We start from the raw sequence: 133,941 nt of genomic DNA, 5'->3' as shown, positions 1-133,941 counted from the left end.
CTGAGAGGTAAGGGATTTTTTTGTAAACATGGTGTCTGTATACCCCATAGGTACTACTGTCTCTTTCCATTTTGATCTGTTTGAATTCTGTAGTGCCTTGCAGCCTGAACAACAAAATGACTGACTGTTCCCATCAGCCTGTCACTCTACTCTGGCTGTTCCCCTTAACATCTCACTGCTGAGTGAGATTGTCCAGCGTAGGCAGGGTTTTCATTCATTCCTTTATTTGTTTCCCAGGTACTCAGTAACACCTGAGGAAGGCAGCAGGAGGAGCTCATTGTGGGACTAGGGGGAAACTCTGGGAGAAGAGAAATTGGTAAAACATATTGTTCATATTCTTCTCACAGTACTTTCTTTTGTTAGCCCATTTGTTACTAAGCTGTAAGCAGTTACAGTCATTTATTCCCTGATTCTTTCCATTGTAAGACCTTGTTCTCTACTAATTAGAACATAGCTGAAAGTTAACCATTTAGCTTGATTTATGCCCTCAGCAATTACTGCCCTCGGATGATTTTAAAGAGTTCAGCCAAAACAGCTGCAATGTTTTCATCAAAGACACCTGAGGAAAGTATGTTTGTTCACAATAATGCCTTTCAGTGACTTGTTTAATAATTCTGTCTTCAAGGCCCGTTATTTGAAAACTTTGGGAAGTACGGCTATTAAAAGAAGAGATAAGGGCACTTTTTGCTGTTTCTAGAAAGTAAGCAGTTCAGTACAGGTGACAATTTCAGCCACTAAAAATATCCCAATATACTACTGTGAAATGTCTCCCTTCTTTTTAGGATGTGTATGCCTTGACTGGGGCTGCACTCACTGATTACATGTTGCTGCAAGATATAGGGGCTCTGAGGAACCTGCTCCATAAATGACTGACTTCAGCTGCCCTCAGCTAGGATTAGGATGGAAAGCAGGGACACTGCTTCTCATGTTCTCTGCCAAACTCTCCATCTTGCCTCCTCCCAGACACCTTAATGGAATGGAGGAGGGAACTGATTTGTATGAGGAGAGACAAATGCAGAGCTAGAGGAAACCAAAAGTAAGAGACAGCTTCTAGCAGTGGATTGAGTTGAATAAAGCAAGCTGACCAGAAGGAGAGAGGCTGGTATGAGTAGGTAGCTGTAGCAAGCTGTCTTGGGGACTGATTTGAAGCTGTGAGGGAAAGGAGGATCACAAAATTGAAAAGAGAGACTTGGAGGCAGAGAAGAAACTGGGAACAAATTGGTAATGGGGGAAAGGGGGAGTAGGGTGAAGCAAATATGTCCATGTGTGTTTCAAGGTTGGGTTCATAAGCCAAGCTTTGTGATTCCTTTGTAGTCAGTAAATATTTGAAAACCTACTAGCAAAATGGCTATTTGCTTATAACACTGGTCCTTGTAGAAAATGAGTATATTAGCACTGTCAGCTATTCCATTACCGTAAGTGTCAGAAATCTGTGTGATGAATCACAGATGCTCAAAGCTGTTGATTAACCAGATGTTCATGTGCCACATAACAGAATTTCTGTATTTTTAATGTTGCCTTTCAAAATCCAGGAACTATCAAAAAAAAGGCAACTGATTTCAAACAATACTAGTGAAGGTGAAAGTCAAACAGAGTGAACTGAGGAACTATTAGAATTAAGGTTGCCTTTGGAACTTTCATTCACAGCTTTGGTTTGTCTTTTGACATTGTTTTAAACTATTTGAGTGCATGCTGCTTTCTAACCTTGTCTTTGATGCGACACATTTAGTTTTGTTTAAATGTTTGGATTTGTGTACATCTAGAGTTAAGTCAGTCACTTCCCTGTAAGCTTCATTTTCCATGTTTTTTTCTGGACTTTTAAAGAAAGCCTTCTCAGAAGGATGAGGTTGAAGCCTTCTAATAACACAGACCCTGCTTTTCTACCCTTCCTAGCTCTGAGTACTAGAAAGGAAGAAGCGGCTTGAAAGACTTTCCTTTGATCTTCCTGTTATTTGGGGTTCTTTTCCAAAGTATTTAAGTTGTATAATTGTTCTGAGGGTTGTCATCGCTATGAGAACATAGGAGAATTAGGAGAAGGCTGAAGCTAGGAAGTGCCTGCCCTGGCTCTGTGCAGCTGTAGGAACCCTGTAGTTTATGATAACTCATGTGGACATATGGGCTGCCTGTAAATCCCATCTTCCCTGCGATGGAGCCTATTCTGGAAGACACCTGGGGCTGCTGAGAAGGTCATCACATACCCAGTGTCTCCAAGCTGCAGGAAGTGACAGGTTTGGCTGATGAGGGATGAACATACTTTTGTCTCTGGCACTGCACAATGGCCTCCTCAAGCCAACAGCTGGCTAACCCTATGCACCGAGAGAGAGTTTCAATGCAAGTGTGAGGTTTAACCCCTGTCGTTAGACAAAGGTCATTATGCTGTGAGCTCCAGAAAGGCCCCTTCCCTTCAAAAACTCACACTTTATTTGTAACCCTGAGCCTATCACCCAAGTCAGAAGCTGGAAAGCCCCAGTCCCCTTGACAAGATGGCACAAGAATGAGACATCAGCATGGAGGGCTGGTTCCTCTCTAACTTGTGTAAAACCTTTTAAACTTTCTCTGTGTTTGTATATGAGAAAAAAAAAAAAAGCAGGAGGGAAGAGATAAATGACCACCTAATCTCTTCTGGAATAGTTTAAGTGCTGCAAAAAACCCCAAAATAAAACCCCCAACCATTGTGAGTTAATACAGAAGCCTTAATTCTAGCATTATAACAATGTTGTATTCCACCTGACAGCACAGCACAAGCAACGTGACATGCAGTCAAGAGCTATAGTACATTGAAAGTAACTACAGTTCACCCACAATGCTTTTTTCCCCTGGGTAAAAATAAGCTGTATGCAGTTGTACTGTGGAAATATTTTCTGCATGCTCTGATGCAATGGTGGACTCTTTTAGACTAAGGATACATTTAGTGTGGGCATGCAGTTAAAGTGGTTTTCTAATATTGAAGTAAAAAGAGGGAAAGTTACTTTTTTTTTTTTTTTTTAATTACACAAAAGGCTAATCATCACTATTACACTGAGATGTTATTTTTCTTCAGTATGTAACTAACACAGAGCCAGACAGCTGCATAACAAAGCACTGCACCAAGAGTGAAAAGTAACCATGGAAAATGGAAAAAAAAATCCTCTTGCTGTCAGTAGTTCAGAAATATACCTGTAAGGGAAAGATTCCAGATCATGCAATCTGCTTCATTAGCCCATTCATCTTCTCAGTGTGTTATTAAGGTTCAACTTGCTTAACAAAGCCAGGGAGATCAGAATATGCCAATCAAATTTGGGATGACTTGAACAGTCTCTGGTATAAGTGGCTTATGTAGCTCATTGTAGATTGATGCAGGGAAACTGCTGATGGAGACAAAACATACAGGATATGATTTCAAAGGCCCTGGAGCTATAGGATGAAAAATCTTTAGCAGAAGTCCTTTTACTTAGACAAAGTGAGAATAAAATATCTTATGTAGGATATAAGGAGGTTTGAATTTAAATCAGTGAAATGATGAAAGAGACTGACAAAGCGGCATTTTGAACAGCTTAGCATAGGCTTTCCTTCCTTGTGTAACCACTGCTGGATGCAAGGAAATATTAAATTTATGCAGTCTTTAGTCAAACTTTTTTCACTCTAGAGCAAAAAGCTGTAGATTTGAAATTACAGGCAGGAACCTTTCCATCGGTTTCCATGGGTCCTAGGTTGAATCGCAGTGAATAGAAAAGGCATGGCACATGGTTTAGAACCTAATCTGAAAACCGACAAACTGAAAACCTCATTAAATGGAGGTTTTCCATCATAGCATGAGGTCGCATGTCCTGGCGTACATCTACAATGGGAAGGACCTGGCAGAACAGTGGGTGGAAATGAAAGAGAAATGGGCCATAAAAGGAAGGAGGGTATTGTGATGGATAATTAAAAGAGTACAAGCACCTGCTGAAATGGTGTGAGCACAAGAGTGACCACAAGCCCTGGCTGAATAAAGGAGTGTGTTGAGCAGGACTGCACAGGTGAGCCTGTTCCTGGAGTGATGCTCATTCAGGATACCAAAAGATTGGATATTATTTGGACAATATCCTCAAAGACAAGCTGAAAACTGGAAATATGCTTCAAGCTAAAGGTATGGAATGTGTTCAGGTTGTGGAGAAAGAGAGGAAAGAAAAAGAAGTGACTTGATCACTGTCCACAGATACCTATATTGGCAGAAACTACCATACAGAAGGTTCTTTAATCTAGAAGCAAAGGTATGAAAAGATCCAGTGATTAGAAGCTGAAAGCTGAAGGTAGGACTTGCCTTTTAATCTGAAAAAGTAATTAACTTTGTAAAAATTCCTTAGTGATATGGTAAGTTGAAATTTTTAACTCAAGAGAGCATATCTTTCAGCAATATATTTCACTTCAAACACAGATTTTTCACCTTGGTGCTACAACTACAGGGTAAAATTTTCCAGGCGGTTTACATTATATTTAATGTTCAGTAGACTTGGAAAAACCCTACTTTCAGTTAGTTATTGTAGAGGTGAGGTAGAATAGAAAGGACAATGTCTCACCCTCTTTATGAAGGACCTAGGAAATTGTGTTGTACTCGACACCCTTGACTTTGGTCTTCATAGCACTGTTCAGTTTAAGCACCATTTTAATGTTTATAATTCCAGGTTGTTTTTAAACTGTATATTTGAATGGAAAACCTTTATATTCTGCAACATAATAAAGCTCTTAGTTACTGCTTTAAATTATAAACTCCCTTAACCTCTGACTAAAAGCACAATGATTCTTACTTAACTAGGTGTTATCAGTATGTCCTGTAACAGTCCGCATTAAATCAAACTCTTCCTTATCTCCTCTCTAGCACCTAATGGCCAAACTTCGAGCTGCATTAAGAGTCTGATGTTTCTAATTGAATCTTTTCCTTGCAAATTTCCCAGGGTGTTGCCTACACCAGAATACATTCTTTATAAAACTCTATTTTTCTGTCTTTCCAGTAAAATTGGTAAAATAATTTCAGATTTCACATGTCCACTAGTAGAAAAATCAAGGATTTCAAAGTTTTCCAAAACCTTATTCCAGCTTCTAGATCCAAAGTTTCATCTTCCTTATTTGGCATGTTTACTTGATCTTAATGTAAACCAATTGAGCCTTTAGTCTGTTGGGAACAAAGGTAAAGCAACCATGTGTTGGGATCCTAACATACTGCACAGAGACTGGCATTTTCTAGGTAGAGATAGCCCCGAGTTTGCACCTGCTGTTTGTACATAGGCCCAGTATTTGCACCTGTGCACATCTGTGCACCTCAAACTGTGATGAACAGGATAAAACTGTTTCTGGAATGTGTTGGGAGATCTTCCTTTTTTTTTTTTTTTTATTTTTTTTTTTTTTTATTTTTCTTTATCCGGCCTCATACACAATGGTTCTTCTCATATCCTCCTAGTTTTCATGATCTCACTTTGGTCTGTGCACTGAGTGGTCACGTTGCTGTAATTCCACTCACTTTTTCATGTCCTTCTGGAAAGGCAGCACAGGTTCAATGCTGACCTCAGTTTACCTGACAGCCCCAGGTCTTGTGCTGTCAGGGTAGCATCTTCTTGGCTGTGATCTGAAATGTTCTTTGATGTCATTTTATCTCTCCTCCTAGATGTGGATTTTTCCAGGGACATAATTAAGCTGCAGTCCCCCCACCCTCTCCATTTCTCCTGCCTCCCCTGCAGCAAGCTGGGTCCTGTGATAAAATCACTCATGTCCTTTCTCAGGCAGGTGAGTAACCAGTGCCAGGCATCCATGGTGTTCTTTATTTTTCCTTTCTGAAAATGCTTCTGCTGTGCAGCACATAGCTCTGCTTGGTTTTCCATATTATTTGTTGTGAAACATCCACATATGGGAAGGGTTGTTCTGGTTATAGACCTGTGACAAAGTGATTGGAATGATTTCTGCTCTTTCTCACAGTAATTATTTTATTTGCCTAGTAACTGATTGTTTATGAATACTAAAACATAAGCACCACAGCCAATTTGGGGACATCCTCTGCTGACATGCCCAGTGTTGTGCAAATCTACCAGAAAGTACCATTTCTCATTTCTCTTTTAAGGTACTTGCCCGAGTTCTTCATTTTCCACTTCTGTGTTGCCCCTAAAACTTCTTGCTATCTCTTGGTTTTTATTCTCTCATACACTTACAGCACCCAGGTGTTCTCTTCCTGAAGTGAGACCCTTCTGGAAAGAGCCTCACTGTTGTCACTCACCAGAGGATGAAGCTGACCTGAAAAGTGTGCAAAGTGGAGTGGTTATTTTTCCTTTCACTGGCACTTAGAAGTTATATAGCTCTAAAGTATATATATGTGTTTATGTACATAATTTGTACATAATTTGTATGTGTGGAGATATATACACACATACAGACATAAATGAACTGTGGAGAATAAATTAACTTAGTGCTTGTTACTTCTCTCTTTGTTTTGAGCAAGCAGTCCATGTTTTCAGAATATGTCTTCTAATCTAAAGTATTACTGGTATTTGCAGTATTTCATACTCGCTTTAAATGAACCTACAATTTTCTAAGTGTTAGAGGTATTCCAGCACTGCATAAAAGAAATGAACCATCTAAAACCTCAGAAGCTTTTCCAGTGACTGTAATTGCTCTTTCACTTGCATTGTAAGTACCTCCCCAGAGGTACAGAAAGTTGCCACTTGTAAAATTAGTCTGAGAGAAGCACGAGATCCCTAATAGTGATATTTTTAACACAGTTTTGCACCAGCTGGACAAAATTAGACCTTTATATATTCCTGATATACATTAGCAACTTTAAATTCCTTTTAACAAATTTCTCTTCCATGGAAATGTCTTGATTTGTAAACAAAGAATACTACCATGTGATATTTCTAGACAACTGGAGCCACATGGTTCAAATTCAATTTCAGATGCATGTAGTTTACAGATGGAAATTTCCCCACGAACCATAAGATATTGATGAGTTTCTCCAGTTAAGAGTTAAATGAGTCAGCCTACAGTCTATCTAGTCATAACAATTAGAGGCAGAAATAATTAATAATTTAATTACAACCACTCCTTTGACTGTGGCTGGTGTAGAAGATTGTAAATATGAAACGCTTGCGTAATTATGATTCTGAAGATCATTCAGGACAAATGAAAGGCTAAAAAAGATGTTAAATCTCTTAAATGACTTATTTTAATTATTTTAAAGTCATACATTAATTAAGGTGTTTACTTATTAATCCTTGGAAATTGAATTCTGTACTTGGAGTAAGTGCTGTAATTGTCTTGAGTAAGTGCTGTGTTTCTCATACATAAGAGAGGTTGAATTGCTCAACCTTAACTTTAGAATTGTCTATAACTTGAGGGATGCTGACAATTAACTCACTCAACAACTTATCTATGCCTCAAGCAAGTTTTGTGGCTCTAAAAACTCTCTGTTTGGAAATCTTCTTGTTGGCCTAGTTTATTTGGGTCATTTACCAGTCATTGTCTGCTTCTTCATTTCTTGCTGGCCCTAATTTATCCATCTAGAATTAAAGCAGAATGCAGGCAGAATTGATTCTGTGTCTGCAGTTGCATGCCAGCTATCGTGACAATCTGAAGTTGAAGGACTTTGATATTTGTGGCCTGTCTGGAGAATGTCCTCGCAAACATAAGGGATTGGGGCGCCTACTACTCTTACTGCTTCCTGTCCCTCCTCGTGCTGACCTTTTGAATGTCACAAATAAATTTCACAGACCTTCTTACACATCCATAACTCTCCTTGAAATATCTTTGTGGGCCAGAGTTTTCATCCTGGTTTTATGCTCATGAAAAACATTTTAAAAGCCTAGAAGTCAGCCTACAGGTCATGATTTTGTTCTTTACCTCTTGTGTGCACCATATTCCCCTTGTTACTCGTCTCTCTTGGGTCACCCATATAAAACTCACACTAAGCACTTCATCCTCAAGCAGATAATTATTTTAATTACGGTTATTTAAAATAAGTGATTTTTGTTCAAATATAATTTTTTTCTTTTACAAAACAGAATTAACCCCACTGAAAAGCAATATTTTGAGGTATATCAAACATTGTAAATAGATTTAAAAAGAGGTATGAAAGAAATTAGGTGGTTTAGATTAAGACAATACTGCAATAGTAATCATAGGCTTTTGAGCTTTTCAATCCTTGCAGGTCCCTTACAGCTAAAAACTGTAACTGCCTTCTGTGCTGCACTGCCCAGGGCAAAACAACAATCCCAGCTCTTTAGCAGAAATGCAGCAATCTCACTGCAGATGACAAAATACAAAGACACAGTTCCGCAACAGCAAGCTGTAGAGATGCCTGGAAGTCTCAGAGAAAATGAGAGGTGCCTTCCAGATTCAGCTGTTAGTCTGTTTTGCTTTGCTTCGCTTTGCTTTCCTCCCTCTCGCCCCCCCGCACTGGATGCACAGACTGTGAGACCCACTACTCTACCAGCTGGAGCAGATTTAAATTTCACATGGGAAGTAAAATATTGGGTGAGAATGTGAATCACTTTACTGTTGTGCTGTAGCATAAGGATTATCATTCACTCTTTGTAACTTTGCTCCGTTTTACAGACAAAGCCCTGTGTTGTAGCTGTAACCAAGCAGTGCAGAGTATCAGCAGCTGAAGCCCTGCTAAATGTTGTCCCATAACCAGCTGGTGTCTTGTCCCACACTGTGTTATCTGTGGGTTATCTGAAGTTTCTCCTCAGAGCGCTTTAACATTTCAGTGGGTTGTCTTGGTAGATTGCCCTTTTCAAAAGGTGGATTTTGTCCTCTCAGTTACAAACACAGCAGCCAAGAGAATGATGGGTGTAACCAGCTGCTGCAAAGAGCAGTGGGTGCGCCCAGCTTGATGCGGCCGTTCGATGGCAGTGACATGTAAGGTCTGGGCACATGTTAGCAGTGAAAACCATTTGCCTGCATTTGATTGACTCTCCTATTTATTCTGCTTGCCATCAAAGCCTTCTAGAAAAATCTGGGCAAACCTTTGAGCACTAAAGTCTGTTCAAGACATTCTAAATTTCTTAAACATACATATGTCATTGATTTAAAGTTAACAGATCTGTTATCTACAGCACCTTCTCAGACTGTCTCTCAGAAGGAGCAAACCTGTGTTTGTGAAATTCAGGGGCCAAATAAAGGATTAAAGCTTCAGGCTTGACTGCAGCTGTTTGAGCCCTTTCAAAGTCATTGGCCTAAGGTAATTTACCTTTTCAGGCTGTAGGAAGTAGGATAAGTAGAATTTCTCTGAATGCCCATCTGAAATAGCTCATCTTAGCTATAGAGTGCATTTATCACACCTGCGATTATTGGAGTAATTGAGAAGGTCTATTTTTCCCACATTAGACCAAAAATGAAACATTTATTTTGACACATTGGGCTACCGCCATCTGTGCCCCAGCATCAAAACATTTTTTTAATGTTCTGTTTCAGCTGTTCCAGTTGGCCTCAAAAGAGCTTAAAATCTGGCAAAAATAGCACCAATGTTTAACTGTGCACAGAAGGTATTATTTATATGTCAGTAGCACATTGTTCGCTTTCTAGGTCTTTAACAGCTGTATATAATAACATGATCCTTTACACATGCTAGTTTTCATGGAATATGTCACATGACTTAAGTAGAAAGCTGCGGGTCAGCAAATCATTTTGTATTTTTCTCATGCATACAAGAATGAGACACAGGCACTGCATGGAATCTCAGCATAAGCCAGATACTGTATTATTTCATCAAAAGTAATAATGCACTTTCTTAGCATTTGTAGAAAAACTGATTTCTCTTAATCTGAGTCTATTCTTCAAATATTGGGTGAAGTGTTCCATTTAAATCTCTTTGCATAGAAATATATGGTATGTAATATCCCCACAAGCAAGATCTAGGACTTGGCTTTCAGATGACCTAATTTTGAGAGAGACAATAAGATTACTGAATTGAGGTGCAGCTGATATCAGTGCCCAAGGCCACCCCTAAGCTTCATCACAGTCTATGGGATGGAAGGTCACCTTACTTCAGTGTCTGTAAACTGTAAAACAAACAAAAATATCAGCAGTGCAAAAGGCCTCACAGAAAAATGTATTTTAAATAGATGCCAGTTCTTTATTTCAAAGTTCTTTAGAATACATTAATTCTATTTTTTAATTTAATATAAAACAGTACTGGACACAAGATATTTTTCTAAACTCTAACACTAATTGTAACTACTGTTACTGACTAATTGTCAGTAACTAAAACCACAACAATCATTCTGGCTGACCATTAGAGGAAAAATGAGATAAATAATCTGAGAAGTAATAACAAAATTAATGTGATAGCCCAAATATCTAACTTTTTTTTTTTGTCTCAAATACAGATAAAATCTTCCAATTCATAAACAGTAAATTCCAGGTGCTGTCTGATATGACTTTTTTCCAGAAAACTAAGGATGCACATCAATCTGTAAAGACATTGCTTGGGAATTACAGGGGAAAAGAATGTCTTCAGGCAGATTTTTAGGCAAAAGGCATGAATCAGTCTCCCAGACAAATTGTGAAAGTTTATCCCCTGTTGTTGATGCTGAAATGAACACATTACAGAAATAAATGTCTTTCAATTCAAACTCACCTCATTCTTTTGGGACAGTAGCCTGAGGGGGTAAAATAGATTTGTAGCTGCTTCCGAGTTGCCCAGCTACTGCGTCCTTCCATAAGCTACTACTCTATAAAAGCTAGCAAGTCTGCAGTGTCCCTCGCTCCTCACTGGCCAGTGCTCAAACTTCTCAGTGAAAACATATTTATTCAAGGAAAAGGGTAGACTTTATTAAAGAAGTTTAAGAAAAGATAAAATATTCTCCAGTTTTTAATGTGTGTGTAGGCTAAATGAGAAAATAATACTACAAAATTGAATTCATATGATTCAGTAGTGAGTTGTGGGTCAAAATAGCAGTACTGAGAATCAAAGGATGATCTGTTCAGCTTGAAGCTGAAAGCCTTAACTGGCTGTTTCCTTAAAAAAATATTTGTAAGCTCCGGTTATTGAATGCAGTCTTTAGTCAAACCTTATTACCCTCCCTATTGTTATGTCTCATCATATTTACAACACATATGTACAGCCCTACACAGCACGTAGTATGACACTTTTTTGTCCACATCTCAATATTATTCAGGCATCTTGGAGTTAACAAAAGTGAGCAAAGAAGTCTATTTTTGAGACTGTCTGAGAGTTCACTTGGATTATTCATAGATGAATCAGCATGTCGTCATCTCTGTAGGTCTAGACGTAAGAAAGGTATAATATCCAACCCCATGCAAGTCACGACTGCAGTGAAAGCCCTTTATCTGAGCAGTATGAAAGCACATTCACTCAGGAATCAGATGCAGGCTCAGAGGCAGTCAAGCAAGAGCAGCTCAGCTAAAGCTCTGGGGATGAGAAGAAAACGCTGGCCTGAAAGATTGTGAAATATAAATAACAAGACCAGTTTTGGTTTTGATTGCATAAGCATATGCTGAATGACATGTGAAAAAATAATATCCTATAAAAACCAGAAGTCTCTTTTTCCCCAAAGGTAAAGCCATTCATGGCAGTTAAAGACCTTTCTTGTTCTTTGCAACTCTGATATATCTGCAAACACATCTTTACTGACAAATTTTCGTCAAATCAGTGTCATCAGAAGAAAGGTTCAGGGGCATCTAGCTATATTTATTTAGTCAGCACCTTCCATATTTTCCTTTTTCAGTAAACCTCATCTGATGTAAATTTAAGAGCTAAAAGCTCACTATGGATTGTAGAGCAATGCAAATTTTACAGAAGAGATCAGATATTATCTAAAACTTACTCGTTAACAGTTTTTTCAAGTCCTGCAGGGCAGTAGGTGCATATTAAAAGAGATTTCCGCAGAAATGTGCAGCATTTGCAAGCCCATCCCTCAGTACTTTACAGTGGAAAACAATGTTTTAGCCACTCCAACTGTAATGGGATTCCCTGTAATGTTTCCTAATGTACAATCTTTGGTCAGATCAATATCTCAGGGGCAGAATTTTCTTCAGTGAAAACAACAGTGTTTCAATGACATGGGTGAAATGCGAAATACTGGGATAATACATGGAGAAAAAGCTTATATTACTTTTCAAATAAAAAAAATATTAGTAAGTAGCAGACTAAAGTATTACTCCTACCTTGAAAAGACAGCTATGGTACGTGTTATTAGATGTGAAGGCACACAGTGTTAATGAAGATCAGGGGAAGATTGTAACTGTTATAATAGACTATAAAAAGCAAGACTAACCATCTGATTTGCTCACCAAAGGCCTATATGGCAGTATGACCCCCTCTGGCTTCTTACTCTGGAAAGTCCTCAGGTGCCTTGCATAAGGTCTCTGTTTTATCCAAGTAGATTTAATATACTAAGCTCTATATGCAAGTTATGAAAAGTGTTCTGAATTTAAACTAAAAATTCATTGCACCTTGTCTACAATTCTCATATGTTAAAACAGTTGGTGTCCCAATAACATAATGTTGGCAGATGCAACTTGTCCATTCAAGGAAAATCAATGTGATAATATTGTCCAATCTGGCCACATCAGTACAGGACACCTGAAATATATAAACAGAGAGAGACATTAGTGAGTAAATGATAGTCAGCATGGATATTTTTTTAAGTTTTCTTGAAAACAGAGAGAGATGAGAGAATATCTGGAGAGGGACCAATTACAAATAACCCTGCACATGCATGCATAATTAACAAGATTCAAGAAGCAGTAATGATCATTCTTTTAACACAGCATAAGTCTGCCTAGAGAGGTGAACACATCAAAAAAACTCAGCATGAAATTTTAAAAAAATCTTTGACTAGTTTGGCTTTGGGGAGCTTGTCAGATTATTAACATTACTTTAACCTAATTTTAATTTTGTTTAATGTGATTTCTTTTTCCATGAAGCTCTTTGAAAAAATGTTTATGCAAATAAGCTACATGGAAAATTGGTTTTGTAACTAAATGACAGCTGACAGACTAGATTGTAATAGCCAATTGGGAACTTCTAAAGCATGATTTGTTTACGCAGTAGTACAAATTGCATAGCTCTCATTATTAGAGACTTATTCAAATAGTGGCTATTTGAATTAACATAGTCCTATGGTTGGATCTCCATCCCCACTAAGACTATTTTGTGCTGCTCCAGTAGCAGCAAAAAGAGCCTTAATCCTTATTTCAGTACTTGCCCTATTTAATAGTTAAGAGGAGCTGGAATAACAAAGTTCAGATTTGTCCCATTCATTTCATACCAAAAAACAGTATTTCTTGCTTGACTGTTTGCACAAAGAATAAATCCTACCATTTTTATCCTCACTGTCAGTTATGACTTCTCTATTTGCCTTCATCTGACTCCACAGTCATTTTTTCTGCGTGGGATGCAACTTCATCAAGAAATCCCTCGTCTCCAAAAGCTTAGATTGTACTCCAGCATCTGATCTTTAGATTTTTTCAAAGTTTATTTCTTCATTTGAATTCCAAGGTATTTTTGTCACAGAGTTCTACAGAATTGAAAAAAAAAACAACAACAAAACAACCAAATGACAAACAAACAAAAAAAGCCCAGACCACAACTCTATAGCTGATGCAACATCTGTAAGCAATATAACAATTTTCTCACATCTGCAAATGTACAAGTATGGATGCTAGGTAGGGGAAAAGCTGTTGCACATCTTGCCACTTTGCTGCCAGTGCAAGATTTTGCCTACTGATGACAAATAAAAATAGCACATTACAGTGAAATTATGCAGAATTATAGACATCAGTTTAATTTCTGAAAACCTGGTATTCTCAGAGATGCACTTATTACCTGATCAATATTTGTTTGTTATGTTAAGGAAATTTTGGGAAACACCTGAGTGTCTGTTGTTCCTAGCATCAAAGCTCTGTCAAACCTACATCATCCTGAAAACACAACTCTTATACAGCAGGGGATAAAGGGAGACCAATTCCAGAGACCATGGAAACCCCCAGCAGGTGAATGTGGGCAGGGAGAGCAGGTCATCAGCTTTCTCCTCACATGAATTATATTATGATCAAGTGAACCCTTTCAAAATAACCAACTTTGAATTTCAATATATTTTCTTCGTGTCTTCCTTTCTGTGGGTCCTTTCACACCTATAGATGTCTCATGTGGGAAGGGACTGGATGTTTGCTTTCTAGTCTGTTTTACTCCACCCTGGCTGCCCAGTAGGCCACAGGCAGTGGCACAAGTCACTGAAGAGGCTACAAGGAGTCACTTGAAGAATTTCAAGAAGAAAAAGCTGGTGACAGCAGTAGTCAGGTGAGCAGTGCCATGAATTAAATATCTGTAATCTAGCTAGGAAATCATATGGGATTACTGAGAAGCAATAGAAATATTAGTATAGGAATTTAAATCATCTGGACAACACAAGAGAAGAAACTGAATTACGGTGCAAAGTGTCGAGCCAGTTAGAGTAACCCAGCTGAGGTAGAATAATAATAACAGGGTTCAGCATAAATAGGAAGAGTACACATTTTTCAGGCAAGCTAGAAATAAAAAGTGGGGTAGTGAAAGACTATTATGTATTCATAATGTGTTAAGCTAAAAAAAAAAAAAAAGGATAACATGATAAAATGGATAAGTGAGTAAAAAACAATTTAAGGAAAGATCATAAAAAGGTTTGGGTAATGTTGGATGTCTGCTTTAGCCCCCTAGAGTTTAATTTGCACTGGATAAAGATCTCTTTAATACTATTAGAAAGAGAAATATTAGCATTAGGGAAGATTTACTGTCTTTATGGGAGATTTTGACCTTCCAGAAACAGGCTTTAGAACAAATATTACTAATAATGGCAAAATGTAGGAATATCTAGCCATGGTAAGTAAAAGATTTTTTCACTGAACAAAGCAGGTATAACAAAGCCATGCATTTAGGAAGGGAAGCAATAGTTACACATTTGGGGTTAAACATTTGAAAACTTGACAGTCACAGCATATCTGTGAGTAATGTATTAGGGAAGAGAAAAGGTGAAAACTGTGTTCAGACATATCTGGCAAGCTAAAAACAGTCAAGCACTAGTTAAAATTTATCTGCAACACAATAAACAGTTCTCATTACCTGTATTTTAAAAAAAAAAAAAGTATCCTGATAACCAGTTTGATGGTAGAGCTCTTATTATTTGAGCTGACGAGTGCATATGGACAATATGTAACAACATTTAAAGGCAGAATAAAGTTTGATAAAAAATTATCTTGGCTTGTTTAGAGAAAATAAATCAAGGCTGGAATTACTAACACAAGGGAAATAAAAGAATTATTGAAGCATAAATGATAACATTGGCATAAAACCAACTGGACCTATGCTAGTACAAGCAAAGGATAAAAGATCCTTAATCACTGGAAAATTTAATTTCTCAGACACACCAAGGCAAAGAACACAGTGAAGATGTAAAACTGTGATTTGATAATTGAGATGGTCACTTCAGGTGACCCTGGCATCCAGGAGAGATGAGGTGATTTTGATTCTTGGCACTGACTAACAATTGAGATATTTTATCCCAAGATTTTGCATACTTTACAGAAAACAGAGATTTCCAATTTGGATGTGAGGTGGTTTCATTTCATTATTCCCTGATCTTACATACCTTGTCAGTAATTTGGATTGTGCCACAGTATATGCTCTTACAACAACAAAGTCTTGGCACAATTTTTTTTTTTAATATATTTTTGAATGCATTTAGAAGAAAAATGAAAATCATAAATAATTATTTGATTAAAAAGATAATTTCCCAGATTAAATGGTCTTTTATTTATGTGATGTTACTATGGAGATACAATATGTTATTGAGAGAAAAAAAAGGCATTTCATTAGAGAAATGCATACTCTTGTGGTTGTATAATAAAACGGAATTAAAATGGATACACTTAATACTGTAATGTTTCTGAGGAAATAATTGTAAAGGATATTACTTAATTGCTATTATCACCCTTTGAAGTTCATTAAATGGGAGATGAACAGATGTGATTCTCACTGGTTTTAGTGCTGCTGTCTGCAGATTTAAGTGGACATCTCTGAATTACTTCCTTTGTTAGTGTTACTAAAGGTAGCTTTGCCTCTAGAAGTTGAAGTTAGTATTTTTCAGTGAAAGGTGCGATAGTATGGCACAGTTATCTGGCAATCTGCAAAAACCAGAAACAAAATAACCAAAAATATGACTGTATGCACAGTATTTCAAACATCAAGTGCAAAAACCTTGAAATTTCGTGAAGCATCCTGGGACTTGTTACATAAACAATACCATATAAAAAAATAATTTTATTATAGTGTATGACAGGGTTTATAAACCTATCGCCTTTCTAGATCACTGTAAGCATTAATGACCTGTCTGTTGGAGACCTGCTTGCAGAACTTTTTATGTTGCAGATGTATAACGCAATGGAGTGGAATATCTCTGCTATTCAAGACTCTTAAGCTAATGCTAGAGACAGGGAAAGCAACTTGAGCAACAGAATAACCAGCCAAGTCTTTCCCAGCACTTAGCTGGCTGTGCTTTACCTAAATGTAAGTTCTTTGTTATATAACCCAACCTAATTCACTCAGTCTTCCCTAAGAACAATTTCACATTATTAGCAGCAGGTGATGTGTGCAGTGATCAGGACTGATGACCTTGCAGCATGCTGTGGCCATCAACCAAGAAAGTCCCCAATATTTTTATTCTAGCCACAACCTTACTGCTGAAACTCAGGGCTAAATGCATCAGCTATAGCTGGCTGGGGTCTCAGCATCACCTTGCAGAAATTAAATATTCAGACATATTGGGAAGGCTTCAAAAATAAGTTAGTGAGTTGATGACCAGCAAGAAGCTATAACCCATCAAGAGCCACCTGCAAACTGCCAATTAAAGCTGCCATCCCACAGCTGAACCTATTTTCCTCCATACTGTGGGACTGTTTTCTGTTAATGCATTAAGTGGAGTCAAGACATGAGCCCTTAAGGTTGTACCCCAATAGCTTATGAGAACCTGGCTATGCATTGCTTTGGCTTGCCATGCAGTAGAAGAAATAATTTTGTGAGTTTGAGAACTAAAGTCCTTACTCTGTCATTCACTAAGGATTTATTTGCCAAAAAATATCAATCCAGGCTGTTCTTGTGGCAAAAAAAGAGATATGCCTTAGCTAAGTTGCCCCAGCTGAATCATAAAATAAAACTTAATATGCACATACATCTGTTTCGTGGAAATTACAGGGGAGGGGAAAATTATGTGTTTTAAAGGTTCTTTAGTAGTGATGAGCTCAATTATATTTTGTTAATGCAAACTTGAAGTTACAAGGAGAAAGACATAATAATGGACATAAATTCTTTTTCTCTTTCTGTCCTTCCCCTTCTTATTTTATGTCTGATATAATAGGCTGCTACTATGAGAGAGATCCTTTTTTGTGTGTTGCCCCTAACATGCAGATTTGTTTGTATTTATTTGTTTCCTGGAGCTGAGTTCAGAACTACAGAAACAATTCTGGCACAATCTCTCCTTATGGTTGCTTTAAACTACCTAGACCACTGTAATAATGCTGTGGTTTACAGGAATGATGCAAAGAGACAACTGACCTTTATTTTCTGCCTTCAGATATCTGACCTGTTCCAGGATTACAAAAGTCCATGGTCCTGTTATATGACAGAGGTCAGAATTTACTGAAACCAGTAGTAACTGCTATAGAGAACAAAGCACTAAGGTAAGCAATGTGATGAGTATGGAAAAATACTACATATGTTTTGTGATAGTGAAGGGTGAATATTGGCTGGTTTTGTGCCTTGTGTTATTCCGCCAAGAATTCTTCAGTCTGTCACCAACATAGTGTCTTGTCGACTGTGTTGTCTGTCTTGCAGGCACAGAAACATCTATTTTGCTTTCATCCCTTTTTTTCCCTAGCAACACAGTGCAGGGGGAAAAAGCTATTAATATTGAAGAGAGTGGTGCTGCAAAACTTAACAAGGGCAAAACTGGGCATCTTAGAATCACAGAGTTACAGAATCATAGAATAGTTTAGGTTGGTAGGGACCTTTAAAGGTCATCTAGTCCAACCCTCCCTGCAATAAGCAGGGACACCTTCCACTAGCCCAGGTTGCTCCAAGCCCCGTCCAACCTGGCCTTGAACACTGCCAGGGAGGGGGCAGCCACAGCCCCTCTGGGCAACCTGTGCCAGTGTTTCACCACCATCATCATAAAAAATTTCTTTCTTATATCTAATCTAAATCTACCCCCTTTTAGTTTAAAACCATTACCCCTTGTCCTATTGCAACAGGCCCTACTAAAAAGTCTGTCCCCATCTTTCTTATAAGCCCCATTTAAATATTGAAAGGCTGCTATAAGGTCTCCCTGAAGCCATGTCATCTCCAGGCTGAACAACCCCAACTCTCTCAGCCTGTCCTCATAGGAGATGTGTTCCATCCCTCTGATCACTTTTATGGCCCATCTCTGGACCCGCTCCAACAGGTCCATGTCTCTCCCGTGCTGAGGGCTCCAGAGCTGGCCACAGAACTCCAGGTGGGGTCTCACCAGAGCAAAGTAGAGGGGGAGAATCACTTCCCTCACCCTACCAGCCATGCCTCTATTGAGGCAGCCAAGGATACAGTTGGCCTTCTGGGCCGCAAGCGCACCTTGTCAGCTCATGTTCAGCTTTTCATTCCACCAGTACTGGTGGAAGTCCTTCTTGGCAAGGCTTCTCTCCATCCCCTCATCTCTCAGCCTGTATTGATAGCAGGGGTTGCCCCAGCCCAGGTGCAGGACCCTGCATTTCGCCTTGTTGAACCTCATGAAGGTCACACAGGCCCACTTCTTGAGTTGGTCCATATCCTTCTGGATGGCATCCTGTCCCTCAGGCATGTCAACTGCACCACACAGTTTGATGTCATCTGGAAACTTGCTGAGGGTGCAGTTGACCCCACTGTCATTGGTGAAGATATTAAACAGTACTGGTTCCAATACAGACTGCTAAGGGACACGACTTGTCACTGATCTCCATCTGGACACTGAGCCAATGAGCATTACCCTCTGGATGTGACCATCCAACCAATTCCTCATCCACCAGAGTCCACCCATCAAACTCGTATCTCTCCAATTTAGAGAGAATGATGTTGTTGTGACTTAAAGAAGTCCAGATAGATGACATCTGTAGCTCTTCTGTTGTCCACTGATGTAATCACTCCATCATAGAAGGCCACTAGGTTGGTCAGGCAAGACTTGCCCTTGGTGAAACCATGCTGGCTGTCTTGAATCACCTCCCTGTCCTCCATATGCCTTAGTGTAACTTCTAGGAGGATCTGTTCCACGATCTTCCTGGGCACAGAGGTGAGGCTGACAGGTCAGTAGTTCCCAGGGTCCTCCTTTCTACCCTTTTAAGAACGGGTGCAATGTTTCACTTTTTTCTTGTCTGTATAAAGAGTAATGTAGCTGCCCAGTGATGTATAGGCATAGTTAAACCTACAGATTTTGGAATATTAGTCCACTAAAGGCCAATTAGTCTGTTGTGAGACACTGAAAGGTCACATTGATGGCAATACAAAGGAAGCACGAAATCTGAACAAGAGTTTCCAGCACACTGGCTTTTTGGAGTTTGCTGACAGGGACAGGTGTAGAAATCATTAGGTTGGGTCATTCAAAAAGCTACTTGAATTTCATTAGTTTTACATCGCTACAAGACAGTCCATTGTACAGAGGGAAAATCTCATTCCTAAATGCTATCAGGTTTGGGTGGGGTTTTTTTTACATTTAATCTTGATTGATGCCAGCATGGAGGCAGAATTCACAAATTTGATTTGAATGACAGAATTACTGTAACTGTGAAAACTGGGGTTCTCACCTGTTGGATTTTGTTACTGGTTTAAGAAATTTTCCAACAATAGCAAAGAGCTCTTTGCTATATCCTTTTCCTTGTCTTTCCCCAACGCACATTAATAGTCCTGACAGTTGTCAGCATACCTATCATCATCAGTGCTAGCAGGCGAGAGGAAGAACGGAGAAATGTGTTTATTTCACCAAAATAAAACCTTGTTATCATAACTTTAATGCCTCTGAACTATAAGTCATTCCCCCCAGAATGTTAAACAATATAAGATGAACAGGGAGACAAACAAGTTGGTTATTATTCAAGACAAATAAATGATATTTCTCCCTCAAAATAAAAGAAAAAATACCACACACGCACACACACCCCCCAAAAGAAAATGAGCCACCAACATTGCTATTATAACTAGAGCTTCTCAAAGGATTCCTCTTCTCACATGATTCCTTTTCACAATATACAATTTTGAAAAAAATAGACATTTTCCAAACAAATAATTAGGGCAAATGAAAACTGGAAAGCATTCCATTTCTGCTGTTATAAATAACTGGGAAAAATCACCTTATATTTAGAAGCAAATTTTCATTGTAACTTTTTCAAGGACAAAAACATCTTTTTACCGATATAGGTTGAAAGCTATGACAATAAAATTAGCTTCTGGGAACATGAAGGTTCTTTTGCACTAAGAAGCTAACATATAATTAAGCTCCAGGTATACTGATAGCTTCATATATTCAAAGATCTTAGGAAGGCCCCAAATCTGACATATTGTGGCTGTACATAAAGTTTACACTTGTATATTAAAAACAATTCTGATGAGAAATGTTGTGCCAAATACCTCTGAAAAGTCAGCTCTCTGACTACCTTTAATTATGTAAAGCTCTAATTATATTTTATGGAAAAAGTGAGGTGCAACTTATCTTACACGTAAGTTATCATCTCCACATAATTTTGAGAGAACAGAGGAAGCATTACTATAAATTGAAGTTAGGATTTAACTGCACGAATTTGCCAAAGAGAGAGCATAGCCATCTCTCCTCCTTGGTATTTGCAGCATTTCAAACTCTGGCCACTCTTTGCCAAAAGAGTGAACTGTTGGTGTTGATGAATTATCCATTCCTGAGACCAAGCACTTATAACTCATATTTTCATGGAGTTTGAAGGCCAGAAGTTACCAACTACACTGACCAATATGTCAGAGCCCAATGATCATTTCTGATTAAAGTATATCCTCCAGAAAGCAAATTGCCACTTCTCAGCATTGCTTCTTTCAGCAGTTAATGTTAAACCTGTGCTGTCTTTACAATGTGAATATTTCTTCCATTTCCAGTATGTTTGATCCCTATCAATATATTCTCAGTGAGCAGGAGGTCCCCTTTTTAGAAGTAAAAAGATTAAAAAATTTAATTTCTAATGTACTTGTGGATAAGCTAAGCAAATTTATTTTGCTAAGTTGTTTGGTATTTCCTACAGTTCTACCATCATTATTGTGATTCTCGTTTTGCAGTTTCTAAGCATAATTTTTATGCAGGGCACCAGGACTGTACAATAGTTTGTATCTCTTTCATATTGCTGTTACTGGACCAAAAAGCCACACTCACACTACTACTCACTAATTAACTTGTATTTATAGGGTCAGTTTCAGCCAATATTCAAGACAACTTTAAGGAGCACAGCACAGAATTTTTTTTTCCTCCCTGTGAAAGCTATTTAAGTTAAGCAACAGTTCTGAAATGAGAAATTACATGGTCATGCATATGTCCACCCTGCATATGTCCACAGAGTGAATTGCACAGTCTATTACCTCAGGCAAAGCAAATTGCCAGCTTGTCTAGAGAGATTTCATTTGCATCCCACTGGCTTGGCAGAGCAACCTAATGTCTGCCTGTAACTGAGCGTGTAGATGTGTGCTAAACACGTCCTGGGACCCCTGCCGAACCCTGATCACTCGTTTGTGATTCCAATATAGATATTAGTAGCCAGAAGTTCAGAAGAGCACTGTCAGGATCATGTCCAGACTGAAATATGAGACTCTGTGCCTGGTTTGCACATGCAAGTATAAAACATACCTTACACAAGTAAATTTTACGAGTCAATATACACAAATCTCACCAGTCACATGCTGGTAAGCTTGGTTGTGTAGGTGCAAATAGGAATGTGTGCCAGAGCCTGTACTGTTTAAAAATCTGCATAGATTACAGGCTGGTTATTGTTGATTTTGAATTTAAATATGACCTGGATGGTATTTGGTGGGGTTATCCCTTTTATCATTACTTTTATGATATTCAGACACCAAAAAAACCCACCAAAAAAACAAAGAAAAGCCATTCATTTTTTCCAAGTTATAACTTGGAATTCAACTTGGTCTTTGTTGTATCTTGTCAATATAATCCCTTTATAAAATTTTTTTCTCCCAGAAGAAATCAGGATGGGTACGTTATAATCTGTATTTAAAGTCCTTTTCAAGAAAATGCTACAAGCTATCATTTGATCTTGTATCTGAGATATTACATGTTTGAGTTCAGGAACTTTTATATAAAAAAATGCAGTGTTTCTGTCCATTAGTTGCTCACTTTAGTTTGACCCAGCTTTAACTGGATTGAACACTGTGCTAATGAGATAGATTGGAAATGGCCTTTAGTAGAATGAATAATTTGATGATCTCTACTAATTTGCTACAGGACAATGACCACATTAAGGACATGTATTTTTTTCTGGCTTAGAAAAGACTTCAGGCTATGTACTAATGGGGAGGAAAAAAAAAAAAATGGAACTGACTCCTATGCCTGATATCCTTTGTCCAAATATGTTTCTAACATATATAAAGTGAGTCCTTTACAAGTACAAAGATTACTTAATGTGCTGATATACATTATGTATATGTCTTGCATCTGTGTCTCATTTATCCAACCTGTTGCTCTCATTATAGCAGAACCTGCATCTTCAGTTTCATTTCAAACCACTGTTTGTAGAACTGAGTCTCAAATCTTCCCTCTAATCATCTGAAGAGTCTTACCTCTCTGGCACTGTAGTATTCAACAGGAAGAATTCTGCCTTGCTAGAAGGATAGATTAAATACATCCTTTTTTTTACGTTTTCACCAGCAGTTAGATTAGAATGAGATGCCCTTGATTAAAATGCCAGTAGTTCCGCATCAGTTATGAAGTTGCACCACCAACAAAAATAGCTAGCAATAGGAGAAAAATCTAGTGTAGACAGTGTTCATCTATAACAAGAGAATTCCCAGCAGGTTTCTAGGACAGCTTCCCCAAAGCAGACATCCTGCAGTGCACTCCCATGCAATGAAGGCTTTCAGCAAGCTCCTTCCCAGACAGATTTCACCAGCAAGTAAGCACAGGGGACCCTCAAAGTGACTACTTCTCTGGAGGTCAGGAAGGAGGGATAAGAAACGGTGAGACATGATTGTCCTGGATTTATATCCAGTGTATTTAAAGATGTCACTTGAAAGAGTGCTGAAAAAGTATCCTGTGTGTTAAAACATACAAGATTTCTGGTGGGAGTTGTTCGCAGCCCAGGACATTACATTCAATAAAGCCTGGCATGGGGTTGAAAGGAGAAGAAGATGCTGTGAAGAGGGTATTTTAAAATCTCTATTGTTAACTAGTTTGTATTTGATCATCAATTTGAGCGTTTTAAGCTGCATTTTCTGTGTGTGAATCATGAAGTGGCTTTTAGGTCAAGCTAATCAGAACAGTTAAAACTACCTTCTTGCTGTCCTACAGGGTCTCATTAACCCACACAGAAGAGGAAACCTGCCACTTCTCACTGTGTTTCATTTAATTTCTGCTCAAGTAACCAGCCTATTTCCACTTGTCTAAGTTGTCACTAGAAAAAAAACCAAACCTGAAACCTTAGATTTATAAATATTCAATGTGATGTGCCTTTTTTTTTTTTTTGATACATAAGATGGGACTTCCCACAGCCTTATCTCCAGGACTGACCAATACAGGAGGAGTCAGAATGCCACCATTTACCAATACTTTGGACCTCAACATCCCCTTGTGCCTAAACTGTGACTCACAATGGACAGGCAGTGTGCAATGTTGACCTTAACTTCACCATCAGCTGAATGAAACCTATAGCATATACTTTCACTGACAAACCTGGCTTTTAGAAAAGAGCCTGTATTTTATTAAGCAGTTGGAGCATTTAAAGGACCAATCTCTACTAATTATAGCTATTTAAATGTTAGGTATCTAAATCAAACTTGCCACCTACAGAGAGAAAACAGGTGACCTTATAGGAAAAAGATAAGCACTTCAAAAAATTCATCCCTTCCTGAGATGGGCAGGACTAATCACCTTCTCTGAGAGCCTTGTCTCTTCACTGACTATAAAGACAACATAGCAATGGCTCATACCATATGCCTAACTTCCAGAAGGCTGAAGTAGATGAGCTCAATCCTACCTTTAACCAGGAGATGCCCACCTGGGGTCCGTGCCTGCTTACCAGGTAAAGGTATCTATTCAAAAGACATCTCCACTCTTTTACTGGCTACTCACAGTTTCACAGTCATTACTGGACCCATCAAAAATGGGTATCTGGGACCTCATTTTCACTTCTTGTCTCCTTTCATTTCAATATTAAATAAATAAATAAATAAGCTGTTCTTTTTTCAGCCTGTGTTCACAGACTCCAAAAGCTCATCTGCAAGTTTGACTAGGGCTGAATGGATTATTCAAAGCATGCATGTTTTCAGCTTTGAAGGGGATTGTTTTGGTTCCATTCATTAGAACAATAGTGAGAAGAGTATCCAAATGTGTTCACTGTGGCTGCCTGTAGTGCTCTTATACATAGGCATTGCTATAGTCTTGTATTGTCACACAGAGCCTTTGCGTCGTCTGAATCATCTTGCACTCACTAGTTAAGTTATAGTAGGAATGCTTTCTCATTTGATAATTTTTTTCTGTGTTATCAAAAACTTTTAAATGCAAACAAATAAAACCTGCTATCTTCTTGTAAATGCATAGTAATACATAAAACCCAGCATGTTTGAAGTCTGTAAACTTCCATAGTTATTCAGTATTTTTGCCAAAGTAAATGAAGCCACTGACTGTTTTGAGCTCTCTCTGGTGGCTAATTTCAGTTTACAGTTTGTCACCAATTTTGCTGAAGTTGGGTCATCATTAAAAAATCCTGCCATTTTTTTCTTTCTAGAGCTAAAGCAAATAAATTATTATTTAAATAGTGTCCCAAATTAAAGTTCTCTTCCCTAATGCTCCTGTATGTTCCCACAGTTGTGATACAAAAGACAGTTATGACATATACAGGAACAAGTGATTCTTCTCCATGGTCTTGTGAAAGTTTCTCTGTGAATGGCTCCTAGCACATAATTAGCACATAAATGGTGCAAGGCAGAGCATAGCTGGACAGTCTGGAGAGGCCACCAGAATGTCCCCTTTTTAACTTTAAGAGGTAGCTGTGCTGTTTGTCTTTCTGAGGTCTAGTTAAGGGGTTCCTGGAATAGGTGCATCCCAGTTCCAAAGGCAGTTATGCTGCCACAGGCATGTTTTCATGCCACCTTCTCTTCTGAAAGGCACAAGAAATTTAGAGGTAGCTAGAAGCATGGGCTACTTTTCTATACCCAGGGCAAGTCCCTGCACTTTCAAGACCTTTAGCAAAAGGATACTGTGGACTGGTGTGCATGCCTGGATCAGGGCCCAGCCTCAGATGGCAGTTTAGTACAAATTATTTTAACTTTGATCAAGAAGCAGCAGTTAGACCAGCAAAAGACTTGTGAGGTCATCTAGCTCCTTCTTCCCGCTGACGTACAGTTATCCTTCGTGAGGTGCCATCCAGACACAAGTTCAATGTCTGGCTGAAGAGAAAACCCCAGGGAATGCTTAAACAGACACTGAATGTTGAACTTTGTCCAGAGGAGTCTCTTTTGAAGTAGGTGAAAATGAATGGAGACTAAAATGTCATACTGTAGTGGGAACAGTTCCTGGGTCTGTCACAGTCACACAGTGAGGCCCCAAACAGGTATAAGAGGCAAGGGTAACCTCAGAATGAAGCTAGAAAAAGGTAGGTATTTAATATTTGTACCATTTCTCTAGCAAAGTATCTTGTCCTGAGACTGTACTAAAGTGAACTAAGAGTAATGTTCTTAATAAAGCTAATTTTATTTTTACAAAATACATTTCTGTGATTAATAGGATCCTTTTACTGGTTTGTTGTTGTTTTTTTTTTCTAGTTTGTTTTTCTAGTAAAAATCTTGGCTGGGTGGGAGAGAAGGCTGCTGCTCTCTGGGTTGGGGAACCCCTGGAAGCACGTCAGATCCTGGGGTGAGGCGCTGTGATCCTTACAGAATGCACTCTGGGGCTGGCACAGATTTCCATGTAATGTTATATAGGATTCGGATAATTGTAAATATTGTTATTAGAAAACTCAGGAATTATTTTTACAAGCATGTTTTGCATGGCTATGTGATGGAAAAAGATTTGGGCCTCAGGAAAGAGAGTAAGTTGAACAAGACAAGTAAGTGTCTTCATGTGTCAAACCTTCATCCTTCTTATAATTAAAAACAGGTTAAGTTTGACACGTGAGGGTTAAAGAAACTGAGTTTGCCCTTCTGCAAAGGCTAGCTCAAGGTTCATGCATAATTTAAGTCATACTTACACTCTATTTTAAGGTTTTAGGTGAGACTTAAGTGACTTATCATCTTTAAGCTGAATTTTCCCCTTGGAGAAGCAATCTATGTGCAGAGTAAATCAGAGATACATTAATTCTTCAGTACACAACTTCAGTAAGAAACAGGGGTTTTTATGTTTTATGATTTGAATCACCTAGAAAGCAATGAAAAAAGCCCAGTGCATCACTGAGATACCATCTCTGCTCCTTAGGATGAAGGTAATGCTCTGTGACACTAATGTATCCTTGCACCATCTGCTTTTTCAGTCAATAACACTCAAAGCTGTTCCTTTCAGAATTCATTCATTTTAAATGCTTAAATTTTCCGTGGAAAGTATATAGATCATATAATTCTTTTTAGATGTGTTTTCATTTATATTGGATTTATATATTTTATAATCAAAGAGGCCAAAACTGTATATTAACAAGACAGAACTTAGTTGTGCGAAGTTCTTAAAGTAGACTTTTCTGGTTTATAAGCTATTACTGATACAGAGAGATACAAAACCTTTGGGGGGAATTTATATTACAGTAAGTTTTTCTGTAACATTTAAAAGACATCCAGAAGAGGGAAATCTAGTGCTCAGTGTTTCTTTTTCAATAAATTTCATAATGAAGTAAAAACTTAGGATGGGCTGACAAACTTAATCAAGATTTTTATGATTTTTAGTTCTGGGAAGTTGATGTGTAAACTATAACCTAGCACAGAATAGAGCTATTCAAGCACGCAACTGTGGGTGTCAGCTCAAATCACATCTAAAGTCATCTGGGGAAAGAGGAGGAGCACTACAGTTATTAAGGAGATGTTAACTTCTCAGTTACAAAACCTGAATGTCCTCATATCAAATATTACCCGCCAATTCTCCTTTTAAACTAAAACATCCACCAAGTCCTTATTTATGTAGCAGTATAACCTGTAGTACTAGGGGCCATACGCAGTAATGTTTGCTTTGTCTGCAGACATACCAGTCTGAGGACAGGTATGGTCTTTTCTCACAAATCTGAATCTATTTTCTTATCAAAGTCTTTATCACTCTAGTAAATCATGTTACTAGAAGTTCCTCCATTTGCAAATACAAACACTGAAACCAGTGAAACTATGGAAGAATTTGGAAGTTCTCCACAAGGGAAATTTTAGGCTGGCAGTCTATTAAGACATATATTGTGAAAATTAACTTTTGTAGATGCTCCTGATATTTTGGCCAGGCATTTATTTATTAATCCATATTATTAATTATTTATGTATAAAGGTAAGTGTGCCAAAGCAACAGTAACCCTAAGGAAGTCTTCTGGCACAAATTTTAATGTATCACAGAGAATGCATTTGTATGGAAAAAACTGAAAGAGACACCAGAGGAGGTACTGTGTAATGTGAACAGACAGAGCAAAAGGGCTACATGACAATCCAGACAGAGAAAGAGAACTGTCAGATGAAATATAAAGGTGGAGCAATCACAGCGCCTGGGGCTGTGTTTAACTCCATTGGTGCCATGCCAGGGTGAATTCCAGGATTTATTATACAGTTTACATTATCTTCTGGTATGTACCAAATTGCTACAACCTAGATAATTGTTACTAGAAACAGACCTCCTCACCAGACTTTTCTAACACATGCAGTATCATCATACGCAAGCAAGGGATTAGAGAGGAGAAAGAGCAGAAAAACCTCAAGGATATGTATTTTTGCCTTGATATCAGCCAGTTTTTTTCCGAAGACAAATTAAGAATTCATTGGAAAGGAATGCTAGAAATTGCACTTTCTGTCCTGGCCAGTACTCACAAACTATATTCAAAGGTCTGGTTGAGACACACCCATACCGAGAGCAAGTGAATAAAAAATATATCTTGGGTTTCTTGTTCTCATGTGTAGCTGATATCCTGGCAGATCTTCCTCAAACTATGATGTGAACTGGCAAGTGGGTTGCCAAGAGTGAGGTGAAAGAGCATGACAGAGACTCCAGAGTACGGTAATAGTATTCTAATCCCAACTACATTTATGCTGTTGTTTTATTTATTATTTGTTATATGCCTGGCGTATGCCTAACGCTTTGCAAGACAAAAGGAAAGATACTTCTCTTGTGCTTTAATGCATTTTGCTGTGAAACACACATCTGTGCCTTTTGTAAAAGCAGGGAGGCAACCTTCTTTATTTCTGTGAGGCATAAACCCTTCAGAAGCAAGACACAATGTCCAGAATTCCAGTAATTCAAGAAATACTACCTGCAACTTTTGTGAGTTATTAAATAACCGAATAAACTATTTCCATGGGACTGTTCTTCATGGAAAGCTGGTTTTTTGTTGTTTTTGTTTTGGGTTTTTTTTTCCCCCAGAAAAAATTGCTTGGTATTTTTTACACAAGAACCATTAATAAGTGCTCCTCCCAGAGCCCCCTCACACCTCTGGAAACTTGTATCCCATTTCTGGACTACAGAGATGTAATTAATGTCTCAGACGTTACATAACTCTCTTATCTCAGCCATGTCCTAACCATAATAGCATCTGTGAAATCCTGAACTTCAGATCTTAGCAATGCCTTTCTTGAAGGAAATAGGGCGTTCTATTTATTAAGTAGAATTCATACTAATACTAATTAACAAAGGTGAGCCAGATGGATCAGATTCTAAAATAAGGCCATTTTATTCCTCTAATTCTGCTAATGGTGCCTAGAAAGGGAACACTTCATGTCTTCAAGGAGTTGCTTGTCTTGAATTACAGCACTTTATAGTCCTCTGCTTTATCATCCCTGTGGAATGAGATGGATTATGCCTCAAAACCAGCAATTTTTCCATGCATTTGCTAACAGACTTTTGAACTAATGCAGAAACAGGCCGCTGGTAAATCACACCTTCCCCAAGTGATTATCTCACTGGAATTTTTCCCAAGGACTGAAATAGCCACACGGGTGACATACACATGCTCTATCAAATCAGAAATGGACAAATCAAGTTCAGCTTTTGAATTTTTATAGAACTGAGCTGGAGGATAGCATGTATAACCTAATCCATTTAAATCCTTCTGTTACCAGTATATGTAATTATAACTTTGTGCATGTGTATGAATAGATTTATTTATATCTTTGTATTCCCAGCAATTGGATAGTCATATAAATATAGATGGACAACTGCTACATGTATAATATAAATTGGCTTAAGTCAAGGTCAGGGGTCATTGGGGATATATTCTAATGGTTGTTCTTTTCAACCTCCTAGACTGGTTTGGGTTTTTTTTGCTTTCAGGATGGAAAAGTCTCTTCCTTTAGCTTCACCAGGTGGACTGGGAAGATTGTCATACTTACTATGAATAGTGAACATTTCTCTAAGGCAGCCTGGATGTTAACACAACGCAGACAGTTTGCTGTCATGCTGAACAAAGCCTTAGGTAAGCACTGCCCAACTCAGAACTGCAAGGATTTCATAAGGTCTGTGGTCAAATTAGTGGCCCTTTAATTTTGCCTAGAGATGGTCACTTGCTTCTAAGGTTCCAGTTAATGGCAGTGATATGAAAGATATTTTTTAACTTTGCAATTAATTGTAATATTCTTTTTCAGAATAGACAGATAAATCTGCCTCCTTTGCACGACTTTAACTCAACATTAGAGAGGCAGACAGAAATTAAGAGCTAGGCTAGGGGAGGGCCACCACAATGGCCAGGCAGCTGGAGCACGACGATGAGAAGAATTGATCTTGTTTAGACTGCAGAAGAGATGGCATAGCAGAAAAAATACCAGTAGACTTCCAATACCCATGAGGAAGTTACCAAGACAGAGACAGGCTCTTTACAGTAAGAAAATGAGAGACAGTGGCTATAAATTGAAATGGGAGCTTCTGAGGAGGTATTAGGTTAAAATGTTCTCTATGAGGATAACTAATTGTTGGACCAGGGTTGAGGGAGCCTGTGGAATCTCCATCCTTGGAAGATTTCAAGACACCATTGGACTAACCCTGGGAAACCTGGTCTGAATTCAATGCTGACCATAATTTGGGCAGATTGGACTAGATGCCTTGTGAAGTCCCTTCCAACCTGAATTATCCTAAGATTCAGTGAGCCTATAGATTATTCAGAGATCCCTTTCTCTTTTAAACTTACACCCACAGCACCTGTTTATCTTGCAACAGTAGGACAAAGATATCTAGCAACTTTTATTGACAAATTGAGTTAATAAAAAGTGTTAATGACATAGGTAATTAATTTAATGGTGATGTAATTTGACTGAAGTCTATGCAACTAGACATCTTTTTTTCCTGGGTCACTTGTACTGTTCCTTGCACAACAGAACCTGGACATGTGCTTGTGGTTTTTACATAAAACAGTGCAAGTAATACCATGGTTTTTCATGGCAAGTTTTGCCTGTGAACATAAGTTCTGCCTACTGTTTTGTTTGAGCAGTGACTTTGTGAACAGGCACAGATAAATATGAAGAGAAACAATGAGAAAACACAAAAGAGTAAAAGATAAGGTAGAAAATGTTCATATAGCATGACTTTAAAAAAAACTGAGGAGAGAGGACCTTTCGTGTTGCCAGAAACCATCTTGGAATTGGAAGGGCAGAATCACAAATTTTGTTTTGAGTCATTTAATTACTATCCTATTCCAGAAAACATGACTTTCTGACTGTTTTTAATAAATAAACATGATAGCCCCAAAGGTATAATGTGATTGATGTTTCCTAATCAAATAAGGCTCCCCATAATGACTGGTTCAAAAGTGGGTCATGAGGAAAATCTGTTTAAAAAATCTTAATTTCTAGTTCTCCAGAAATTTTACGCTGATGATTTTAAAAGACAATTATAAATTTATTCCTCAGCATTTTACTCGGAGGCAGGCAGGTCAATATTACATATTTATATTAAAGCCTCAACTGAGAATATAGTTATATTTCCCAATCCTGTTATAACATGCTAATAGCTGGGATCTCTCAAAGAAAACTTAAATAATTCCCTAGATCTCGAAGTTAAGCATTGAAACAACTAGCATGACATAAATCATTTAACAACCTTTATAAATGCATTTTTCCCCTAGATTTTCATGTGTCTGTGTCTTGCTTGTACTCAGAATCATCTGATTAAGTTCCAGGAAATCAGAGCACAGCCATGCATTCTGGGTTCAGAACATACAGATGGCTGAACTTAGAGATTTGATGAGGATTGGGTGTCAGTTTGCTTATTACTCCAGTTTTCAGCTAGCAGGTGAATGCTAGCTGAAATTTCCCAGGTAAATGCTAGCAGGAAGAACAGGATGAGAATTTCAGGGTGCTCATGCAAACAAAACTCAGGTCAAGCAATGCACTCACATTTAACACACAAATTCTAATTGATCCTTTTATTATTGCAATGGCTGATATTACTTAATTATATCTTGATAATATTTCATCCTTGGCATGCATGGTACTTCATCCACAACTTAATGCAGCCCCTCTTTTGTATTTGGAGAACAGACAGGGTTTAAAGTGGAGGCTGTTACCACACCACGTTGGCCGGGGAGGTGATGATGTGTAAAATAGTGTCCTCTACTGCATGAATCGAGACAATGCATTTTCACTAGGTTACCCTTGGAGGAAGGAAGACTTGAGTTGAAAAGCTCCTTCTCTTTAAGTGAAGACATTAAGCTGCAGTTTTTCTGCTTGGGTTTGGTTGTTGGATGCTATCCAGGACTTCTACTTCATCAGGACTGAAATGTTAATTTTCTTCGTTTTGGAACAGATTTATTGTGAAAGGTTTTTCTTCCAAATTTTTTTCTATTGTCCTGCAATTCCTCACTTATGTTCTCAATAACAGCAAAACCTGATCTAAAGGTAACGTTTTACCTATTAATGGGAATATGGTTTATCTTAAGAAGTGAAAAGGTTGATAAAACCTTGTGCCTTAAGGGGTGGCTTGGTCCGTTACAGAAGTCTGTGACAGTTATTGGTATTGCTGCTCTATGAAGATGGAGACAGTTAATATGCAGCATACACTGTTCTTTGGTTGAAACACTACTGTATTCATTTCACTCTTTAAAACACCTGAACAGTATCAAGAAGCTCAACTCTGACTTCGGGTAATCCACTTGATATCTAAGGAGGCTGGTAGCCCTGATTTTCTGCTGAATAACTCAACTTGGTTTAACTGACCACAGTATGGTTACACAACTTATGACAGCAGAGGATAGGACCCACTGCAATTAATTTACTTAGATGTTAATAAAAGCAACACTTCAATACTGTTGGCCACTGGCCATGGTATGGAGAAATGCGATATATAATATAGCACTTTATGACAACTCAACAAAAGGGCATTTTTCCTGTCCCATAATGTTGTTTCCTTCCCAGATACACAGACTTGTGACGGTGAATGGTCCCATGATGGTTTAGCAATGCACAATGAAATAAGAGTTACTTTTGGAACATTATTCAAAATGAAATGTAATATTTATTTCACTTCTCTACCTCTCAGAGTGCAGTAGGAATGGTGAGTGGGCATTCTTAACCCCTTTTCACAAACTGGAACAAAGAGGGATAGTTGTTGGCATAATCATAAGTTAGAGAAGTGTCCTCTGTCAAACTCTCTACAGTTTGCCTAGGTCTATTGCTACTCTGGGTAATTTCATAGCTTTGGGAAGATAGATTTGAGTCCATGAAATAATTTTTAGAAATTAATCTAGGCTTTTTTTAAAAAAAAACAATGGTATTGACAGTCCACTATTAGTACAGACTTTAGCATGAAACAACTGACAACCACTCTGAGCTAATGCAATTCTAGTTTGTCATGCCTTCTTGTTATATCCTTCTAGATTTTCTCCAGTTACACTGATGTTATGTTAGAGCATTCTGCCATATTGTTTTCTACTTCCAGGCTTTTAGAGTCACACTATGAAAACAATTTGGCTGATATGACAGAATTTGTTTCCTGAATTTGGACCACTTTCTTGACAACCACAAGAATGGAGTATCCTCTTTAACTTGCCTGCTACTGTTATTTCCCTTGCACAAAGCAAATTATAATGAAATTATACTTAGAGGAATGGATTTGTAGGTAGAATTCCTTAGTGCCTAATAGATAACAGAAGCCATATGAGTCCATTGATCTGAGGAAGAATATTCTGGGAAGCATATATTATGAATATGCAATATGATGACTCAGTGATTTACTGTGGATGGAGGCAGATCACGTGCCACAAATGCTTGTGATCACAGTCACATTATTTAATAGCTTTCATTCTGCTCTTAAAAGATTGAGGCAATGAGCAAATTTCATCTCCAGTTCTTTGCCGAGATTTTGATGCAACAAAATTGAGTGGAATGCATTCCCTCTGACACATCATTCTTGCACTCAAAAAGTAAACTATGATTTTGGGAAACAGCTTTTAAGAAATACGGATTTTGAAAAAAAACTGTTCTGGTCAGCTTTTCTGTACAGGCAAGCACATCTGATGAGAATATTGTCATATAGTAACATTCAGACTTCAATAGGAAGCAATTTCCTTGGTGCTGATCAAGTAACATTTTGCAAAAAACACTTGTGTATACCTTTTTATGGCAGGTGCTGTTGAAGGGGAATATTTTAAAAAAATAAAATTTTTACCATTTATTCTTACATTTTCTGAGCAAAACCGAATGCAGTGGATATAAGCTTTGATTGTGACATTCTAAAGAACAAGAGAAAAATACTAGTCTACACATGTATTAAGGGGTGCATGACAATTTGATACTAGATAAATTAGTTTTGTAAACAACTAAATACATTTTTTGTAACCTGAAAGATGCTTGGAGGTTTTTAGAGGAAAATTTATCACCATATCAAGTAGCGGCCAATACAGAAGAGAACAGCCTATCAAATGAAGAAAGAACTCCATTTTGTCAGACATCTCTGTTCTATCACATATAGTGAAGAATATGACTGGACTTTTCTGACTGACCTTTTTCTCACTGACGTTGTAAGACTTTTTTAAGTATAAAAGGAATATTTAATGACATTCACGGAAAGCAGCCATCCCATTATTTAATATTTCACATGACTGGATAATATTACTGATGGATAATATACAATTTGTTGGAATATAGCAAGGAAACATGCATATTTTTTACTTATATATACAATACACTGAGAAAGTTAGTTTTGTTTATTTTTCTTCTTATTTTACTTTTAGATAGAAGAAGAAAATTTTCTATTACATAAAATACATAGAAATTAAGAGACATAGCATAAGGTATAGGTTTTTTTCTGTAGAGTTATATTTCTGGTTTCTAGATTTTGAAAATTGGTCACTGATACAATTATGTAAAACATATACAAATATGTTGGGAGATGACTGTGAAATAAGAGGGCATACTGATGGATTCAGAATAGCATCTTCAGAATAGAAATATGATAAATAATGTCTCCAAAACATAACCATGGAATATCTTAGAGGTTTCTGAAATCAATTTGCAAATAAAGAAAAACTCATCAATCTTACCATTTTCTTAAGAATGAATTTATAGTATTATCCCCTTAGTTGCTGTTGAGAATTTTGGACATTAAAAATCTTAGGAAAACCTCTGTGTTTCAAATCAACACAAAAGTAGTTTCCTTGTCTCTGTTTTAGGGCTGCAAGATCACGTTAGTGCTGATTTTCATTGAATATTTGTTTGAAAGGTGCTTATGCTATTGTTCTCTGCAATTTACACTATTGTTCTCTGCTCATTTGCTCTTTCATTATTTTTATTAACGTATAAACAAAAAATGTTACTTTAATACAAGCACATAATTCTAACTTTTCTACTCTGTACAGATTTCCCTGGATCATAAATTTACAACCTGATTTGTCTCTTTGGTTTTCAAGATGCGAGAGAATCTGTAAGCCACTTTTCATGGCACATTTTTCCCTTATTGGTGGTAGCAGATTTTATGGCTATTGTGTCACAAGCTATGCTGAAGTGACACACAGCTTTATAAGGGCATTGAGTCCCTACCAACTTGCAAAGCCCCACGAATATTTTCATACTGACTTGGTAAATGAGTCACAACCTTTGTGAATTCCCTGAGGGCACAAAGTAATTCAAAGGACGAGTCATTTAGAGAACTCATCTTTCCAGACTCCTGTGCTCTGTTCACTAGTTAACAAGGGTCTTTTTGTAATCACAGTAAAATGCTGATTTCTAAATATGGGGAAGGATCATTCTGTACATGTTGTGTTCTTATAGCCTTAAGCATATGCTGTTGGCCAGTAACAGCAGAGACAGGATAACTAACTGGATCCTGGTTTGAGACAGTACATCATTTTTATATTTAGGCAAGAGAGCTTATATTCCTCTTTGAGTAGCAGGAGGTATAAAATATTACTTGATTAAAAAGATTAATATGCGTTCATCAGATATATGGAGGATCTGCTCTGCATTCAGTTCTGAAGAGGGCTGGCAAGACCTTGCTGAGCTGTATGAACAATGACCTCAGACATTCCTAACAAATATCTTTTTGAAAAGTAGGGAGGGTGGGGGAGAAGGTGAAACTTCCAAAAGCAAGTTACGAGAGCTCTCTCAGTTTCTTTTGTCATACTCTGGAGTCACACAAGTATAATTTCAATTAGACTGGAAATGTTGAAACAATTCAGCCAGTGATGCATGAGGAACAGAAACCAATTCTCCCCCTTCTGATCTTCTGTCAAGCTAGAGAGAGTAAAGAGCAAATCATGTCTACTTTCATTATTAAAATATGGTTCTTAATATTCAAAGGGAAGTAAGCCATGGAATAAGAAGGCACTATTACGACATAGGTACTTTGCAGGGTGGCATAATGTCTTATGTAAGCCTAATGGAAATGCAACATGACAAAGGTTTTGTTGAAAACTGGGGAAGTTTTAATGCAGACTTTTTTTCAGCTGTTCTTTTCACACAGTGCCTGTTGCAACTGTGTGCTACAATAACACAAAATTGCTGTCATTAATAGTATAGACCTATTTTACATGCAGAAGTAGAATCAGCAGAATGGATCATTATTAAATTGTAGAAAAGCTTAAAATAATCTCTGGGAACTGAGGTGGCTAATCTGCGTAAGGAGTTCTTAAAACATGAGGCAAGGTTAAAGACAATGGAACATTGGAGAGTAGAGTACCTAGACTAGACTTGGGAGAAGATAGTGAAATCTGTCCTTTAGTTGATTAAAAAAAAACCCAAAACAACAGCCAATCGCTGATCCTGTTATTAAAATGCTGTCTGAACCCTTAAAGCTGCTTTTCCCCTCTGTTTCTTCACGCTGGCTAAGGCCCAGACAAAAAACTTGTGATATCCCAGTCCATGTTCACTTTGGCTTTCTGATTCTTGCAGAAAAGTAGGTGAGAGAACATCCCGTTTTCGTATTATCTGACTGCAAATCTTTAGGATAAGGAGATAAACATTTGCAGTACTGTTAAACTGATACTACTATACACACCCCAGTATGTACTTACTGCCAGTGTTGCTGGTGGACCCAGCATTCTGACCTGTTGACCATCTGCCCTTACCCTGATGTGATAAATGTCACTTGTAGGGAAGAGACAAGATGTCTGAGGTTCTTTCTCTCAGCTCCCAACAACATCTATTCCCAGATAGCGAGGATTCATGCACAGCTTGACCTCACCCTGAATTTAGGCTGCCTATGGCAACAGTCAGATATTTTGTGCCATGTAGTGAGAACAGCCTGGTTGTTCCTTAGCAACTGACCACTTTCCTTCAAAGTGGTCATAACCACTAGAGCCATGATGGTTCTTACCAGACTTGGTAAATCCCATGTGCAGGCAAAGAAACTATACCAATGTCATCACCTGAGTAAACAAATATGGAATTCCACTGAACTGAGAAATAGGCTCTGTATTTTTATTGGAATAAAGGACGATGGATGATCAAAGCAGAGGCATTTAAGCAGCAGATATATGTCAAAGTAGAAGCCTCTAATACAAAAGAATAGCACATTATGCTCAAGTTCATGCTAGTTCATTCTTTGTGAAGGACCCACAGTATTATTCTCTGGGTTAGAACATGCTTTCCCAACCCAAACCTATAAAGAATTCCTCTCCTTTGATGCCACTGCCCATTTTTATTTTATGATTACTCAAAAAACATGATTAGGCCCTAAGGCAAAAGGAGTTTAGGGAGGAAAGAGAGGGACCAAAGACTGGCCAGACTGGGAAATTCAGGGAGCAAGTTTGTTGAGTGAACATTTGTTTCACACCAGTTTTGCTGATACTGACCAGGAGCAGCAACACAACCTCTCTCCCAGGGCAGTCAGTGCATGCTCCCCTAGCTGCAGCCAGAGGGTTGACTCCAAAGGAGCTTTGCTAGCAGGCTGGCACCAAGGGCAGGTATTACAAATTCTGCCAGGTTACAAATATTGCTTTCTCAGATAATGAGAAACAAACCGGTGAAGGATCTTCACAAATATTTTTTACCTATATCCCCACATTCTTCCCTCCTTCAACTACAAAAGCAAGGTTCATTTTTCCTTAATGCATTGTATTGTGGGTTTTGAAATCTGCAGGTAGAAGGCACAGCATGGTTATTACTTACTGTTATAAAAGACAACACCGGGATTGCCATCAGTGAATCTGTCTCTCAGAGTTAGGTTTGAAATTTGCAGTCCTCAGCTATCTGGGTAGGTTTAAGGAATAACTTCTGTTATTTGTAATATATGAAGCAATAAATGGCTACTGAGAATGATTAATAGCCAAAGTGAAGCTCAGACGTTTCATCGATCTCAAAAGCCATTTATTGCAAGTATATGAAAGCAATAGAGATTATTGCTATTATACAACAAACCGTAAAATCAGAAAGGAGAAAAATGCATCTTTTTCTTCTTGCGGATGCTGAGAAAGTGTTCTGCACTTTCCCTCTGTGCTGGATTTTCCATTGGAAACACACACTGGAGGCACAAGTGGGATCAATAACATCACTGACACAGCTTTAAATACCGATTAAATGATCAAGGACAGATACTGTTTGAGGGTAAGCTGAAAAATTGTTCACAGAAGCAGCTGGTGCAGAACAGAAGTGACCAGACTGGACAATGAGGGTTTTGTGTGCAGATACGTTTGAATTGTTCTGGCTGAAATTCTGTGCTTGTTATATAACCTCTCTTGATTAATTGAGCCTCAGTGCCAGGTTGTCGGCTGCAGCTGAGGTATGCCTGGCACAGCTGAGGGGAACTGGCACACCAGACTGCTGATACGTTTTACTTTGTCTTGCCCCAAGCCTAGGACAGAATAAGCCATATGAATACTTGAAGGGCTGGATGTTCCTGTGTTGCTTCTGTAGCACCTGAAGGCTCTCCTTCATACCAAACAAAATGTCCGGTAGTTTGGCTTCACACTGGTCAGAGCAGTCCCAAGGAGATTCTGGCTTCAGGAGGATATTCCTGGAAGCCAAGTCCTCTAGTCATGCTCAGGTAGCCTTTTGCACAAGGTAGGAATAAAAGCCATTACACTGGTCCTGTGCCACCCTAACAACTACTTACATCTGGGGAACATAAGGCTCAGGTGCATTAGGACAACTGGAGGTTGTTACACTGATTACGTAAGTGAATCAACTCTTGTATTTTTAGGTCCTAAGTGGAACAGGCCCTTATGGAGGTATTTAGAGAGAAGTCATGATATTACTGAGTTTTCCCCTTATTCCACACAGTAGTAAGAAATGTCCAGGATTAGGAAAGTTTAACTATGGAAGCTTGTATGCAGGTGCTTTTCTTTTTGTTTGTTTTAACCATTTTCCTGGGTATGCTCCTATAAATAGTGGTTTATTTCAAGAAGCAGAACTGAAGTAATTTACCTATCCTTGTGAGGCAGATTAAAATGGGGATGTATTGCCTCTGAGATACAGGTGGCTGACTCCTTCCCGCCTCTTGAAAGGGGTGCTCATGGAGACACCAGTGCAGAGACCAAAATTTTCATGAAATCAGCAGAATCCTAGCAATACTGGATGGAGGCACTGGCACTGCCATGTAGTCTTTCTGCTTCTCCCTGTGTGCTATGAAGAGTTTCTTTTTGGGATATTCATGTAACTAACTGCTTGCTATACATAATCTTTCCTCTTTTTATTTTTTTTTCTTAATATAAATCAACTGTCTTTGTTAAGAATGAAAATTTAATAACATGTTATAGATCCAGATAAATCAATAACTCTAACAGGTTGGAAGAGAGTTTTGCCCCACTGATTCATTTGGATTATCAAATTCTGGAGACATATACTGCAGATCATAGATTTTATGATGCCCAAGATAGCTTTGGCTCCATCCAGGAGGTAACTGACGATGCCTAATTAATTACCAATGTTTCAAACACATATTCAGTGTAGCAACTATGGACTTTGAGCTGAACTCAGCAATTTATCTTTTTTCCTGGCTCATTAAACACTATTTTGAGCTCCACTAACATACAGCAATGATCATGTCTTTAGGAGTCTTTGCAAATCAGTCACCTCTGTCCCAGAATCGGTTCTAAAGAAGATGGGGAAGTCTAAAAATCTACAGTCCTGCACCCCAGACTGAAGCTCAATTCATCAGGCCTCATTTAATGTGAAGGTCAAGGGGATATTTCCTCCCTTCTGCAGATGAGCTCTCTTGATAAGAGGAGATCTTTTGGTAAGAGTTTCTCTCCTCATTCTAATTTGCATGTGCAATGTACAAGATTCAGTCTCAACTATGTTTTCTAGTTGTATTTACAAGTTTTATGGCTGGATTCTGGACATTCGACTGCTTCTCCTCAGAGGAGCATTTCCCAGTTTGAAGAACTCCTCAGCAGCACAGTACAGAGACATTACTAATGCATCCATCAGCAAATTATCTAGGCAGCAATTACAAAATTGAGACTTGCGTAGTGCAAATAATTGTTTACTTCAGTGCAGTAGCTGGATTGAGAAGTTAGAAAAGAGTCTTAATTTAAGGTGACTAAAAATGGAAGTGGGGTTTTTTCTCAGAATGCAAAAAGGGCGCTCACCTGTGTGTGGCACCAGGGTTGAAACTCAAAGCCTGCCTAGGTAAAGGACTACTTCCATCTGCAAGGAGCACACCCTACTCACAGCGTTTTCAAGCTATAATAGCAGAGGTCAACCTTAGCAAATGCCCTTTTCTTCTGTGGTTGTGACTATCATGTGAAAACTAAAAATCTCTGTTTAACTCTTTTGGAAATTAAATCTGCATTTTTAATAGCTTCAGTATGGCTCCTGCTGTGTTTTTCAACAAACATTTTCTGATACCCTGTATGAGATTTGCCTCAGTTTGTATGTAAAAAACCTCTGCTCTTCACCTCTTTTGAGGTCAAGTGACTTTATTGGATGATCTGTACCTTTGAAAGTTCTTTCAACTATCTTTATTAGTGATTGAAGGACTTGGCAGAAAGATTGAGTTCAGCATTGGGATTTGAAATTGATTGTGATCAGACTCATTCTAATCAGCGCTGGCACAAAGTAACATAACATAGGGCCCTCTGCCAAGAACGGTCTGATCTCAGCTCCTGAGAGCTTCCCAGTGGAGTACTGCAGCCCTTAGGCTTCCATGGACAGCAGTTGTTTTCCTAGGGTAAGAATGGAGAACAGGCTGCTGGATTAGCAATGTTTTTATTTTGGAGGACCTGTAAGGAATATGGAGAATAGCACCTGGTATGCTTCCAGGAGATTTGCGTTGTTTTGTCTTGCACAGGTGAAATTTCTGAATGCATTTCCAATTCAATGTCAGGAAGAAAGAATGGCAGTGACCCAAGCATGAAACACAGTAGCTAAATCCTCATTGGAGTCATTAGTCACAGTAAATCAAAAATATTAAATTGTAAATACTGTATATTACCTCTGTTGCTAGTAGATCATGTCATCTATGTTCTAGTTTGTCTTTATGTTTTATTGAGAAAGATTCCCAGGATAACCATGGTCATGTCTCTGGGAAAACAAATAGAACAACAAAGACACTTGTGGATTTCATTATCAGTTATTGGGGACACCAAGTGATTGTTTTGGAGACATTAGGTCTTCGGGATGGACTTTTCCTGCTGATTCATTAACTTCAAGAAGGATTTAAACAATGCAGTTTGATTCACTGCCCCATGGATGGGAGAATACTTTGTCTTGTCAGTGTTCTCCTCTCCAGCTCATAACCATCTCATAAATCTCTGTAGAGGAAAGCTTAAGGAAATAGCCAAATGTCAGAAATATAAGCAAGCTCAGGCTTAGAATTCTGCCTGCACATAGTTAATTTTATGTTTCTTTAATATGAATTTAAGATTTAGTTAATTATTATGAGGTGTTTTGCTGAAGGATGGCTAGTTCTACCCTGCAGCTTATTTTCTAATGTGAACTTGCTACAGGCATCATATTAGGCTTTATATTATGCACATTATCTTTTAAAATTATCTTCTGTGCAATTTTTTTCTAGTGTTTTCAGATGAACATCAGTAAAATGAATTAAAAGAGCAAGGGGACCTATAGGTACTATAAAGACAATATTGTGTTATGAAGACAATGTTATAATGTCAAAACTAAAGCAGTTCAGAATCAATTGGAGGATGCTTTGCAATTATAGTGTAGATTTGGCTCTCCAGGTTTATGGCTTAAATTTCCATTTGATATGAGCCTCCTGAGTAATGTTGGAAGTGATTTATTTTCACAGTGCCTCACTTTACCGTGTGAAACTAGTAAAGCAGTCTCCATCTTGCAGTACAAGCCTATTGTGGGAATACCTGGGACGTACTAAGAAACTGAGATAAATGAAGTCATGTAACACTGCAGAGTGATAACAGAAAGAATCTGATTATCAATTTCTCTGTATGTATATATGTGTGAATACACACACATATATTTCTGGATAGATACCACCTATGATAAACCTAATAATCTAATTGAATTAAAGAGATAATGACTCAGAAATTCCAAAATACCAGATTTAGCATTGGATTGATTTTAGATTCATATCTCTTCTAGTCCTAATTTTCCAGTGGTGAAAAGAAAACCATGTGTTTGCATGTTGGATCATTACTAGGTTATTTTCCCATCTATATACAAATAAAAACAATTCTGGCCTTTGATCTCGCATCTCAATGAGTTCTCTTCAAAGGAATTTATGCCATGACAGTTTTTCTACTGACTTCAACTGGGGCCAAATTGTATCTTTACTTCTGCTCTCTTTCCCTGCATTTCAGCTAGTATAGGAAGGTATAATAATATCCAACTGCAACAGCACAGGATATTTAAAGAATGACAAAGAAAGTGGAGATGCCTAAATGCAAAGGATGTTACCCTAAAGTAGCTCCTGATGGGAGCTATCTATGCCTGGAGTGCCACCTAGTAGAGTTCATGTAGAAAGAATACAGGAATTGGAGGTGCAGCTGCAGTTCAGATGAAAACGTATTAGATGATTGAAAGATGTCCTGAGGAGAACAGTGAATAATCCTTTGATAGTCTTTCATATGAGGACAAATGAAACTACTATTCAAAGAAGATACAATGAAATCAAAGTCTTTAGACAGTGGACATGTGAGAAGATTATGAAGATGAAAAAAGGCATAAGCCTCCATAAAGAAAGACACCAAGGGGGTAGATAAGACTCTATTGAAAAGATCAGATTGCCTAAGCACCTGAGGAAATTATGAAATTAAGGTGTATCAGTATTATAAAGACAACAAAAGCATAGTGTAGTAGAAAAGCAATCATGACTAGAACACAGGTTTAAGAAAATGCACTGTTTGGAAGATGAAAACAAAGTCAAAGGCAACAGAACAGATGTACATGTAATATGGTAATCTGTAAAGACATAGGATCTGAAATTAAAAGGTAAAAGACAATGTTGGGGGAAAAGTGAGTGAGTATAAGTAGAGGTTAGAAATCAGAAGATTCCTAACATGTAGGAAGAGGTGGAGTTTGATATTTCTATGAAAAGAATGATGTGATAGGTGCCTATAATGACCGAAGACTCTGATTGATGATTCTGAAGTTTATATTTCTACCATTTAACCCCATGAAAAGGGAATGCCTATATATGGTTTTCTCTAAACAGTAAGCAGCCTATGCATACAATTTTCTGATCCTCTTCAGAAATGCAAAGCCTCCCTATTACCTTTGTAAGACTCTGAAGTACCTGGAATACAAACTAACCTGCCACTTTAGGCAAGCAGATTTATGCTCATATATGATTCATAACAGCAATGGGGCTGGTTCAAAAATTGCAGTATCTTTACCTTTGAATTCTTTCAGGTTCTTCAGTAGCAGCAACACATAATTGCTTTTTATTACAATGCTTTCTCACTGCTGCCACAAAGGCAGCAGCACTTGGCAACTGGCAGAAAGCTTTTCTCTGTCTTGAAATATATATAACTGCTGAAGGAAGAACAGTAGTTTCTTAGACTGTAAATGTATTAAAGCCCGTGGCATTAAAGCAATCTCTGATTAACAAAAACCAAACAATTGAAAAGGATATGTCATACATACACAAAACCCAATTCTTTATACTGCAATAATTCAGTTGCCTCAGTTTCACCGAAACTAAATTAAAACAAGAACCTTCAGGCAAACTGCCATTAAATGAAAACTCTTAAAAGGAGAATGTATGATCTAATTACAGTGTAACAAATGTGTACCTTTCATCTACAAGGTTGGTACTCCAAAATTTTAATAGTCAATTATGATTATATAATCTATTACAAATAATAACTGAAGTGCTAATATAAGGAGAAATCTACCAAAATACATGAAAGACATCTCAAATGGCACAAAGCAGCATAACAGTAGTACCCTATACAATTTCCTTTCTCCTGTAGCTTGTATTTAGATTATGTTGCAGAGACAAAGGTGCTGGCAGTCACTCTCTGAATACCCATTAACGTATTCTCTGTGGCTAGTGCCCACTGAATTATTTTTTGACAATATCCCATGAATCCAGAGATCTGAAAATAAAAGGCATGAGGCTCATAACTAAATCAGTAAATCATGGTGAAGAGTACTTCCTTTAAGTTTGCAGATCATTAATATATTCTTTTCAAAAATCTCTTGAGAGCCTGTCCTTCCTTCCTTCCTTCCTTCCTTCCTTCCTTCCTTCCTTCCTTCCTTCCTTCCTTCCTTCCTTCCTTCCTTCCTTCCTTCCTTCTTCCCTCCCCTTCCTTTTTCCTCTCTTTCCTTTTTTCTTTCTTTCTTTCTTTTTCTTTCTTTCTTACGTTCATTCCATTCCAACCTCCTCTTTCACAATTTTTTATTACATAATGACACAATTAGAAAAACTACTGTGAATTGCTAAAGCACGATCAAAGTCACAGAATAATTTCTATCTTGTGAATGAGCAACTAGACCCAGACTTTCAATCTGAAAAGATAAAACTAGGGGAGATATGACAACACTTTAATATCATAAATGATAGAAATATGATAAATAGAGAATCTATCCACCACCTCTTCAATACAAGAAATTAAGGGCCTCAAATTAAACAAAGAATTTATGCAATGTGTGGGTCAGCTGAGGAATTTTTCAATAGGATATGGTGGATAGTAAAACGATTCAGACTCAAGAATGAATGAACAAATTCATTAAAGAAAAATATTGCAGTGTTTCTTAAACCAGTAGACACTACCACTGCCTTAGGGAATATCTGAACTGTGACTCTTTGGAGGCTGTGAGATTGTACTGGAAGAGCATAGTATATAACTACCTTGTTCCTACACTCTTCTCTAGACATCTGCTATCAGCTGCTGTCAGAGACAGAAATCAAGTCAGCTATTCTGCTGCAAACACTGCTTATATGAAAATGACAAATTGCCCTAACTCTACTGCATTTACTAGAAATAAGATATAGCTTAAGGGGAGCATGCTAAAACTTTGAGAAGACTGAAATCAGATATATTTGATCCAGTCCTCTGTATTTTCTGTGATCATACACCAAGTCTAAGACACAAAACTCCGTGTTGATTCAATGACTTTTTGTTTGAGAGGTTTTTCATGTACAGTATCTACACTACACCTGGAGTTTACCTTTCCTTAGTAGTTTTTAATTTCCAATCTACAATTAAGAAGTCAAAATCTCTAATAATTGTGATTCCTGGTGTAATTGTTGCTAAAGAGATCTCAGTTCATATAAAAAATCTGATCACGGGGAAATGAAATATCTCTGGTACTTCCCTAATGAAACCCGTTTCAAATATCCTTTACCAAAACAATTTTAGTCACAGTATATTCCTTTAATCTATGCTAATATTTCTTATTTCTTTTCAGGCTATAGAATATTATTACTGCAAAACAGTGTTTTTATTTCTGCCTTTGAGAACTTGATTGCTGTTCTATATATTTCTGGTTTAAATATGATATTTGGTTGTATGTTCAGCCAACCTCAAACTCAGAGGATTATTTCAACAGATACTGACATATCCATCAAAATGTCTTTCAAAAAATGCCTACAAATACTCTATAAAGGCCTCTTAAGAACTTTAACTTTCTTAAGCAATACTGTGGAAAAGAAAGAATGGAAAATATGACTGCAGACAAACTGACAACTTCATCTACATGTCGGGTTTTCTCTAATGCTGAATTGTGTAGTGTTGCATGTCCTTCAACAGTCCCGTAGGCCATGATTAACTGCAGATGTTAATAAGAATGAATATTCTAGTGTGAAAATTGCTACATGAATGTATCAAACAAGTTACAATGCATTTTCTGAGTTGTCTCAACCATGAGACCAATGAGGAAAGCAAAACAACAGAATTACTGATGACAGCAAAGGCTTAGTATAGCTTCTGGAAAAATCTACCAACCATATTAGTTCCAGTGACTGTTCTGTCCTGCCTATCAAGGCACGTGTGATAAGGTTGAGTCCTCTACAAGTTTTCATTTACAGAGGAATCCTGTTTATTTTGTTTCCCACTTTGTACATATTCCACTTAGTGTAAGAAGTTCTTCAGTAGAGCAAGTAAGTTAACCAGAGCAACTGGGAGATCGGTCTGAAGAATCACAAATCACTTGGATACTGTCAGTTAGTTATTTATTCTGACAAAAATCTACACAAGCTTAGATTCAAGGTCCAAATAATGCAGGATAGGTGCCTGAACCTGAGTCTGCTAACCTTACAGGGAAATACACTATCGCTCAATTGCTTTTAGCAAGGGAATTTCTCTTTGTTCAGCAAAAGATACTGATCCTTTGAAAACTAGCATGTGAATTTTCGTGTAGCATTCATAGGTTTGACTTAAACTATCATTTTTCAGAAATGTTTGTGAACACTTAAGTGGTGACTGCACTGGGGAACTCATCTAAGATGTATTTATGGATGAGTGTAGATCTTATACCTAATTTACGCACCAGAGACATTTTTCTCTTTTCTTTTTCTTTACAGTGCAGTTGTGAGTCCAGCCCATAAGGGTCCAGAATTCAAGGTTCTGCTTGGGTAGATTGTGCTGCCTGAGAAAAACATTTTGCCAGATATGCTGGTGAAATACATTTTAAGAAACATTTTATAATAATACTCTTTTTTGAGTCATGTTGGGCTTTATTTTCAGAAGCACCACTCACTGTTTCCAATGTGTTAATATTTGTTCACAATTAAAAGCTTGAGTTACCAAATTACAAGTATACATATATTTTGTTCACATCAATTTAATTCAAAAATGTTAGTAAAAAGGCAGCATATATGTGAAAGACTCCAATCTGCCCGAGTCTGGGTTTTTTCTCAGTAGCATGCTATAACTATGGAATGTATGCAATTAATGTTTAATTGGGAGAAATCTTACAACTGCTGCAGGATGATTTTTATGGGGCAGTTTATCAAAGTATCTTTGTTTGCTTCACAGTGTTTGTTAATGTATGTTTTAATAGAGTATTAATCTTTTCCAAAGATTTCTACATACAATAAAGAATATAAAACTCCTGCTTTGCTTGATGTACTGTGCACAGATTAATTCATTAACATACTCTATTTTGACATAGAATTATAGGAATACAGGAAGGCAGAATAATGAAAATGGCACTATTATTTTCCAAGTATCTGTAGTTGTGAAATTTAATTACAGGAGAAAACAGTCTGTTCTCTCCTTCCACCACACTGGTTAAAATGAGGTAAGATTTCAATGTGGTTGCACACATGCTTGAAGTTAAATCAGGGGATACCTGCTCAGGGGTTCGTGCAGCACATGCAGTTACCCGTCCACTATCAAATGCCAATTCTCCTTCCCAGGCAGTAAGGGGAATGGCTACGGCCTGTTTGCACACCACCATTTGTGGTTTCCAGTGAGGTTTACCTGAAACAAAAATGTGCCTATGCAGGTGGTACTTTCGCAGGAATCCTTGAACCTTCAATTTCAAAGGGAGTCTTAACGAAGTTATTTTAGTCACCCTAAGCCCTGTGGATAGCTAAAACGGGCTAGGGCTAATGAAAAGGAAGTTGATAATACCGGATTGGTTTTGTTTGTGCTTTATAGTTTGAACTGCTTCAGGAGTTATGGCCGTGATCATGCAAATATCTGGTCACCTGCCTAATTTTAACAGCTATGGTTTAAACTCTCCCCAGGTGCCCTCACGGGAGTAAATCGTTCGCCGGCGGGAGCAGCTCTCCAGCCACAGCGATCGTCAGCACCTCGGGCGCCCCGCAACACCGCTACCCCGGCCTCTCGCCCGATACGAGCCCGCCCTCGCTCCCGCCGCCCCCCGTTCGTCCGGAGAGCGCAGCCGGGCCGGGTCCGGCCCCAGCTCCCGCGGGGCTGCGGCGGGCGTGCCCCTCAGGGCCCACCGCCACGCCACCGCCTTCCTGCCGAGCGTTCACCGTGAGCGGGGAGGAGGGGGCGCGGGGGACACGCCGGCATTGCCGACCGGACCCCGGCGCCTCTCGGGGACGGGGCGGGGGGCGCGGCGGGGGCGGGCGCCGCCGCAGGAGGGCGGGAGCCGCCGCAGTGAGGCCGCGCCGCGCGGGCGAGGCGGCGGCGGGCCGCGTTGCCATGGCAACGCCGCCCCAGCCGTGGGCTTAAACGGGCGGCGGCGGGAGAGGCGCCCGCCGGGACGGGAAGGGGTTAAAGCGGGGCGGGCGTGCGGGCCCGGCGCCCTGGGGTCAGCCCGCGGGCGGGTGTGGGGATGAGCCGCGGCGGGGGCCGAGGGCCGTGCTCCGGGCGCGTAGGGAGGCTGCGGAGGTGAAGCCTCTGCTCCTTCGCCGGGCGGAATGGAGGCTGTCGGCGCCGCAGAGGACGTGTTTTACGAGGAGGAGGTGGTGAACTGCTACGACTTCGAGCCTCTGCCGACGCTGCTGGAGGATGAGGTGAGTGAGGCAGGTGCGGATCCGCCGCCGCCCTTGCGCTCACCTGTGGCGAGGCGGCCTCAGGGGCAGCCCGCGGGCCCCCCTCCCCGAGGCGTCTCCTTCCCTCTCCCGCGCTGTGCGGGCAGCCCGCCGGCTGCGCCGGGCCCCGGGGGCGGCCGGAGCCCGGGGGCTCACCCGCCCCGCCGGGAGCGGCCAGGCCGCGTCGGCATAACCGTTGGCTTTCCGTGTGTCACGGGCTCCTCGCTTTCTCCTGCCCCGTGATCCCAGTTACCAGCTTGGGCCTTAGTTAGGCCCCGTGCGCCTTCTCCACACAACAGCGAAGTCATGGTCCTCGAGTGTGGAGCGTGTCCTCTTGTAGCCGTGGGTTAATGCTGCAGTGAGGAAGTACGTGTCCTTGTCACACCTGATAAAGGGAAATTTCTTAGCAAAAGTGTTTCCTGTACCTGCCAACCAGATTTTTGTACAGCTGTTTCTTGCTGTCCAGTGTAAAAAGGCCTTTGTTGCTAGGAAATAAAAAACCTCCAAACATAAACTGTTAAATCTGTTTGTTCAGTTGTTATGCCAAATAACCTGTAGCTAAAGCTAGTTCTGTTGTCATGTTTGTCTGGATTTGTACCTGGTTTTGCACTTGCTTTTTATTCTTCTTGCTCATCTTTGTATCTTTCCATATGAAGTGTGTTCCTTACCCCCTAATGAATATTTGGGAAAAATATTTTGGGTTTTTACTTTTTTTTTTTTAAGTAAAAGTTTGGTGAACCATGCATGAGCCACTTGTTCCCCAAACCAGACCTGGCAAACTTTCTTATTTGCTATGTCAAGAACACAAGCTGAATTAGGATTTTAAAGTGAATATGAAAATGAAAAGGCCCCTCCACCTTTCATAAATCTTGTAATGGCTCAGCAGTTTGGCTCGTTCTCCCAACATGTGTAGTGTTCACTGTAGTAGATCCTCTCAGACTGGCTCATGCCAAATGTAGAAGGAAGGTGGTAGTAGCCTCCTTTTTACACAGTAGCTTAAATATTTAGAGTATTTCTTCAGGATGGAAGAGGGCTGAGGGTTAACTCTTCTGTGTGAGGAAGACCTGAGCCCATTTTTTTTCACCTGCTCAATATATACTTTTGACTGTGCATTACCACCAGTCCTTCTATTTAGTTATTCTAGGCACATGAATATTTTCAATATTCTTGTTGAGAGAATGAGCATGATCTATCACCTAGTGATTAAATAAAGTTAATAAAAAAGGACTGCTTTGAAGAGTACTTAGTGATTTTACCCAGGCAATCCAGTATTTTTCTTCAAATGCGATGAATTTAATGAATGGTGTTTGCCACATTTTTCTGTGACTTGATTAAATTGTTTTGAAGTTTGTGTAAATTATCTTGGGAAAAAGACTTAGGTTCCAGAAAGCTGTAAATGCTGATGTTCCTAACTCTTAGCTGCTTAGTCATTTAGTGGAGCCTGTGCTTCTTATCATAGTACATAGTACAAGGAGTGAGGTTGGTGTCTGATGTATGTGGTTTACAAAAGCCATTATGTGAAGCCAGAATCTGCCTCAGCTGAAGAGTAGGAAATACTGAAGGTGAGGGTGTATTTCAGATGCCTTTCTTTGCTAGGACTTTCTTTGTTTTGCAGTCCTTAATATTTAATTTCAAATTTTTTAAGAAGTTGTCTCTGGCAAATTCATTTGTATTCTCTTCCTGCTCTCTCTTCCTCTGCTTAATTATATGCCACTGTTCTGGTTTATACTTTCTGAAGAAAATATAAGGGAAAATTGAGAACTGAAGTGAATAATTAAAGGATGGTCATCTGACCAGTTCACTTTTTGTAGTTATTGAACACTAATTGCTTTTACGGTTGTCTTTTACTGATTATGAGATGAGAGAAAAGGCATCAGCATCTCTTACATAACACACTTGAGTCTTCCTGTAATTTGAGTGAACCAACTTTCAGTGGTCCAAATTACTGAAGTTGTGGCTCACCAGAAGCTTTGGTTGTCAGAAACTCTGATGTTAAAAGGATTTTTTTCTTCCTCCCAGTAAAAACTTTGTTTCTGTATTGCTTTGGGGTTGTGAACTAGTCAAATGCATGTCTCTGTTTTCAGTGCTTCATTCTCTACAAAGGCCTTGCTTTGCCTTCGCCTGCTAAGGTGATCCGGTCATCTGAGAAATACATGGTTTATGTGAAGTAAATAACTTCATGTCCTGGAGCATTGGAAAGAGGAAGGCTTGCTGTATGGTGGTGGTGTTTTATATAGCTTTTTATCTTCACTTAGCCATCCATTGCTGATGGAACCCACTGAACATTCATAGGCTTTTCTTTTTTTGCTTTTTTTCCTTTGTTTTTTTTTTCTGTATTGCCTAACTTACCAGTCCCCTGGAAGGAAGATAAGTTTGTCTGACATGAGATCATCATCATCTTTCATTTACTTCCCAAATAACCACAACGCAAAGATGGTTTTGTAGGTTTAAACTGTAGATATCAACCATTTACAATTAGTATCTACTATAGAGCTCAGCTCAAAGCTTGACTCAAAAGAAATTCTATCAAGTTCTGATTGTGACTGGAATTTGATATTGAGGCTGTCTTAAAGGTTGCAGTTTTTATTTATTTTGCATAATCTCCAAATTGAGCCTTTCTTGTCCATATGCACAGGTGAAACTCATAATTTTGCAACTTGATTAGTGAAACATTTTTTTTTCGGTTTTGGCAAATGCCATCATGTCACCTAGCTGGATGATGCTAGGAGAGTTAAAAAGTACTAGTTCATTGCTTTGATCATAGAACTTATTTTTCTTCTTTTTTTAAAAAAATAAACAACCCACAAACCTTTTTTTGGTTGGCCATAGAATAAGCAGTTTGTCTTTCCTTTCCAAGCCTGTCCTCATCCTACCTATCAGTTTGGTTGCTTTCAGAGCCTAATGGTTTGTGGTCCAGCTCCTTGTCATAAGTTTATGCTTCCGGATACAGGAATCTCTGTGCTGCCCTTCATGCTTGGAACAAATTCCCTGTAAAGATGGGTAAAACCTCCTCATCCACCCTCAAAAATCTGATGGCAACATTACACATATGGTGCTGACTACAGCACAGAGAAAATAAGATTTTTTTGTCTCATGTACCTGAACTGTAAGGGCTTTTGCTGTTTATTGTTATGTAGGACTGAACTCTTTGAGACTGGTGTCCATGATTAGTGCTAGAAGGCACTGTAGTAATAATGCCATTGGTGGGTCAATCCATCTCTAGAAAACTATTAATAACTAGAATATTGAAAACAGAAATTAAGTTTCATGAATAATACTAAGTGCTTTATTTCTTACCTGTTTTTTTTTTTCTAGAATTTATTAAGCATTATACTTTGGAGTAATAAAAATCAAATTTTTGGACTAAGGATTAGTCCTTGTTTGAAGGATGAGTGTAGTACTTGATTCTCTGAAAAACATGTTAACGAACTATTAACCCTTCTGTAAATTGTAATCCAAATATCACTGATGTTCTCCAGTACTGAGGTATGTAAAGAAAGTTATAACTGTGTTTTCCAAGTGACTACAAGTTTAAACCACTACAGTTTTCTGAGCTGTAAGGTGCCACCCTCACATTCTATTTTGCTGCCAATGACATACTTTCTTTTTTCTATATTCTATATATATTTCTATAAGTATTGTACAGTTACATCTTCAAGTCAAGGTATATTTAATATCATTCAGAAATGTAGTCTTTAGTCTTAATTACTATATATAAATGAGAAAATATGTGTAATTAATAGTGGCATAGCTTTGAGGCAAAGTAACTTCTGTAGATGCTTACTTTTTTGTTAGCTTTTTTCTCCTTACGGATGGAATTGATGTTTTGTTTGTGTGGTTTTTTGTCATTCCTTTAAGTTCATGAAAACTTTACTTCTGTAGCTGTGGGTAATGTGTTAGTTGTGTATTTTTAAAAATGTGCATAGGAAAGCTAACTGCTTTGAGTTAAACATTGTTTCTGAACATCTTGACCAGAAAAGCCACATCAGAGTCACATTTTTTTTTGAACTCTACTCTTCAGAGCCTTACTGTGATGATGGGGTCAAAAGAAGTTGACTTATAGTTTAGGACAGTAACTTAGAAACTAAGTGCATGAGCTGGTTTTGATCACTACGAGCTCTGGGAGTAATGGGGAGACCAGGACAAAATATGAAAACACTTTTACTATGACTTGTTTGGCTTTTGAGTGTTTATTAAATGTTTATAATTTATTTAATGTTTATTAAACACCACTAAACTTCACAAAAGCATCATTCTTAAGACAGGTTAATTTAGAGGGTACTTACTTTTTCTTACATCACAGATGGTAGGGAAAACTGCTGTGAAGAGAATTTTCAAGTAGTTTATCCAAAGGCACCTGGGAGACCCTAAAGGAGACATGGGTTAAACAAAATGTTTTAACATAGTCTCTCTGCTTTTACCTCCAAATGGTCTGTTTCCCTAACTTCGATGCAATGTTTATATAACTTACATAGCTCTCATAGTAGGTATTTTTTTTTGATATTAACATATCTTTGTTCAGGTTAACTTTGCTTCTTAAGAGACTCTGTTAAGAGCAAAGTCATGCACTTGATGTTTCTTGGGGTGTTAATCAGTGTCCTAGAAATTCTGAGAACTTGCTGGAAACATTACTCGTAGCCAGTTGTGTCAAATGAAATCTATGATACACAAAGCAGTGTCATGAAATCCAGAATAATTTATGAATTCATATCTTGGCAGGAGAATGTGTCCCTTGCTGATATTTTGTCACTGCGGGATAGCTGTCTTACTGAGCAAGATATTTGGGCAGTTTGCCTGGAGTGTTGCCATTCTCTGAAGAGTATTGCCCATTCTGCAATCTTCCAGACACTCTGCATCACTCCTGACACTTTGGCTTTTAACACCAATGGCAATGTATGCTTCATGGAACAGCTCAGTGGTAAGTATTTGTGTTTCCAGGCCATTTGTTTTAGAACTATGGATACTCATAGTGAGAGACTGTAGTAAAGCATGATATTCTGTTCTTAAGACTTGTGATTAAAATAAAGATAAAACAAACTTGTTTAAGGAATGGGTGAGAAAAGGTCCCTATGAAACTACATGCTCAGTTTTGTAATTGATGAATGAAGGCTTTCATGAGTTTGCTTAGAAGATTCTTGCAGTTAAATTACATTCCCCTATATAAGTCTTTATCTCCATTTTAAAGGTTATGTATTTGTGTATCTGTGCACAAGTCTCTACCTGTGTAAAGCATGTTCTTGGTCTCTTCCAGTTTTGCTTTCATAGATATGTTCGATTTCTAGAGAAATCTGACATTCAGTGTATCTTGATGATTGTGGCCTTAGATAATGGGGCAATTCTAGTGTATATTCACTGTTAGAAAGAAAAGAGTTCTTTTGAATAAAGGAATTTTTTTTAAGTCATGATTTTTAGACTCAGCAAGTGTGGTGACTAGCTGAGAAATGAATTTTAATATGTTAAAAACCAGTATGTAGTAGCATGTAAGATCTTCAGGTATTGTAGCAGATGAATGGGGAATGCTTAACTTAAAAAATGACTTCTGATTTCAGCATAGACAAAAAAGCATGTTATTGTTGTTCCTTTCTCACATGACCCACATAAAGAGTCTTTGTCTTGAGCCTGTTGGGGATATTACAAAACAAAGCATCACCACCACCACCCCCTCATGTCTTATTCTGTAGTCCTTTTAAAATTATGTCAGCTTTTAACCAGAAGAACCATTCTAGTCCATATACACACTATTCAGGTTTTTGTTATGGTTTCTTTAACCTAATTTATTTTTAAATCTATGTCAGTATAAGTGTTTATTCTTTTAGTCAAAATCTTGATCACAATACTTGGAAAAAAATGGGGTAAGGTAGCTTTGCAGCAAATTAATATTTTTTGCCGCCTTTAGAATTAAAGATAGTATTTCAAAGAAGCATGTAAAATCATAGCATGTAATTAATAAAGATGAAAATATATCTTCATAATTGTTGTGGTATTTGTTTTGTGCTTAAATTCCTCAGATATGTGAGTCAACTTTTGGTTCCATGTTAATAGGGTGATGTGGAATCAGTTTCCTTTATTTTAAGGAGTTTCACAACTTGATATTAAAAAAAGGAATTAGAAAAGCTGACTTTGTATTTGTAAGGGTATATGAAAGACTTGTTGAAGAGAATAAATCTAGTGGATGAAAAATGCCCCTCAAATAAGATCTTTGCTTGCAGCTGGGAAAGGAAAAAAAAATCAATTTCTTCTTAAATGTTTTAGTCTAATTGAATAGCTGGCAAACAGTTGATCCAGGAATTTGCTGTATTCAAGTGCCTAAAATGTGGGATAACAAATTCCTGTGCAAAGTAAACACACAAAGATTTTGTTCCCTGAAGTTATGTTAGTCTCCAAGGAAGAGACTTTTCATTAGTCCCTTTTAAAGCAAGTTATGTTTTTCCTAGGAATGCAAAAAGTTGTGTATATATTCTGTTTCACACACACACACTCCACTGTGTCTTTGAGATTCTTTCCCTTCCCCTTTCCCTCGGATCTTATTACTATTTGGTTAAAATGTAGTTTGTTAGATAGGCACTTAGGGAGGAGAAAATGAACAGCCTGTCATCTCTGCCTTAGCAGCAAGTTCTGCTTCCTGCAGGTTCTGTGGTTCTAAAGTGACAAACATCCAATGGTATGTTCTGCCGAGAGCTCCGATATCTTCTTGTCTCTTCAGATCAGATGAATTTCTATTGTAAACAAGATATTAAAAGAATAAGATTAGTTTTGCCAGTGATAAAAATTATATGCTTGTACAGCCTTTAAAGTGTTCTATGGAAAGAAAGGGAAAAGATAGTGGGGAGATAAAAAGAAAGAGCAGTAGTCTGGGTGTGGGGTAGAGGGGAGGGTCAAAACATCTGTCCATTAGTTCCCTTTTCCTTCTGCCCTCCCCAAATGTCAGAAAAAAATTGGGGGGGGGGGGGGGGGGGATGCAGGATTAGTTGCATACCCTACTTTTTCAGTGGGAAAGTAGAATCAGGAACATCATAAGGAACTGTAAATCATTTAGTGGCATCTGGACAGTCAGCTATGCCAGGTAGCTGCAATATATGAATATATTTTTTTTAAAGTCCTCTCTACCATATAACTGAATTTAGTATCTTCACAATAAAAGACCTTTACATTTCACGTCTAAAATACAGACATAAAAGTTCTATTAGAGCTAAAGCTGTGATGAATATGCTATGCCTGTGAGCACAGGGTTTTTTTAATCCCTGTTGAGAAGGGAAGCTTATAGTCTTTGCATGTAAATGATCTCAATCATCCATTGGCTTCACAGGATAGACTAGGTGAGTTTAATATGTATGTGAACAGTAGGTTTTTAGTTGAACACTTTTTTTTTTTAATCCCGTGGTGTTCCTTCCTGGGTTCATGTGACATCAGTACAGTGTGATACTGCTTGGATGCAGCAGCAACATTAGTCTCTCAAGATGTTCCTTTCTTCCTTGCACCTCTTCACTCAGAAGTGGCTGCTACAATAGCTCAGTTCACTACCAAGCAGGACACGGGTGGGAAAGTGCTTCTTTAACTCTCTTATCATAATTAAAACAAACTAAGCAAGAAAGGTCAAGGTTCTAAGCTGTTTTGCAAATAAAGAAGCAATTAGCTGTTCAGGTTTTTTTGCTGCTTGAGCCCTTATCACCCAGGTCTGCAGTGGAAAAGTCCCATTAATCAAATCAAATCTGCAAGCCACAGCTGAGCCACACCCGTGTAGGTGATAATTTGGTCCAAACATAAATGTCTGAAGGCAAGATGTGTTTAGGCATGATAAATGTATTTCTTTGGGGGTGTTTTGTTTTGTCTCTTTTGTTTCTTAGTAGGAAAAGTATGGTATGTACAGGTAGAAAGTTTGAAAATAGCACTTCATTTTACTTATAGTACTAGAAACATGGATAACAAATTCTTTGTACATTAGATGTGAATGAACCAAAATACTGCTATATACATAGTTTCTTCTGTTTCAGATAAATCATTACATTTGTATCATCAAATTGGTTTGTTTTTTAAACAAGCAAGACTAACAGGTTCTAATCTAACATCCTTTTGCTTTCAAAGATGATCCAGAGGGTGCCTTTGTTCCACCAGAATTTGATATCACCGGTAACACTTTTGAGGCAAGTTCATAAATTTATCTGTAAAATAGAGGAAGATTTAATAATTTTGGTACTTCTGGCAATAGCTCAGCATTCTCAACATGTAATTTTAACACATTTAAAGATTGTGAATAATAAATTGTGCTGTTTAGATATGTTTTGTGGAAATAAAAAGTAAGCTTAAAATGCTGTATTAATTCTCTGTATAAACATTTGTTTACTAACTGTTAAATTGTGTAATATTTTGGCTGAATGATGTGTTGCCCGAAACCACAGCTGGTCTATATTATGTTCACTGGTATCCTTCACTGGTTACATTTGCATGTTTGGGGACTAGCCATGAACTTTTATGACTAAATATAAAATTTGTTTGCCATCCTCTTCAATAAAATAGTGCATGGAAGGGTAATCAGCAATTTTATCTTTGATTTAATGAAGAAACAAATGAGTATCTGTTGCTTTGCAATGCACAAATGCTCTACATTGTTAAATTAAATTAGATTTAAATTGTTTATACTAATTCATTAGCCTCCCAAGTCAACCATCTCATTTCATGCTGCAGGAGTGCTTGCTTACTTAGTATCATTTTTTTAATAGAGTATTTTTTCTGGCACGTGTTCTTAGATAATTCAAATGCTTTAATTAGCAACATGTTCTATTCAAGGTATAAAAAGAAATACTCTGTTCCTTTGTAGTTCAATACAAATACCTTCTACTTCTCATAGTTATAGCCTTGATAGTCATGTTTATAGTTCACTGTATTTCCTTGGGGCAGTGGAGAAAGGATAAGTGAACCTTGGGAGTGTGTAGTACTACAAGATGAGAGTGGTAAGGCAGGAAGGGTAGTATTATAGAATATGAGGTAGTACAGTCTTTGAAGGTTAGAGATGTGACATTTCTCCCTGTTTTGTTAATGTAGTCATACAGACCAGCAGAGCTCTACTGATTTTGTTCTCTCTCTCCCTGCTGTTCCCAGGCTGCTTTCTGGGGAGTCTTTGTTTAGGGACAGGGGGCCAATGCAGATGGGTGTTGGTTAGGAGGTGATCAGTATTGCATGTAAACCTGGCAACTGTAGTAGTCTTTGTATTCAGATGTAGTTGAGGAAAACAAGTCCCAGAGTCACCCAAAGGTGACTATTTTTTTGTTTCTTTCTTTTTGTTGTAGTTCTGTAGCTGGACTTAAGATTTTACATAAATATGTTCTCCATCCTTTGCCCCTTAACAAGCTTCTCCAAGACTTGACACAGAAACACTTAAAAGATTTGTGGAATTATTTGCTCTTCTGACAAACTTGCATTTCCCCCCAATCCCTTCTCCTCTTCTAGGAGTTGCTGAACTCTTATGCATATAGCAAATAGGTACACTGAAAGAGGTTTGAAGACCAAAAGGATGGCACAAGGTGAAATAGAGACTTGGGAAGAGTGTGGAAATACTAAGTGACCTGAAGTTTTTGTTCTGTCTGATACACAAGGCCATTGTATCCCTCTTCGGTAAAACTTGTCTGTGTACAGATTTATTATTTAACTCTTCTCTTTCAGCAGTACTTACAGGCCTGTTAAGCCCCAATGAATCCAAATACCAAGCACAGCACAAACAACTGTACAGTCAGTAAAAGCTGTCTGAGTCAGGAGTGGCTCTGAGCATTGACCCTTTTACATTTTTTGCAAAGGTCAGTGAAGATACATGAAAGTATACATTTGTGTGGAAAGAAGTCAACGTCTTTGCCTTGTCTGTTGTGAAGTGGGATGAGGGCTGGGTGCACCGGTTTCTGCCCACTGCTCCTATTTCTTTAGCTAGACAGTTGGAGAGCCTTTCAAAGCAGGGAGAGCAGTGCTACAACAGTGTCCTGTTGCCTCAGCTGTTTATGTTCCAGGACAATGCACAAGACTGAAAAGCTAGGGATTTCCCCTTTGTTGAGGCAGAGGTGTATTGTTTTACTCTGGGATTTATGTGTATTTTGTCAGACAGCTATGGGATTCTGAGTATTCGTGGAACTTTCTAAGTTTTAACTCTTACTGCTTGTAGAGTTTGGTTGAATTTTTTTAGTACCAGATCATATTTTGCCAGAGATTCCACACTGACCTTGGCTTGCTTTTGCTTTAGCATTTTCCAAGATCCACAGTGGGTTAATCCTTATGTACTTGTTACAAAGGCTTTATAATATTGTAATCTTTCCAAGCTAGCAGTTTCTTTCTTAGTTGCCAATACTTCCAAGTTCTTCTCTTTGTCAAAGGTATTGATACCTTTGTCCCCTCACCTCTAGTTGTAACCTCCTACTGTACAATAGCACAGGTTTATAGACATCTCTCTGAAGAAACCTTGGGCCCTTGTGCTTTCACAATATTGTAAGATTCTTTGTACTATACCAATAAGTTGCTCTTTTTACAGGGGCCTGAAATCTTTTGTGTAACTGCTTGCTCCTTCTTTGGTACTGACCTTACTCGGTTGTTATTTGTTGAAGGAGTGTTTTTGCAGCTGCTTAGTATGCTTTGTTGAGAGCAATGAAAAGTAGTGTTTGTATTGAAATGGTCCAATTTCAATATAAAGAAAAAAATTAGTATTGGACTACTAATTATGTTCAGGATGATCTTTTGATAGCTGTTACTCCAGTGTCAAAGCTCAGCTGATTTAAAATACTTATGTCAGCCAGAGGTTTTGCTCAATTTGAGCATGACCTATTTTGTGGCTTCTAAAATGGAAGCACACAATGAGGTTTGTATAGCTACTAGATGACTTCTTCCTCTTTAAACTCTTTTTTAAAAAATCCCTTAAATAAAGCTACAGTTATTTCAACAAGAGATGTTTTGTTTCCTGCTTGTTGCATTACTGATCCAGACCTCTAATGGAATTGTGACTCCAGTGTAATTAGTTACTAAACTTAGCTGGCACTCACAAGCACACAAGGGTAACAGACACAGGAAACAAATTGAAATGCATTACTGTCCTAGTGTCTGAAACAATGCTATTAAAAATTTCAGTTTCTAGTTGCAGTTTCAAATAGCAAGAGATCTAAAGCTTTGTCCAAATGGCAATGAACAGGACTGAAAAGTAATTGATTTCATGTGGTTTGTTTTAGACTTGCCTTTTTTCCTCAGCTGCTCTCCATTTGTGAATAATAACACCAACTTCAGTTTCTGTTGAGAGTAGGAAAGTAAAAACTAGCCCTTCAGGGAGTTGTCAGCTTCGGTGTCAGGTGTGGAATAGACTTTTTAGAAAGATGTTAAGAAGGAGGTAACTGTGAAAGGGGATTTTGGTGCCAACAGTGAGGTGTGGCTGAGCTTTCTAACTGGTGACTTCTTTAGCACTGCCACAGTTCCAACCTGTGGGGTTGGAGGGAGGACTTCAGTTTCTGAGGGTCTCAAGAGACCTTGAAATGACTGTGGTGCTAAGGGGTTGGAGCAGCATTTAATAGCATAGTGCTGTTATGTCCTCTTCTTCCTGGTGTAAGCATTGTCATAGTGCAAGGGCAAAAAAGGCAGCCAAGCAGATACCATTGGTCTCTAGGACAGTGCTGGACTAAAATAGTGAACCTCCTCGGTCTCCGTTCATGTTAATTTTTTTCCCCTCTAACTTTGTTATCTCCTTACAGACTTCTATTACCATTGTGGCTTGGTAACTGCACTGTTAAGGGTTGATGCTGTAAAGAAAGAGAGGGAAACGGGAGAGAAACTTTAGAGTTATGATCCACACTGTAACTCCAAAGACAAGGTGAATTTCTGTGCAGTACATTTATTATAATGTTCACTTTTATTCTTAATGCAAATGCAGGTATGTGGTGTGGCTGTGCTCAGTAAAAGCTTTCTGACTGAAGCTGTTACTTGCCTGCATTGATGGAAAGATCTCACTTTCTGCTGCTCTAAGCTGGAAGGTGTGTTTTTATTTGCTGCAGCAAATACTGACCACTTTTTTGTTCTCATTAATCTTGAGCTAGCAGTGAGTTAGCAACATCTTGAGTATAAAGGCTAGTCCCTAATTTTGTAATGTTTCACTAGTATGCTACCGTGGAGAGCCATACAGAATGTGAATTTTTCTGTTCCAGAAAAACATTAAGATGCAAAAATACAGGTTTGAGGCTTCTTTTAAAATTTGCATACTTACTTATCGATATACTGGGTTTATCAAACAGTTCTTCTTCACTATAAACTAATACTGAGCCCTGATTACCTCCTTTAAATAGGAAGAGCTTTAACCTTTTCCTAATGAAAATGGTTCCTATTTCATTTTCTTGCCCTGAGCAGTACAGTGCTAGACTTGTGAAATTTGACCAATGGAAGGCACAACAGGAATAGTTAAATATTGGTGAGTTCATTAATAGCCTTACTTCTATCACTACAATACAAGTTTGCCTCAGGTTAAAAACACTGGCTGTCTCAAACCAGTTTCAAATAGCTATTTGTCTGCATCACAAAACTGCCATTGAGTCTGACACAGAAGTTCATTGATGTAGAACCCCCCACATTTCTAAGATATGAGCTTTCAGTGAGATGAAGGACCGATGTCTGCCATGTGTGAACTTGCATTTATAATCTTTTAATAATGTGGCTATTCAATTTTGCTTATTCCAGTGAGCCTCTGTAACAGAAATCAGTGAATTTTCAGTCTTGTCTGCCTTTTTTAATATATATCTAAAGCAGACTGGATAATGCTTCTGTTTAATGACTTCTCCCATTATTTAGAGATGATAAAATGCAGTGGTTCAGAAACCTCAGTATGCAGCAGGATTAAAACCTTTCAGAAATAAGAGAAAAAGTGATAGAGTTGAATACTTGAAGGGAAGAGGGAAATACGGGATAGAGAGTGGGGAAAAAAGTGAAGTTCACACTTCTGTTTTCTCATCTAGAACATGTTCTTAGTTTTTGCTATCACAGCAGGAGTTAGGGTATGCTGATTTCTCACCTGGGAGAGAATCAGAAAAGGGTGAACACTGCCTGTGTCTTTGCTAGAACATGACAGCTGTCATCTTGTATTTCTCAGTAGGTTATAGTTGATTTATATTACTAAAAAATAAGTCCAAGTGTTTCAACAAGCTTAGAAAGAAATTATTCTACACAAAGTGGTATAAATAGTGCAAATAGAAAAGACAAGCTAAAAAGTATTACATTTTTTGAAAACTAAATATTTAATAATAGGCTTGTTCCTATGTAATGTAGCAAGGCAGTTGGATTGATATATATACCATATACATAAAAATATCTTATATGCATATAAATGCATGGGTTGAAATCCCAAATGAAACCTATTGTTCTAGAGAACACATAAAGTTTTGGGGTGTGTATATATATATATATATATGTTGGTCCTATCGAAGAAAACTGCTGACGATTGTTACTGCAGTATTTCTCAATAGTTAATCATTACTGAGCTAGTGCTCAGGTCTCAGCTGTTGGTCCTTCTCTAAATATGAAAACCTTCATCTTTCTCCCAAATCAAAACAGTAGAAGGTATAAAGGAAGCCTTGCCTTTGCCACTTCCCTGGTTTTTTAAAGTACTAGCTTTGAATGCTGTCAGATTATCTCTACTGTTCTATTCTTTCTTTAGCTCTTGGTGCAGGAAGAAAAAAAAAATTTTTTTTTACATGTTCTCCTAGAGGGGTTTCTGGTTTTGTTTTTATCTGATGGCGGAAATAGGTCTTTTGAAACACTTAGTGCCTTTTTTCTTGAGTTCTGTTTCCCTTAATTTCAGGTAGCCTCCTCTTGAGACTAATTCTGTCTAACAGCAGCAAGGCTTGTCATCAGCAAATGGTAACTTATCTCTTCCTGTAGTCTAAACCATTCTATCTTCTGAGTGTTATTTAAAGCTGTCTTTTCCTTCAGTGACAAAAATAAATTACTTTTATTTGGTTACCTATGCCTCTACTGTGCTATAGAAGAGGAAATAGAATCCTCCTGCTTGTGCTTTTACATCATTGGCCCAATTGAGGTTGCATTCAGGAACTGAGTACTGAGCAAGTATCACCCTTTATTTGCTTTCTACAGAGAGCCAACCAAAAGAAGAATGTGGCCTATGGGTGGCTTGATTTTTGTGGGGTTTTTTTACAGCAGTCCTTCTTTTTTAATGTATAGAATATCTTAAAGTTTATAATTTGATTACCTCAAAACCTACAGCTTGTTGCTTATTTCTGAAGCTGGGCTTGCAAAGTTGTCATATTGGTCTTTTCTAACTGGCTTTTTGAGCATATTGCCAGTATTTTTACAGGTTTGCCTCTAAATCTGAAAAACACAACTTTTCACAGACTGACTTCTATTTTTATCATGAATAGTCTGTCTCTTAGGCAGAAAAATGTCCTCAAAAAATAAATGACTGACTTTACAGGTAACCTGCTCAACAAAAATTAGTGTTTTAGGTTTCTACCTTACTCTGCTATTAGGCTCCTTTAAGAAATTATTAAAGCTAAGATATATATTTTCCTCAAGATTGAGGAAGATTATTCTCTGATGTACAGAAGTGGTTTTCGAATCAGCTTGTTTGAGTTTTTTTGGTTTTGTGAGGGAAAGACTTGGGAGAGAAAAGAGAACTTGGTGTTCTGTCTTATAACAGTTGGTTTTTGCAGTAGTTGAAGTTTACTCTTTTAGATGCCTGAGGAGCTGTGTTGGATACATTTGCAGATAGTTCCCATCATAAGCAAAAATCTGTGTGAAAGAGGGCAGATTGTTTTCTCTTGTTATGCTTGTGCAGTGTCATAAAACTCCAGGCTTCTTAATGTTAAAGATGCACAGATGTTTTGGATCGGTTGTTTATCTCCAGCCTCTTTCACATAAACTCTTCTGATCAGTAATGATACTTTCTCAGCTATGAATGAAGTTGTTTTCCTTAGTCCTGGTAGAATTATCTGTCACTTTCTGGTGCTACCCATTCAAACTCATTTCTTTGGACCCATCATCATACTGGTCTTACTGGCAGAACTTAATTTTATATAGCACTCTGCTTATTTCCATTATTGACTCTTTAGAATGTTTGGAAATGCTTTTGAAATGTAAGCCTGAATCCTTAAAGGTAGCATGAAGGCCTTCAGCAAAATTATTCCTTGTCATTACTTGATATCAAAAGATTTCTCTTTCATTAATTTTATGTCTGTTTTACATGGATATTCAGGTCACTAAAAGATCCATGATCATTGCTAGACTGGATCTGGAGACTTTATATCCTGGAACAATGACAACAATTCATTTTTAACATTTGCATGAACTGAAAATAGAGCCATTTTACCAGTGTGTGAATAAATACCACCTTTTTGAAAGGTTCAGGAAGTGAGTAACTTAGAAGTATGTGGCAGAATAGACAACTTCCTAATCTCAAGACAAAATTTTGAGACTGGTTCAGTTTTCACTGTGAGTTAGATGATTGTAGAGTTATCTTAAATTGACTGAGATTTAGTCAACAGGACCTTCTGGATTATGACAAAATGATTGTCACTTGCATATCATTCTCCTTAGTTACAGCTTTTCAGAAAAGCTTCAAAGAACAACTGAGAACATGATTTTGAAGCTAAAGATCTTGTCTCTGGGGGAATGCATTGCAAGTCATGTAGGATTTTTTAGATGACTACTTGGAGCAGGTTTAGTGTAAACCTGTTTAGTGAATACGTACTCCAGGATTCTTGAACTTTTGAGCCCTCTCACCAAGTTTAAAAAAAAAAAAAATCCAACCACTGAAACACCCCACCCCCCCAAACAACACCAAAAAACCCACTAGCCAAACCATTCTTCCATTCTCTCAACTGTAATGGTAACAGGTGTTGCCTTTTTACGCAGGAATGCTGATCTAATCAGTTTTTGAAGCAGCACATGAATGAAATATGTATGTTATACTTTCCCTGTAAAGCTTTTTTTGTTTGTGGGCTATACACTTTGAGTCCTTTCACATTATACATGAGTTCTCTGCCTCAATAGAAAAGAAGGAGCAAGGTTTAGTTCTGCAGAAATCATTCCCCTATGAAATAATCAGGCAAAAAACCCCAAAGTAGCCTCCAACCCTCTCCCCTCCCAAAAAAACCCCAAAACCCCACAACAAAAAAACCAAACCAAATCGTCCTGGTTACCCTCCTCTGTTTACATTCCTAATATATACAATGAGAGCTACCTACTCATTTGCAGTTTCAGTCTCCTACAGCAGTTCTGTGAAAATTGATGTTTTCAATGTGGTCTTAACAAGATATTACACAGAGGGCTAAGTTCAGAAGTGGTTGGCCAGCTTTTTACTTTTGCAGTTTATTGAAGATTCTTATATATGTTCCTTGTAGGAAAAAAAATAGAGGGAAAAAAATACATAATTACTTCAAAGATATATTAACTGATTACTGTACAGCAGCAAATATTTTGCATATCAGAGTCCTGATGTCATTGATTCATGGCATGATAAAGGAACTGGGATACTATTTGAGTTTATTGGCCCATACTGTTCTTAAATGGAAGTGTTGCACTTCAGTTCTGTAGCTCCAAAATGTGGAATAAGCATCCTCCAATACAGGATTGTGTGAATGCATTACCCAGATCAGAGTGACAGACTAACAGTAGGCACCTCTTCCTAGGTTTAAGATAACTTTTTTTTACACAAATAACTTCAGCAACTACAAATAATACCATATTTGTCATACAACGATGAAAGTATTTCTACAGTTGTGAGAAGACAGAGCTAGTCTGCTCAGCATGCATATAACTGTTTCCCAGGTTTCCTTGTTTCTATGCCTACAGGGAATAAATTGTGTTAATTTAATTAGGTGATAAATGAAGTACCTATGGCAGGTAACTTAAAAGTAAGGAGGTTAATGGCTGATAAATCAGAAGTAGAGTTGTGGCACATGAAACTCACTTTCAAAGGGAGTTTAAAAAAATCGCATTGTTCAAGAAGCTTTAAAGATAAATCTGTGTGACTTCTGCAATATAACCTCTGAGATCTTCAGCAGTTTTATTGCAATGTTCTTCCTTACCTGTCATAATTATACTTCTAAAATCCTGCAGGAGAGGAGCCAGTTGGTGTGCTATTCATCTGTGTTGCGGTGCTGATCTTTGTGATTAAGGGAGACTAAATGGGATGGAAGTGTAAGGAACCTGTTCTTCACCCTGCAAACACATGAGTAGATTCATACAAATAACATGGTTTAAATTTTGTCAAGCTCATGTCTATGTTCATCTTTGTGTGACTTTTTAATGTGAAATGTATGTTTACAAAGGTGGCTGCCAGTGGCTCAAGATATATCTCAGTCTTCACTACAGTAGTTAAGGTAACATCTTCTTGACACTACATTGAGGTCAAGTTGAAAAGTTTGTATTTTCTGACTTTTTTTTTTCCTCTCTAGTTGCAGCTCTGATTTGACAATACTGCTTTTCAAATTAATTACTGCTCTAGATGCTGGCAGTTTTGTCTATGGAAAGCAGTCACCTGTGTTTTACATAGCCAGATGGAAAGTCAGAATGTATAACTGTTAAAATAAAGTGTTTACAGGTAGCATGGAGACTGCTGTAAACCTACCATACGATTATTTTTTTAAATGAATATATATCTCCTATCAAAGATTTTTTTTGGAGATAAAAGTTTGTATACAGCTGCCTAAGAAGGTGACTAGAAGTAAGTAAAAAAGTATGCAGAAAGCTTGAAGTCTGAAAAACTAGCATTTTTTTTTCCAAATCATAGAATGGTTAGGCTTGGAAGGGACCTTAAAGATCATCTAGTTCCAACCCCCTTGCCATGGGCAGGGACACCTTCCACTAGATCATGTTGCTCAAAACCCCTCCAACTTGGTCTTGAACACTTCCAGGGAGGGGGCATCAACAACTTCCATCCACTAAAACCCCCAAGTCCTCTCCCACAGGGCTGCTCTCAATCCACTCTTTGCCCAGCCTGTAACTGTGCTGGGCATTGCCTCGACCCATGTGCAGGACCTTGCACTTGGCCTTGTTGAACTCCATGAGGTTTGCACAGCCCACCTCTCAAGCCTGGCCAGGTCCCTCTGATGGCACATCCCTTCCCTCCAGCGTGTCGATGGCACCACACAGCTTGGTGTCATTGGCAAACTTGCTGAGGGTGCACTCCATCCCACTGTCCATGGCACCAAACAAAAACAGCACTGGCCCCAACACTAACCCCTGAGGAATGTCACTCATCACTGCTCTCCCCTTGGACATCAAACTGCTGACGACAGTTCTTTTGAGTGTGACCATCCAGCCAATTCCTTATCCACCAAGTGGTCCATCTGTCAAATCTACGTCTGTCCAGTTTAGAGGCAAGGATGTCACGTGGGACAGTGTCAAATGCTTTGCACAAGTCCAGGTACATCAGCTGCCTTTCCCTTATCCACAAATTCTGTAATGACATCAAAGGCCATGAGATTTGTCAGGCCTGATTTATCCTTAGTAAAGCCATGTTGGCTGTCACCAATAATCTCCTTATTTTTCATGTTCCCTAGCATACTTTCCAGGAGGATCCTCTCTGTGATCTTGCTGGGCACAGAGGTGAGATTGACTGGCTTGTAGGTCTCTGGATCTTCCTTTTTTCCCGTTTCAAAAATGGGGTTTATGTTTCCCTTTTTCCATTTGGCAGGAACTTTGCTAGACTGCCATGACTTCTCAAATATGATGGATAGTGGCTTAGCCACTTCATCTGCTAGTTCCCTCAGGATCTGTCAATGCATCTCATCAGGTCCCATGGACTTGTGCACCTTCAGGTTCCTTAGATGGTCTCAAACCTGATCTTCTCCTACAGTGGGCAGTTCTTCATTCTTGCAGTCCCTGTTTTTGCCTTCTGCAACTTGGGCGGTGTGGCTGGAGCACTTGCTGGTGAAGACTGAGGCAAAAATGTTGTTGAGTTACCTCGACCTTCTCCATATCCTGGGTAACCAGGTCTCCTGTTTCCTTCTGGAGAGGGCCCACATTTTCTCTAGTCTTCCTTTTATTGCCAGTGTACTTGTAGAAGCTTTTCTTGTTGCCCTTGACATCCCTGGCCAGATTTAATTATATCAGGGCTTGTCTTTCCTAACCTGATCCCTGGCTGTTCAGAAAACTTCTCTGTACTCCTCCCAGACTACCTGTCCTTCCTTCCACCCTCTGTAGGCTTCCATTTCATGTTTGAACTTGTCCAGGAGCTCCTTGTCCATCCATGCAGGCATGCTGGCACTCTTACATGACTTCCTCTTTGTCATGATGCATCACTCCTGAGCTTGGACAAGGTGATACTTGAATATTAACCAGCTTTCTTGGGCCTCTCTTCCTTCCAGGGCTTTATCCCATGCTACTCTGCCAAGCAGATCCCTGAAGAGGCCAAAGTCTGCCCTCCTGAAGTCCAGGGTAGTGAGATTGCTTTGTGCCCGCCTTGCTGCACCAAGGATCTTGAACTCCACCATTTCATGGTCACTGCAGCCAAGGTTGCTCTTGAGCTTCCACACTCCCCACCAGCCCCTCCTTGTTGGTGAGAACAAGGTTCAGCACAGCACCTTTCCTCACTGGCTCCTCTGTCACCCTGAGAAGGAGGTTACCAGCATATTCCAGGAACGTCCTGGATTGCTTATGCCCTGTTGTGTTGTCCCACCAACAGATGCTGGGGTGGTTGAAGCTGTCCATGAGGACCAGGGCTTGTGAATGTGAGACTGCTCCGATCTGTCTCTAAAGGGCCTCATCCGCTTGGTCTTCCTGCTCAGGTGGCCTGTAGCAGACCCCCACTGTAATGTGACCTGTCCTTGCCCTCCCTTTAATCCTGACCCATAAACTCTCAGTCGTCTCCTCATCCATCCCCAGGCAGAGCTCCATGCACTCCAGCTGGCCATCTATCAAAACACAGAAACGCTGCCCAAAGTCTGCAATGACTGCAGATGAATGAGATAGATACAAAAAAAATCTTTTTTAAAGAAAGCCATAGCAGAAGAACTGTTTAATGTTTTTCATCTTGTAGGACTTTCAGGAGGTTCTTGCATTGCAACTCTTCTTTATGGGGATTTATCAAAAACTTGGCTCAAATAAGAGTGTCAGAATAGACGAGTGATGAAGTTGACAAAATAGCAGTAAAATAAATTTCCAGGACCAGATGGTGAAACAGCATTCATAAAAGGAGCAGTTACTTAGAGTAATATTCTTTAGCCTAGAAGAGAATGCCCTGAGGGAGAAATTATGCTAGAAATCTGTGAAGTATGCCATGGAGGTAACCATTGAGTGAGTATTTGCCAGCCCTCATAAATGAAGAAGTAGGTGGCAACAATGAGGTGAACACAGGTGGACTCAAACAAGGGGAAGTAATTCTTTGTTATGTGGTAAGTTACAGAAATTCTTACTGCAAAACATAGATGCAAAAGGTTGTCTGTGGATAAAGCTTAGACAAATTCATGGAGGTAAAACGGTTGTCATGAATCAATATAGACAAGAAGCCCACAACTACAAACAGTGAGGTTAGAGTGACATACTAGGTTGTGTTCCTCAGTTCAAACTGAATGATGCAGAGGTCACAATGTAGGGACTAGGCAACATTCAGTTGCAGGATACATGACATGCTCTTTCCAGGTGCACTTAGATTTTGCTTGGTGTTGGAGAACGGCTTGCAGAGCAAGGCCATGGGTCTCTGCAGGAGCTGATCGCAGCCATCTGAGGTAAACAAAGGAAAAAACCCAGGGTACAGTTATGCTAACAACGGACTGTTATGTTAACAAAGAGAGAAACTGAGGTACACAATGGCCTTGAGTATGGTGGTAAACAACCTTGGGAAAAAAGGCAGGTCAGAAGAGGGAAGATGTTGTGACATACCTGAAATGCCACAAGGGGCTGGGATATTATAATGTAGCCTTTTACATGTATCCAATAGATTTGTGAGTAGTATGCATGATTATTGTAGAGTGCTTATATAAGGTGTGATTTCTTTCAATAAAGTTGAAGCTTGCTCTATCATTCACGTTGAATCGGCTGCTTGCTTCCTCCGTCCTCCGCAGCTTGGTTCATTTCTCTTTATGTAGTGTTACTTTTTAGATGATTGTGTTATGAAGCCTTGCTTGTGTTTTGCAATGTAAACTAATCACCTGACATTTGTATAAGAACATGTTAAAACTTGAAAGCTTTCACTCAGTTGTTTGGTAAATTAAAAAGCAGTTTGAGAGTTGAAATACCTGCAGACTTCAGCTGAGTGGATTATTTGAGAGAATTGACCTGTAGCTGCATTTTTGTGACCATTTTTTTAGAAGTCTTTTGGGGAAGAATTTTTCCAAAGCTAAGCAGCAACTGTAGTTAGGAGGGACAAACTGCAAGTATAGCTTTGGTTAAAAATGTTGTTTTTCCAGCTTTTACTACTCATTCAAACTAGAGTATATGTTTTGCTATTAGTCTACAGTGATTTAGCACTTTTAGCATAACCTGCCTACTAATTATCTACACATCTGAAGTGCCAAATGAATAAAAAGCTCATACTTAATGCAGCACCTTCCAGTAATTACAGTTATGTGGAAGTGTTTGGTCCCTTTGTAATGAAGGAAAGTATTTAAAATAATGGGCCTATTTCCCTTTCATTTTGTTGCTGAAGAACATTACTGTTTTTCTTTTGCATAAAAATAGTGCATTTTAGTGAGTACATTAAAAAGGACTTAAGTAAATATTAAATATTTTTGCCCAATAGTAATTTTCTCAAGTGTTAGCTTGAATTTGTTTATAAAACTGAGTTTTTTAACCACAGTGAAGCTTTCATTTATGGAATCTTTTAATGCTTTGAATTGTGAAAGGGTGGAAACGTCTATATGTGTGCAGCAGTCTCAGTTAAAAAAAAAAAAAAAAGGCTGCAAGGTAAAATGAGGGTCAGATATGAATGTCAAAACCCAGGAATTGTGTTACGCTGTTCCCATAACTTATTATTTAGTCAGAAATATTTTACAGGAAGTATTAGTTCTACTGTGGTCTGTCTTTTTCAGTTCTGCTGAAGACCTACATTTCTGAACTCAGTAAAATCTCAATGCAAAATGTAAATGGTCATTATTTGTAATTGCAATATGTTAAACACTTATGCAGTCAGTATTCAAAAGCTCTTTTGTCAGCTTTTTTCTGTAGTATTTGTCTGCAATATGAGTTCCTATGGAAGCTTAGTTCTTTAGTCCTGCCAAGCAGTATTACAACAGAGCTTCTGTCACACTCTATGTGCAGCCTTGGAGTTTTTACTTCCTCTCCTGATCTTTTGATTTGCAGATTTTAAATCCAGAGTGAATCATTTCTGTTCTCTGATTTCACTTTCTATAGTGTTAAACAGTCATAAATTGGCATGCAGCAAGCCCAGTATCTTTTGATTGGAACTGACAGAAGCCTTTTTGAATATATTTCACTCTTGAAATAAAATTTTAACATGATGGCAGACGCTGTCCTCTCCCTTGGTAAGTGCTTCTAGTACTTAGCCTGAACACTTGAAAAATATGTAATATCTTCACCTTTTGAATTCTTATCTGTTTTTCTTTTTTTTTTTTTTTTTCACTTTTGAATCTGGTTATGCCTTTGTCTCTTGGAAAGCACCTTAGTATTAGAAGTTATCTTGGTTTGAAGCTACTTGTATGATTATGACCTTCAAATTTTTCTCTGAAATACATGAGCTCCCTTAGCCTGTTGCTGAAAGGAAGACTTTCAGGACCTCAAATCACACATGTGACTTTTCTCAAACATCTTCTCTTTGTCCAGCCATTTTTATTTTTTAAAGGGCACATTATTTCCATGATAGCCTTCTCAGTGTTGCATATAATCATCATTTCACCTACAATTCTTGTTATATTTACTAACTTTTGGCTAAGAGTAGATGTACTCTCTAAGACTAAATCTGGAGATCCAGTTTCCCAGTGTGACTTTCTCCCTTCCTCCCCTCCATCGTTTTTAAAGCTGATACTGTTAGTGCTGTCTTGCCAGCACGGTCTGTGTAATTTTTTGCTAACAAGTTACATTTAGTCTTTAACTTAAGTCTTTTTAGAAATTGTGAAGAGGTTGTTTTGTTGTGGGTTTTTTCTTTTCGATCTTTCTTGAAAGGCATGTTATTTATCATCTATTAATATTATTATGCTGTAATGCAACAGTTCCTATTCATAAAAGTATTCTCCTTAGATTTAAAACAGGTGAGGGTTTTTTTCAGAAACTAAGGAAAAATCTTCACTGGGAAAAAAAACCCGCTCTTAATTCTTTAAGAAAATTCCTAATTCCCAATACAGTATCAATTTTTGCTTGTCTTCCAGGAGAAGGAAATTTGTTTGCTGCTCTTTGCTGTTTGTTTGTTACTTTCCTTCTAACACAGTAAAAAACCTTAGTTTAATTGTGAGATTGTTTTCCCTGAGAGCAGTGTCTTCTAGTGAGCATTACATATTCTATACTTCTGAACTCACTTTATTGCATTTACCATCTTGCTCTCCGTTCCTAGAAAGCTGTTTTTTTTTCCTAAACCTAAACACTGTGGTAAGTAGAAGCAGATTTGATCCATAAACTTGGGGAACGCCCCACCTAGTGGATGATCACAAACTCGTTTTCTCAGAGCTCAAGGGTAACCCAAGGCTTTAGATCCAGTAGTCAGAGCTAGTTGATGCTTTCTTAGTTTGGAGGGGGGTGAGGGGCATGGAGGAGGGGGGAAGAAGTGTAAAGTAAAGGAATAAGTTCTGTACACTTCCTTTTCATTGTTCAAAAGCTTATGAAGCAGTCTTCAGGAAAAAAAAAAAAACACAATTAAATCCATCTTCATAAATTCTTGTATGTTGGGGGAGGAATTTTGGTTAAATTTCTTCTACAGATTTTAATATACTAAAGTATAAATCTAGAATTTATTTTCTTTTTCAGATAGTACTGGCCTTCAGTCTTGGGCAGGCTTAGAAAGGTGTTAATTTATACCTAGTTGGTTTTATAGCAAGTTAACTTGTGCAGACTATAAGACCATCACCCTCTAAATATTCATTAGTAGGAGTTGTACTTCCTTTGTGAGGAGCTCTGTTAGTCCAGGCTGGAGATAATTTTCTGCAGCTGAAATAAGTATGGGTAGGGGTAGTTCTAACTTCAGGAAGTATAAAGAAATAACTGTTTTCACATCATCTTGTTGGTGGGTTATTCGCTCAGGCTGGCTTTATAATTTTGTATCCTTTTGCCAGTATAGTCTGGTTTATTTTACAAAAAATCATGCCAGTCTGTCAGCAGTGTAGTTCAGTCGGGCTACCTTCACTTAAGTGGGTTATAGTGGCTTCATGGGGGAGAGGGGAGGAAGTAACCCTTACTCTTGGAATAGATGGAACAGCATTCATTCTGCTAAATCAAAATAAAAATCATGACAGTTCCTGTTGGGTTCCTCTGAGATTCTTGAAAGAAAAACAAGTCTTCAGTTACCTCTTGTGCTTAATGGTGAAATTGTATAACAGTGAAGAGACAGAATTTACTGCTTTGCAAAAATTTTTTTTATTTCTTCTTTTTAAATCAGATGACATAATGGGGGGTGGGGTGGGGGTGGGGGGTGTGTTTCTGACTTTCGTCTTAATCTTGATGTGTCCCAAGGGTAAACCAAAGTTTTAGATCCAGTAGTCAGTGCTAGTTGATGCTTTCTTGGTTTGGAGGAGAGGGGAGGGGGGGGGGCATGGAGGAGGGGGGAAGAAGTGGAACTGTCCAAGCTGCACACTCACATACAGCACTTCCTAATGAGGTAGTGTTACACTACCCTTCATGGAGGTGCCCTGCCACTCTAGACAGTGTGTGTATATATATGCCTACAGGTGGAACAAGTCACCTCTCCTTCATACAATTTAGAGACAATACTTCTTAATGAGAAAATGGGATGGGTGGAGAGAGGAAATTACTTTTGTCCTTAGAGTCACTCTTCTTTCTACAGTGAAAAATAGTAAAGCTTATAGCAAATGCATTAGTACAACCAGATTTAATATACAATTCTGATCATTCTTTTATTTATGTATGTATCTGAGAGGGCAGTGTTCCATAATACACGTGAATTTCTGACTGTACTGTATTGCCATTGAAATGTTTGCACAAACTTGCACTTATCCACTAAAGCAGATCTGAAAAAGTTTTGGCTGGATTTTTTTTTAAGAATCAGAAAATTTTTAAAAATTGATAGTTGTGTTGTATGGCAAATCTGATGTATTAACACTAGATTTAAGAAAGCTGTTGGCTCACCTCCATTTTTATTGGAGTTCAGCACAAGGTTGTGTGCTTTAAGACAAGCAGAGGTGGCAAATGTGGAATATTTCTTAAAATGCTTTCATAGGTGTCTTCTGAGACAAGTGATACTATGCTGTATTGTTTCTGGTCACTTTCTGTATGCTTGATAGCACATACAAAGTTTTCTGTCAAAGTTTTTTTTTCCCTGCTAAGAGGAATTCCAATTCAATCTCCCAGCATGCTTCTAACTTAAATATTACTTGCACACACACAGGGACCTGAGTTCTATATTTAACTGTAGCTGATGAACAATTGTAATACTCATTATTGGTGAGGAAGAAAAATTATTCTAGCTGGACCCCACTGGGTTACTTCTTTTTGTTTGCAACAAGCCTATCCCCCAAAACAGGACTGAAGCCCATTGTGTTCCTCCTGTTTAAATTAAACTACCTTTCTAGTAAACTGTTACGTTATGTTAAAAATGAAAACATTGTAAGGTGTGTCCCTTGTGGTCTCAGAGCTTTTTTAACAGGAGAGAGTTGGTAGCATATTTAATGCCTTTTTTTTAAACTTCATGCAGGCACACATCTATTCTTTGGGTGCAACGTTGAAAGCAGCAATAGAATGTGTAGTAGAACCTGAGACAGAATCAGAATTTGGGCAAGATCTGCATGCTCTGCTGCAACGAATGCAAGAAGAGAATCCTGAAAATAGGCCAGATATTGAGGTAAAACAGCCCTACGTAATTTTTTTAAAAAAGTGACGATATTTCTGTATATATTCATTAATAGATGATCTTTATATGTAATGTGCTCAGATTTTTCAAGAAAGCTGAGGTTTTCCCAGATTCAGCAGAAATTCTTCTTTCTTCCTATTCTAATGGAGATACAAGCTGAAAAGCAGATGTAGATATTAAAAGGTGATTTGATTTTTTAGAAAGTTGGGTTAATACGCTTGTGGATTTAAATATTAACTGTTTCTTCCCATTTAATACTTAGTTTACAGAGAGTTATTAGAAGTAAGAGCACAGGCATTATGCTGTGAAATCTGTATGATGCCTCCAATGATGTTTGGATTGCATTTAAGAAGGGGAGGGGAGGGAGCCATGCCCCAGGAAACTTCTGTTCCTTGGCATGTTCAAAGCAGTGTTGTATAAAGCATTACTAGTAGTATTTCATTAGATATCTTAATTGTTTTTGTATTTTATTCCATTTAGCCTCTTACTTTACCTGTAGTTTTTGGAAAGAATTTGAAGATATATACGCTTTTTCAAGATGATGTTTTTAAATAATTCACATTCTAAATGTTGGTTAGCTATTACAGTGTTATTTGATATTAATGTGTGAAAGTTTAGCTTGAATGCACTGTTTTTGCAGACTGTAGCCAGAGAATAACAGTTGTCCAAATGTGACTTTTCTTGGATTCAGTTTTTCTACTTCAGAATAGTGCTGTCTACTTGTCTGTTTTGGTTTGGTGTTTTTTTTTCCTGAGCTGATAGTGTATATTCTAAATGGTAATAGCACCTATAATCAATACTTTTCAGAAAGAGTGCTGCAACAGGAGAATGAATAGATTAATTTTTATAAAGCAAATAATATTGGCTCCCTGGTTTAGGACATAGAGCCTGCTTGATCAAGTCCTGTATTTCTATTTGTTTACTTTTGATCAGAGTCAGAAAAGGGATGGTATAGCATTCTCTAGCATCTCCAATTGGTCTCTAGTTCCTGAAAGCTACTGCTGACTACTTTTATCAGTGCAAAAATAGAGTGGATCAAGCCTGATCTAGTGTAACACATGAAGGTCACTTTGTGACTATCTGTTCTCTTTTCCTTTTCCACTGGGCCCTTTCTTGGGTGGAAAGGAGTGAGGGGAGCTGTGGGAATACCCGTAGACTTTCCTAGGCGTTTCACTGGACTCCAGCACAGCTGGATGCCTGTCTCACTTTTTCCTGTCCTTCCTCAACCTGCTACTTGAACCAACAGGACAATTTCTTCCACTCACAACAGCAGAAGAGCAGTTGAGCAAGTTAATGGGGAAGTAAGAGCAGCTCCTCAGAGCTGTATGAGGTCTCATCAGTGTTTATCTAGGAACAGTTCCTGAGGAGACCGTGGGATGCATTTGGAAAGGCAGCGCTCTTCTACTTCCTGCCCAAAGTGACAGGTTTTTAAAGGTGTGAATGTCTGTAACTAGTTGTGTGTGAGACCAGTGCTAGTGCCATCAAATGATGCTCAGACTACAGATCAGAGATACATAATATTGTTTCTTCTTGCTATCTGATAATGATTGCTTTATCTAATTGGGAATAATGTTTTCTAGATATTTCTATTTTGTAGTTTTAAAAAGATACAGGATTTACTTTTAGTGTAATTTCATTAATAAAAACATTCGGTATCCTGCCTATGTCACTCAATTCAAGTGGATCACTGTCTGTTTAAAAAACAATCCACACTCTGGCTCTTTACACTTTAAGTATGTTATTCATAAAGGGTAAAATTTAAGATAATTAATTTTTGTCAGTTGATCTTAGTGTTTTAACTGTACACTAGAACTTGAACTGTATTGAGTAATTACATGATAGTCTATGGTAAAAATTAGAAATTAATTCAACCACATAATAGAAAATACGCAGTATAATGAACAGTTCAAGAAAGACCTCCAATGTTTCTTCATATAAATTCAGATGTACTGTGTGAGTTAACATGATTCACTTTAATAAAAATTCACAAATCTATTCATTATTTAATAAAGTATTTAACACTAATTTTCTCTAGAGCATTTTGTCATTATGTGAAGAAAAACTGAAGATTGCTTCATCAAGTAATATTTGTCGAAGCTTGTCTGCTGTTGGAAGAAGGGTTCTTTCAATTGAATCATTTGGTGCTTCTCAAGGTAACCTTAAAATGTATTTAGTCTAGAACTTTCTATTGCCTGACATGTCTTAATGTGTTTGTGTACTTTCCTGTTATAGGTTCCTTTCTAGATATCAGAAAGTTGTTATTAAATATTTGTGGATTGGGGGTGGGGAGTAGGGGACATACAACTCTTAATGAATATAATTAATCTATTTAGAGTGTCCTGTATGATTAAAAGTGACTTGTCCAGAAATAATTTGTGTAACATGCTGAAGATGCATAACAGCAGTGGCAAAAAAAGCAATATAAAGATTTACTGGGAAAGACAGAAGGTTTAAATACACATTTAATATAAGCATCTGTTTTTGCATCTAGATGTCTGTGATAACATGTGGAAGGGAAGAATGTGTCAGAGAAGTTTGGGATCTAAATTATATTCAAATGAGAAAAACAACATAGCAGGTGATTCGTCTACAGTGGAAGATGTGACAGCTACCTGTCATAAGGACTCTTCTATAGTTACTGTGGTGACTGGCAGAGAAAGTGGTTTAAAGGAAATGCAAATTGATCTGAGTAATGAGAAAACTCAACATTCTCAACTTGCAACTCAAGCTATAAAGAGAAAAGAAGAGGACAAACATGCAGTGTATACTGACAGTTTTGCTAGTGTTGCTTTGGATATAAAATCATGTGTTACTGACCTGGAGAAAGATGGCATTTTTAAGAAAGGTTCTTTGAGAAAAATTAAAACCTTTCCAAAGCTACCACTTGAACCTGCAGATACAAATAACTTTTTTACTTCTGTAACCAACAGTGGACCACTAGCTAGGAAAAATCACTTGCTAACACAAGAGTCACTACCTCTAGACAATAATAATGAGGTTGCTTTTACAAAGGGAAATCTTAATTCATTTGCTATTTGTAGTCCACCAAAAATAGAACCAAAGAATCACCAGGTTAATGATCTTCATTTAGAAGCTCCATGTGTATGCACACAGGTGTCTGGCATGAATCTAGAAGAGCATATGTCACTTATTAATGGTAAAAAGATAGGTTTTGCTTCATCTGATCACAAAGAAGACTGTTCTGATGCTACCTCTGAAATGCCAAATACAGCTGGTATGCTAAAAGGCCCAAATCAATCAATTGCTGGAGCAAAAATGCTAGACAATTACATGGCGTTGGAAGACTCTTCTGAAACTTTTCAAGGGTCAAATGAAAATTCTTTACCACATTTTAACAAGATGGCGTCAGTGTTAACGACAAAACCCAGTGGGAACAGATATGGATCAAACCTAATTAGGTCTCCAGAATTAAACAGCGATGCGATGAGTGCAAACAATAATGAAGATAATCTTTTTGGAGGCAGAGGGTCAGAAATCAAAAGTAATGAGCAGGTAGTAAAAATAAAGTCTTCATTATATAGTTGCTGTAGTCACTTATGTGGAGATGAAATGACTTAAATACTGTGTGATTTCTCCCCCCCTTGTCCCCTTTAACATTCTGGAAAATTGAATTTTGTTAGTTCATGCACTTTAAGAGTTAATATTGGAAACATGGTGATCCTTTTTTCCTGTTTAAAAGCAAAGTGCTATAGTGAAATTTATGATATTGCAAAATCAACTTTCATTTAAATTTTTTTACAACTGGAGTATACTCACTAGTGTGTTAGAGCAGCATACTTAAAGTTGATTACATTTGTAAGAAAACATTACCAAAGTGCAGTGCATGTAGATTTTTTTTTTTTTTACTCTTTGTTACTGTCAATCCATAAAGTTCACTATGTTGCAGTGGGCTTCCCAGGTGCTTATGAAAATTGCAGAGTTCCTGACTGTAAACCTGACCTCATTTAAATCAGTGGCAATATCCCATCTGCTTCAGGAGGTGAAAAGACTCCACTTATTTTCCACTTATTTTTAACCTACATGTACATTTAAGTTTTTGAAAATTGTACATATGCTGTATCTGTTCTGTGTTCTAAATTACCACCTCTGTGTTTGTTATGTATATTTCATGATAGAATTCAAATATGTGCACAGTATGATGGATATGTTGTCTCAAGCATTTCATCTTAATAAATAGCCAAATAAGAGGGAGAGCTGATAATTAGTCTACTAGAATTTGTTGATAGATAGTTATAGTATGGTCTCTTCTCTGCTCAAATATTCTCAGGGTGGACAAGTTTGGTCTCTGACTAGATGGTTTTCTCTTGTGCCACACTCAAAGAGATGTAAACAGTCCATGTGACAGGAGAGCTACTGGCTAAAAATGCAGGATGGTTGATGGTTCTCCAGCCTTGCTGTGTCTTGATAAAAGTGAGCAACACAAATTTAACACATTTCATTTCCAGCAGTTATGCTTAGGTGTAGTAGATGTTGGGGTTTTTCCTTACTTGTCTACTGACAGCTCAGCCTTGTTCTCCTTGCCTAATAGCCAGTCTTCCAGCCATCCCATGCAGCAACACCTAGGGTTATTTTCAGTCTGCATCCATCCCTCTTTTCACCTTGCCCTGAACACCTCCACTGGAGTGGTAAACTGGGGCTGTCAAGTGTGTAAAAAGCCTTTGGTTCATCATAGCTAAAAAAATGAATGCAGCATTGAAGATTCTGTTCTAACTGCTTTTTTCCCTTTATTGCCTTTTCTCCCCTCAACAGCAGGTACGCTTATTAAATTCATAGTGCAGGAGGATAGTAAATATGGATAAGTACCACATGGCATGATTTTGCTCTCTGAGGGAGTTACTCATTGTATGCATATCGAGTCCTTTATTTAGTTTTTAAAATCCTGCAGGTGCATTCTTTAGTCTCTGGGAAATGATCCATTTGTTGTAGAAACATCTTGTTTATTTTTTCTTCTTTTTTTCCTCCCTTCCTGCTCTTAACTATGCAAAGTAATAATCAGATTTATAATCATTCCAAAGTCTTCTGCTTTTGTCATGTCATTTGTTACTCTGGATTTACATGAACCTGCTTCATTTGGTAGATGTGCTTGTATTTCTAGAAAGGATCATAGCGCTTTCAGTCACTGACTTCTTGTGAGAAAGCTTGTTAGTATAGAGATATCTAGATATGTCTTGGTATTCAAGCAACAGTAACTGTCATGTGCAAATCTCTTTTTTCTGAATGCAGTCTTTATATCTTTTTATGCTAAATATATATCTTTTTATGCTAAATAATATAAACCTATAAATTAATTTGCATGTTTATTTGTCATGGAGAGAATGACTAAGACAAGGCTATTAGACCACTATAAAACCACTGCAGCTTGGTTTTTGGATTTGTTTTTTGTTGGCTGCTTTTTTTTTTACATTCCAAGAAATAAAAATACCACACTTAAGTCACTTGCCTTGAAGTGGTGGGCTTACTTAAGCATCCGTGTTAACTAGAGAGGTGTGGTGAATAAGCTGCCATCACTTAAGAACATAATTTGAGTGTAGTGATAGGTGTTGTTCTTTTAAGAAAGAAAACATCTGTGGAAATAAGACCTATATTCTGTCCTTACTGGATTGCCAGGACAACAGTTTCAGTCTCGGTACATGAAGACACTTTCAAGAAAATATTCTTCTCAGAATTATAGTTTCCCAAAATTCTTGCACATTTTAAAAGCTGTAGCAAACATTCTGTTTGCTTTTCCTGCAGCGGCACTTGAGATTAGTACACAGAAAAGTAAACCAAAATATGTTTTCAGGTTATTCTGCCATTATTCAGACATTCTCTTTTTCTTCAAATATTTCATCATCAATTTGAAATAAAGTGTTCTTTCAACCTGAACAGAATTTCATTCTTCCAAATAAGTAGGCTCTTAGTAGAAGGGAGGTTATCATGCTCCCACTGAATTTGCAGGACAATCACAGTGAATTAGAAAAGATTATTATAGTTACCCTAATAAGCAGTGTCATGATACATGTGATCTGAAATGAAGACAGCAGAGGGCTTGTTGTCGATGAAACCAGAGTTTTATAGGTCTGTTTTCAGCAGAGGAAAGGTTTGATAGACTCATGCTCTATATTCTTTTTTTAGTAATAATTTCAGAGAACATTCTGCCACATAAAAATGTTATGCTCTTTAGAGAAATCCTAAATTGGTCTGGAAGAAAACAACCAACCAAAAAAAAAAAATCAACCAAACCCACAAACTAACCCCCAATTCTTTAACTGCTGTAAGGAGCAAAAGCTTTTAAATATATCAACATCTGTGAGCAACACCTATGTTTCTGAAATGCCTGTCTGTTCCCTGAAAATGCTGAGCTTCTAGCCTGGTAATTTTTGTTTTCTGAAGGAGGGTCATTCATTTTCAGTAGTCATGGAACTATATGGCAGAATCTATTATAAGTCTTCTTAGAGAAGGGTTGTTGGGGTGGTTTTTTTTTGTTTTCAGCATCTTTTTCTTTTGGAAAACAGATTTTATTCCTCAGGTTTCTGAAACAGCAGTTTCTGCCTCTGACTTACCTCCTGACAGTTGCAAAAATAAAGCCATAATCTGCTATCCCTTATGTTAAAAAGTTAGAACTGATGTCTCTGTTTCAAGTTCCCTTTCATTCCTCTGTGCCAGAATTTTACCAAATACCTAAAAATGTTTGACTTTTTTTAAGAAGCTAAAGCTTGAGTCTGGGAGTTTGCTCCTTTATTGTGAAGGCACAAAGAGTGTGAAGCCCCTTCTGGGCTAAATAGAAAACAAAAGATTTGCAGCACTCCTCTTTCACTGGTTTTCTATAACAGATAAGCATGACTGCAGCATAGAGCTTTTAGAATAGTATCTCTAGCGTCTCTAAATATTTCTTGTTCTTTAGAGAAACTGCGATACCAGTCCCATCCGGTTGAAGATCAACCTTGTCTACTCTGGAGAACAGACAGTTTTTCTTGCCTGTCAGTACTTCTCCAGTGGACAGTATTTTTCTAATACTCCAACACTGCTTCTTAATGTTTTGTGCTTTACTGCTAGTAAGCATTACTAAAAATACTTGCTTGCTTTTGTCTGGCTACTGCAATGTATCTTGTGAGGGTTTTCCTAGTAATTTTTGCAGTTTTGCATGCCGCAAATAAATATTTTTCACTTCAAGTTTGAGTGGGGATCTTTTATTTCTCTAACCAATTTCATTCCAATCAGGTGTGTCTCATCTCTAATGCTTTTAAATGTTTCTTTGTGATTCAAATGCTATGGCCTTTACATGGAAAGGGTTAATGGGAACCTGGCATGTACATATTTGTTTTCTGTTGGTCATTCATACCCAGTCAAGCATGAAAGAAGTGAAAAGCCATGTCTCTAGAGAATGACACTGGGGAAATAACACTTGAAGGAAGGAAAAATTGTCAATTCCCGGAATAGTAGTTACTAAGAAAAGAATAATGAAAATGCTGCTTGCTTTGGCTCTTTAAAACATGCTAGCATTACATTCATAAACTATAGTATGTTGGTGAGTTCTGAATGCTTTACTAAAAGTTTGGTTCAGTTTTGGTACCAACAGTGAAATAAAAGATCTGTTAAATGATCTTTGCAGCACTGAAGAAAATACATCAATTTTAGACAAGTGAGATTTAAAAGGCAATCTTTTTAGTATAAACCAAAATGTCACCAGTATGTAGCTATAGGCAATAATCAGTCAGGTGGCTTTTTCGTATTTTCTGTCAAAATTTCTGTGCTGTGCAAAACATTTTCTTATTTTTAAAACTGGGTTATATAACTTCTATTATGAAAAGTTCTGTTTTAGAACATGAAGAAAAAATTTCTGGAAAAGGCACTAGATTATAATTTTTGCTCTTTGATGCAATTTCACTGGTGATAATGTATTAATAAATGTTTTATATTAGTACTAATGTTAATGCTTTAAATGAAGTGGGCTTGAGGCCTTATGGTTGCTGAACAGTTGTCTTGAGCTTGCTTTACTGAAATGTCTGAATATAGTTACAAAACTGTGCATGCTACAGGTGGTTTGACAAAAAAAAATTTAATCATATGTTTTCCAGCACTTCAGAATATTTTTTTTTCTTGGTGGTTGAATGGGGCTTTTTGAAGCTGTAGGAGATAGTAATAGCCATGAATCAGATTTGCATGTTAAAAAGCAAAACAAAATAACCAAACCTGAGACAGATGCCTAAATAAAGACATTTTACACTTAAATGTTTATTAAAACATAAACAGGCCCAGTGGAATTTGAATGTGCATTGCCTTAAATACCTTTGAGGTATTTAACATTGAACACCTTCAAGGTGAGGTACAAGATGCATTGCATTGAATACCTTTATTTAATGTTTGAGACTTAAATAAAAATTGCCTCAAAACCTTAGGTTGAGAAGTGTATTATTTTACCTTTGGAAACTATTTTAACCAGTCTGCATGTGTTTTTCATCAGATATAAATGTGTGATGACATACATCTTATCATGTACCTTGACAATATCAGATTACTTTTACAAGGTGTTAGAAGGACAAGTCCCCAGCAGGTCTGAGCCTGCAGTCTTCATTTGAAGTCTTCCAGTGTTCTCTCTTTCTAGTGTAGGAAAGTGAGCATTTGGAATCATTAGGACACTAGAAGAATGACCTTCTCAGGGTTTTTTTTCAGGAGTAAAAATAATCTTTTGATATGATCAAGGTGGGGAGAGACTTTAATTATAGTAAGAGACAATAGCAATGCAGTTATTAGCATCACAGGAGAACAATTATCATATGAATAATAGCTAGCAATATTAATATTTGAAGTTTAATCTTTCTTTAGGATGCTTACATCTATTGGGAAAAAATGAGGGTATACATTTAGATAAAGTTCAACAACCTGTAACCAGATTGCATCCTTTCTTCTCCTGACTCAGGTTAATTTTGTCATCCTATGGATGGAAGTGATTCTCACTTCTGCTAAGATTTGCTTTTTCTACATTCTTTTTTCTTCTGAAATAGCATTTGTTTCTGGTGCCTTTTCATTCTCTATTTTGTTATCTATCATTGACACTTTCTTCTTTCTTATCATAAACTTTTGCTGCTGTTTTTAGGGTTTATTCCTACTTTCCTCCTGTGATTAAATTTTTTTCTGTCACTTCTTTCTTCCTCTAGAGAACTTGGATATCCCAGAAGTGATGTACAGCCTTCTGCTGTACAACTAACTTCAGTCTGCAGTTTAGTGAGACATTCTTCTTCTCCTTGCTAGCCATTCATCACCCTATCCTGAAGTGAAAGGTGATTTGTATATGGGATAGAGGAAGTCCATCTTTCTCTCCTGCAGAATTTAGAGCCTCTAGGGACGTAAACTTCAAGAGGAGAGATTCTCTTGCAGAGAAACATGTGGCAGTGGTGTGCACTTATTACAAAAATATTCCCAAATCCCAAAATCTTCTTAATGGTCTAGTCAGTCTGTGGAATTTCTCTTCTGATTTCTCTCCACTTGTCAGCTGTGCAGGGTGACTTTGAAGTATTTGGCTGCTTCTTTAATTGTAAAGTGTCTGTGAGCAAAGACATTTGAGGCATGTGAGAACCAGGATGCTATGGATGAGGGAACACAGCACTGATCAGAAATAGTAATCAATCAAGAGTATGAAGCTCTGTCTTGAATGTTCTTTAATTCATTCTTTTGACTATCTGGCCTCTTCCTTCCTGTGTGTAATTGATGTCTTTTTATCAGACAGTTCAACAGCTTACTTTTCTAGATATAATGAAGGAACACATTGATGAAAGAATTCTGCACTGCGGGATGCTGGTGATAGCAAAATTTGAGAGTGAAGCTTAACCTTATTACCTGGCTTCAAATCTGCCTGTGCTGAAGTTACTAATTTTTGTGATTTGCCACAGTGGAGGACGGGAGAATAAGAGCACCAAATTAATTTTTATGTGTTGGAGGTAGGGAGAATATAAAACATTCTAAGTAAATCAAAAGGTGTGTTTGCTGATACATCTTGTCAAAAATTTATCTGGTTCACCTTCAAGAAATATTTAAACAATATGAACCCAAAGTATTACATTCCTTGAGAAGGTCTTCTGGTAAAAATTAAATTATCAACGATGTTTCAGCTAGAGAAATAAATGTGGTTCTTTCTCTCCTCCCCATATATTGATGGCAGGGAAGCCATTTCTGTTTGTTGATGTTGATGAAAGTTAATGTGGTAGTCTGTTCATTATGTATTTTATGATAAAATCCAAATAGTGCCTCACTGAAGGGTGTTTCACAGCCAGGATCATAAAAAACTGACTGCAGTAAGTGACGGTGCAGAGACTGATTTGCCAAACAATGATGTACTACCACTGTGTGTGAGAGAGACCCTTAGTCTATTTAGATTTTGCAAACATTGATTGGGATATAAAGGTGTCTGTAAAAACAGCAGAACAGTTCAGAAATTTTAATTTTTGTTTCTGTCTCCTGTGCTCTAGTTTTGTTTTCTTTGTTTCCCAGAGTTAATCCTGAATTGCTTCTGGTAATTCTTTTCCTCAATGTGGTCTAAATTTGACATTTAGAGACAGAATATTGCTGTGCTCATTTTTAAAATAGTCGTATGGGTCTGCTCTGACCCAGAGGTTTCCACCTACAGCAAATTTACTGTTTCTTTGGTAGATGAATGGAGATCATAAAGTCCAGCTGATGTCAAGAATAGTGACAAGCTCTTCTATTAGCACAGCTTGATCAGGAAGATGTCTGTGCAGTCCTATCAATGTCGCGTTCTTATATTCACCCACCTCCCCCACCCCTCAGAAAAATCACAAAATGTAAAACATGGATTCTCTGAAGAACAGTAAGTTTCCATAGAGCAGTATCTTTGTCACATTAAGGTATTATGCCAGGTATCAAAACCTAAACTGATTAGCAGAAATACAAAAGTTATTACTACAAATCAAGTAGCCAGTGATTAAAAACAGAACAATGTGCTTGGACATCAAATGCATCTGTCATTAATTCTGTCAATATTGTTAACATCTTTCACAGAAGGACAAGAAATGTTGATGAAATCTTTAAGGTAAGACTTGTAATGCAACTGTCAGGGTAAATTAGGATTTGACTGGGATTTTTTTTGTTGGTGGTGATAATTTAGATTTTTATGTTTGCAAATCTAGGTGGTGTCCCTATAATTATGTGCCATCTTTGACATTCCAAAAGTGTCTTTCCTTAGTATGATGAGAAAGAGCCTTGAAACAGCTCACTTTTCCTGAAACACTTCTATTCTTGCTGAAATCTCACTTTAATTACACTTCTGTTATGCAATTAAGAAAATATTGGTTCATCTATACAGCTAGCTAACTGTACAAAACTTTTTCAGTAAAAGGTGTTATTAGTTCATTGCTGGCAAGTGCAATAAATACCTTTTCTTAATGCTTTTTAAGTGAGCATGTTGTATATTAGAATTTACTTTTTCATTGCATCAGTAAACATTTTTTGGTTTATGATAATTTTTCATAACTTTCTGAATCCTCACTGTTTTTTTCAGTGGATCCCTCTAAAACTCCTGTTGTCCTGGTATGGTAAACCTCTGAAAGACTATGAACTCTGGGCATTATGTCATGAGTGTTTATGTACTCTGCAAACTTGCATAGATTATCCAGGTATAGTCTTAATTATCTCAAAATATTTGCTTTAAACTATCTTAAACATTTGCTTAAACTATTTATGTTCACTTATTCATGTTTTCTTCTGTTGATGCAAAATGTCTCCGCTTTCATTTTGTGTACAGAAAAAATAATAGGCAGTATTTCTAACTTCACTCTCTTAAATGGTGACTTAGAATTTTTACTCAGTTTGGAGTTTTCTTCCATACGTAGAAGAATGTCCTATTTTTCTCTTTATTCTGAGTTTTGGTGGGTTTTGCAGGGAAAACAAATCTTTATGACTTCAAGCAGTAAAACTAATTCTGTGTTTAGGCATTTTGGAGATGGAGAAATTGTACTGTGACTTTTAAGAAAAGCAGTTGGGACTTGTATCTTGAAAGCCGAACGAAATAAGTTTTATATATATGTAAACAAAAAACATTCTCTCTTGCCTGGATTTCTTTGTGACAAATGATTCCTGAGGTATTTTTGACAGTACAGAGCTCTGTCAGTTTAAAACATGCAGCGACTCCTTCCACATTCCCTATGTTTCAGTTATAGAAGAATTATCGGAAGCAAACTTCTGAGAGAGGAACAGGAAAGTGTCCTTTGACACAATTGGAATATGTTGTATGTGACCTGGGAGAAGACCATCCTAAATTTCCATAGGCGTTCTGAATGTTGGTTTAGCTTATACTAATAATAAATCTGTAGCAGTTCTGATAAACAGAGAAGAGGTTCTCATCACCACCACCCTGCCTGTCCTTTTTCTTGATTTAAAAAACCTGCTTTTGAGGATTTGGGCAGGGATGAGTTTGAAGTCTGTAAGCGACTATACACAATTGAATAGCAAGGTGCAGAAAAATTGCTGCATCTCTTTGGTTTTCAGCTTCAGCTATTTTATCTTTTATGATATAAAACTTAAAAAAGATATTGGCCATAAGTGGAGATTTCTGAGCACTTAAAGCAATGTTACCTTTAAAACTAAGTATTTGATATACCTTGCAACAGAAGTATTGTTTCAGCCTCATAGCATGTCCCTAATGTTTGTGAAGGTTTCAAATAACTGCAATTTCAGATAATGACTCAGATTCTAATTTCATATGCCTAGCCAGCCTCTGTTACTGTACTGTACTTACATTACTTACTTACTCTGTTACTGTACTTACATGCACCCAGAATGCATAAGTCTTCAAAATACTAAAGACTGAGTAGTGATCTGAGTGTTACATAGCCTGCAGAAGTGAACATAATGATACAAACTGCTAAATGGAAGGTACTTTACTTAAAATTCTATATTTGAAAAATAAAGCTACCTTGAAGTTGAATATTGATTTCAGATTTAGAATATTTCTGCCAGAGGATTCTCTGCTTGTTCTGAGAGTAGTTGTGCATTGTGGAATGACATATAGCGGTCATGCACACACACAGAGTTCTGTCAGCATTCTTTCTGAATAATATTAAAGATGAAGCTGATATCATATAAAGTGTTTGTTAAAATATCCTTTGTCTTAACACTGGTAGAGTAAGATTGGTGGCTCATGAGTCATAGTTAAATATATGAAATGTGGAACAAGATGGATTATTTATTATTTATTCACTTAGCCTTTTCCTCCAAATCCTTCCATGACCTTTTTCATTATCCTAAGCAGGAATTATCTGGGTAAGAAAACATACTTCCAAAGCTAACCTCTTCATGCATTTTTTTGGTTCAATCCAAAAAAATTTGTAACCTCCACTGAGGCTTTACTTATTTCCTCTCATCAGAGGATGTTGAATACCTGTTGCTCACAGGTGCTTTAGAGAACCCAGGGGACAATTCTCTGTTGTACTGAACTCCTTGAGATCCAGTTTGTGTGAACTGTTGCAGATTCAGGGCCAGAGGCAAAGAAAACTCTTGAGAACTCATGAGGACTGCTTAGGGGAGCTGCCTTTGCAGAAATAACTAGTAAAGGTTCCCATTCAGGAAAGCTGTGCTTTTCAAGACCTGTAGTCCAGGTCAATCTTAAATATAGAATGTAGTAGGCAAGTCTTTATTTACATTAAGCATAGTGAACAATTTAATGGCTTTAGCTATGTTTTGTACAGGTAATTACAAAAGCAAAAGGATTTTTTTTTTCTTACTTTATTTTTCTTTCTTAGACCTCTCCAATTTACTATTTAATAATAAATTAATACTTGTTTTACTCCTTGACCACTTTAATATTTTATTTAATAATTAATACATTTAATGTTTTGACCTCTTATTTAATGTAAGAATCTAATCTCCTAGTACTCTTTTTACTAAGAAAACAGTGCATTTGATGGTAGTCTACAAAGGCAAGACTAAATTGCTAGCCAGTTGGCTTATTATATTGAAACATGTTAAATTATAGTGTGATTTAAAGATATCAGATAGACATAGTCATACCACAAGTTTTTCATCATTGAATTTATATAGCATGATCTCATGACCTTAATGTTAATTTCCTGAAGACCTCAGATCATTTAAAATAGTTCTAGAACTCAGTTATTTTGTTCCTAACTATGGCAAATTTCAGGGCCTTACAAATACCATTCTACATTAACACTTCTTCAGTGGGAGAGTGTGTGTGTTTATAACTATTTATTCGAAACTGGACTCTGTATCCTATCCCACCAGAGTTCTGGATCTGGCCACATGTCTCAGCTGTCTCCAGATAATGACCCTGTATTTTGGTGGTGTTGGAGGAGGGAAGAGATTAAATGCTTAAGATAAATTGACTGTCTCTTATTGGTACCTTGTGAGACTAGAGTACATCTAGCTGTTGTATTTCTTTGTTTTGTTTTGTTCCTTTCTTGGCCTTCCTTTTCAGTGCTGGGTATAAAGAGAATAAACTTTTGGTATTCTAAGCCCTTTTATTTACTGTGATCCCGTTTTGGTTTACTTCCTTGTCTTTGTTCTGCAAGAATTAATTTAGGTGATTACGCATCTACTGTCTCTTTATTGGGTGGTATCTGTTCTAACATTAGTGTTATTTAAAGCATCGTTTATCATAGGGTAATCACTGACATTGCAATTTATTTTTAAACAATTTATTTTTGTGAGTGTCAGATACTTACGAGAATAGATATTTATTATGCCTTGCTGTTTTGTGGCTTGTTTTGCAGTGGTCTTATCTTTGGACTCTGTGATGATTGACTGCCATGGAAGTATCCTCTTTGCTGCTCCAGAAGCTGAAGGTAAACTAGTACATTGCATACTCTGCTTTTATTTCTTTGAGGGGAGGAGGGCAGAAGAAAGCAAATACCTTACCTTTTGTTTCCATTTTCTTTTCTCATTTAGAATCTTGTGATATATTTTATTTAGCTCCTGAATTTGAAGATGAGGATGTGGATACTGAAAAGGTAATGTGGTAGGTTATGTAGGTTGCTATGCATTTTGTCAGAGGACAGTTATATCCCTCTGCTGCTTGAAGAGGAAAGCTAAAGTCTTCTAAGATGCTGATAATATTTCTCTCAATATTTCTTTGTTATCTGTGGGGTTTTTTAATATATTGATCTCCCAGAAAATTAATTGCTTCTGAAAAATAATTTTGCCTTCCAAAATTGCTTAAGTAACTGCGAAAAATCTGTTATTCAGTAGTTTTCCATAACACTTAATTATTGTCAGTTTGTTAGCAGTAAGACAGACTTTGAAGTCATGTTTTCACTTTGTGGAGGTCACACCAAGATCAGTATTTTAGACTGTCTAGGCCAAAGCCCAAACATTAATCTAAATTGAATGATTGGATTAAAAAATCACTATCATAATATTTTTACTAGGGGAACATTATGAATTATGTCTCTTACCAATACAGCTTTCCCAGAGCTTTTTGTTATAAATAAAAACCATAAGGAGCTCTCAGACCAAAGATGATAAAAATGTTAATAAATAGCAGGTGAGTATTTGTCTCCACTGCAACTGCATCTGAATTGCGAACTGCACCACAGGGATCTTAAGAGTTAGGAAAGCAGAATTATGGTACCTTTCTATTATGTAATGAGAAAAGAGGTTAGCTAATATATACCTTGTTCCCCATGAGTTCTTTAAAATTAGACACAGTAGCCATGAATCAGAAAAAAAAAATCCTCATTAAAAAATCTATTAAAGATGGAGTTTGACTTCTGTAAAATTTTCTGTAACTAGAAAATGCTTATATATCTGCTTCTTTAAAGTTGCTTTTTCTTCTTAAACTGCTTTGATCCAATGTGCAGGTTTTTCAAAGGCTTCAGAAGCTTAAACTAACCCTGAAATACAAGACAGAAGTTTCACCAGACAGTAGAAATTAATAATCTTAAAGTTTATGCTTTATTCTTTTTCTTTAGAAAATCCGAAGTAATCTTCTTTCCTTGTTTTTCTGCAACATTATTTATAGGATAAATGGCCCTGGGTTTTTTGATTTTTCCTGATACTTGTATAACTTTCTGGTTATTATGCACATTTAGTTAGAATTATGGGAATCAAGACTATAGTGCCAGTCACGATAACTGTACTAGCTCAGTAAAAGGAACTTTTCTGAAGGATATGCTGGATTAGACAGCAAGTTTTTCATAAGTAGTAAGTTGAGGTTAAAATTGTGATCCCATTGACCTCTTGGAATTCTGCACCTGAGGGGAAGAAAATTTTTTTTGTTTTGGTGGAGCTGCTTTCTTCTATTTCAGATGTTTTTGTACCTGTTAGTAGCTTTTGTTCAGCAGTTCAGATGGTTCACAGGTTGTTTTCTTTATAGTGAACTCCCTTGTTACTTCGTGTTTATTGCTTGTTCACTTTGCTCAAAAGACTGCTAGAAAACATTGTTTTATAGGACCACATTATTTAGTACTGTGCTTAGGTTTCTGTTCCTTGAGCCTTTTTAATATCTTTCAGAGGCAATGTGAAGAAGCATGGTGCTTTAACTTTGACAAAGCTGCATTGGTAGTACATGCTAACATACATAAACTAGCATTAAGTAGGCTAAATCTGGTTCAGTCTGAATATTTTAATTCTTCAACTAAAACAAGAAAGCTTGTGAAGATCAAGTACTTTTCAAGGTCCCTCATCATGGCAACTTCAGTTGATCTAGCAACAAGTAGCACAATAATTGGTAAAAGAAATATACAATACCTCATTCTTCTGATAGGTGTAATCTTCTCTGTAAAATACAACTCTTACTGGATAGCTTGTAATTACTGTGTGCCATTTACTTGCTGAATTATCATGATCTTTTTTAAATAAATTGCAGCTGGCCATGTTTTATGGTAGAACTCTAAGGCTTGAAGCAATCTAAGTTTTTAAATGAGAAAGGAATTCTTCAAAATTGTTCTAAAAGCACTTTTTTTCTGAATAATTTTCCTAGACAAAGGATAAGACAAATTATGTCTGTTGCTCCAACAGTAGAAAATTAGCTACTATTATTTGCCCTGCATGCATAACAGCCAGTTTTTTATAATGGTCTGGGCTTTTCATCAGCATCTTCAAAAGCCAAATGTGATCGGTACTTTGGAAGCTCTAGTCTTTTCTTTTTTGCTTTTTGTGGGGAATTAAGGGAATTTTTGCATAATTTGCTGGAATTGGTTTTGAAGTGGAAGCTTTTTTTGGTCTGTTTACATCTTTTCTGTCTTATTTTATACCAATAGGTCTGCATTTATGGTGTTGCTGCAGTTCTGTGGATGGCTGCAAAATACAGTGTTCCACAGAGTCACAAACTAGCATTGCCAAGAAAATTAAAAAAACTTCTTCTGGATATGGCAAGAAAAAACCCTGAAGAAAGACCTTCTCTAGCTGATGCAATTAAGGTTACTAGATTTAAGCTTTTATGTGAAATCCAGATGTGTCTAAAGTCTCAGTGATTTGAATATCAAATTATTAATTTATTTTTGGTAGTAGACTGATACATAGTTCAATCATAACCAGTCACCGGGGTTTGTTTTTAAAGTTACCTCACTAAGGACGCAGAGGGGTGTGTTTACTCAGAATAGGTTCATAACACTTTCTAAACTTAAATTACTTCTAACTGACTATTTATCTTGACTGTGTGCTTGTCCAAGAAAACCTCACTTGATTGAAAACTTACTTACTGTCTGAAAGTTATGATTTTTTTTTTCTTTTAGACGTGCAATCATTATTTATTTGAACAAGGTATAAACAGCAAAAATATTTTGTCACTGTTGAATAAGTCTGTCTTGAAGGTAAGAGTGCCACCTTTTTTAATTCTCTACATTTTTTCAATTAATTCTGTAAATTGTATTCCAGTAAGATTTTTGTCCTCTGCAAGTACAGTTAGATTTGCTCTCTTTTTGTTTTTGTTTTTTTACTAATTTTCAAGTAGTCTTTAGGTATTGCTTTTTTCAAGTTCTTGCTGTTGGAGTGATCATTCCACAGGTTTTGGTGCCAGACTCCACAGTCTGTATGGGTAAAGAACAAGTGACTTAATTTCATAATCTCTCTTTCATTTACCACCCCTCTTATCAGAACAGAAGACACGAATGTGTAATTCTTGTGTTCTGTTTACGTTTCAAATATGTGTATATAATGCATGTAGTGTTTAGTCAATCCATGGAACTGACTTTGTTCAAAACTTTGATTACCTAAAAGTTCTGATTTGAAACAGAGGGTTATCAAGATTTCTGAGTAGTTCTACTAGTCTTCAGAGTTTTTATGTCATTTATTTAAATTCTCCACCTTGGCACGACTAGGTTGTTGCTTTGTAACATTCTTGGTTGATATGGGGGTTGGGGGTTTTTCTTGAAGTAATGTGCTGAGCAGAATTTAAAAAAAGAAAATGCTAATTAATAAGTTCAGTTTGGACTTCCATTTTTATTGTTAGACTGTTGAGGAAGAAGTAGTTTCGTCTCAAGATCATGTTGCTTTTGAATTTAAAAATGAAAGACATAAGATGGACCCTTCAGAATCAAGTCTAGGTAAGCAGTCAGACTGACTTGTTTACTTTGCTTCAGTATTCTCTAGATAAGTTCTCCATGTAAGATTTTCTCAGGCAAGTACACAATTTTTTTCTATCTAAAATGATGGTTATTTACCTTGCATTTGTATTTTACTTATTGTTCATCTTTCTAACTGAGTTTTTGTTTTTAGGATTTGTTCCTATTACCAGTGAAAGTAAACTTGTAGCAGTTAAAGGACCAGTACCATGCCAGATTTCTATAAATTGTGAGAAAGCTCCGTTACCTGTTGCATTCACCTCTCCTGCAACTCACTTTAAGCCCATTATTCTGCAACAAAATGCAAATATAACCAAGTTAGTATCTCCTAGAGCACAATAAGTTAAACTTGACTCTTCATTATTAAATCTACTGCAAATGTCCTAAAAAAAAATTCTTTGTTCCTTTTCAGAGAGGTTCACACAACGATTTCTGAGCAATTCAAGAAAGACACAAGAAAAGAAAAACAAGTAGACCACAACAAATCAGGATATATAGAAGACTCTAAAAACTATGGTACTGAGGACACCAATGTTATTGAAACTGCACCTGAAATACCTGAGTGTGAAGTTCCAGGCCACTCATCCCAGATATCTTCAGAAGACCAAAAGTCAGGCAATGCATTTACTTCTACAGTTATGTTAGCATCACCATCTGATTCCTCACATATCCTACAGGGAAGGAGCATTTTATCTGAAGTTCCTTCCAACTCCTTAGCTTGTCCTACATCTCCTAGTTTTCTTCATATAAATAACATCATTCTCCAACAGGACTCGGAGAAAAGAGTTTTGACATTTGTACCAGTACATTTAGCTGTATCAGAGCAAATACCAAATAAACCTCTTCGTTCAGGAATTGCTTATGATTGCCATCATAGTTTGCCAGTGCTACTTTCAGGTACTATTGCAAGTTATAAAATGAGCACACAAACAGAAAATGATGCCTCCCTTTGCAAAGTGCAAAATTGTGAGACTACTAATATGCAGAACAAGTTTGATAAAAGTAACCCGGTTTATCAAAGCAACTGCCAAGAAATTGAGTATGCTACCAGTGTAGACAGTATTTTGACTGAACAAGAACACAAACCATGTACATCAGTGAATCAAGACTATTCTCATGTCTTTGATGCTGAAGTCCTGCCCCAGCAGAACAGAGCAAGTGGTGCTTTACTACAGGAAGTGGTTCATCTTATACAAGAGGAGTTTGCGTTTGATGGCTATCTAGAGAATGGAGTTGAAGTTTTTGATATGGGTATGTACATTTTCTTCTGTATATTATTATCACTGATGTGTAAGAATATTGTTATTAATGCCTTTTTTCTCTCTTTTTTGTTTGTTTCTTTTTTTTTAAACAAGGTAACTTCATTTTAAACTTAAAAGAATTAAAGTTTGGTATGTTTTCTGATACAATTTGTGAGAAGTTTTGTGACCTCTACTGGGATGAAAAATTACTGGAAAATCTCTATCAGGTAGTGAATGGAGAAAGACCTTCACATTTATGGTAGGTGGTTTTAAACTTTTCCTTGTTACAGTTCAATTTAATGCTTTTCTCTGTAGTTCCTAGAAGCAGGAAAGGATATGCTGCTTCTCTTCAGGTATCCTTGTTTCCTACCAGCTATTAATTTCTCAGTCTATTAGATACTTCGTGGCTTTCCTAACAGCAAATAGTGCTTAATGGCTTAGCAGAAAATGTTTTCTATTAAGCTTGTCTGTAACTCCATTTTAGGATACCTGAGTAATGGAAACATAATTCTGATCAATACTATTTTCAGCCATTGATGGAGAGCTTCATAGTCTTGCTAGAAAAAGGCTGTTTAATCAGAAGTGAAATATGTTGTTCTTACTGTCCAGTTTGCTTATCCTGTTTAAGTTTAGTTCTTTATAGATCCTTTTGTTGTATTCACACCTTAGAACAAGGAAATTAATTTAGCTTTGCTAGAAATGTTTTACTTAACAGGTTTAGTTTGACTTAGTGTTCCTCCTTGCAGTCTTTTGCAAATAACCTGCTAAGTGAGAAAACACCAGCTTAATTCATTTCTCATTTTTACTATTTCTTTTTTACATCTTCAATGACATATCTACCTGAAAAATAATAAAAAACATTCTCATTTTATTGCAGCCTCCAAATGTAGCATACTTATAAAAGCTACTTACTGAAGGCTATCATAAACCATAATCAATTTATATGTGGAAGCTATGTATGGGTTTTTTGTCTGTCATGGTCTGGCACTACAAATTGGAAATTTTGATAAAGAAACTCTAGAAAAACTTCAGTGTTAAAGATGAATGATCCCTACAGCAAGCTTCAGAGAGAATAGACTGTGACCTCCAGTTATCAGACCCTGACATGCTAGCCTATTTCCCATTTGAGTTGGGATTTTTAAAGAGCCACTGAAAACTGGTTGGGGGTTAGGCTCTTAATGCTCCAGAGTTCAATGTTATGGTAGGAGAAACTTGAGTTCTTGCAGGTGAATTACTGACATATATGAATATGACATTCTCTATAAGAACTTTTGTTACAACGTAAAGTTTTTGAAAGCAGGAGTGAAAAGAAAATCATCATTTATTATCTGCTATAAAAATACAGGCCTAGCTTTTAGATCACACACAAGAACTACCTCAGAATATCTCTGAGACACTACTTAACATTCTTTAGACAAAAAAAATAGCAGTTTTTAATTGTTACCTTCCTTGACTTAAAATTATGATTATTCTTATTAGGGATGACTTAGAGTCAGACTATTATCCAGAGGTTGAATTCTGAGTGAAAAATCCATTACAGTTATTTGCAGTCTAAGTTATGCCTTCTGTTTTTATGTGTTCTGATATTTCTGTTGGAATTTTGCCAAATGCTGTAAAGGAAACCTCTGTATCTTCGTGTGCTTTAATGTCTGTTTGAACATCTTTTTTCTTGTAAAATAACAACTGAAGCTGAACATGTGGACTTCAGGAGGCAGATAAATGCTGTGAAGCCTTTCACATGCATGACAGTCATTTGTAAGATCTAATTTTACTGATGTAAATACAAAAGTATATGAAACATTGATTTTTTTCTAATCTTGTCTTTTCAGCGTAACTGAGGCAGGTGATTCAAAGTGTGGCAACGTATTCCAAGATCTGAAGAAATCTGATAGCCTTTTAGCAAACAGTGATCAGACAGAGGGTGAGGAGGGACTTCCTGTTTATAGATCTTTGTGTGCTGGGAATCTATCAGTAACACAAGTTTTGAGAGATTAACGCTTTGAATGTGTCTTCAGGAAAAACACTCAATTTAGCACTTATGAAGATTATCAGTGAATCTGAACATTATCAATGCCTTTGGGGACCTGGCATTGTCTTTTATATGAAGCTTACAGATGACCACATGTCATTGACTGGGATGTCAGTTTCATTTACTTGCTTTTATTTACACAGATGTGTCTGAAAAACTCCTGAAATCCTAACTGCTACATGTGGTTTTCTTGTGTTCATCCCGTAGATGTTCTAGGGACATGCTTTAGAGTAGGGAGAGGGAAGAGGGACAGTCATACTAAGGTGTCTCTGCACAACATGGCAAGCTTAGCTAGACAGAGAGAAGAGCTTTAGAAAATGCTTATGACTCCTTAGGTGTTCCTGAAGAACTTGAGCGTTGATTAAAGGATGACTGTGCAACAGATCTGATCCTTCCTTGTTCACTTACCAGAATTAAAACAAAACTAGGCGGTAAAATAAATAAAATGTATTAAAATAAAAAATGGTATTGTCAATAAAAATATTTGAGTTCTGAGGAAAGGAATTGTACAGAAATCTAGAAACTGAATTACTTTTGGTTTTAAATGGGCATTTTTAACTGTTCATCAAAAGGGTTTTCTCAAACAGGTAAAATAGAATAGTCGTTATGTCTCTCCTAGGAATTTCTCCACTTCCCTATTCTATCCACTGAAGTGCCTTTTTAAAGATAGATAGCAAAATGAACAGTGGGTCAAATGGTTTGTTAATCAAGATAATTTTGCCTTTTGATCACAAGATTGGTTACAGAACCACCATTTCAGGGCAGTCATTGAGGTTATATTAGTGATTGTTTATCTGTACGTCAGTGTGGGGTTTGCATTTTTCCTGGCATACTTTGTGATTGAAGGTTTACAGACTATCAGTAACTGAACTCAGAACTGATCTGGGACTGGCAAATCCCATTATTATAACTAATCCATTACCCTTTCTAGGCTTGCTGTGTTCCTGGACAGCTTGTATTTGGTTGCTGTTTTATCAGTATTTCAGTTTTTTTCAAGATAGTTCAGCTGGTAGTTTCAGCATTTAAATTTGGTTACTTCCCTGTTTTGAGTGGAGTTAAACTGTGTGTTCTTTACAGAACAGCTTATACCCTTACATTGTTAGTTTTTATGGGAAAACATAAATTTTTAAGTTTGCACTTTGCTGATGTCATTCTGTGTGACAGTTTTCCATTTTGGCTCAGAGTGATTGCAGACGTAGAGCCAGACTTTCCCATGGGGTATATGATTTCTTTGCACCAGTAATTTAGCTCCATTTGACTCCAAGGTGGCTTATCTAAGCCCTGGAGGGTTGCTCGAGTGAAAAGGGAGAATTCTGGCAGGCGCAAAAGCTCCTGTCAGCACCATGCCAACCTTTGACTGCTGTCTCAGTCCCTTAAAGGTTGGTAGTAGCTGTTAGAACTGCAAAGAAGTCCCACCATAGCTCAAGGGAGTGAGTCCTGTAGGAGTAGGAAGTTTAACATCTGTGTCCCCTTCGGCTGTATCAAGTATTCTTTCCCTCTCTGTATGGAATAAAAGCTTCAAGAGTTATGGATGGAAAAAACCTCAGGAGCTAAGCTTTTTACTAATGCATGCACAGGTCTGACGTATTTAACTTTTGTTTTAAAGCTTCTGTACTAGATTTTATTTAAGTGCTCATTGCATATGCACAGAAATTATTTTGTAATTTTCAGAAACGTATTGTTTAGCTATTGCTTAATAGTTATGAAATGTCTTTAACCTTTATCATTTTACAATATGTAGATGAGAAAAAGCACAGAGCCAAAATAAGCATCTACACCACTGTTAGAGTGAATAGGTAGTCTCATAACTGTGTTTTTGTATGTGTAGTGTTTAAGTTCAACAGAGCATGCATTGCACCACATGACCATTATTTCTCCCCCCCCCCCCCCCCCCCCTACACCTTTTTTAGGAGAGGGGGAAGCAACCTTCGATGTGAAGGCTGAGCCTATGATGAATATGTTATTAGATAAAATGGATTTTGATGAGTCACCTTCAGATAATATCAAAAAAGAATTGAAGCTGCAGAATACTATCCCCATAGAGAAAGAACGGCAGTGTTTACAGAACCATGGCTGTTGTATTGGTGCAGACTTTGCAGAAGAAAATACAGAGCGAGAGAAAGAGACCATGATAAAGATAACTGGAAACAGCTACTTTGTGTCTCCCAACCTACCTGACTTCCATGGCTGTAGTCCTGGTTGGAGCAGTGCTTTTTATGGAGCTGAATGTTTTGATTCAGAAGTTCACAGTTACATGAAAAACCTTGGAAAGCAGAAATCAAGTGAGTCACAAAATATAGATGCTAAAAAAGTGGTGAGTACTTTGATTTAAAATCATTAAGATACCTCTTTACTTGCTGGTTAAAAATATTATAATATTTGTTGTATAATAGTGAGTTGAAACCCCCTTTCTTCTTTTAAATACTGACTCTTAATTAAATTAAAACTCTGTTTTAATATCCTCAAGATTTGTGATTTCTTATCAATAAACCAGGGTAAAGGTAGTATTCCAAAATAAAGAGCACTGATATTAAGTTGATAATCACTGACCTACAACCTATCTTTTCTTCCTGAAGTTGACTGGAAAAGTACCGTCTGCCATATGCACCAACCCCATGGTGGTAATATGATAGAAAAGAGCTAAGAATGGTTATGACTGGTGTATATCACAGGATCTCAAGAGGTCTTCCCTGTCGTGTGCTTTGAGCCCTTTTCCTTGGTCACAGTGAATTCCCTGACAACTTCTCACCATTTACCAGCAGAATGGTTATTTGCTCACATCGCTTGGAGATGGCTAATCATCGTGATGAATACAGCCTTGTGCCTTTTAAGCAGGAAGCAATGGGTAGCGGGGATTGGGTTGTTTTAGATTAGCAAGGTCTCCCATTACCTTAAAAATTATATTGATCACATGTACTTAATTTTTATATTTGTGCATCTATCCATAACAATCTTCAGTTTGTGAATATTTTTGTAAATATTTCAAGTCCAAAGCCACGGAGTAAGGATAATATATGAAACTGTAGAAATCTATGTAGTGTGAGCTGGTTCATGGGAAGGAAAAGGAAAAATTTAAGTAAATGAGTTATCAATACTGGAGGTCCTGTTAGCATAGGGACACCTGGAGTCTTTTTGTGTCCCTAGAATAGTTAGTTGTCTAGTTTGTGTATCCTTATTGTTTCTGCCAGATACATGTTTCATAAAGATGAAGTGGGAGTTGCACTGCTCTTTTTGATTTCCTTGCTGTGGGCAGATAGATGAATGTGTTGCTTTATTTTTGAAGTGAGCTTGACAACATAGAACTAAACAGCTGAGAACATAATCTAGACTTCTTTGTTTCCAGATAAACAGTTTAAATAGCAGTGAACCTATTTACATTCCTTGTTTTGAAGCACAGTGATCTAAAAAACTGTAACTACTTTTCTGTTATTAGGCAAGTTAAAGCCTGAATCACTGAGGATGTTCTACTTTTCTTTTTTTTTACCTTAATGTTCAGGTGTACGTCTATAGGAAAAAATAGCATGAGAAACTTGCCCTACTATTGATTTGTGTAAAAATAAATATTTTTTTTTAAGTTTTCAAGGCTGTCACTCTCAAAAATTTTGATCTACTCAAAAATTCCTATTTCTAATCCTATAGGGCTGTTAATTCTATGTAAGCATGTCAGCTAGAGAAAAGTGGGTTTGCATACTCTCCCCTACTTGAGGGGGTAATTATTGACTGAAGAACAGACTTTCATGAGTAGGGAGTTTTCATGTCTGAATAGATTTTTCTGTTTCAACAGGCAGTCTTTTTTTAGTTTGAGATTTTACAGACTACTCAGCAATTTAATTTGATTCAAAAGGATTAATTATCTTCTGAGTTCTTGGCAGTTGTTTTCCCTATTTAACAAGCATACAACAAAAATGAAGCAAGATTTGTGGTGCTTACAGTGTGCTTTGGAGTTTGCTTATGAAATTAATGCATACTGTTATACATTGCTACTATATGCATTAATGCATAAGAACATGTCTAACCCAACAACTATGCAGCAGGCTGGAGGGAAAATAGTCATGAAGTGTCTTTGTAGAAAATGATACTGTGTTTGTGCCCAGTACATTCCACTGGATGACGTTTACTGTTGATACAAAGTGCAATTTATTCAGTTTAGCAATTAGTAAACAATTAATTTAGAGAGCAAGAGAACGCACATTCCGATAGCTGAAAAAGATGCATACTGCTCTGAGTGAACTAATCTTCCTTGTGTTGTCTAAAATTAGTGTGAAATATTAATATCTGGACAGAAATTAGGCTCTAATTTTACTCTGTCTCAGTAATGCAGAAATAATGTGTGTGCTCTGCATATGAGGCCAGGTGGACAAACAAGAATAATTATTTGCAGACAATAGAAGCTTGGTATCTTACATAGTCTTCCTAATTTGTGAGATCCCTTTGTGTCCAGGTTACAAGGAATAAAATTATAAACTGTCAACTTCAAATATGAAGTCAAATTCAGTTTATATTTTACCATTTTCTTCAGAGAAGAAGATTAAATACTCTTTTACAGCACAGAAATCTTTTGATTGCATTGTAAAAGAAAAGCTGATTTTCACAAAAAAAGCATGTATGTGCAGATACGTATCTTCTGTTTATATTAAAAGTCTTGTTATACTAGTATATAATAATAAATATTTTTAATAATACATTAAATGTTCTTTAATATTTTTTTAAATGCTTTTACAATGTCTTGTGCTTACAATTCAACAGAGGACGCTTTAAAATATCAGTTAGTTTTTGGCCTTGTGACTATTTTTATTTCTTTCACTACCATAGCACAAAAACTTTAATCTTTCTGCTGGTGTTACTACAACAATGTGAAACCTGTTCTGGGTTTCTGTGAAACCTGGCTTCTTCCAAATGTGTTTAAAATCAAAACTTACAGAATCATAATGCTCTGATGGTAGTAATCTTGAACATTTAACCTAAGCAAAGAAAACCTTCCTAAATCCTGCTGTTTTTCCGAACTCCATCAGTCATAACAATTTCTGAATTAAGCTATTTGCAATATTTTTTAAATGAGATGAACTATTACAAGTTTTAAGTGGTCAAGAGAGACAGGAAAAAAATATGAAACTGAACTTTATGCTGTTTCAGCAGTCAGGAGACAATGATTCTTAGCTGTAAGGCAATCAATGTGTAGGTGATAAGCAGCTCTACCCAGCTGTCTCTTTACTGCCTGATTCATCAAACAAAACACTACAAATAACTATGAAAATGTATAGCATGATTTTAATCTCCATACCAGCAGTTGACAAATGCCAGTTCATATCTCATTTTGAACAATATGGATGTTTCTGGTACCACTAATGGGGTAGGATTTAACATTTCTAAGTCCTTGTGTATTGTTGTTCTTGGATGTAGCCAACAGCTATATTTGTACAGCAAAGTGTTTTCAACTAGTTTTATTTGATAATATGAACATCTACACATGTTTTACTTGGAGTACAGATTATTTAGAAAAAAAAAATATGGTCATTAATCATTGGCATTTATGAAACGTTAACACTGTTAACATGTAAATAATGAATAAGAGCTGTGCAAATTTCAAGGGAATGATGCACTGTCTGAACCAAAATACTGAGAAAATAAAATAGTCTCAGTGTGAAAATTAACATGAGTTTTCTGCCAAAGTGGAAGCTCAAAAAAGTTAATTATTCTAGTTGCCAACTTCTCACTGTAAAATCTGGTGGAGAAAATGTGTGTCCCCTATCCAGTCCAGGAGGACTACAAAGTCCAAAGGAAGGCTTCTGAGTGGTTGTTCAAGCAAAAAGGTGGTTTGAGATGCTGGAGGAAGGTTCTGCACCTCTTGCAAAGTAGAGCTGTTTGCCTCCACCCAATCCTTCCTTGTTTAAATCATCTGTTAACCTTTTTATTTCTAAAACCAGTTCCTTGCTTAACTATAGTCTAGTCTTCATTGTCTGGCAAGGATTATATCAACCTACTTTTTGCTCCAGGTCTGTGACAGATTTTTAAAAAGCAATAAAGTTGAGCTGATTATATAGCTTGGCAGTAAAGTATGCTAAGGCAGTGTTTAGGAGTTGGTATTTCAAAGAGTGAATGTTTAAAGATAGTTAGACATTTGAGCTTGACTACATCTGTCCTGACTTAGTGGCCTTACCCTTTCATAGGGATACGCCTGCTTGGTCAGTTCAAGTCTAGTCTGCAATGGGAACTGAGTACAGAATGAGAGTCTAACCACACAACAAATTACCATTTTGGAGACATAAACATCTCATCATTTATCTCTCCAATGAAAATATTCATATGATTCAAAGGTTTCTGTATTCGCCTTCTAAATGCAAATAAATTTATTTAGATTTTTTTTTTGCTTTTGTATACCTGTAAGTAGGTTTGAGAAAAAGCAGGCTCTGAGAAACTCTGCCAGAACATATATTTATGACAGAATTAAATATTCTGCCATAAAAATAATTAACTTTTCTATTTTTCTACTGGAACCTGTTAGATATTGTCCGCACCTTAGGTTATGATTTAATAAGATGCAAAAAGTAAAACATTTGTTATATGATGAACAATATTAACAATAGGATTGATCAAGCTATTATGATTCAAAAAATATGGTAGTATGTACTCTTTATGTCTGGAAGGAATGTGAAATAGCTAGCATAAAAAATTTTTAAAATTATGAATCCAGGTGACACTTTCAAGTGTTATAAAAATGATAAATGCTTTACTGTGTAGGTGCTTATCAGATAGTTCACTGCGGTTCTTAAGGTTAGCAAAGGTTAATCTGCATTTAGAAAAGTTAGTCCTTAGGCAAGCATGTCCCCTGCTTCACATCACCTCTAGTCCAAGAGCTGCTGACTTTGTACCCTCATACATAGTGCATCCAGGCAAACCAAACTAAGTCTTTGCAGCAGAGCAAGGAGGGAAGACAGTTACCAGGGCTGCCAGTTCTCCATGGGGAGGTCCAAGTCTGCACTCACAATGAGAAGTGTTTTTTCTGTAGCCTAATAAGCTCGCTTCTGTTCTCTGGCAGCCCCAAGCCTTCACTCTTAGCCGTTTGCCCTTTTCCTCTTTGCCCACACTAGGTTTCAGTTATCCCCCAGATCTCATCAGCTACTTTTAAGAGTCTCCACCAAACTTTGGTGCACTCAAGCTGTGCCTAGAACATTTTTAGTGAAGGTTTTGCATATTCTGGCCACAGTTTTTCCTTTCCCATTAGTCTCCTCATTTCCTTTCCCTTCTGCCAATATTCTGCATCCTTTGGTGGAGCTACTCTTCAGCATGTAAAAAAACTCCTGCTTCAAGGACAGATTGGAATTTGCAATTTTCCCAAGCAAAGTCGGTCTAGCATTACTTTGTTCCCTAGACTAAAGCGTGTTCTATTAAAAAGTGTCCTGACAAACATACTTCAGAGGGAGCAGAACTGAATGTACAGCTTCATCAAAAATGTTTATATTCTAGACCTATCTAAAACGAAAGATGATATGGAATAGACTGGGAATTTGTTACTGACTTCATCGCTACTCACCTGAAGTTATTTAGGGGACAAACCACTTCTGTCCATCAGATTCCAAACATCAGAAAATGGCCACACTTTCTGATTTCCTTTCTGTGTTCATAATCTCTCCATTAACTTGGTTTGACTTCAGTTGATGAAACAAACCCCAGACCTTTAAGTAAAAGCAAGCAGTTTCCAATTCAGAATCTGGATAATAGCTTTTCTGAGCTTTCACTGTTCTTTCTGTGATGCCTATGTCGTGGTAAGTCTTTTAAAAATCCATGGAGCTTTTATGACTCTTGCTGCTAATGAACTATGTAGTTAATCCTTTTGAGCCTTTTCTGAAAAACAGTGACAGGTTTTTCTCAAACTCAAAATTAATTTCTAGTAAGTCTATCCCATTAAAGCTAACCTATTTACCAATCTGTTGTTTGATATTGTCACGTCCCGCTCCGACGAGGGGGACAAGTGACTCAGATTCGCAAATCCCCAATTGGAGCGGACAACAAGTCTCCAAGTTCAAGCATTTATTAACTACCTACAATGTACTAATTGAACACATGATAATTGGCTAAGTACAGAGCAAGTTGTGGTGAGCAATATAATATGCTTTGCATTTCTTAATAGAAAAAGGAAAAGAGGGAGATAGAGGGAATGGGGGGATACAGATCACCGGTCTGGGTTCCTGCGCTGATCCTGCCGGCAAGGGTTCCAGGAGGCGGCCGTCTTCTTCGCTGGCATTCGTCTTCTTCCCTTCACTGCTTTCTCCAGACGGTCGGGGGGGGGGGGCAGAGAGAGAGAGAGCCCTTTCTTCCCCCCTTTGATTTATACCCATTTTCCTTGGGTCCATCCCCTAGATCGACCCACATAGCTACGTATCCCATGTACAGGGAGGGGTAAGGTGTTTCATGGGATGATGTCATTAGCATGATCATGACAGCCCTCGTTAGCATATTGAGGGGTGTCAACTTTAATATGCATTTTGTGGATAATGAAGCAAAGTTCATTCACCGGACACATGGCCCTTGAAATTTGCCCAGGTGCCCCAGAGGAGAGCCGTCCTGTCTCCACAGGGCTCTCTCCCCCAGTTACATCGGGCAGCGTTATCAGCTTTGGCCTCCACAGCATGCACCCTGTGACTCAGAGTTTTGTCTTGCGAGTGTTTGAGGCATTTCTTCAATCAGCCTCAACTTTTGCTTTCCCAGGTTGTCTGTCTTAGTTTCTCACAGGCCTGGTTTCTCGTCTCTCACATCCCACCCCGTGACTCAAACACTCCAAGTTCTTTGACCATTGTGATCTCAAAAGGTATAGGGAAAAAGAAGACAAAAGGTAAGAGAGTATATATCCAACTGCTTCAAGGCATACTATGAAAAGAAAAACTTTGCACAATATTACAATACTAATATTTACAAGCCGTCTTCCCCACCCCGTGAGTCCTGAGGATCCCGGTGATGTTACCCATGACCCAAGGTTCCATACATCAAACCAATTCATTGGTCAAGAAAGTTCTCTGTTCCTGTTGGCAATCTTCTTCATTGTGGCACGGGTGTCCTCTGTAGAGGTGGTGTAGAGGTGCATTGTGGATGGGGATGCAGCATTCTCCCTCAGTAAGACTCAGCATACCGCACAGTCCATGTTCCTTCAGCAATGCTAGCTGGATTCTGCAACACCATCCTAGATGCTTGATAGATCTGCACCTTTAATTCCTTAAAGGTATACCTTGTTAGTACATACATATGCTAAGTTAAATTTTCTAAAACTATTTGAGGTTACACAATCACATTAGAAGGTCAATAAGGATGTACAATTTGTTAATGCTTAATTTGTGGGACCAGACCTCTCTAGCTAGTCTTTGATTACTTCATCTTGCTGTTGGTTATATGATATTTGTAAGCACCAGTGTGTAGTCACAGGTGACTTACAGGCTTCCTTAATTTTGGAGGTGATTCCCAATAAGGTAACTTAAGGCACAACTCCAGATTAGTCTTCCAATAAGTAGATTTTCCACACTTAGCAGGTATGATTCCACAAATTCTATAATAATGTAAGCAGATTACAAATAATAATTATCTGATAATGCCTATAACTATTGAAAGCACTAAAAGTAACATAGGTCTTTGGTCGTCCAGGATCAATATCCTGTAAAACAAATACATGCATAACAAAACAATGATGGTTAGAAAGAAGGGACAATCCACCTTGTATTGATACGGTATTCTTTCCTATGGGCATCAGTAGCCACCCATGAACAGATATTGATGGGAGTTTTTAGGGTTAGGGGTACTTGCCCCACAGTGGGCAAGTCTACTAGAACAGGTTGTCCAGGATAATGGAGCGGGTTTGCAAAGTCTTTAGTCTCTTTTTCACATTAACAATTTTAGAAGGAGGAAGCACAGGCGCTTGCTGTAAAAGTCTTATAGAGGCAGTTGGGGACCCAAATTTCCATTTTCTTCCTTTTGAATCTACCCAGACTTGTCCCATCAATAGGTCAAGTTCCAGGATATTTGTGGGAAAATTTCCTAGAATCATAATAGTTTCTGTTGCAGTTTCATTCCCAGGTAACCAGCATTTCACCCGAGTAGTCGGCTGTGGCTTAGACTCCCTGAAAACATCTGTAACCCAAATCTGCTTTTTGCCAGCAATTATGCCGTTCTGCTTGGCAACATCAGTTTGGAGTGCTGAGATCTGAGCACCTGTATCTACTAGAAATGTAACTGGAGTTTTAAGGGAGCCAAGTGGAAAAGTAATCCACAACTCTCCTTTAGTATTCTCTGTGAGCCTCCTTAAGTGGACTCACCCGCCATCCCCCGGCTCACTTACTGGGGATGGCACATCCAGTTTCCCGACCCTAAATCAATCAAGTCCTCTTCAGGGGCAGTTGGTGTTTGAGAAGCAATTACCACCATTTTGTTAGTTTTCAGATCTGTCCCTCCCTTCGTCCGAAAGGTCTGCTCGGCTGGGGGGGGGGGGGGGGGGGCAGCTTCCTTCTGCCTTTCCAGGCTCGAATGAGCTTTTCTAAAACTGCAGTAGTCAGACCATTCATTAACTCTCGGGGAATCCCCTGTCTCGTTCCCTCAGTCCACAAGAGGTTTTTCTTTGCTCTTAAAACTGGCGGAGGGGAAGGAGACAGATTTTCCTGCTTTTCCATTCTGCATAAGGAGGGCTTAGGTTTACCCGTTCCCCTGGTAAGGCCCATTCTCCGGCCATAATTTATTAAGTCCTGAGCTATCTCTCCCCAAGTCATGGGCTCTCCCGCTTCCCGTCTCCCCCTCCGTGGGGTTAATGCAATCCGCAAATGATCTTGTAATTGTACTGCATATGATTTCAAAGAGTCCGGCAAGCCCCGGATCAGGGGAGTCATTTGATCGGGGTTAGCAATTAATAACATCGGGGAAGGCTGCTGCGGAACCAAACGCCTGTCATGCATTAATTGGAGACAAGCAGCCTTCTGCAGACTTTCAGTCAAATGATTTATGGTTGGGGTCTCAATACATACTGGATCCCCTCTTTCCAATGGGTCCAGACTCCCAGCCCAATAAGCAGGTCGTTGAGTTAACGACCACGGTTCTCTCTGGTCGTCAGTAACTAAGAAAACCCCTGGCCCCCAGTACCCCTGGGCCTCATCTTCTGGTAACAAAATTCGGTCGCCACCAGTCAAAGATACCCTCCACACATATTCAGTCTCAGTTTCCTGAGCTCGTCTGGTATATTTCTCCTGAATTTTTGCAAGCTCAGTTGCTGGGTACAGTGTAGTTCGAGTGGTGACCTGCGGAGCTCTTCCACCCTGACCCTCGGTGGTCTCCGTTTTAATTAATGGTCTTAAATTTGCCCCCTCGTTTTCGGGGTAATAAATCTCTCGGCTTATCTCTAAATCCTTCATTGGGTACAAGGGTCTGGCTGCTGATTTTGCCAGACTTGTAAATCCCTGTTCACTATCCGGAACAGAGCTAAGATCTGTCGGGTTACAAGTTTCTTGTTCATTCATCTCTTTTTCAGACCGTGAGATTTTTTCTCGGTCCAAGGCATCTAACAGAGCTGTGCAAAGTCGCTGAGTGGTATTACGCTCATCAGCTAATTGACTTTTCAAAGATTCATTTTCCTTTTGCCAGAGTTTAGCTTTTTGTTCAGTAACTTTACGTTCCTCAACCAATTGATCCTGGAGAGCTTTTACCAGATCTTGTAGGGATTCGATCATTTCCCTTTCCAATTGTTTCTTAACATGTTTATCTTTTTGGGCTGCAGTCAGTGCTGCCCCTAATACAGCACACACTACAGCTTTTCCTTTGCCTGGTCGCGACCCTTTCACCCCTGCAAGCACACTGATATAGCTCGCCACTGCTTCTGGATTTTGCCAATTATCGTGGGCCCAAACCTCTACTAAAGGAGGAGGACAAGCCTTATACTCCTTCAGCTTCTCAAAAATAGGGGAGCAGTCAAGCACCGACATTTCCTGGCCAGTCATGGCTTGCAACTGCTCAAACCTCTCCCGGCTTAAAGCTGAGAGGTCACTTCCCGATTCCCCCTGTCCTTATCGGATAGAGAATCGGTATCCCTCCGACCCTCTCCCAGCTTAGAGCTGAGGGGCCAATTCCCAGTTCTCCCTGTCCGAGTTTGTCGGATAGAGAAGAACTATTTCACAAGACTTTCCGACACCAAAGGGGATCCTGCCGACTACGCCAATTTAATGTCACGTCCCGCTCCGACGAGGGGGACAAGTGACTCAGATTCGCAAATCCCCAATTGGAGCGGACAACAAGTCTCCAAGTTCAAGCATTTATTAACTACCTACAATGTACTAATTGAACACATGATAATTGGCTAAGTACAGAGCAAGTTGTGGTGAGCAATATAATATGCTTTGCATTTCTTAATAGAAAAAGGAAAAGAGGGAGATAGAGGGAATGGGGGGATACAGATCACCGGTCTGGGTTCCTGCGCTGATCCTGCCGGCAAGGGTTCCAGGAGGCGGCCGTCTTCTTCGCTGGCATTCGTCTTCTTCCCTTCACTGCTTTCTCCAGACGGTCGGGGGGGGGGGGGGGGGGGCAGAGAGAGAGAGAGCCCTTTCTTCCCCCCTTTGATTTATACCCATTTTCCTTGGGTCCATCCCCTAGATCGACCCACATAGCTACGTATCCCATGTACAGGGAGGGGTAAGGTGTTTCATGGGATGATGTCATTAGCATGATCATGACAGCCCTCATTAGCATATTGAGGGGTGTCAACTTTAATATGCATTTTGTGGATAATGAAGCAAAGTTCATTCACCGGACACATGGCCCTTGAAATTTGCCCAGGTGCCCCAGAGGAGAGCCGTCCTGTCTCCACAGGGCTCTCTCCCCCAGTTACATCGGGCAGCGTTATCAGCTTTGGCCTCCACAGCATGCACCCTGTGACTCAGAGTTTTGTCTTGCGAGTGTTTGAGGCATTTCTTCAATCAGCCTCAACTTTTGCTTTCCCAGGTTGTCTGTCTTAGTTTCTCACAGGCCTGGTTTCTCGTCTCTCACAGATATGTTAGCTCTGAGCTATGTGTTTTCTGATCACTCTGCTTGTGGGAGTTCTGTCTGCTGCATTCAGTTAACTTACTCCATTTAAAATGCTCTTTCATGTATCTGGGTCACTGGTAGTTAGCTTAGGACCCAAGTGCAATGCCACCACTCATAAAACACAACACACATCATGTTTGTTGTTTCATAATAAATCAGAAATGGAACCTGAAGCGAATGGCCCATTTTCATTGGTTGCTAAAATAATGAAACCTTTGATATGCAAACAATTATAAATGTTTACATTAAATTTGATATTATTGTGAGAAGCCAAATATACTTTCATTTCTCTCCATTGCTTAAGTTATATAATTCTATAGAAATTGTTTAGTTTTGCAATTATGTAAAATGCATAAATATAAAATACGTAAGTTGAACTTCAAAATTGATATGTCCTTTATTTATACATCAGTTCTTCTGTCTGCCTTCTGACCTGGTTGTATAATATAATGTAATTATACTTGTTTGGAAACCATTGCTTTCAGTCAAACATTCATTTATTGCTGCAAATATAGGTCAGCTGCTTAACAGAGAATTTCTGGGGTCTGCACTGATTTCAGAACCCATCACTTTTAATTCTGGTTGACTCCTGAGTGTAACTTTTAAAAATGCTCTTGAAAACAACTAGATAAGTGCAGTTACAACTAAAGGCATATTTATATCAACAGATTCAGCCAAACTTTAATGTATTCTCATACACAAACCAGCTCCAGCTCTAAATTTGTAGAACTGTGGCATTAACTGATGCTTTTCTGGGGACAGGTGATGCCTGCTGTAACTTGCCTGTAAGCACAGGTGTGAAAGATAGTTTTTTCTGGATAATATAATATTCTTGTCTGTTTGGATATTCTTTTTTTCATAAAAAATAATTCCATTCTAAAACTTCACTTTCCTACTAGAACCTTGCATTTATTATTCTGATCAGAAGCCTTTTTCTCTTCAAACAGGAACTAGAACAATTGCTAATGATGGAGACAAAAAATTACAGAAAGACCTTAAAGTTTTACCAGAAATTATTGCAGAAAGAAAGAAGAAGCAAAGGTAAGATTACAGCAGCTTGCCAGTAATGAAATGGGTGTGTAGTACTTTTAAGAAAATATTTTTTCTGTAAATCAGAATCATTGATGTTCTTATGCTACATGTTTTAAACCTCAAGGTCCTGAAGCTAAATCTATGTTACCCAAATTGAGAGGACAGCTACAGGAGATGAAATCAAAAGTGCAGTTTCTTGAACTGGCGAAAAAATATGTGCAGGCAAGTCAGACTTTATTCTGCCTGTGTTTCATTTGTCATTTCATTACTGCATCAGTGTAGTTGGCTGCTCAAGTCAGCAAATGAAATGTGAAATGTTTTGTGTCAAAGTGCCAAATTAAGTAGGATCTAAAAGAATTAATAGAATAAAGGTAATTGTTACTAGTATTGTTTTAAAAGGAAAAAAGGCAATTGTATGAAATGTGATTTGGCTTTAAGTTCAGTTGTCTGCATTTTGTGTGGATTCCTCTTTATTTTCCTATGTTTTATTTTTTCATGGCTTTGCATCTTTGAGCAGATCATGTATGCAGAGCAGTGGGGTGTGGAATCCTGTGTGCTGCCTACAGTCATTCACAACGGGAGAACTGACACCATGGATATGGCACCTATGGATGAATCGTCATTGCGTCTTTACTATAACATAGAGAAACACCAGTGTAATAATCAAAATGGAATAAAAGTTCTGCAGGCCGGTACACCACTTGGTTTAATGGCTTATTTATATTCTAGGTATAGTATATTTTGCACATCCTTAATTGGGATTGGGTTCAGGCATAGTTGCTAATTCAGAAAAAAATAGTCTCCATGATAAATCCTAATTACTCAATATTGCATAAAGTCACCTCACTTGTATCAGGTTTAATGTTATTTCTGTGAACATTTATTTACAGAAATGGGCATGGAAGTGGTAGAAGTCTGATAAGAAATAAGCTAAACTGCTAAATTTAGATTTGATTAAAACTCAAAGCATTTGATAATAAAAACTAATAACTAAACTTTTTTATCCTTTACTTGAGGTTTTGCTCTGATAGTTACCATGGAATCAAGGCTTTATGTTACTGCCAGCAGTATAACAGTTCTTCAGAACATATAATTTGATAATTCTTAGTAAGATCTGGATGTGAAAACGTCTATGTTCTGTTTTACAGATTACTGCCTCAGTCCTTGGGACTGATCAAGATGGAGACTTATCTCAGGCCTTAAATGGGGACAGAGATGTCCTTTAACCTTCAACTAGGGTGAGGGCAGTGTTGTTTTAAGGTACCTTAATAGTACCTACCATAATAATATAAAGGATGGAACCTGCCTGAGAGACTCCATCTTACTTGTGCCTCTCTAGAAGGTCAACTTCCTCCCAGCTAGTTCTCCCAGCTCGTCCTGACTATGAGACCCAGTTACTTACCCTGAACACTGTTTTTACTGGTGGTTACCATTCTACACAAAGTGAACAAATTGTTTTGGAATCAGAGTTTCCATATTCATCAAAACCAAACTTTCATAGTTAGCTGTAAGCCATCAGGGAGACGTGACAATTAATTCTGTTAAAACCTTAAGAGAGAGCATGCGTGTGTGTGTGTATATATATATTAAAAAAAGCGCTCCTTTTTAATGTGTGTATAACAAGTATATTCTGTTGTTAAAACAGCTACTGCTCTGATTAGAGCAACAGGAAATATTTTCTTCCTTAAACTATCTACTTTTTATGCTGTTGTTACATTAAAACTATTTTAAAACAACATAAAGTGAGACAATAGAAAAAAGAAAATTGAATATGTTCTTCCATACTATTTAGAATGTAACTTTTGATAATAATAGAAATGTCAAAGTGGTTCTTCAAAAAATTGCAAGTAGAGAAACTTCTTTAAAACAAATTATGCTTTCGGTGTTGGCAATCACAATATTTCACGTGTTAAAAAAAAAATAAATCAAGGTTTTATGTAGAGCTTGAAAATGTAAGATCCCTATTCATGATATTTTGAGGATTTCTTTTACTGTTGGTGTACTCTAATGCAAGAAAAAATTGTGTTCTTGTTTGTCTGAAGTTTTCCTTGTGCTTCACAGAAATGCATTTTTAGAAGGCTATGTACAGCAGTTTCTCTACACATTTCGCTATTTCTGCACACAAGAAGAATTTTTGCAGTTCCTTCTTGATAGAATCAGCAGCACTTTATCCAGGTACAGTAATTTCCTGTGAAAAATATTATCAAAGCAGTTGGATTTTCCCTCCAATGGCAAATAGCTGCTTCTGAGAAGAACTACTTAATTGTATGTTGATGTTTGTTTTTGTAAGACTCTCTTGACAAGTGAGAGTGAAACTAGAGCAAGTGCTGTATTTGACAATGTGCTTACTTCTTTATTTTTATCTGAATCTTGAGTGTTACTTTTGCCAGTTGTTCAGTGATGGGTTGTAAGTGCAACCACAGCTTTGTTTCCACAGAGCCATGGATTCTAGAGACATGAAACGTAAAGTACAATCAATACCAAATAATACTTATGTTTTTTTCAACACTTATTTTTAAATTCGAATTGAATACCAATTGTTGGTGAAATCAAGTGCCTTTTTCTTCTCACCAGTGCAAGCCTGGATCCTTCCACATCACTTACCAAAATATGTAACCGCAGTTTCTACATCCTGCAGGCTTGGATTGAAGACTGCTACAGTATAGACTTTGCAACAAATACTGGTCTTTTACATACTCTAAAAGAATTTATTTCTTCCAAGGTAAGTCAGAATTTCAGTAGAAGCTTTAAGAAAATAAAAAATTAGTTTAAATCAGTTATGTTATACGTAAGATTGTATTACAAAAAACTGTCCTAATTACAATTAAAGAGAAATAATGCTTTCTTTGACAGCTATGTTCAATATGTCTGGGTTTTGACAGACATGAATCTTACAACTGTATTGTGTCTTGCTTATAATTTATGGGAAATTGAGTTCAGTATTCCGTTAACCAGTTTTGCATTTACAGGTTGCTCCATTAAATGGCTATGGTGAGCACTTGTTGTCATTGCTTGAGGATGCTTCTGCCAGGAAAAGTGGCAGTGCTCATCAGTGCCCCAGCATGGACAAATGTGAAGAGGAGGGCGAGGAGGACAGGAAAACATTACATTCTCTATGTAAAAAGCTCTCAGAAGATGTTTCCAGAAAGGCATGTTTTTTATTCAGACTGCAGTATATGGAGCACATTTCCAAATACTATTTTATGACAAAATCTAAAGTATCTGGCTTAGGATCTAGACCCTGATTTAGTAAAATTTATGTACCTGCATTTTAAATTTTCTTTTGAAAGTATCCAAGGCCAGTTCTATAGCTGTGAAAGTCATCTTAAGCCTTAACTGCACCCTGTCAGCTGTTTCAGTAACAATAGATCAGATAATCAAAATTTTGAGGGGAGTTGAACTCTTCATCCTTGATAGTAGCATGTGACTCATAGTTACAAGGAAACATTTTACCCCCTGTCAAACAATACCTTTTATTAGGCATGGATATTTGTAAATCTGTAAATATAGGAAAACAGTGGGGGATGAGGGGTTTCCTTCTAGAACTTCAAATCTTGTAGCAAAATCTTTTCTGAATTTTTGTCTGTATTTACTGGTTCATATAGTATGCTAGTGAAAAGTAACCCCAGAAGCTGTGGAGCATATTGTAGGCTTTTCCTGAAAAAAGATCTCTCTACAGAGTGTCCAAAATGACATGTGGAAGCCAAATGTATCAATAATGTGCAAGCTGAATTTAGAATCAGCTTCTTAGTAAAGGTGCAGTATTCCATGAGCTATAATGGGGATTCAACAAATAAAGGACAAGCAGAATAGAGAAATATGCACTTATTTTTTTGTCACTGCATCATAATGATACTGGAAGGTGGCAGAAGGGAAAATAATGGAAAACCAAATGTTTCTTTGGAAAGGGCTGTTTCATTCTAAGTGAAGAGAGTACAAGAAATAGTAATATATAGTAAGAAGTAAAAGAAACTTCAGAATATAAACTACTTTATGGCAGCAAGCTTGAATACATAGATATTTCAATTGCTGATTGAGATCTGGTAATGTGTTCAGACTCATCAACTGTTCATATTATATTAGCTTAAAATAACAATGTTGAATAAATGAATTAGTGTCTGCACTAACCTTGAAGATTAGCTGAAGAGGTTTGCATCCGCAAAGGTATTTCTCTAACAAAACATTCCAGAAAGTTAAGTCAAGGGGAGACATGTTTGCTTTAGAGAAGTAGCTTTACTTTTTTTTCTTCTACAGAACTTTAACTGGAAACTTTCCAAAAGTATGGGACCAATTGCACAGCATCAGAGAGAACGACTGTACACTATCTCATCAGTTTTGCCAAAGCCATGCTATAACAGTTTTACAGAATTCCCAGTCTCCTTTGCTAAAGCAGATGAAGTGGGACCATATCTCTTATTAGAATACAGTGCACAACAGCTTTGTTGTCAGCTGACATTACTGCAACAGGTACAAAGGACTACTTTTACTTGGAAGTACAAGTAATATTTATCTTCTTACTTTATACTCAGCCTTCTTTCTCAACTGTTTACCAACCCTGTTTCGAGCTTATTTCATACAATTTCATACAACTTTGAATTAAAATAATCTGGTTTTCTCTTGAGATCTCTACAGTAAAACTTAGATTGGCTAACTCTATCCTTAGGCTGTGATCCCTCTGATAAATTTGCTGAAGGCAGGAGGGGGAGGGGGAACAACCTCTGTCATTTTTATCCCTGAGCATTTTAGAGCTGCTAGATCTAACAACAGATATATCTTACTCTTTTTGTTTAGGAAGTATTTCATAAATGTCATCCAGTACACTTTCTAAATTCAAGAGCACTTGGTGTTAAAGACAAATGTGTTTCTGTCCAAAAGTAAGTTGCTCATTTTAATTGCCCTTCTATTCTGTTGATGCACAATAACTTTCTGTGTTACACCTTTAATACGTCCAGGATGAGAGGAACATTTTAAATAATATCTTTTTGACAGACTAGATAGTCTGTTTACATAAGTTTTTGAATTTCAGGGGATTTTATACATGTGTATTTATATGTACCTATGCACATATGTATATGTGGTAGGTCACATTTGCAAGGTGATTTCTTTGAAATCTAAAGTGGATCAGGCCAAAATATTTCTGAAGACTTATATTAGGAGCATTGCTTCAGGGATTTTGTTTTTGTCAAGAAGAAATTGCAGTGCTTTCTGAAACAGGCTACTTGATAATACCTGCGTGTCCATTATATACATACCTGTGTATGTCTATAAAATCTCAATGACCATTGCAGAATCACAGAATAGATGAGGCTGGAAAAGGCTTCTCAAGATTGTGTAGTCCAATCCCCCTGCATTCAGCAAGGTCAACTAGAGCAGGTTGCCCAGGATCCTGTGCAGTTGGGTTCTGAATGTGGATGGAGACTCCACAGCCTTTCTGTGCAATGTTCATTTTGTACTGTTAGGTGGATGTAGTATCAGTATTCACAGATACATAAGCATTTTCCTATAATTATTAAGAGTGGTTACCCCTATTTAAATTACTTGCTCAATAGTAATTAATGTTTTCATCCAGCCACATGGACCTAATTGTATTTGATTATGGACTACTTCTTACATACTCGGTGAATTCAGCCAGCTTCTAATTAGGACTTGTTAATTGCACTACCTGTAGTAGACTTTTCTAAGTCTAAGGATAGGGAATGAGCACCTAAAACAGCTCATCTGGTACACATTATTAAACGGCAGAGGCTAAATCAGCTGGTTTGTACTGATTTGGAGTTCAGGCATGGGAAACAAACTGTGGTGCCACTAGGTATCAGGCTCGATTTCTTACCTGGCTGCAGTTTTTAATGAGTTTAGATTTCTGGCTATTATTTTGTGTCAGATTAGATGGTTTGTTTTATTCAGTAACAAGTGATGAAGGTGTCTTTATGTACAGAAATGTCTACTGCATATGCCTATCCTGCATAATTGCATGTAATTATCTTGTCATTATAAGGAAGAAAAAATAACATAGCTCACGATGTACCTTGTAAAAGATTATAAAATCCAGACTGCAAGCACTGCAAAATTATTTTAAATGGTTAGAAGCTGACATCTTAACAATCAAGATTTTCTTTGAAAATCCAGAGTCAGCATGGATTATTTTTGCTTTTTTTTTCCATTCTCTCCATAGAGCTGTTTCTACTGAGACAGTTTCACTTAAAGTCTGTAATCTGTTTCTGTCGAAGTGCATACAAGACCAGTACCTTCTACAATTATTAAGAAATGCAGACAGTATCAGCACCTGGGTTGCTGCTGAAATTGTAACATGTCATACATCTAAGGTTTGTCATTGTTTTATTGTATTATTAATTATGAAACGGTTATTTATTTGTTATTGTAAATGAGTTGCTATGTAGCAAAGCTGCAAGAAATATTCTGAAATACATCTGTGAGTGGGCAGTTAACAATTTGGTTTGTTGTCACGAGGGTCTTTGATGTTTTGTAGTAGCGCGTGTCACAACCTAATAGAATGTAAGAAATGGATTGCCTGAGGAGAATAGATGTCAGACTTTAAAGAGGACACCTCAGTGACAGGAAAGAGAAAACTTTGTGTTGGATGAAAATGTTACTACAGTCAACAACAACAACAAAAAATTGATAACAAATTCAGAAAGAAAATGCATCTCTCTTTCTTCCTTCTCTTTAATTTTATTATATAGATTTACTACATATATTTAGTATATCTTATTTTTTATATATATATAATATATCTTAACATTTTCTTTCAGCTGCAGGTGAGCTTGTTATCAAAATTTCTTCTTATAGCAAAATGCTGCTATGAACAAAGAAATTTTGCTACTGCAATGCAAATCCTAGCAGGCCTGGAAAATCTTATTGTACGACAGCTACCAGTAAGTTTGAGACTCTGTTCTGTAACTATTTTGCTTAACATAACCATGTTCCAATGTGGACATTAATGTGAAAAACAAAATTATTTTTTGTTTTTTATTGTAAGGCCTGGAAAATTTTACCTGCAAAAGTTTCTGAAATAATGGAGGAACTCAAGGCTGTCGAGGTACAGTATAAAGTCTTTAATGTAAAAATTCTTCTTTGGGGTTAGATAAGATGCAAGTTCTGCTTAAATGGGTTCCTCTGCAGGATGAAAGCCATAATTATTACTTTGTATTATGAAGGAAATTTTAATTTGATTTAAAACTGTTGACTCAATCTGAGAGTTTACTTAATTTTCCTCTCAGTATTTCTCAAAAACATTCTGTGTGACTAAAAATCAAGAAAGAAATTTCAAAGCAAGCTAGGACATTAGATACACTTTTTCTGATTATTTCTGCAGGAGCATTGTGGCTGTAATCTGATTTGAAAAATCTTAAATGTTTATTTTGTCACAGGTGGTCTCTTACTGATCTATCCAATTCTGAATCATGGCGTGAAGTTCTAAAATGTAATTTTGGCTGTGATTTAGAACAATTTAAAATTACATATGAAGTGTCTTTTAATTAAAATTACTTTTTTTATTTCTGTACTTTAAAATGTTTGTCACCAGATTAATTCCTAGCATTGTCAATGCCAAAAGTTAAAATTCACGACAAATAAATAGGTAGTGCTAAACACACCTGAAGTGCAGAACTTCTTGTAACACCCGCCCCGATAATTAATATGAGATTTATCTGTATGCACTTTTAAACTAGGTGTTTTTAAAAAGTGACAGCTTGTGCTTGATGGAAGGAGAAAGATTCAAAACACTTCCAACAATTCCATCAGCCCATGTTTTGGCTATGCATGTCCAACAGCTTGAAACTGGAGGATTCACAATGACAAATGGAGCTCACAAGTGGACTAAACTTAGGTAATTATTTTAATTATGTATGTATGCCACCTAACTTCTTAAAATAGAGTATTGTCTAATGGGGTAATGAGAGCTAATGCAACATTTCACATTTAGCAGTTCTAATAGTTTCAGTCATTTTGGGATCTAACTAATGGAACATATACTACGGAAGAGAAATGCCTTTGAATTTCCTTTAAAGTTCGGGGTTGGGGGAGGGTTGGTGATGGGGTTTTCAAAACAATCTAATCTTTTTTTACCATATTCTCTTTCAAGAAATATTGCGAAAGTTGTGAGCCAAGTCCATGCATTTCAAGAGAATCCTTACACATATACACCAGATTTCAAGCTGCAGTCTTACCTCAGGCAAAGAATAACTCATTTTAAAGACGCAGACATTTCTGCCTTGGCAGCTGACAACTGTGCCAACTTCCATCAGATATCAGCAGAAAAACATTCTCGAAAAATTCAGGACGCATTGCGCAGAGTGAAGGCAACATTTCAGTAATTATTTACATTTTATCTGTTCTATTCCAAGTATAGACTGTAAAACTGGATTAAGCTGACTTCGTTTCCTGGACCATTTCCCAAGCAAATACTTTAGTGACTTAAAATACTATCTCAAGTTGAAATGGTTATATTTGTTAGCATGGAATTACAAAATGGTGACTAATGAGATTTGAATTCCTGGCAACTGGATGACAGGTCAAAAGAATAAAAATAAAGATAGAGTATAGATTAAAAGAATGATTAATTTTGTCACTGTTCTTTAGCATAAAAAAAAAATTATCCCACAAACAAATATCTAAAAAATACTGTGGAAACAAGTTAAAATTACAGCTTCTGTTGCAGTTAGCCTAGGAGAGTTCAAAGTATAGTTTGTTAAACGTTGAGTGTATTTTTATATAAACACAGTACACCTGTATCCTGTCATAGTGTGCATATAATTCAGGGACACAGATCCTCTGCTATGCTTTGACTGTTGGTGTATATTGCTTTTATGTTGTGTATTATGAAAACTATAATTGACTTAAATAATTGGCCATCTTTTTCTTCAAGCATACTAAGGAAGGAGAGGAATGCCATGCTGCAACTTCTCTTTGTTTTGGCTTTATGTCATCAAACTAACCTGTTTCCAAATCAAAGTAGGATCTGAATCTAAATATTACCAATTTGTTGCTCTGCTTCTGCCTTCATGACCTTGTGAAAACAGTAAATGTGAAATTCCTGTATTCGGCACAAGAATCACTTCACTGATTTGTGTACGTATCTGTGTGTGCACATTTGATTATGGCTTTTGCTCCGGAGGTTGCTTTTGTAGTTTGCAGTGCTTCAGCAGTGTAAAATAGAAGATAACTGTGTGAAATTTGGATCTGCAACTTGTAAAATTTTGGTGCTAACCTATTTATAGAGCTTATATTTACAAGACCTTCTAAATGGCAATGAAATGTGATGATATTGATAAAAAGTTTGTTGAGCTACTCAGGTTTTATGCAAGGTCAAAATGTTAAGGCTACAAATTATTTACAAATACAAATATTTCGACCAGAGGGAACAATAGTAGTATGGGAAGGGAAGTGGGGAAGGGCAAGAAACAGTTAAAATGAGCTCTGTCCTAAAAGTGATTTGCTAGAGCTGTGTTTAAAAAAATGAAAAAAGAAAATGTTTTGAGGGACGTGAAGAGCAGATGTGAACTAATTGTCTTGGCATGTTTTAGTGGTGGAGGAAGATAATGATGTAAGAAATGGGAATGTGCACATCTCTAGTGTTTTGCAAATTGTACTAATATATTTGACAGAAATGCATGTGCACATGTTAAACTGCAGATTTTTCAATGTTTAAGAGAAAAGCTTCTTTTCTCTTGTCAGTAATGGCAATATATACATCGCAGGCCACCTGCTTCTCATCTTCCTCAATCAAACACAGCATATGTCCATGCTTTCCAGTTACTTTTTCATACTAAAATATTAATACCAGACTAACTTTTGTGCCCTTATTGGTTTAAAAACTGGAGAATTTGGCCCTCAACAGGGTTTTCTTGCATTTCTCCTTCTTCTAAGATTATTTATTTTGTTATTTACCATATATAGGTTTAGCATGTCATTACTTGTAGTATTCTGACTTACCCTTAAGTAAACAATGTTGCTATTTCTCTAAAAATTGCCAATACTAATACATTTAATCTTTATGTCCTATTTTTATATAATGGACTGATTTAAGAATGCTAATGATAACCATATCTTCAGACATACACTTCACATATTTGATCTACATGTGTTTATTTTAAAAAATTGGGGGTTTAGTAGTTATTTGTTTTTTCTCAATTAAAAATTACCATTCCCTTAAAGCCACGCCTTGCCTTTGAAAGACAGTAAAATTTAAAGTAGCATTAGATTTACTAATGTAAAACTTGCTAATCGCATGAACTTAATAAATTCATTTTATATAGTTGCCAGTTAGACTGTTGAAATTGCTTTTTTAGATTTACTTATTTGTATTTTGCACTCATGATAGTTATCTCTTACATTTCTTACAGTTTTATCAGGATTTAAAGGAACTACTACATCTAGAAAATACTATGTTTATACTATGACAATAACTGGTGCTATGCAAGAATTTTAAAATAATCTTGTCTTCTGTGTAATGTTTCAGTCTATCATTTATATTGCTATAAATGCATAGTATTGGGTTATGGTATTACTTTAGGATGTTTTCATCAATCAGGTATTTAAGATTTTGTATTTAGACATCACCTCACAACAACAAATGTAAATAGCTATTAAAAAAACCCACAACACTCTTTTACAGGGAAACTGGTTTGCTTTTTCCATGAACACTGATGTATGCACATCTTATGTGACACAGCTTTGAGAATAAAGTTATGTCTAGCATTTAACTGTACTGCTTATTTATGATTAATAAGCAGGAAGTGTTGGGCTAAAGGTTTCTCTCTCTGTGGGGAGTGGCCTTTTAAAAGAAATCACAGGACAAAATATATCAAAGAAGCAAGTTGCATTGTATCTAGCTGGCAAAAAATTATTGGCATCAATAATTGTATTGCATAACTGAGGGACTATGCAGTCTGGCCCCATGTTTCCATTCCGGTACCAAACTAGAATGTTTTGAAAAAAATTGAGTTTGTTCTTTTAGCCAGAATTGCCACCAGCTGTCCTAGTTCTTCTTAATTTTTTCTACAATTACCTTATCTTGTTTTTATGTTGTTTATTTTTCAAACAGTGACCTATGGAGCTTCTGAAATGAAGTCTGCTCCTTGGGAGCCTTTCCAGTTGCTCTGTGCATTGGTGCTCTTTCTGTGTCCCTTTGCAGGTGTCTGTCCCCAGGACCCCTGGGGTTTTCAGGCCTCCTGCTAGAGAGTTGGGAACTGTGTCCCAGTTACACTAGCTGTGTTTGAAAGCAAGTTTCCAGCTCCAACACCTCCAGAAGCCTGCCAGGAAACAGGAGTGAATTCAGTTGGGTCTTATGAACTATTCCATAGAAGCCCAAACCAAGAAGCTGCAAAATATTTTGTGAATCAACACTGATTCATGATTCTGACAAATTTCTTTCCTCAGAAATTTTTCAACCACTTCTAAACTTTGCTTTTATGGTTTTCTACATTATTCCTTTATGTATTAGATTGGTTTCATAAGCATTGCTGAGACTCCCAACTTCTGTGAGTACTGTATATGATTTGCAAAAATTAAAATTTTAGGAAATCTGTCTCTAAATAACAAATCAATAGAGGGAAGCTAACGATTTTTTAGTGTTAAACATATGGGTGATCAGTTCAGTCCTTGATATTACAGTGAGGGAAAGAGTGCAGGTGATTCTTTTTTTCCCTCATACTTGCTTAAATAGAATCTGAAGCATATCCTCATTTAAATTACATGTTGTGTTCTGTTTAGAGTTTTCCTTTTTATTTCCAGAAAGTCATTCTCAAAACATGCTTTATAAATAATCATTTTAAAACACATGTTGAACTTTAGGAATCTCGAAGATTGGAAATGCAGGTTTGAACAGTATTTGAAAACTCAAGCCCCATAAATCAAGCTTAATTGAGTGGTCATCTTTGAGATTTGCCTTACTAACAGGTATTCTTCAGTTATAAATATTTTTTTGGTCTTCATTTAGTTATTATAAATGTAAGAAATTTTCAGATAGTCATTTTAACTGTCCCCACTTGTTTGCATTTTAATTTTTTTTTCCCAAGAGATCTTGTACTTATTCTAAGAACCAATAAATTACTGATTTGTGGTGGAAGATTCCACTGGAGTTTTTGTACTCTAACTCTTTAAAATACATATGAGAATGAACAATTCCACCTTTCCAATCTTTATTTAAAAATTCCTGCAGCAAAAAGTTTGAAGGACTTTATGTGGCTGTTTTTAATCTATCAGTGAGTGACAACCACTCCTGCAGGCTAGAAACTTTGATTTGCAGAATCTTCTCCCTTTGCAGAGAGGTCTTTAGTGTCATCTATCGCAATGTTTGGAGAAGGCTTTAGCTATTATGTGGCAGTTCTTTGTGAATGGCCCGAAAGTATGCCAGAGCAGCTTCAGCCTGGCATTATTTTAGTGTGCTTCCTGTTCAGTGGTATTTCAGTGTCTCAATTGGCAGTCACCATATTACATCAGGCCACTGCAGTAATCTGGACTAGGATCTGGTCTTTGCATCAATTTATTTATTGCTTTCTGGTCTAATATAAATTATGCTTTTTAACTTACCTAAAATGTGGGAGTTGAATATCTGCCTTGTAAATCTGTCCTGTGTCTTTAGCTGTAAGATTATTTTGTTTCTTGAGTCCTTCATTCTAATACTAGGGATGGTCTTGTCCTAATGTTGATAAGGACAAGATAAGTGAAATACATGCTGGTTTTAGATACTAAAATAGAGACTGTGTTTTAAACTGTTAGAACTCAATTGTCATAATGAAATTAAGAGCTTAGGGCAGTGAACAGTTTGAGTTGCCATTATCAAAGAAATATAATTTGGAAAGCTTGAATGGGCATGGGTGAGCCTGAGCGTCAAACTCAGAATTAAAATCCCTGCAAATAGGTGCTTATTTGTGATCATGTCTTATAAAGCTCACAAACAATAACAGTAGTATAATTATTCACTTAAGTAACAGATGTGCAGTAAGGTTCTTGCAAACCAGGCAGGGAAACAGGTCTACAAAAAACTGCTAAATGTCAGATCCAGCTTTGTGTGGGTAATCATAGAATGGTTGACAGTGATGTGTTATGAAAATGCAAGGTTGTGTCCAGTAATGCTCTGAAGTGGTCTGCCTGCATTTGGTCTTACTTCATGCCTCCATTGACATGCTCTAGTTTTTGAAGATTACATAAATCTGTGGGGCTCTGCAGGCATGCTGAAGAAGATTAAGTATTAAAATTATCTTGACACTTGGAAAAATGATACACAATAAAATAAAGTATGTTACAGAGACATATGTGAAGTTCCAGGATAATCAGCTGCACAAGCATAGCCTAAGATTACTGTTTTTTTGTGGAAAAGGGAGTATAAAGAATAGTCATTTATGCTGGGGAAGCAGTGTCTTGATATATCCCCTCAAGGAATCTCCTAATTCTCTGTTTCTTGATGCAGGGAACTGAAAGGGCAAAAGGCTTGACAGTAAAAGGCCAAAAAAGAACAGATGACTCCTGAGATGAGTGTATAGATCCACAGACATTAACAAAGTAACTTTTCTCCATTAAGGTAAACCATGGGACAAAGATGGGATACGTCTGTTAAAGACCATTGTTGGGAATATAAAATCCCCCAAATTAGTTTATTTAAATAAAAGATAATTCACCGAAAGACTGAAACCTAAAGAAGGATATGGGCAACTGCAGTAGGTCACCAAACACATAAGGTGAGATAGCTGACAAATTACTGCGTATCTTAGGCTGCATCTGAAATTGCAAGGCCAATGTATTCTGAAATACCACCGATAGTCCCTCATTTTTTTATTTGTCCAGACCAAGGGACATACTACAGTACACTGTGTTTCACATTCCTACCCATACCACTTGCTTGCAGATCCCTTTCATGATAGCCAGGATGTGCTTTGGTCTGAGCCTGACATGGGGACAGCTTAGATGTAGCTTTGGGTGTCTAAGCTAGTGCTGGGAGCATGGGGAGTAATGGGAAAAAGCTAGACCTGTAGTACACAAAATGTTGTTGCAAAGTGTTGGAGGGAACAAGCATGTGGAAGGAAGAAAGGGCAAGGGGAAAGAATACAAAAATGTATGTCAAAAATATATATAGTTGTTCTAGAATCTAAAGTCAGGCCTACATATTTTTTTCTGTGTTTAAATTAAGACAGCTAGGTGCCATAGTACGAGGTCTGTAACTAATCATCAGCCAGAAAGAGTACGGAGACTTCATTTGTACCAATGGGCTACTATTTAAGATTTTACTGTGATAAACTAGTTGCAAATCTGAAGGTGGAAACCAATGAAGATGAAAGTTACCATGAGACAACAAAGTTCATGATTCAAAGGAAAGAAAGGGATGAAGGAAGCAGAATAACAACAGTGGGCTTCAAAAAAGCAAGCTTCAGTAAACTCAAGGAATTGGTACATGAAGTCCTGGGGAAGGAATTCTAAGGCAAAGAGAAGCTCAGGAGAGCTGATAGTTCCTAAAAAGGTTTCTAAAACAGGCCATATTTTAAGTATAACAACAGTCTATCCTCATGCAGAGGAAAGACGACTTGGTAGAGCAGTGTGGCTGCATTAAGGGCTCATCAATGACCTGAAAAACATTTAAAAAAGAATACAGAAATAAGGAGGAACAAGAAGGCTGCATTGGCAAGAACAAATATAAAAGAACAGCACAGCAGGCTAGGAACAAAAGCGGACTGACAAAATGCTCTTGCCAGTAAGAGAAATGCAAAACCATAAAAATGGATTCTTAAATAATCTTCTATTATACAAATAAGTGTTCTTTGCTTACCAGAAGAGGAGAATAAATATCAGATGGTGCAAAAGCCTGAAGTGCTTACTATTTCACTTCCTAATCTCTAATCAATGTTTATCATGATCAAATTTAACCAGGAAACAGGAATGAAGGTCAGAAAGCTAATTACATGTATTAGAACGTTAAATTCGGATTTAATCTGTTCTATAATAATGTGCAAAACTTAAATACTTGGAACAATTATATTTTTGATTGAGGAAGAATGAGTGTGTTCCCCGCAAACCAGAAAATAATATTAAAAGTGGACAAGAGCACAGTAATGAGTGGAAAGGTGAGGTAAAGAATGGCTTGGGGAATCAGATGAACTTTGATACCAGAAGAGTTACTGAAAAAGCTGTCTTAAAAATCTGCAAGCATAGAGACTAATTTAAAAGTCTAACATGCATTTGTCCATAAAATAATTTTTAAATAACCTAATCATCTCCTTTGTCAGGCTAATTGTCCCAATAGATAAAAACAAAATACTGCATGTTGTATGTTAAAGTCAATAAATCCCTTGACAACAGATCTACCTGACCTGATTGTATGTTAGGTTGCTAAGATCTGGATGATGATGCTACTGTAAGGTAGATAGATACACAGCTAGTCAATATATCATTTCAAAGGGTAATTACCTGTGTTAAACTGTGAAGATAAATATTGTGGCATGTAGTAGGGGGAGCACTACCTGTATGTTGCGAGTGAAAAGCAGCTGCAGATCCCCTGGGGACCAGGCACAACACTCAGTAAAGTGAAAGCTTTGGCTTTATCAAAAGCACAGCATTACCCCAGGAATCCTAGGGCACCGGTACAATGGAGCCCTGCTCAGGAGTGAAGCTCAAGGGAAAGCACCACAAGAGTGAGTAATAAAACCTGTGCTGATTAACATATCTTACGTATGCAATGTCCTTGTTTGCTCATTAGTAAACTGATGTAATGCAGGTGCTGTTGTCCGAATTCTGAGATCCACAGCTGGCCTTCACCTTGGTGCTCTGCAGATAGCGGGGAAGTGAACTATTCTGGTTTACTGTAATAAGATAAAACATGCCCTGATGAGGGAGGCGAGCTATCCTGGTTTACCATAACAAAGTCTTCTCACATCCTACACAGCATAATTACAGGTGGGGCCTGGATCCAACTATGGGGTTTTTACTAATGAAATACGAGGTGGAATGAGAAGCACGTTTACACAACATACAAGATCAGAACTCACAATAATCATGATGATGGTTTAAATTTAAGCTCTAAGTCTTATATTTCTGAAGGATAACTTCAGAACAAAATCTCTGAGGACCATAATGGATCACAAACTAGATATGAATTCATGTATATAGAGGGTTTTTTTTAAAAAAAGGAGGGGGAAGGAAGACCTGAGGTGTACTGAAAGAGAGACATATATGACAGAAAGTAATTATTGTGCTCTTTTTGGCACTGGTGAAGCATCAGCAAGAATACTTTACCCTTTAGGCACTCTACTTAAAATACATACAAGCAAAATGAAAGAGAATAGAGGACTGCAACAAAAATATGTTTAGAAAACATAAACAGAGGAAGACTGAAAGACTGAAAGATTTGGTCTTATGCAGACAAGGATTGTTTGTGTGAAATGTTGCTGTAAATGTTGTAGTAGCTACAGAGTGAATTTTCTCCATGCTCTGCAAAGTTTAAGTCAAGAAGTATTAATTTTTAAGCAAGGGTGATTCTGTTTCAGTTTTTACATTGGAAAGCTTCATGTGAAGCACTGGAGTAGTTACTCACCTGTAACAAACCTGTAGGATCCCCTTTCCTGTAAATTTGTAAGAACGGATCCGATAAAACTGTCAGAATTGCCCAGGCCCACTTGGTCCTGTCCCTGGGAAGGTAGGACTCAGCAAAGATCTTCAGTCCCTCTGTGTTCTCAGTAAAGTAGAATGGGCACAAATTCAAATACTTACCTGCAATCAGGGAATGCTATTAATTTAGTTATTAATTTCATTGTATTCCAGTCACTTTAACTTTCAAGGGTTTATTTACATTTTTCCACTGATACATAGCAAAAGAGTAGGTGTTGCCAGGGTGTGCGTTACTAAAACTTATGTAAAAGGTGTTATAGAGGGATACTGAATTTCCATTATGTACATATCTTAATGCAGTGAAAAAGTGACTTTGTTCTAAAAGCAGCAGAGAGGTAAAAGCCCGCCATGCACATCCATGGATTGGGGGAAGGGTGGAAAGCAAGTCTTGCCAATCATCTTAGCTGTCAAGAACTGAGTCACCATCCCTCAAGTTATTTAGAAGACGTGTAGATGTGGTGCTTAGGGACATGGTTTAGTGGTGGATTTGGCAGCGTTAGGTTTACGGTTGGACTCGATGATCTTGAAGATCTTCTCCAACCCAAACCGTTCTCTATCGCTGCTACAGCTAAACTTCTGCAACTTTTTTCCCCTTTGTGCGAGTTCCCTGGATGTGAAGTCTCACTATAACCAGAAGGTGGCACAAGAGACCCTTTCAGCCTTTCAGGTGTACATGCCGCACTATGAGCGAAGGTAATGTGAAAAACGATGGGCCTGCCCGTTAGAAACAGGCAAACACGAAATGGCAGATTTTTTTGTATATTTCATTTTTAAAACGAACGTGTGTTTACATTCAGCTCCTCCCTTTAATCTTTTAGAGAAACGCATGCATACACAACTTCATAATTTTAAATCTTAATTACCTTCTGTCAATGCGTAATGCACTCATTTGTGTAAAACCAGTCAAGGGAAGTATGCTGCATTGCTTGGAGGAAGCATAGACATTGAATTACACATTACAGGAGCAGTGTTAAGCATCTTACCTAACTACATTCCTCTCCTCACCCACTATAGCCCAGCTTTTCCCTTGTCAGTGAACTGAGGGGGGATGTCAGGACATGTCTGTGCTACGTTTAGGGATGCAGTGAAGGTAGACAGACAGAGTCATTTGTGCTCTGTTCCTACAGTTCTGCATCCTGCCAAATTTATTCTCTTCCTCAGCTAATAGTAATATTTGCAGGATACTTGATGGAAGAGACTGGGAGAAAGAAAGCAGGAAGAAACTCTATAGTGAGGAATACAGAAGAGGGGAAGAAATAACTAGAAATATGAAATGGAGAAGAGCCTTGAAGTCAGAAAAATAAAGGTAACATTTCTTTCTATGTAATCTGAACAGACTGGTCTTGGAGCAGTACACAGATCTGATTTATATTAGGTGTAAGTTAAGGGAAGGAAGAGTCAGTAAAATATTTTCACTGCTGGGAGCAATGCATTTCAAAGCAGCGTTGTATGGCATAGACCAGGATGGGCACAGAGGGTGATAGATGACCCAGGGCTGCCAGCTGTGATAGCTCATTCTCCTGCTGACTCATCATGCTCAGATGCTAATTCTAAAATCAAGGAAAAAATGATTCATTCTTTAATAGCTGAAAGTGAAAATTTACTTTCAAGAATGATAAATGCTTTACTCCTAGTATGGCTACATTTCTCTAGAAGGTATTTGTGGGAAACTAAAAGTGAAAATAGGGGAATATTTCTGATTTAATGCATTCTTAGTTTTATATTTAATAGATTGTTAAATGTAACTTTAGAAATAATCATAATGAAAAAAATGATCCTTCAGCGAAGACTGACAAAGGCCTTCACCTAAAATGTGAAGTAAGCCTCTCAAGTTTTGAAAAAATTTCAGGGTGTCTTAAGGGTGAAGCTTTGTGGTCTTGATCAGATTGTTAGCCCAAGTGCTTTGAACAGTTATTAAAACCAGTAGGATTTATGGGAATTTGCATATGCACATTACTGTCTGTAGGTGCATCTCATGTCCCTAGATAATTTATATTTTTAACACAGCCCAGATCCTAAAGCATATTTATGCACCTAACAATTATTACCAAACTACTTTGGAAAATAAAACCATTTCTAAGGACCCTTTTCATGCTGCTTCCTTTCAACTAATAGTTTTAAAAGTCTAAGACAGAATTAAACCAGCTACAGACTTCTGAGCAGTTTTGTTTGAGCAGTGCCCATGGAGTGTCAATGACAGTGTGACAGCAGTGAGTGCTGAAGAAGGATTTATATGCCTAAACTTTGACTGGTTTTCCAATTATAATTGTTCGTCTAATAAAAATAAGAAATTTAAAAATATATATATATATTCTGCTGGTGGACCTTGCATCTGTAACAACAGTGATACATGTTTTAAATGTGGTCCTGATTCATATTTATTTTGACATTTTTTTAATAAGCTTAAATTTGGGTAAGGAACTCTTAAAAACATAACACATGTAAGTGTTTTCTTTCTTAATATTTACAGCATCTCTCTGCAGAATATATATCTTTTTAGAACATTTCACCAATTCTGCTTAGCTGCTGGTAACAGCCTTATGGTAAAGACCCATGGGAGCTCTTGGCATTGTGAGTGCTGTGTTGATTTAGATCAATTCCAAGCATGATGAGACATTTAATTTTCATCTATGCATTGTCACTCTGTTTATTCCAGGCCCTCCTGGTATTTCTGCACATATGGTCTTTCCGTTTCTCATGGAAAAGGAGCTCTTATTCTGTCAAAGAGGAAAGATTATAATAATTGATAATGAAGAGATTGGTTAGAGGCCATTTGTAATGCTTTTAAGTCGTAAGGAGTTATTTCTCAGACATTACAATGGTTGGATAAACATGCCAGGGCAAAGACCATGTAAACTGTATAGTAGCTGCCAGCAGCCCTTGCTTCACCGGGCAGAACTTCATAGGAAATTCACATGTCCACAGATGAACATGCATCCTCCTGTGTGTCATAAAATGTCATTTTTACTCTTTGAATTGCATCACTACCTAGCTACTCCCAAGGACCACACATTTGCTCTACTCTAGTCTCACATGACCCTCTGCTGTGACGAGAAAGGGTCACCTGCTGTTACAAAATGACAGTCCCCTCCTTTGGTCTTGTGTACCCCCACTGCAGCAAGGCCAAGTGGTGGCAGTTTTCTCCAGTACCTGTGGGTAACCCAAGGAACTGGGCAGCCCTCAGCTTCTCTCTCTTCAGTTCCTTCAGAGCTTCAATAGGAAAAGGATATCTCTGAGCACAGCCCTGTCCCTTGGCAGGGCTCTGGGCTGACTTACTAGGGCAGAGCTGACCTTTGGGCTGGAAGATTTGGAACAGCAATTAATTCTCAAAGGTTGGGCTGTTACCCCAAAATATATCTATCAGCTGCCTAGTAAGCATCCAAGCAGGGCTAGCTAGTTCTGCAGAACCTCATCAGCCTGAGACCAGTGTTGTACGTATAAATTTCTGCAGAGCTGATTTGCATGTAAGCACCATTTTCTTGATCCCATCCTACCTGTCCCAGCCAGACATCTATAAAACCACTCCTTTGCCTCTTTGAGTGTAGCTGCTGCTCACAAGAAATATAGGGGTCAGTTAGGTGACAACTCTCAGCTCATTTTCATTCCCCTGGATGCTAAAATGTTCCCTTCTACATCACCTCACACAGAATGGCCTGGGCTGGCAATTTGGCATTATGATCTTAAACCTCCTTAGGGCTTCAGGAAGCTGATGGTCCTTATTTTCATGAGGAAGGTGCTGACCCACCAAAGAGGGCAACAGTGTATTGTACAAACATCTGCATAAAGTATTGTCATTATATTCAGTAAATAGATCTTCAGACTTCTGCTAGTGGCAAACATTGGTATGTCTGAGCTCTTTGTGTCTCCCTTCTTGTAGCAGCAGAGTGAAAGGTCCTATTTGTTCCTGTTCTACTCTGACAAATTCCTGAAGGCTTTAGCATGAGCAGGTTTTCATCCCATTGGCAATATCACTTGATTTTAAACATGATATTTCTGAATCACAGTTTAGCAGGAGGTTTTAAAACCAACACCTAATGAATAATACATAGAAATAGAAAGAAGGCAGCTTAAGAATTTCAGATAAAATTAAACTAGCAGCTGTTAAATATTGTAGCAGTCATTACATCCAGAAGTCATCTGCCATCTATCCGGGATACTTATACATTTTATGTATAATGGAAAATGAGATTGGGTGTAACCCTGTCACAATGTGATCAATTTGTATCTCTGAGAGCTCAACATTTGACACCATCTTTGTCTGTGACATTTGCCTCAATACTATGCAATTAATAAACCAGCAGTGTATAAAGATGTAATTTGCCTCTCAGATGGTAAAAAGGTCTTAAAATCTGTAAAGAAACTATGTGACAGATGTATCAGTGGATGCTAAAACCTGAGATTTTCTATTTTTTTAGAGCACTGTCATATGTCATGTATTCTTTTTGTCCTGTTCAGCATCTTGCCAAGTGCCTTTATTTGCTGACATAAAATAAAGCTGGAAAAAATAACATCATAGACCATTTTATACTTCTTTTTTTAATATTTGTGTATAGTTATATAAGTATATATGTTATATATAAGCATGTAAGTAGCATATATTATTTATATGTATCTATAATATTATGTAGGGACTAAGAATGGAAATAATTCTGGGGACGAGGGGCATATTTATCTCCTTGGGATTGGATCTTGCCCCATCTGTGATGGAGAATGCTGTTAAAGTAATCTGAGAGATTTAAATTGAGAAGGAAGCTTGCAGGGAAGTTACACTTCCTTTTTCTGATGTTCATGAGAACTTAGTCCTTGAGAATGACATTTTGCCTGACTGCAAAGGAGACTTGGCAGGATTCTACAGGCAGGCAATGGCACTGGTATTCCCAGTTCTGACTGAAGAGGCTGCTGCCGGGCCACACGTTAAATAAAGTCATTTAATAACTCGGAGCAGACTCCTGTGTGTCCCCTCTCCATCTCCTGCCTGCTTTTTCTGCTTTGTGAAATATGTTGCCACCAGAGTTGGCTAATGCTCAGAAGTTCTGTGGGTTTTTTACATATTTCCTCAGGTTTGTGGTTGGGGTAGTCTTCATGGTTAAGAACCTGTGTTTGGAATATTCGAGGTGGGGTGGGGAAAGGGGAAGAGATATTTTTATAAAATAGATTAAATTTAAAACAAGTCTTATAGAATTTGCTCAATTAAACTTTATATTGTTAATCAGAAAATTCTTGGGAAGGATAAATGGATGAGGTTTCAAGTAATCAGATAGCAAACACTTTCATACAGTGGAAAAAAAAAAAAAAACCACAAAAAAACAACAAATATGTGTCCTGCAGGGCTTTGTTCATGCTAGAGATGTTTGTGGACTTCTTTAGGTAGATAATGCATGTACAGGAGACATTAATGCTTTGTACATTTGTTTAGACATTTTTTTACACCAGCTCACTTAGTTTCCTCTAGGAACCTTGTTTAGTGAGCTCAGGCCATTGTTGCAGTTGTAGACTGTAACAGCAATTCCTTACCTACACAGACCAGAAACAAAGGGCTCCAGGAGGGCTCGAGTCATGCCTTCTTGTGGTTCTAGGGTGACAATACAGTTTGTATTTTTGTTGATTAGAGACAATTAAAATCTTGAACAGTGGCCTCACTGTAGAGCAGAGGAGGACTCAGATGATGCTGTGATAATGAACAAGCAAGGAGAGACAGAGAGAGACAGAGCTTGGAAGGGGCTCACAAATCAAACTTGAACATGGTTTAATGAAACAATTTTCTAATAGGCAGAAAATGGTAGGATTTCATGATGGATGGATATAGCAACTGTATTTTGTGCACACAAAGTTGAAATGTTGGTTTTAGGAAAAGATATCTGAAGAGTATTTGAATAAAACTTTTTACTGGATAAAAAATAGAGAAAAATACATATCTTTATAATATTAAAATTGAACGCATTGACTGATGTTAGATGTAAAACTAAGTAGGAGGGGTTCAGTCTTCAAGCCTCTGCCTCACTGAGTCTAAGAAATACATGGAAGCATAGTGACATTAACTGTCATCTTGGAGCACGTGAATGCTGAGAAATCCAGCAGGAGTGGTAGAACAACAAAATAAGTCCCAGGGTAAATGGACAGTAGAGGGTTTGTACATTGGGTTTGTATGCAGGTGGTAGAATTGAGTGTAAAGCAGAAAGCAGGAACAAGGACAGACACATCAGACCTGCAGTCATGATTTCTGGAGGCAGACTGATACCGTGCAGGGGTGTGATAGGGGTTGTGCAGTAGCCCCACTGTTCTGGCACAGGAGGCGAGGACAGTAAAGTGAGGGAATTAATGGTTAATCTGCAGTGGAAAACTCCCTGTAAAGCACCAGGAACCTTTTTTTCAATACGCTACAGAGGTGTTACTGCAGCAGCCAACTGTTCCTGGTGCACACAAACCCCAAAGACGGATGGGAACATTTCTGAAAGACATGCATAAGATAATAGGAGGAAAGACAGGGTAAGTGAGATAGAGAAACCTGTGTTACTTGCACAGATGTAAGAGATCTGGGAGGGAAGATAGGACATGAATTCTGTAACCTCAGCAGAAATCTCAGGAGAATGTTAATTCTAAGGCAGTATTTGTCTTTTCCTGATTCTTTAGTCCAGAAAACATACTTTGTATAAGTAGCCAGAAGCCAGTCGATTCGTACAACCCAACAGCCTTGACCTTTACATTTTTCTGTGTCAAAGCCTTCCCCTCCAAAGCCCTCACCCTATGCCTGGTACTTATAACCTGATGCTGCAGTCCCAGCAGAAAGCAATTAGTGAGTTTCTCCACTGGCCTGCCTCAGGCTATCTCGGGAACAGAAGTGCTCAGCCCAGAGAGAAGCAGGCTGCATGAAAATGAATGA

The 133,941-nt window shown here is 37.6% G+C and overlaps 1 protein-coding gene across 1 annotated transcript; it reads left to right on the top strand.

The window, feature by feature from the left end:
* The first annotated feature begins 48,386 nt into the window (after window positions 1-48,386).
* On the top strand, window positions 48,387-121,173 carry KNDC1 (kinase non-catalytic C-lobe domain containing 1). The gene is made up of 31 exons (XM_074907507.1): window positions 48,387-48,623; window positions 53,361-53,559; window positions 56,724-56,782; window positions 74,416-74,562; window positions 76,607-76,724; window positions 77,063-78,084; window positions 86,087-86,201; window positions 89,313-89,384; window positions 89,488-89,549; window positions 91,800-91,958; window positions 92,274-92,351; window positions 92,990-93,083; window positions 93,256-93,418; window positions 93,514-94,352; window positions 94,457-94,601; window positions 96,172-96,263; window positions 98,282-98,685; window positions 110,363-110,456; window positions 110,572-110,669; window positions 110,965-111,176; window positions 112,509-112,622; window positions 113,022-113,169; window positions 113,417-113,596; window positions 114,702-114,914; window positions 115,239-115,321; window positions 116,620-116,770; window positions 117,218-117,340; window positions 117,445-117,504; window positions 118,136-118,293; window positions 118,549-118,776; window positions 119,332-121,173. Exons 1-31 carry the CDS (start codon window positions 48,528-48,530, stop codon window positions 119,426-119,428), a joined length of 5,823 nt encoding a protein of 1,940 aa, XP_074763608.1. The 5' UTR covers window positions 48,387-48,527; the 3' UTR covers window positions 119,429-121,173.
* The last annotated feature ends 12,768 nt before the right edge of the window (window positions 121,174-133,941 follow it).

This window comes from Athene noctua, chromosome 5 (assembly GCF_965140245.1).
Source record: "Athene noctua chromosome 5, bAthNoc1.hap1.1, whole genome shotgun sequence".
NCBI lineage: Eukaryota > Metazoa > Chordata > Aves > Strigiformes > Strigidae > Athene > Athene noctua.
The sequence above is the reverse complement of the archived record's forward strand: the minus strand, read 5'-3'. Positions and strand labels throughout refer to the sequence as shown.

Bases quoted from the DNA above. Each gene is read 5' to 3' on its own strand.
- KNDC1 (XM_074907507.1), top strand. From the start codon at position 48,528: ATGGAGGCTGTCGGCGCCGCAGAGGACGTGTTTTACGAGGAGGAGGTG. The intron at 92,352-92,989 runs GTAAGAGTGCCA...TTTTATTGTTAG, and splicing joins TGAATAAGTCTGTCTTGAAG to ACTGTTGAGGAAGAAGTAGT. The intron at 112,623-113,021 runs GTACAGTAATTT...TCTTCTCACCAG, and splicing joins ATCAGCAGCACTTTATCCAG to TGCAAGCCTGGATCCTTCCA.